This window comes from Cricetulus griseus (assembly GCF_003668045.3).
Source record: "Cricetulus griseus strain 17A/GY chromosome 1 unlocalized genomic scaffold, alternate assembly CriGri-PICRH-1.0 chr1_0, whole genome shotgun sequence".
NCBI classification, from domain to species: domain Eukaryota; kingdom Metazoa; phylum Chordata; class Mammalia; order Rodentia; family Cricetidae; genus Cricetulus; species Cricetulus griseus.
In genome coordinates, this window is record NW_023276806.1 from 89,510,664 (window position 1) to 89,616,769 (window position 106,106).

At 39.5% G+C, this 106,106-nt stretch overlaps 1 protein-coding gene across 2 annotated transcripts; it reads left to right on the top strand.

Moving 5' to 3' along the window:
• The first annotated feature begins 18,559 nt into the window (after positions 1–18,559).
• Positions 18,560–91,447, top strand: Gpr149 (G protein-coupled receptor 149). 2 transcript variants are annotated; one of them, XM_027391708.2, is made up of 5 exons: positions 18,560–19,537; positions 20,434–20,626; positions 29,094–29,547; positions 35,146–35,151; positions 90,886–91,447. In XM_027391708.2, exons 1-5 carry the CDS (start codon positions 18,560–18,562, stop codon positions 91,445–91,447), a joined length of 2,193 nt encoding a protein of 730 aa, XP_027247509.1. The 2 variants fall into 2 exon arrangements, with proteins under 2 accessions (XP_027247509.1, XP_035306675.1); XM_035450784.1 differs by lacking the exon at positions 35,146–35,151 and having other exon boundaries at positions 29,094–29,542; positions 90,878–91,447.
• The last annotated feature ends 14,659 nt before the right edge of the window (positions 91,448–106,106 follow it).

The following is a 106,106-nucleotide window of genomic DNA, read 5'->3' on the forward strand; positions in this document are numbered from 1 at the left end:
CCAGACACGCCCAGAGAGGGAGGAGCCCCCTGCCCCACCAATCTGCTAGCACCCCATTCTTACATTCCGCCGCCGCAGACTGACCTGGAACTAGGTGAGTGAGCTCCTGCCCGCTCCCGACTCCAGGCCAGAACACCCCACCACCCCCATCCCACCACCCCCTCCTGAGCCTGCCGGCTTGGGCCAGACAAGCCCAGGCAGGGAGGAGCTCCCTGTGCCCCAAATCTGGTAGCACCCCACTCTTCCATTCCGCCGAACGACCAAGAAACTAGGAACTAGCGAGGAGACCACCAGGAGCGTCGAGATCATCTAGAGTTGTGGACATCGAATTCCTAGCCCCCACACACCACTGGGCCACAAGAGGAGATAGAGAGAACCCACCCGCACCCACTAAAAGGATATGGGGAGAAGACAGAATAAGATTTCACTCAACAACACAAAGACCAACATGACACCACCAGAACCTAGGGACTCCACTCCGGCAAGAGCTGAAAAGCCCAACACAGAGCATGAAGATGAGATGGACCTCAAAAATTATCTCAGCAAGTTGATAGAGACCTTTAAAGAGGAAACAAGAAAATCCCTTAAAGAAATAGAAGAGAAAACAAACAAAAAATTAAATGAATTGGAGGAAAAGACAAACCAAAAAATTCAAGAAATAAATAAATCTCTTAAAGAATCCAAAGAAAGCCAAGAAAAAACATCCAAGCAAGTGAAGGAAGCTCTTGAAATAGTTCAAAACATGAAAGCTGAAATACACACAATAAAGAAAACACAGAATGAGACCATGTTGGAAATGGAAAGGTTGGATAAACGATCAGGAACTAAAGATGTAAGTGTATCCAACAGGATTCAAGAGATGGAAGAGAGAATCTCAGCCACTGAAGACTCGCTAGAGGATATACATTCATCCACCAAAGAGAACCTCAAGTCCAACAAAACCCTAACACAAAATATCCAGGAAATATGGGACACCGTAAAAAGGCCAAACCTAAGAATAATAGGTGTAGAAGAAGGTGAAGAAATACTGCTCAAAGGTACAGAAAACATATTCAACAAAATCATAGAAGAAAACTTCCCCAACCTACAGAAGGATATGCCTATGAAAGTACAAGAAGCTTACAGGACACCAAACAGACTGGACCACAAAAAGAAGTCGCCCCGACACATAATAATCAAAACACCAAATCTACAGAATAAAGAGAAAATATTAAGAGCAGCAAAGGAAAAAGGCCAAGTAACATATAAAGGCAAACCAATCAGAATCACACCCGACTTCTCAATGGAAACTCTGAAAGCCAGAAGGTCTTGGATAGATACCCTACAAGCACTAAGGGAGCATGGATGTCAACCCAGACTACTGTACCCAGCAAAACTTTCAATCACTATAGATGGAGAAAACAAGATATTCCACGACAAAAACAGATTTAAACAATACATATCAACAAATCCAGCACTACAGAAGGCTCTGGAAGGAAAACTCCAACCCAACGAACATAACTACACTCACAAAAACACTGTCAGTAGTTAATCGAATTTCACCAAACACAAAAAGAAACAGAAGGGCAAAATCCACACGCAATGATACCACCAACAATAAATCCAAAACTAAGAAGAACCAATGAACAATGGACGTTAATATCCCTGAATGTCAATGGTCTTAACTTACCCATAAAAAGATACAGGCTAACAGAATGGATACGAAGACAGAATCCATCCTTCTGCTGTTTACAAGAAACACACCTCAAATTCAAAGACAGGCGATACCTCAGAGTAAAAGGATGGGAAAAGATTTTCCAATCAAATGGGCTCAAGAAACAAGCTGGGGTAGCAATACTAATATCTAACAAATTAGACTTTAAACTGAAAGCAATCAAAAGAGATAAAGAAGGGCATTTCATACTCATCACAGGAAAAGTCCATCAAGACGAAGTCTCAATCCTGAACATCTATGCCCCTAATACAAAAGCATCCACTTTTGTAAAAGAAACATTACTAAAGCTCAAACCACACATAAAACCACACACACTTATAGTAGGAGACTTCAACACCCCCCTTATACCACTGGACAGAACTACTAGACAGAAACTTAACAAAGAAACAAAGGATCTGAAAGAAGTTATGACACAACTGGGTTTAACAGATATCTATAGAACATTCCATCCAAACACAAAAGAATATACCTTCTTCTCAGCGCCACATGGAACCTTCTCAAAAATTGACCACATAGTTGGCAGCAAAGCAAACCTCCACAGGTACAAAAGTATTGAAATAACCCCCTGTATCTTATCAGACCACCATGCATTAAAGCTAGAATTCAACAGCAATACGAATTGCAGAAAACCTACATTTACGTGGAAAATGAATAACTCCCAATTGCACCATTCCTTGGTTGAGGAAGAAATAAAAAAAGAAATCAAAGACTTTCTAGAATTTAATGAGAATGTAGACACAACATACCCGAACTTATGGGACACCCTGAAAGCAGTGCTAAGAGGGAAGTTCATAGCACTAAGTGCTCACATGAAGAAACTGGAGGAAAGTCACATTAGAGAATTGACAGAACAACTGAAAGCTTTAGAGCAAGAGGAAGCAAACTCACCAAGGAGGAGTAGACGCCAGGAAATAATCAACCTGAGAGCCGAAATCAACAAAGTAGAAACTAGGAAAACAGTACAAAGAATCAATGAAACAAAGAGTTGGTTCTTTGAGAAGATCAACAAGATAGACAAGCCTCTAGCCAAACTAACCAAAAGGCAGAGAGAGAGCATGCTAATTAACAAAATCAGAAATGAAAAGGGAGACATAACAACGGACACTGAGGAAATCCAGAGAATCTTTAGGTCATACTTTGAAAACCTGTATTCCACAAAATTGGAAAACCTAAAGGAAATGGACAACTTTCTGGATAAATATCACTTACCAAAATTAAATCAAGATCAGATAGACAGTTTAAATCGAACTATAACCCCTAATGAGATAGAAGCAGTAATCAAAAGCCTCCCAACCAAAAAAAGCCCAGGGCCAGATGGCTTCACTGCAGAATTCTACCAGAAATTCAAACAAGAGCTAATTCCAGTACTCCTCAAACTGTTCCACACAATAGAAGCAGATGGGATATTGCCAAACTCTTTCTATGAGGCTACAATCACTTTGATACCCAAGCCTCACAAAGATATGACTAAGAAAGAGAACTACAGACCGATATCCCTCATGAACATCGATGCTAAAATACTCAACAAAATATTGGCCAACCGAATACAAGAACATATCAGAAAAATCATCCACCATGATCAAGTAGGCTTTATCCCAGGGATGCAAGGATGGTTCAACATACGAAAATCCATCAATGTAATCCACTATATAAACAAACTTAAAAAGAAAAACCACATGATCATCTCACTAGATGCTGAAAAAGCCTTTGACAAAATCCAACATCCCTTCATGATAAAGATCTTGGAGAGAACAGGAATAACAGGAACATATCTAAACATGATCAAGGCAATATATACCAAACCAATAGCCAACATCAAAGTAAATGGAGAGAAACTCAAAGCGTTTCCTCTAAAATCAGGAACAAGACAAGGCTGTCCACTCTCTCCATATCTCTTCAATATTGTACTTGAAGTTCTGGCTATAGCAATAAGACAAGAAAAGGGGATCAAAGGGATACAAATTGGAAAGGATGAAGTAAAACTTTCACTATTTGCAGACGACATGATAGTCTACATTAGTGACCCGAAAAACTCTACCAGGGAACTCCTACGGCTGATAAACACCTTCAGCAAGGTAGCAGGATACAAAATTAACTCAAAAAAATCAGTAGCCCTACTATACACAGATGATAAATCCAATGAGAAAGAAATCAGGGAAACATCACCTTTCACAATATCCACAAGCAACATAAAATACCTGGGGGTAACACTAACCAAAAAAGTGAAAGACCTGTACAATAAGAACTTTGAGACTTAAAGAAAGAAATTAAAGAAGATACCAGAAAATGGAAAGATCTCCCATGCTCATGGATAGGTAGAATTAACATAGTAAAAATGGCAATCCTGCCAAAAGCAATCTACAGATTCAATGCAATCCCCATCAAAATCCCAACACAGTTTTTCACAGACATTGAAAGAACAATACTCAACTTTATATGGAAAAATAAAAAGCCCAGGATAGCCAAAACAACTCTTTACAATAAAGGATCTTCTGGAGGCATCACCATCCCCGACTTCAAGCTCTACTATAGAGCCATAGTTCTGAAAACAGCTTGGTATTGGCACAAAAATAGACTGATAGACCAATGGAATCGAATTGAAAACCCTGATATCGACCCACGCACCTATGGATACCTTATTTTTGACAAAGGTGCTAAATCTATACAATGGAAAAAAGACAGCATCTTCAACAAATGGTGCTGGTACAATTGGATTCGGACATGCAGAAAATTACAGATAGATCCATACCTGTCACCATGCACAAAACTTAAGTGCAAATGGATCAAAGATCTCAGCATAAATCCAACCACACTGAATCTTCTAGAAGAGAAAGTGGGAACAACCCTTGAACAAATTGGCACAGGAGACCACTTCCTGAACATTACGCCAGAAGCACAGACATTGAGGTCTGCAATTAATAAATGGGACCTACTGAAACTGAGAAGCTTCTGCAAGGCAAAGGAAACAGTCAGTAGGATAAAACGACCACCCACAGAATGGGAAAAGATCTTCACCGATCCCACATCTGACAGAGGACTGATTTCCAAAATATATAAGGAGCTCAAGAAGCTAGCCACCAAAACACCAAACAACGAAATTAAAAAGTGGGGTGCAGAACTAAATAGGGAATTCTCAACAGAGGAATCTGAAATGGCTGAAAGACACTTAAAAAAGTGCTCAAAATCATTGGCCATCAGAGAAATGCAACTCAAAACAACTCTGAGATACCATCTCACGCCTGTCAGAATGGCTAAAATAAAAAACACCAATGACAATCTATGCTGGAGAGGATGTGGAGAAAAAGGAACACTCCTCCATTGCTGGTGGGAGTGCGATCTTGTAAGACCACTCTGGAAATCAGTATGGCGGTTGCTCAGAAAAATGGGAATCAGTGTACCTCAAGATCCAGCCATTCCTCTCTTGGGTATATACCCAAATAGGGCATGTACTTACAACAAGGACATATGTTCAACCATGTTCATAGCAGCATTGTTTGTAATAGCCAGAACCTGGAAACAACCTAGATGCCCCTCTATTGAAGAATGGATTGAGAAAATGTGGTACATTTATACAATGGAGTACTACTCAGCAGAAAAAAGCAATGGAATCTTGAAATTCGCAGGCAAATGGATGGAACTAGAGGAAACCATCCTGAGTGAGGTAACCCAGTCACAAAAAGACAAGCAAGGTATGTACTCACTGATATATGAATTTTAGACATAGAACAAAAGACTACCAGTATATAATGCTCTTCACCAAAGAAACTAGGAAACATGAAGGACTCTAAGGGTTAAATGGTCCCCAGGAATGGAAATGGCATGAACTCCCGAACTAATTGGGGGCATGAGGGTGGGGGGGGGAAGGAGCTGCTACAATAAGAGCAAGAGAAGAGGAGAAGAGGAGAGGAAATGGAGGGGCAGAAACATTGAGTTGGGGGAAGAATAGAGGAAAGAGAGCAAGATGAGAGAAACGATATCAGAGGGAGCCACTGTAGGCCCGAGAAGGGATCAGGAACCAGGGAGATCTCCAGAGACCTACAAGGATGACACGATCTGACAATCCAGGCAATGGTGGAGAGGATAACCTAAAAACCCTCCCCCTAAAATGAGATTGATGACTTCTCTTTATGCCATCCTAGAGCCCTCACCCAGTGGCTGATGGAAACAGAGACAGACATCCACAGATATACAATGAGCCGAAATCGGGAATTTAGTTGAAGAGAGGGAGGAATGAAGAACGAAGGGGTCTGTACTAGGATGGAGAAACCCACAGGAACTGTTGGCCTGAACAAGGGAGAGCACATCGACCCCAGATGCTGTCCAGGAGGCCTGTACAAGACTGATCCAGACCCCAGAACATAGATGTCAATAAGGAGGCCTCTGCACTCCAGGGAGCCTCTGGTAGTGGATTAGTATTTTTCCCTGGTGCAAAAAGGGACTTTGAGAGCCCATCCCATATGAAGGGTTACACTCTGGCCCTGGACACATGGGGAAGGGCCCAGGATCAGCATAGGAAGACTTGGTGGACTTTGCTGAGCTCCCGTTGAGGGCCCTACCCTGCCTGGGGAGTAGTGGGTGGATGGGGTTGGGGGGATGGGCTGGGGGTGGGGGAGAAAGTTTGGGGGTGAGGGGAGGGAGAGGGAGAAGGGACTTGAAATAAGCTTGTTCCCTAACTAGAACTAATAAAATAAAATAAAATTAAAAAAAAAAAAAAAAAGAACTGAAAAAAAAAAAAAAAACCCATACACAATAAATATGATAATAATAATAATCACTCTTCCAGGGCCTGAGAGACTGCTCAGTGGTTAAGATACATGTACTAAAGCCTAATGACCTAAGTCACATGTCTGAAGGAAAGAACCTGACTCCCACAAACTGTTCTCTAACCTCTACATAGGCATCTATGTGCACGCCTCTTCTCCACACAACACAAATAAACATGATTTTAATAGAAAACACTGAGAATGGAGCAATGACTCATCAACTAAATGATCATGCAGCCCTCTCATAGGAGCTGCATTTGGTTCCCAGCACACACACACATTCGCCAGCTTACAACCACAACAAAATCCAGTACCAGGGGATCTGATACTGCTGATCCTTGAGAACACCTAACCTCATATTCTTATACCCACACAGATACACATCTATTTATAATTAACAATAAAATAATTATTTTTGAAAAGCAGCAAAGAAAACTTGACGCTCCTCCAGGTAAATTTGCTATGTGGACAGGTGAGAATCACACAATTATCATAGTCATGATCTATGTCCAGAATTAACAGAGACTACTGGTAACTAAATCTTTTCTGTCTACCTTTTATATATATATGCATTCATTTATATATATGCACATATGTAGGAACAAATGTACAAATACATCACCCTTGTTCTTTGTCTTATCCATCTTGCAAGCAGAAAAAATTTAGAATTGTCCATATGAGAGGCCTTTAAAACAACCCTAGTGAATATTGAGAGCTGCCTGTGCTTTAACATTGTGTTTGTAAGGTCCCCAAAGTTTAGATTCATCAAATTAGTCTCTCTTACCTAGGGACAAATTAAATTGTATCATTGTCACCTGAAAGTGTTAAGAAATTATAGGATTCTAATTAGACATTGAAAGACAAGAAAATAAGCCACAGAATTTCAGCCTTCTTATAATGTAAACCAATAGTCACTTTTTGTAAACCTATCAGCTGAGGCATAGTATGCATGCATCTTATGTAACCTAAATATACAAAGAATTTTATACTGTACCACACACATAACATACAGTATATAGTATATTAATAACTATTAATGTAATATGTCATAGTAACAATACATTTTATATAATGTAACATATATATCATTAGAATTAATATGTGTTATGTATTACAAATATATATTTAATATAGCTACAGTTGTAAAATTCAGACTTTTTTATGTCAGATGTATAGGCCTATAAGCTGAATAATTTACCAGGATTTTCATTAGAACTGTGAAGATGAGTTAGTAAACATATTAGGTTGGGCCCCAAAACACTATATTCCTAGAAACAGAGAAATATTATAGTTTTGCAATTAATTTTATTTCTTTATGATATAGGACTGGAGAGATAGTTCAAAGGTTAAGAGTATGTACCAGTCTCCCATAAGACTCAAACTGGAGTCCCAACACCTATATCTGGCAGCTCACCACTGCTTGTAACTCCAGCTCAAAAGGTCCTGCACCCTTGTCTGCCTCCATGAGCACTTTCATTCATGTTCCAACACCTCTACACAAAGCATATATGTACTAACATAATTAAAAATAAATTTCTTAAAGTTTCATAGAAAACCTTTACAATATTTAATGGATTATAAAATACATTTCATACACAATGTTATATGAAACTTTTGAGTTTTTAACAGATATATAAGGTCTTATAATGCATATAAATTATTTTATAGTATAGATTCAATGCATTATAAAACCTTCAAACATTCTTTTTCAAATACAAAAAAGTATAAATAAAAATTTTGGAAAATTAGGTTTTTCAACATGCTTTCCAAGAAATAGAAAAGAAATAAGGCTTCATGACTCTTCACATGCATCATGAGTATACCCAAGGAAGGACTGCTCAAAAGGAATTGTTAGAAAATGCATGTCAGAACATAAAAACCAAAGGGTGGTGTGGTACACACCTCTAATCCCAGCACATGGGAGGCAGAAGGAAGCAGATCTTTGTGAATTTGAGGCCAGCCATGTCTACAGAGTGAGTTCCAGGTCAGGCTACAAAGCTATGCAGAGAAATCATGTCTTGAAAAACCAAAAGAACATGAAAACCAAATTATCATTTTAAGGTCTGTCTCCACTCCTTACTAAGCAAGTGGTCAGGGATAGATAAGTTAATTTATCTGTGATTGTCTTCTCACTTAGGAAATGTGGACAATAGTATATGTGAGCATGTTAGAATGAACGTGGGGACCATCAGTAATGATCAACTCCAAACTCAATAGTTCACATGAACATCCTCTCTCTTGCTAAGCTTTCCACAGACAGGTCCATCTGGTTCTCCAGGAGATCATAGACCTGCCATTATCTTAACAGTCTCCTCTGCTTAAACAAGCCATCACTTCAGACAGAAGGCACAGAGAACTCAAACATTAGCTCACTTGTGTTTATACCTTTTATTGACACTGTTCATTGTTGTGAAGCAGGAAGAAAAGAAAATAATAAAGTTAAACTGATCTTTTAAAAAATCATCCAATTTAGAAATGGAAGGTCTCTCTCTACCCCTTTACGATGTAGAAGCAGACACACAGAGAAAATTTAAATATTTCTTAAGTTATCCACCTGCAATATCAGGATCTGAGGTCAAAGTCAGGGGTGCTTCTAGATCACTCCTAGCTGCAGCTCCATGGGCAATTTTTGTAAGTATGTTGAACATCCTTGCAGGTAACATACAGAGACCAGGCAGCCTGGTAGTAGTGTGTGCCTTTTCCAAATTTGTACTTAACAGAAAATGCAGAACTAATGATGATAATAGGGAGACTGTTACAGGCCTAAAAGTATATTGTAGCAGCTGTTTATTAATTTCTATTCATTATTTCTTAACAACACGATGCTTATTGTCTAAACCAACTGAAATTCCCAAATTAAATGTCATATCAAAAATGATATTTATGCCTTGACAAGACAAGGTCTATGACAAGAAGCCAATTGACAGGCATATATATATATATATATATATATATATATATATATATGTATATATATATGTATATATATATATATATGTGTGTGTGTGTGTGTGTGTGTGTGTGTGTGTGTGTGTGTGTGTATGTGTGTGTATACATATTATTCTTTCTTATATTATATCCCACCTTCAGGTTCCAGTCCCTCCTGTCCTCCCAGTCCCTCCCCACCATCTCCCCTTTCTCCTAGATCTACTACTCCTCTGTTTCCCTTCAGAAAAGAGCAGGCCTCCCATGGATATCAACCAAATATGGCAAGAAGTTATAAGATTAGGCACACACCCTCAAACGAAGACTGGACTAAGCAACCCATTAGGAGGAAAAGGACCCCCAAAATAGGCAAAAGAGTCAGAGGAAGACCCTGAACCCCTGTTTTTTAAGGTGTATTATATTTTCCAAATCATGTAAAATAATAGGTGCATTGCTATCAATAGGGGGAGCTAGAAGGCACAGTTATACGCTTCAGGTGGCTCTTGATTCCATTTGCTGACTGAAGGGCAAAATTAAACAATCAGCATGCCAAAATAATTGAGCTGCCTACTGTGTAAGTTGAAGGGGGTGCCTGGCAAAGACTAATGCAATTACTTCCCACTTAAACAGTTCAGTGTTGCTTCAGTTATTCCACAAATGACAGGACTGATGGCAGAGGGCAGTCCTATGGCCATGTCATTTACCTAAACCAGTGTCCTTTCCTGTGTCCCTCCTCTACTTCCATCTGACCCTCGGATGCAGAGAAGGGAATGCACTGAGCGTGAATCCTGCCCTAAAAAGTCCTGAGAAATAAATAAGGACTAGAACTATTGCACTCAGCTCCTTGGCTGAGCTGTCTTCCCATTTTGCCTAACAGTCAATTCAGAAATACAGCTATTGTCCCCAACATCCCAAACAATTTGATTAAACATGCTGTTGTTTTTCCTCTTTTTTTCATGGATTGATTTTCCTTTTAGGATCTACATAATATCATCTAAACTTATGAATGACTGGAAATGCAGTTCATTCAGATGGCAGTCTGATCACATGGTGACTTGACAGAAAACAGAAACTAAAACTACCAATTACTTGGCATGATTTTGTTTATCTTAAGGAGGACTATAATGACGTTCCTAAATTCATTTTTTAAATTTAAGTGTCATAATATCTGTACTGTGAATGGGTATGGCAAGATAATACAGTATTCCTTACAACAAAGTCAGAGAAATTGTCATTTCTATCTCTTTGAACATATAATTTCCACATGTGGAAATTTCAGGATCTTCTTAACTACTCTATATTACACAGTCTAAAGTTACTATACTAGAAAACACTAGAACATCCCCTTCTGTCTGTATTTCAATACATATTACCTAACCTTTCTACACTTCCTCTTTCCCTTCTGCCCTTGCCTCTGGAAACTATTCTACACCATGCTTTACAGGTCCACACTGCTTTGTTTCCACAAGTGACTGAGCTTGCAGAAGCTTTCTGAAGGGACTCTAGCCAGCTCAAGCATGCGTGGCAAGTGCGGCTCTGGCAGGCCTTGCCCTTCTCTCCCATACTCTGTCTTGCTAAAAAAAACATTAGATTATATTTGTAAATCTATCCACCAAGATCTATTCCTTATTTGGCCACTTCCTCCTCCTGGGGCTGACTACCAAGATCCAGCTATTAAAGTGTTGAAGTCCAGCAATCAGAGGTTCCCTTTGGCTCACCTAATTAACATGCCCAATTGAAATTAAACACCTCCTCCTAAGGAGGGAGGGTTCTCATTTAACCTTTATAAACGGCCATTTTCCTATGTGCCAGGTCTGTCTCTTTATTCAGAGGCAGTCCTTTGTCCCTCAGGACAAATACCCCTGCCCCTCTCCCTTGTTCCCTTCCCCCTCTCCTTACTCCTCTATGACCTATCTTTGTCTCTTATCCACTGCCCTCTGTCTCTCTGGGCAAATAAATCACCTTTGTGCTGAGAACTTGGCCTTGAGGGTCCTGAACTGATACTTTTTCTTTCATTTTCCTTCTGAACAATTTCTTTTTATAAAAAAGAAATCTGGCATATTTTATTCATTTCAAAGAATTTGTTGATATTCTTCCTTTAATGGAAAATTGGCATATAGTAGATTCTTCTGAATTGAAACATTCCCTCCAGGAGGGAGCTAGAAAAAAGCTCATGAGATTCTGGAGGTAAGCAAGCTTCTCTATGTCTGGGAGAACTGAAACTTGCCAGATTCCTGGGTACTGACTGTTCCACTAGCCCTAACCACCAGGCTACAGAAGCATCAGACACTTTACTGGAGAGCGAGACTAACCAGGGGGGCTGCAGACAGGAGGCTCTTAGACCTGTCAAGCTGCCTGTAAGCAATACAGAGAGCCCTTCGGATGCTGCTTCTGTGGGTCCTCACCTGTAGGAGGTAGGCTTCTCAGTGACCTTCCTCATTTTGTATCATCCCTGCTCCTGTATTATCCCCTCCCCCATTCCCATTATTAACCCCAATAAAAGCTCTTTAGTTCATCAACTTGGAATTTGACTCAGTTTTTCCTTTAATTGTTGTTTCCCTTCCTGGCATGAATATATGCATGTGTTATGTCTCCATAGAAAAAAGTCTCTCATACAACATCAGATGTTCAGACAGGGACCTAATGGATGAAAGGTGCGTTAGGGTGGAGTGATTTCCTGATTCTTGCTAAAGTTGCAAGATATCCTATTGATGTTGATCCATATAAGGGGGTAGCATCCAATGGGAAATCCTGATATGGCTACCTTTCTCCAAATGGTATACGACAGTATGCTTCCTCATTATGGTCTTGTTGTGCGGCTCCTACAATGGTGCTGAAACATGCAACCCAGGCTTAGTTCTATCCAGATGGAAATTCTGGGTGGGAAGTCCTTGGAGATTTTCCATCCTGGTAGGGCTTTTTTCCTGTATATGCTGTGAAATTGTGTGCTGAGTGAGTACAGAGACATCCTGAGAAAGATTGAAGGTTTAGAGCAAATTTTGTTGGCTTTGATTGTGGCCAGTAAGAGACAAGAGTATCTGCAAGCTACAACAGCAGTTGCCTGGTCCCTGAAATGGATAGTCAGAAACGATTTTGAAGAATTTGTGTAAAGGAAATGTAGCTATTATCCTCTGTGAGTAACTGGGTTGGTAACTTGGGGGGAAAAAAAGAGAAAGCATGGGATAGAAATATTGGTCTGATGTTTCTTAGAGCTGTGAGGATACAAGAAAGCAGTGCAAGTTAGATCTCTGCCAAAAAGTCAAAAACTAGGAATCTCTGGAAAGGGATAAACATTGAAGAGATGAGGCAGAAGTGATGTCCAGTTCACCAGGCAGGACAGAACTGTATTCACCAGACAGTTAAGGAAATTTATTCAACAGAGACTCTGAAGTGAGATGGAGCTTTAGTGGTTTTGGTAGGATCTGATCTTTGTGAAGTAGGAGAGTTTGCTAGGCCTGGAAGGAAAAGAAAACAGACTATGGGTCCTGTCCAAGTTACTAGAAAACCATTGTAGTAATATTTGTATTTTGCTGGAGTTCAGAGGAAGAAACTGACAGAAAGGTAACTGTTATGCTTGTGACTTTCTGTAAGGGTTAAGCCTGACCAGTTCTTCACTAAAAGAATTTTTTTGAAGGAGTGGAAGACAGAGGTACAGGTGGTCTTCAGTGTGCCTTCTGCTATGGAAGAAAAAGCTCCTGGGATAGCAACTACCCCAGATGTTCTCTGTCAGAGTGCCCAAGGTAGCCTATAAGTGAGGATGATCAGAGGCCTCACGTCCAATTACAGACTGATTGCCCCTCTATTAGTCAAATTACTTGGGCTCATTGGTGGAGCCAAATGTACCTTAATTCATGGCAACCCCTAAAAGCACCAGGAACAATGGCTGTAGTGGATGGATATGGGGATAAAATAGTACAGTTAAAAATGACCAAGCTTGTCCTAGGTATAGACAATAATCCCCTCAGAGTAAACTATGTACACTGTTTCCTAGAAAAAAAGAAAAAGAGAGGAGACAGAAAGAAGAAACATCAGGGTTGGAGAGATGACTCAGCAGCTAAAAGCACTGTTTTTCTTCCGGAGAACCCAAGTTCAATTCCTAGTACCTAAATGGTGGTTCACAACCAGTTCTGGGGATCAGACACCTCCTTCTTCTGATATTTGTAGGCACTAGGCATGTGCATGGTACATAAAAACCATACATGCAGGCAAAAACAATAGTACATATAAAATAAATAAATCTAAAAAAGTGTGCCTGTGAGTGTGGGCTCTGTGTGTGTGTGTGTGTGTGTGTGTGTGTGTGTGTGTGTGTGTGTGTGTCTGTGTGTGTGTCTGTGTGTCTGTGTGTGCGCGCACACAGAGGATAGAGGTCCATCATTTGGCCTGGGGCTATCACAGAAGCCAGGCCTGGGGGAAAAGAGACAGAGAGAGAGGTGGGGGTTGGGGCAATGAGAATGGCTACAGTTGTTAAGGCCAATAGTCTGCCAGACTCTGGATAGAATGTAGATACTGGATAGAATGTAGATACTGGATAGAATGTAGACACTGGATAGTATGTAGCCGGGTGGGAGGAAAGAGAGCAGAGTGAGGAAATACTGGACCAAAGCAAGACCAAAAACCAAAAACCAGCTAGGCAAACTCTGAACTCTGCATCACCATATCAGATGTCAAAGCGCTCTTCAGATCTCCAACTACTTTGAGGTTGTTGAACACACTTCTTTCTTTTTAGCTCCACACACTGTTAGCAACTTTCAGGTGCTCCATGATTCTGGGGTCTCTAACATCTTGGAGTCCCCAACACAATCCAAGCTTCAACTTCACATCTTCACACAATGACTTGTGTTGACCTCCATTCAGGGACATCCCTGACATACCCTGGCCTCAGCAGTGAAGGGACCAGCTCCCCATTGCGGCAGCCATAACAGCCAGACACGTGCTTTTCTGACCTTGCCTTGGTCTCTAGAGGTTAGGTGCCTGCCTCGTGGCAAGGAACTAATCAGAAGTTAGCTGGTGGTGGTATGCTTTACGGCTCTGGGTGGGCTTTATGGACAAGCGCTCAGCAATGACTCGCAGAGCATAGCAACCACCCTGGGAGGGCCTATGGGCCATAACAACCAATTGGCCTATCAACAAAGGGCAAACCCTCCAAGCCTGGAGGCACACCAATCCTGAGCCTGTGCGTACCCCAAGACACTCCCCTTACGTTGTCCTATAAGATCTCTATGCAGCCCATTCGAGCTGTCTTTGCTAGCCATCTGCCATGGTGGGTGGGTGAAAGACCCAAGCTAACGTGGGGTTAGCTTGTTAAACAACAATAAAGCCTCATGCAGTTTGCGTCAAGCTTCCAACTCAGCCTGGTGATTGGGGTGGCCGCCGTCCTGGGCTAAGATCCTGAAAGCCTGAGCTTTCCGGGGGTCTTACAGCAGCTTTCCTTAGTTGCAGAGGAAAATTCCATAATCTCTTTCTTGTATCCTTGACTCTAAGGCTAGAATAACGTGTCTGAAGCTGCCAAGTTTTTCTGCTGGCTGGGGCTGGACCATGGCCCCCTTTTTCAAATATACTTTTACCAGCTTTCTGTTTTCAATGATTTCCTTCACTATCTAAGCTTGACTGATCTAGAACTTGCTCTGCAAACCAAGCTGGCCTTGAACTCAAGGATCTACCAGGCTCTGCCCTCCAAGTGCTGGGATTAAAGATTTGCTCCTCCATTCCTGGCCCTAAGGTTTTTAGACTAGAGCAAAAGGCAGCCACATTCTTCATCACAATATCATAAGAACAATCTATAGGCAATATATTAATATTCTTCTCTGAAATACCTTAAGCAGGCAGACATGGTGCTGGAGAGGTAGATAAGAGTTTCAGTAGTCAGCAGGAAAAGACAGCAACTTGGGCCACTCCCTATAAGCCTATGGGAGGCATTTTCATTCAACCCACTGTGGGAAGCTGTGTTTTCCGGGCTGCAGTCGATGCAGCCCAAGGTTTGTACCTGAGAGGGGGAGTATGGCTAAAGAAAAGCTAGCCACAGATGGTAAAGGAAAGAAGGGAGACACATAATAGAATCAGGAGGGCAGATTCAGTTAGTACTGAATTGCCATGAGTTTATTTTTCACCACTCTTATGTACCTTAATCAAAAAGGGGAACATGGTAACATGTATATGGAGCAAACAGACATTTCTTCCTCTTTATTCTAAGGGTTTAGTAACCACACCTCAGACCAGGTCTGTTGTTATTTAGAATAAGACAGCGAAGACCAAGATGGAACATTGTACTATAGCCACACCTTTGACCTTTAGGTCTTATGACTTGCTGAGGACAGTTTTGAACTCTGTGCCCTTGAGCCAAGATGGAATGGAGCCATCTTATGGCCACCGACAACCCACCACACAGGGGTAAGTCATGTCAGAATTGCAGAACTCCAGAAAAGACAACCAGATACCATTGTATTTCTACCTAACATACAACCCCTGGAGCCTGGTTAATTGAAAGAAAGAATGGACTCTTGAAACAACAATTGATAAAATGGACACAGTATCAAGCTGCCCTCTAAATCTGTTTCTATTTCATCATGGGTAATGCAGTTCTTAGTCCTTGTTAGACAAGTTTCTCAGTGCAGTGGATGGCAGTTAACACAGAAACACACACTGGGGTAAGTTTAGGGAATCAATGTGCTCAACCACAAATAGGACAACAGTATCATACCTATCACTGAAGGAGGAGCAGAAAGAGTATAAAGACCAGGACTTTGCATAACCCAACTACTGTAATCATGAACTCACATCATCTGTGGTTACATGCACAAGACCCCAACAATAACATGCCAGTCAGTATTCAGCATGGAGGGAAAGTGACTCATAAGCCCCCAACTCAAGCTGAAGCACTATAGCTGAGGAACTGTTGACAGTTGATTTCTGGGGAAATGATAGCTTTAATGAAGGGTGTGGCCCCTGGTAGGTGGACTGCACCCCACTGAATGGTCCCATATACATGAACACATGGGCAGCACAAATTGGACTCAGTGAGTTAGAACAAAATAAAAGAACACAAAAAGGGAGGTAGTCAAGAGGTGGAAAGTTGATCTAGGAGGAGTGGGGGATAGATATCATAAAATATACTGAATGCAAGCACAAAATTCTCAAATAATTAATTTAAAACATTGCATATATTTTGAAAAATAAGCAGCTCAGGCACTTAAGTGTAGGAGATACCCTGAACCAGTGGAAAAAGGCACCCCTAGAGGCCATAAGCTTGTTAAATAAAAATCCTAGTGCCTGAGGAGGGTTACAGTGGGTTACTTTGTTACAGGGCCTTGAGGGCCCACAAACCATCAGTGCTATCGCTGTTGCTGCCAACTTCATGCCACTAGATAGTGAGACCCTATTGCTGAAGACACAACATATTTTGGTTGCAGGACATGGAGAAATAAATCGGGGACTGAGCTACAAGCTCCCTACTTACAGGCTTATAATGCCAGAAGGTACCATTCGGGCTGCTGGGAAAGCATCATCACCAATACTACTGCTTGGCAATGTATTCTATGTGCTAAAAACAAAAGACAGGATGTGTCTACTTGTGCCACAATGGTACAACTATCTTGGGAACAATGAACAATTTGGAACTCCACATCAGTCACATCTGGGGAGGTCATATGCCCTAGTGGGGGAAGCAACTGCTATTATTTTATTAAAAGTATGTGATGTGCCCAGCAAACTGTCATCTAAACGTTTGTGCTTATGCCAGTAGGTCGCTGTTGCTTTCAGTGGAAATCTACCATGGAGGGAAACTTCCTTTTGCAATACATGGTGTACCTCAGAGACTCATAACCACTAGTGAAAGTCCTAAGTGACTGTTACTATGGCATAGTGGCCCATGCTTAGTCATAGACGAAAGAGATGGAGTGTTGTATAGCTGTCTATTGGATTCCTCAGAATTGAAACATTCCCTTCAGGGGGGAGGCTCTTGACACCCTGGAGGTAAACAAACTTCTACACATCTGAGAAAGCTGAAACTGGCAAGATTTACATGTCCCCCCCCTCCTTACCGTGACAGAAAAAGGAAACAATTGGAAGAGGAGTCTCTGGCCAGGTGGGCTGCCTACAGAAGATTCACAGAATGCCTGAAAGCTGTACTGGTCACCTGTGTTGGGATGGGCTTTTCAGTGATGCAGTTGTTTTGGAGCCAACCCTGTTCCTGTAAGTAACCCCAATAAACACTCACTAGTTAGCCAAGTTGGACTTTGGTGCAATCATTACTTTGGCCTGCTGGGGTTCCCTTAGTGGGGTGAGTAGACCTGCATGTGTAGTATCTCTCCGGGGAGAGCCTCTCACACAACCGGAGCCCAGATAAGGATAAGGATTTCAGCTATTGGCTATTGGCGTAGCTTAGACCTCTTGGTGGTGATTTCCATAGTTCACATCAAGCCACAGCAAGTGTTTGGACTGGTTTTATATGCCAAAATCAAAAAGCATATAGAGGCTTGTTTCATATCAAAAGGCTTGTTTCATATAAGCCATGCAGAGAAGAGAAGCTCCAAATCATTTTGTTGCAGCTCTGAACTCTCTCCCTGCTTCTCTCCTGCTTGCAGCTGACTCCTCCTTCCTGCAGCTCCCAGGATCGCAGACTGATTAAAGAACACAAAGGTTTAGTGGGAGCCTGTGCTCAGGCTCCCTATGACTGGCTTTGGTTCTCTCTCTCTCTCTCTCTCTCTCTCTCTCTCTCTGAGCTGAAACCTACCTGACAACCTTTGCCTTTGAATCCAGCTCTGGAAACAGATGCATCATTTTATTGTCCTCCCAAGTGATCTCATCAAGCTAGAGATGCTCCTTGGGAAGGACCCTCAGCATCCATGCGTGGGGACTTTGCAATCTGCCTGAGGAGTTTCTGCTTTCTTGTCTGCAATTTGGTGGTGGGAGGAAGTTTTCCGTTGATTTATTTACTTAAAATATTGAAAAGTTTCTTTTTGACGCCTGAAATGGATCCCAGTTTTAAAATATGGGTTGAGTCAGATCTTTCTAACTGAGACACGTCTGACCATTGCCTGCTGAACGAGCACATGGAACATCTAGAGAAACTTGGCAGGAGAAATAACATCTGATTAGCAACTCTCACGCTTTGAGAAAATCATCAGACTCGTTGAAGAGGGGAATTAAAATATTAAGGACAATGGCTTTCCTTCTCAGCAACTTAACAAATGACTCTAACCTGTGGAAAGTAAGTCACAATTCTACGGACCTTGGGAATTCGTCAGCAACTCTGAATCTTTCTCTTTTTTGCCTCATCTGTTTAATGACTCTCGCAGCTCTGGTGGGCAGCATTTTCTCACTGTTTTCCCTGCTGACCATGCAAAACAGAACTGTTGTGTCCATGCTTGTGGCTTCCTGGTCCGTGGATGATCTCTTAAGCGTCTTGTCAGTGGCCATCTTCATGTATTTGCAGTGGCCAAAAGAGGCTCCAGGCTACTTCCAGTCTCTGTGCACCACCTCTGCCTTACTCTATTTATGCCAGGGCCTCTCCAGCAACTTGAAGGCGACTCTTATAGTCTTCTACAACTTTTACACGATGCACAGGACAGTGCCGAGTCAGTCAGCTTCCTTGCGATCAGGACAGGTGCTTGGTGTGGCATTGACTGTGTGGGCAGTCAGCCTGCTGCTGGCCGCGCTCCCACTGTGTGGCTGGGGCGTCTTCGTGCGCACGCCCTGGGGCTGCTTAACCGACTGCTCCAGTCGCTATGTGCTGCTCCTCTTCGCGGTGTACGCTTCCGCCTTTGGGCTCCTGGCCGCTCTCTCTTTCCCTCTCACTCACCAGCTGCTGTGTTCCGAGGAGCCGCCGAGACTCCACGCCAACTACCAGGAAATTTCCCGTGGCGCCTCCACTCCTGGGACCCCTGCTGCTGGGGGAAGAGTGCTCTGTCTGTCGCCAGAGGATGTTGCGATCCCGGCTCTGCGATGTGCTGGGGGATGCTCCCCGAGCTCCGACACGGTGTTTGGCCCAGGTCAGTCTGCTGCCTCCGGCTCTGGAGCCAGCAGGCTAGAGAATCCCGGGACTCCCCATGGCACCAGCAGCTTCCCAGTGAGCCTGGCACAGAAGCGCTTTGCTTTGATCCTAGCGCTGACGAAAGTCATCCTTTGGCTGCCCATGATGGTGAGTACATTACCATGCGCGGGTGTGTGTGCTGAGCCCAGACGCGGGTTTGGGGAGCCACCCAAAGCTGCGCGGGTAAGTCCGCTCCCAAAGGCATCTGTTGGAGCTGAAGACACGCCTGGAGGAAAGCAGTTCACCTGGGGACGAGTTAGCCACCAAGCCTTGGCTACTAAGTATTTCTCAATCTAAGAAGGGTGGGGAGCCTTTTCGATCAGAGGAGACTTGGTTTTCCTTGATCATAGTCAAAGATGTTCTCCCTTCAGGCAAAATCTGGGTGTATTCAGAAAGAGAGGGGGGAACTAAAATGATTTTTCTTTCAACCTTCTGTAGCCCAGTTTTATCCCTTGTTTCCTCTTGCCTGGTAGGGACACCGCCCACATCCATCACCTAGAGACAGAAAGGTGTGACCCAACGTAGGGGAGGGAGCGAGGAAGGAGAGAGGAGGAAAATTAGCTTTGCTTCCCGGCTTCCTGGAGTGAGGTGGGAGGAGCGGTGGCGCTTGCTGTGACCAGAGCACCAGGGTGGAGACCTGGAAACAAGTGACAAATCCTCTGAGTGTCTAGTACAGGTCCCACGGGTTCCTGCCCCCTTCCCTGCATAGCATCTCTAGGTTATAGATGTACTGCCTCCCGGGGTAGAGATTTCAAAGGGCAGCCGGTGCAGACCGAGCTTTGAGAAAGGAACCACTACCCCCAGTCTGCTCCGGTGCACCGAAGTGTGTCCCATGCATTCCCATGATCCTGCCGCCAAAGTCCCAGGGTGTAGCCCAGAAACAGAGCTGCTATTGATCAAGAAAGGGGGCATGGATAGAAGACTTCAGCGGAGTAAGGGCTGTGAGAAAGGCTTCGAAAGTGGGAAAGAGGAATGGCTTAAGTCTGAAGTTCTTTGCCTTTCAGATCCACATGGTGGTAAAACACGTGGTGGGGTTTCAGAGCCTTCCTGTCGATACGCTCAGCTTTCTGCTAACCCTGCTGGCCAGCGTTGTAACCCCAGTGTTTGTGTTGTCCAAACGCTGGACCCACTTGCCTTGTGGCTGCGTCATCAACTGCCAGCCAGACGCCTACTCCGTTGCATTGGATGGGAAAAAGTGTAAGTCCTCCACAGTGACGGAGGGAGGGGGAACTACGCCTCCACTCAAATACAGCCAAGTGGACTATGAGAAAGTTAGCGCGATGGGGTGTGAGGATCCTAGGACAAGTGCACATGGTAAATAACGGGAAGAAAAGATAGAATTTTAGCTTAGTGTTGGAGTTGGTTTTAAACAACCCTGAGAAGTATTTATTCATTCGTGACATTTTTAGGTAAGAAAGGGGTGTGGAGGAGGCCCATTCAACTCAGCCCTTTGATGTCAACACAGATCCTTATATGTTAGCTTCTTCCTCACTTGTAGCTCACAGTAGAAAACTCAATCCCTCTTCCCAAGTCTACATGAGAGGAGCAGAATTGCTGAGCAGCCTGAGTTTGAAAAACGATAAACTCCCCAAAGAGCTTAAAACTCCCTCCCTGAGCTATAACCCATTCTTATTCAGTAAAACAGTAAAAAAAAGGTGTTTTCATTATTTTGATGCCTATTTTCCCCTAAGATACTGGAAAAGTTTTGTAGTGTCTGAAAATAGTCCCCCAGTAAATGTTCATTGTTCCCAGGCTGTTGGAAACACATTGCATCCCTAACACCTATCAATAAGCAAAAAATCCCCAAACTTAAAAAGTGGGGTTTTCTGGCTGTCCTTGTTTTTGCACCCAAGATTCTACCCATGCTGTTCACTTTAAGAAGTTGTTTCTGTTGCTAGAAGGGGGGAAAGGAAGGCAATTGTTTCTGTATTCATTCAGAGGCTGCAGGATTAGAGAGAGTAGGCCTGACCATATCATTTGATTAAAAGAAACAGTGTGATTCTTACTGCTCTCAATGAAAAGATAACATGGACAGAAAACAGGACAAGACCTCGAATGGGCTGTGTATTTTGATCCACTAAAAATAAAAGGGCATTTTTGTCATTCTAGACCAAAGGTATGCACTAGACTGAAAAAACTGCATGATTCTTTAGTGTATAATCAGTTAACTTCTGCTAAATGTCCCTCGCACTGAATAAGCAAGTCTATTTTCTTTAACAGAGAAGAAAGATTAAATAAAATCAGTTCATTTCAACTATTTTAGGGTTGTAAAAATTAAAGAATATCAAAGTATTTTTCTGCAACCAATTGAATAACAAGGTTTTTCTTATTAATTACTGGCCATTTTCATGTATTGATTATATTAAATTGCTGAATATCTAGATATTTCTAATTGATGAATATATTTCCATTGTTAAAAATGTCATTGTTTTATTGGTAAAATATGGCAAATTTATTTGCCTTTAAAGTAACTGTATAACTTAATAATGATGTGTTTCTAGAGATTAATAGCTAGAGTAATAACCACAGAAACAACTGATAGTAAATTATATGCACAATTTACAAAGGCATTTATCAGTAAGAAATTATTTACAAGCTGGTTCTAACAGTTGACAAATGTTACTGCTATGTTATTACATTAGTGCAGTGATTCTTTCTTATAAAATTTAAGATTGTGAGGGAGGCAAGCTCATGCCAATGGAAATGAAGTCTTGGTGAAGTGGGTTAGGCAAATATATTTAAGAACTGGGAAGTAGCCATATCAGAACTAATTAATGCCAAAGCAATGTTACCAGCCTCTCATTCAAATTACCAAGCAACCATTGCATCATCCACACTATACATGCTGGGAGAATCCATAGCCCGATTAGCAGAATCAGTGGTCACATCAGCACCACACTGGATATGAAAACAAGCTTTTCAAGACCAAAAGAATCACTTTCCCCTAAAATCACTATTACTTTTGTTAATGTTTATTTTAAAATTCCTAAAGAAAAATAGTTAGCTTTGAAAACATGTGGCATGTTTTCTTTTTCTTCTTTTCACATATGTAGTGTGCATGTGTGTATGCATACATGTTCACATGTATTTGCAGGTACATGTGTGTGATTGTGAAAGCCCAATGTTGATATTTGAAGCAGTCTTTGATTTCTCTCTATTATTATTATTATTAAGGCAAAGTCTTTTCAGTCAATCCAGAATTCGCCAATACAACTAGTGCTAGTGGGACTGATGCCTGTCTCTATTCCCAGATAAGCCTACTCATAGACCCAGCATTTGTGCTTGTTGTGGTTTCTGAGGTTCTGAACTCTGGTCCTCTTGCTCTGTGCCAAATGCTTTTAACTGTTGAACCATCCCCTTAATCCCTGAAGAAGGCCTACTTTAAAAAAGAAAAGAGTGGCTTTAAAAACAAAATGTTTCAATATCCCCCCTATCCTGCTCCCAGCCCCATCCCTCATGTTCTCATTCCCACCTGCCCTCAGTTTACTCAGGAGGTCTCTTCTATTTCCCCTTCGCAGGAAAACACATGTGTCACTTTTTTGGGCCTTCTTTGTTACATAGCTTCTCTGGAGCTGTGTATTATAGCTTGGTTCTCCATTATAGTTTATACCCATTTATGAGTGTGTACATACCATGTTTGTTTTTCTGGGTCTGGGTTACCTCACTCAGGATAATTTTTTCTACTTCTGTCCATTTGCCTGCAAATTTCATGATGCCAATTGTTTTCAACAGCTAATACTTTATTGTGTAATATGTTACATTTTCTTTGTCCATTCTTCTATAGAGAGATATCTAGATTGTTTCCAGTTTCTGGCTATTATGAATAGAATAGGCATGAATTTGGTTGAGCAAGAGTCCTTGTGATAGGATGAAGCATCCTTTGGGTGTATGCCCAAGAATTGTGTAGCTGGGTATTGAGGTAGATTGGTTCCCAGTTTTCTGAGAAATTGCCATATTGATTTCCAAAGTGGCTGGACAAGTTGGCACTCCCACCAGCAGTGGAGGAATGTTTCCCTTTCTTCACATCCCCTCCAGCATAAGTTACCATTAGTGTTTTTGTTCTTAGCCATTCTGACAGGTGTAAGATGGAATCTCAGAGTCATTTTGATTTTTATCTCTCTGATGCCTAAGTATGTTGAATATTTCTTCAAGTGTCTTTTGGCCATTTGAGATTTGTCTGTTGAGAATTATCTGTTTAGATCTGTACCCCATTTTTAAAAATTGGATTATTTGGTTTTTTAATGTCAAGTTTCTTGAGTTCTTTATATATTTTGGAGATCAACCCTCTGCCAGATGTGGGGTTGGTGAAGATCTTTTCCTATTCTGTAAGCTGCCATCTTGTCTTATTGTCAGAAGCTTTTGCCTTATAGAAGCTTTTCAGTTTCATGAGATCCAGTAGCACAGACAATGAGATGAGCGATTAATAAATGGGATCTCATGAAGTTGAATCTCTTGTGCCAATGTGTTTGAATCTGCTTCCCACTTTCTCTTCTATAAGGTTCAACTTCTATGAATCTACAGGGAAAACCCCAGATAGTCCTAGCCATATTGAATAGGTAACTTGAACTGGTTATTTCTTGGTTAATCAGATTTGTGACTACCCTTATTGTCATCAGAGAGCCTTCATCCAGTGACTGATGTAAACAATGCAGAGACCCACAGCCAAGCACTGGTTCTCTGAAGAGAAGGAGGAAGGATTGTACAACTGGTGGGGGAGGGGTCAAGGTCATCACAAGGGAGCCCACATAGGAACTCACAGATAATGGACCAACATCTAAGGAGCCATCTTGAGACTGACCAAGGCCCTCTACATAAGTGTGATAGTAATATAGCTTGGTCTACCTGTGAGATTCCTAACAGTAGGAGTGGGTCCTGTCCCTGATGCTTTGGCAGGCTTTTAGGAACCTATTCCTCATACTAGGTTGCCTTACCAAGTCTTAATGTGAGGGGAGGAACTTAGTCCTACCTCAACTTAATATGTTAGGCTTTGTTGACACCCATGAGAAGCCTGCCCCTTTCTGAACAGAAACAGAGAAGGAGTGAATTGGGATGCGGGGCAGAGGAGAGGTGGGGGAAGAAATGGGAGGAGAGGAGAGAGGGGAAACTGAGATCAGGATTTAAAATAAATAAATAGATATAATTTAAAATATGTAAAAACAAACAAACCCTAAAATGTTGCTAGAGAAATACTAATTTAGACACTTACTGGTCAAATAATTCCATTCCCTTTTACAATCCACACAATGCCAAAGGGAATATAGTAAGAATGTGTGCTTGTGGTAGGAAGCACCAGAACTTTCTTTTTATTTTTTATTTATTTATTTATTTATTTATTTATTTATTTATTTATTATGTATACAGCCTTTTGCCTGCATGTATTTTTGCATACCAGAAGACGGCATCAGGTCTCATTATAGACGGTTGTAAACCACCATGTGGTTGCTGGGAATTGAACTCAGGACCTCTGGAAAAACAGCCAGTGCTCTTAACCTCTGAGCCATCTCTCCAGTCCCCATAACAGAGTTTTCATTGCTAGGAGTTCTGTGCCCCTTATCCTCTGGCAGAACAGGTGTAGGCCAGATATATGAACTCATTAGAAGTTTCATATTTAATTGTTTGCTCTTGACAAAGAAAATGCTCTTCCACTTACATTCTTTATCACTGAACTCCAGAGGCAATGAATGAAAATATTTCTTTTACTAATCCAAGCACACTAAAGATACTCATATCTTTCAATATGAGAAGATGTAAGTTTATGTCTGTTTCACTAAATGGTAACAGAAAGACAAGCAGCCAGAGAATAATTAGCAGAAACAAAGATTCCCTTCTGTTTTGGAAAGTTTTTATACTATCTCAAAACAAAAGCTTTTATGAAAAATTTTTGTTGTTTTTGTTTCTTTTAAGATTTTATTTATTTATTATGTATACAACATTCTGCTTCCATGTATATCTGCACACCAGAAGAGGGCACCAGATCTCATTACAGATAGTTGTGAGCCACCATGTGGTTGCTGGGAATTGCACTCAGGACCTCTGGAAGAGCAGTCAGTGCTCTTAACTTCTGAGCCATCTCTCCAGTCTCCTTTATGTAAATTTTAACCTAGCAATTTCATATAGTGTAGATGCAATTTTCAAACTCATATTTTCAGCTTATTTTGTCACAGAATCAGAGTGCCTGGTATATATGTGAGAATTATTTTATAAGCTAATGTAATTATTATAAAATTTAGGTTGGCAAGAGATAACTGATGCATGCTTGGTCCAGAGTTTGAAAACAGCAAAGTTGAGTGTAGGGCTATCCTCTTGGTCATAGGACCATATCCTTAAAGAAAATTAACTCTCCCTCTCCTTGAGAAGCCATCATTTGAAGCATAACTTCTGATCTGTCTTTAACAGTTAAAAAAACAATTTCAGTTAAGTGCCAAAATCTTAAGATTATGATGTTATTTATCAAATATGTATATCTGGGTTGATCTTGAAAATTATAAATAGCTGACTGTGCTGCTCCCCAACAAGTGGCCAGAACTGAGGAACTCTAATGAGATTCAGAGTGTTCCCATTAACTATACTACACTAGACTATCAATTATTACTTTTACTTAACTGGCTCCTATAGACATCCAACTTTTTCTATCCATTATTCACAATTTTATATTTTTGGTTGTAAGCCTAGCCTTTTTAACAGCTGAACCATCTCCCCAGCCTCCATTATTCATAATTTTGAAGACATAATTTTTGTGCTTAAAGAAACTGAAAGTAATAGATTTGCTAACATTTCAGTCAACATAATTTTGAACATTAACTGTTTTTTTCGTGTGTGTGTGTGTGTGTGTGTGTGTGTGTGTGTGTGTGTGTGTGTGTGTTACCCCTGTGTTCATGTGAAGATGAGTGTGATAGTCTGTGTATGGGCATGCAGAGACCAGAGGTTGACTTCTAATGTCTTCTTTTTGCTTTCTACTTTACATGTTGAGACTAGGTCTTTCACTGGACCCAGAAATCACTGTTTTGACTAGCCAGGGTAGCCAGGAAGCTCCACAGATAAAAATTCCAGTGCTGGGATTATAGATGAGCATCACTGGTGCCCAGCTAGCACATGGATCTTAGCTCAGCTCCTAATACTTAAGCAACAAACAGTTTACCCAGAAACTATCTCTGTAGCCCCTTGATTATTGTTTTTAACTAAAACACTGTCAACTATTCAGTATTTCATCAGTTACCTCAGCCAGGGTTTACCATTAGTGTTAAGGTAAAGCATTAAAAGCAAAAATTCAATAATTGCAAAACATTTTTCTTGGTTTTAATTCATGTACAGACTGACCTAGAAATGTCATATCATGCCTTTCTGCTTCCATTACTATGTTTCTTTCACAAGTTTGAGCAAGAAGAAAGTGACTTCATATGGAGTAAATCACTTGAATTCTGTAGCCAGTTAATTTTAAATTTGAATCATTTTGTAAGATAAGTAATCAAAGGTAGTTTTTCCTATTGATCTCAGTTTTCTCTACAAAAGAGGATGAATAACATTTCTATTATATAGATGTACCATGAAATAGCATGGCTGATCTATTACCTCATAATGACTTTGGCAATCTTCATTTCTTATGTGTATGTGATATCCAATGTATATGTGATTGCATGTGTAAAAGTATGGAGGTAAGAAAATGACTTTTGGGAGATAGTTCTATTGTGTGAGTGAGAGCTAAAACACAGGTCATCTGACTTGAATGGCAAACATCACTATTTATTGAGTAAGCCATTTTTTGTCACCTCAGACTTCCTTGTATGCTCCTGACCTGGAAACAGATGTTCCAAAAGCACATTCTGATCATGCCTTTAAAAGTGTTACACATTTTTTTACTCTCAGTATGCCAGTTACAATACACAGCTAACATTATGAAGCCAAGCATTAATCATAAAATTGGTGTTTTATGAGCACCCTTATTTTCTGAGAAGTTCTAGATTACAAATTTGCCACTTTACATCTTTGCTGGATAAGGGGAACCGATCAATAATTATGTCATCCTTGCAGTTCCTCAGCTTCAGCCTTAAAGTAGCTTAAAGGTTATAATTTAACTTCACTGGAATATATTACTGGGAAAGTAAAGTATAAATATAAGTGTCACAGTGTACAGAATATAATCATCTGCTTCTACCTTTCAATTTTTGATACAAATTTTTCTAATTTGTGTTCTGAATCCCACAAAAATGAATGATATTGATAAATTCTATTTTTCAGGAAGTAGAACTGGGCTGTAAATCTTTGGCTCTGGGAACATTTCAGTAATAGAATGAGCATGTGAACGCCACTAGAGTGTGTTGCAAAGTGAATCAAAATTTATGTATTATTCCCATAAAAACTTTATAGTTTTTCATATTTTTCCACCAAAGATAGCTAAATGCCTAACTATAAAGCATTGAGCTATCAAAATAGAAAGTTTTCTTGAAACAAGTCATGTTTTAAAAGGTGAAAAACAAAACATCCAACTGAATTTAGTACCACTTTGATACAGCTTGATTCTTAATATTTGAAAATTATCAATTATTAACTGACACTCATACACAAAAATTATATCACTTTCTGCCACACTCTCTTCCAAGACATTGAGCCATAGCCAACAATTAATAGTGTGATATTTGGAATACTTGCTCTTTTGACTGTTTAAATAATAAATGTATACATCTTTGCTAAACTTACCTTGTAATTATTCAGATTTATGAATATTTAAAAAGGCATCCATTCACATAATTATACATGCATTCATTTTTAAAACAAACGTATTCTGAGTTTATTTGTATGAGAAAAATACACGTTGCCAAATATGGAGACTCACACCTATAGCCCCCAAATTGAGACATAAAGGTGAAGATTTCAAGGCCAGCCTGTGATAGCTGTAAAATTCAACACCAGGCTTAGTGACAATTGAAGATTTATTTATTTATTTATTTATTTATTTATTTATTTATTTATTGTTTAAAAGCTACATAGTAAACCATGGTCTAATTTTCAATGTGTGCATTTGTAGACATAAGTGTTAGAAGTAGTATAGATAAAAATTATTGAAGTGATTATATCTTCCTAATAGATCATAATATGAAGGCTATTTTGTAATTAATTTGTAGGACAGTATAGTTCTTTCCAAAGTAAAGAAATTTATACAATGAGTAAACTGAGGGCTGAAGAGATGGCCCAGTGATTAAGAGCACTTGCTGTCCTTAGAGGACCTGGGTTCAATTCCCAGCACCCATATGACAGCTCACAACTGTAACTCTAGTTCCAGGGGATCTGGCACCTTCATACCAATGCACATAAAATAAATTTAAATAACTTATTTTTTAAAATGGTGAACTGAAAAAACTAAAACTCAATATATTTGAGAGTTTTCTTAGTCACAGTTAAGTTTCAGTTGTATGAAATTACCTTAAAGGCTGATTCTTTTAGATGGCTGCTTTTCAAGACACTCATAATGTAAGAGAAATTGGGCTGAGAGTGATAAGACAATTGAATTTTGTAGAACATAGGGCTTTGCGTACGCTACAATAAATAACTGAAGATAGTTTAACTCTGAGTAATGAGGTAAATGCAGTGACTATTCATGCTCACTATTTACATCCAGTGCTGTTTATGTCTTCCTGACTAACTGTGGAATTTTGTTATTTTCATTCAGCAAAGAGGAAAGGCTTTGAATTCAATCTGTCATTCCAACGAAGTTATGGAATCTATAAAATATCACATGCAGAGTACTATGAGGATGATGAAAATGCCATATCCTATCACAACCTGAAGAACTATGAGTCAGAAGCTACAAAGGAGCCTAGGGGAGACAACCACAATGTCTTCAATGCCATTACAGTAGAAATCAGCACCACGCCACCGTTGGACAGCAACATGCTGTCTGGTGTCAACAAGTGCACCAATACTGACATCCCAGAGGCACAGCAAGGCTTGATCGAGGAAAAGAGTTCTTTTCCTGTTAAAACAGAAAGTGAAATAAACTATGAAGAAACCACCTCTTTTGAAGGTCCAGAAAGACGGCTGTCTCATGAGGAGAATCAGAAGCCAGATCTTTCAGACTGGGAGTGGTGCCGAAGTAAGTCAGAACGAACACCTCGCCAGGTAAGGTAAAGTCTGTTCTACCTTGCAAAGTAAACCGAAACAAGAGCCATATGAAAAGATGATGAGTTTATTCCTTCATTAAATCAAACCCAAGGGTAATTTCTCTTGTCTCAATTGCTTTCCATGGTATCTCATTTTTACTCCAAGGCCTTTGAAATACTTCATCCATTTACTTTTCTTAGTTTTGCATTGCCAATCAAAATCTATATATTTTGGAATCAGTAGACATACATGGAGTCTTTGAGAAGTATAAAGCATTTTATTTTGACCTCAAGTAATATGGTTAAATCCAGACTGTACTCCAGAGCTCAAGTTCCTTGCTCTGTTTGTTAAATTAGTTAACATGTGGATTTTAATTTTTCACACACACAAACATATGACTTATTTCAGGATTCATTCTTGTCAGCCATCCCAACCCTTGACAAATGTCCCATTTCTTTAAGTATGAAAAGTATGGTTTGATGATTATTTAAAAACTGAAACAAATTGCATGAGAGTATTCTTCCACTTTCTGTTGATTCCTGCCTTCTGTGAGTGATAAGGAGTCTTCATTAATGTTTCAGCATTATGATGATATGAGCTGATTGGTGCTATATCCTCATATTTGATAGTTACCCTTATTTGGAGGTGGGCATAAAGTTCCTGGGGAGAAGGAGGCTTCTTCCACATTGTGTGATGGAAATCTTAACACTTGTCTTAATCTCTGGAATCAAAACCTGAACTCTGGGAGTGTTCTGCTAGGATTGATACATTCATTATTAAATGTATCCCTACATAGCACAAATATGAATGTGTATTTTCATGTGTGAATAATATATTTTACTATTATCATTCTCATATCACTATTTAAAAAGTAGTACACTACCAAAATGAGAATACAAAACATTGGGGAAAATATGCACATTTAGATGTTAGGAATCTCAGAAAAAGTTCAATATTTGCCACAAATTTAATAATGCAAAAAGAGAGGGTCAAAATACAAAATACTCCACATGCTAAGAACACTAAGACTCACTGGCTAATGGGAGACCTCTCACTCATCATCATTTTGTTTTTGGATCATATGAACCTTTAGTTTTCTTGAACTTAAAAATCAGTAATTCTTATTATGAAGTGTGTGTGTGTGTGTGTGTGTGTGTGTGTGTGTGTGTGTGTGTGTAGAACATACTCCTACCTCATTCGCTCTTCTGTTCCCTATCTGCCAGCTTGACCCTTAAAGATTGTGTCTCTGTGCTATTTTGTTTTATTGCCAAATTGACACAACACAGAGTCACCTGAAAAGAAGGAACCCGAACTGAAGAATTTCCTGGCTTGCACTGTCTCGTGGTTGTGTCTGTATGATCACTTTTCTTGATTGATAATTGATGTAGGACAGTCCAGCCCACTGTGGGCAGCACCATCCATAGGCAGATGATCCCAACTTTGGTAAGAAAGTTAGCTAAACATGAGGCAAAGAACAAAGATGTAAGCAACATTCCTCCATTGTTTTTACTTTAACTCCTGCTTAAGTGCCTATTCTTGTGATGAACGTTACCTGGAAGTGTAAGCCAAATAAACCCTTTCTTTTTTATATGTTCTTTGTTTTTTATTTAAATTCTTTAATTACTACTCACATTTACATATCCATCCCCCCATTCCCTTGCCTTCTCATCCTCCCATGTTCCCCACCAACCCCCCCCCCAACTCATCCCCAGGGATAGTGAGGCCCTCCACCAGGGATCTTCAAAGTCTGTCATATCATTTGGGGAGGGCCTAGGCCCTCCTTGTTGTATCTGGGCTGCAATAGTATCCCTCCATAGGAAATGGGCTCCCAAAGTCCATTTGTGCTGTAGGGTTAAAGACTGGCTCCACTGTTAGAGGTCCCATAGACTGTCTTGGCCTCCTAGCCGGAACCCACATTCAGAGGGCTTGGTTCAGTCCAATGCTGTTTCCCCTCTAGTCATAAAACTGAGGAAACAGCATTGGACTGAACCAAGCCCTCTGAATGTGGGTTCTGGCTAAGAGGCCAAGAGAGTCTATGGTACTTCTAACAATGGAGCCAGTCTAGGATGGAGGGATAGCTTAGCTGTTAATGGCTAGGCTCACAACCAAATAAACCCTTTCTTTCCCAGGTTTTTGTCATGGTGTTTATCATAAGAGAAAAGCATGCTAGCACAATCTGTCATAAATGTGTCTTTCCAAAACAATATGGTATTTATTTTTCTAAGTTTCTCAAGACAATATGACAATGTATACAATTTTCTCAGAGTTTATTTTCAGCAAACATTAAATTATCTACTTTTTATAAATTACATGTTGTCAAAATATTAAAATTTATCTCAAATATCGCAATGTACAGCCATCATTTACAGGATTTTGTTGTAGGAACTTCAAGTGTCTAACTACATCTGGAAAAAATGAAAGACCTAACCTGTTTGTACATATGTTCCTGCTAATAGCACTCTTTAAATAAAAAGTTAAATTACAAGTGAAAATTTCATCTATGTAGGTAGCTTTCAGTTGTAAAGATTTGCTGATTGCATATTAACATTTTGACATCTATAATAAGCAAGTACCTTAGGAAATTTATATAAAATGATGGCAGTGAGAAAGATGATTGATGGTAAAATATGTTGGTGATGCCAGGCTTAAAACAGGTAAAAACTTACAAGAAACCTGTTGACATCAAGGATAATATTGTCAAACTTTAAAATAAAAAGAAATACTCATGTTGTAGATGGATGTGTTGATATGACCTTATACTCACAAAATTATTTATGATTTTCAGGATTAGCATTAGGTAAAATTATAAAATATTCATTTTTTAATTTTGTAAAGCATTTTAAATTTTTTATTCTTATTATCAACAAAATACAACTGGAGCTGGAGGACTTATCAGAACTTTTCCTAAGACCAGAACACAAGTTTTATATTTTACTTCTTACTAATGATATCATGGATGTAGATGCTGACATTTTCCATTTTTAACCTTTTCTTCCAAGTAGCTTCCTTGCTTTGAATATGGTAACTTAATAGTTTACAGAGTAATGTACTAAGATGTAGAAGATGCTGAAATTGCTATATAAGAACCTTACCTATTGAAACACTTAGACTCGGTTTATCTATCTGCACTATATTGAATAGTGTCTGTTTGTTTGTTAAGATTTTAAGCAGTAGATTTGATTTAAAATGTATTTCATGATCTCCAGGTTTCTCTTATGACTTGTTTAATTTTAATGTTAGTGTTTATGCTAGTAAGTGAATTTTAGGTATATTTTGTTACAACGTCAAAGCATACTAGTTGGGGCAGATTTAGTAGATTTAAATACAATTGAATGTAAACCATAAATTGTGGATATTTGTAAGACTGAAATTAGTGTTAAACCTGAGTAAAAAATTGCTTCTTGTCGGATATCCATGTAAATCCTATATATTTCACCGTTCATGTGTTTGGAAGAAAATGTCAGAGATATCTGAATCATTCAGTTAGAAACTTTAATGTGATGACCATGGCACAATTTTGTTTCTGAAAAAATGACAGCTTGTCCAGGCCTGAAATTCCATCATTTATGAATTATGAAAGTTGAATGTGAAATCACTTAGCAGCTTGTGTATCATCTCCCAAAATACTGAGCTCTTAAAATTACCCATGATTCCACTTTTTTGTTCTGGTATTTTTTTTTAGGGTTCTATGCTCATTCATTTGTTCTTATAATCCAGAAACAATGATATCCTTTCCTATGCCATGTATAATGTTTTCACCACAGTATCTGAAAGTGTTTTCTTAGGCCAGGAAAATACAGAAAATGCTTTCTGAAAATCCTCAAAGGATGTACAAAAAAAGAAAGAATACTATTGTTTGATTTTACCTCACAACCACATAGCCTTAGGGCAAGTGAAGTTGATAACTATTTTTATTTTATTTTTATTTATTTACTTATTTATTTTATGGGACATGAGTGGGTTATGCAATATATGGGAAAAGCCGTGTAATTTGCTGTGCTCTAGTTCAGAACATTCCACCCCCATGTCCCTGCCAGTCTCCATGAATCCATCGTATCTCTGCACCAGCTTGTTCTAGATATTACCTGTCATGGAGTGGACTTCCCGGCCAGGTCCATCCACATTCCGGTAGGTTGGTGGTGACCTTCAGGGGGAGGAGCACAAGGACAGTGGGTATGAGAGCTAAGAATTCCAGGGAAAAGAAGACTCCGACAGGTACATTTCAGGCTTAAAATCAGCTTGGTGGGTGGCTCACATATCTAATGACAGCACTGGGGAGGTGGAGGCTAACCTGGGCTACTTCTACCTTTAGGCATTGTATCATGTACCCGTGGAATCCCTTCTGGATGCTAGCACCATGCTGGGTCCTCCCAGGCTCCTGATCCTTGAGCCACATCAACCTCTTTTCCTCATAAAGGCCTTGTTTGAGGCTCGTGGACACTACAACACAGACAACCCACCACATACTCACTCAACAGACAAGATGCTCAAGCGGCTAGAGAGGTGGCAAAGTGCTCAAGAGCATCAGCTTCAGATAGGAACTTATTTTACCTCCAAAGCCACAGAGAAACCCTGTCGCGCAAAAAACAAAAAGAAAGGAAGGAAGGAAGGAAGGAAGGAAGGAAGGAAGGAAGGAAGGAAGGAAGGAAGGAAGGAAGGAAGGAAGGAAGGAAGGAAGGACTTATTTTAAAGTCACTCGAGAATCAGTCAAAATCTATTATTATTTTGTATAGCTTTAAAGGAAAAACGCGTTTTGTCATTTAGACGCAGAATTCAGTATCAGCATGTGTTCCCAGAATATTTCAGTACTACTGTTTTACTGTTTTGTTAAGTAATTTTCATAGGTTTGTAGGCCAGACTGTCCATGCACAAATGGGGTACTTCTAAGAGAAAAATTGGGATTGAGTAGATTTAAAGTGGGGGGCCAACATATTGAGATGCTAGTGGACTTCCATGTGGTTCTGTGCAAATTATGGTAGCAATACTGTCGTACAAAATCAAACTCCCAATTTTCTCAAATGCACAATGAATAAAAGAGGAGGGAAACTTTAGCCAGGCACGGCAGAATCCACATTTGTAATCCCAGCACTTAAAATACAGACCAGAGGATTGTCAAAAGTTTGTTGCCAGCCTGTTCTTCCTAGTTTCCACACCTGCCAGGGTCATATAGAAACCTCCTATAAAAAGTAAAAAGGTAAATGAATGCAAATAATATTTGGAAAACAATATGTAAATGCAAGTGCTTGGGATCTAATTACTGAAAAATGGATTTAAGTTTATGGGTAGGACAAAATTAATCCTTCCATTTAATGAATGACCTATTAAATAATACTATAGGAAAATATACTGATATATTTTTACTACTCCTAAAAAAGTACAACTGTTCACATTTTAAAATAAACTATTAAAGCTAGATACAGTGTTTGCTGTGACACTGACAGTTTAATAGCTCCAGAGGTTAAAATTCATCAAATAAAACTATTGACATTTCTAACTAAATAACCAGCGTCAAAGAAAAATTCATTTCTACTGCTATCTGGAGCCTTTACTGAGTCACTCCAGCACAGATGACTTCTGGGAGTTTATATATTTTATTTTTAACCACTTCTATTCATTTGAAGTGGTTAGTTCATCATTCAGAGGTCAGAGACCTGCAACCCTATTACACTAATAAAGACAGCCTTTACTGCATTACTGTCATAAAAAATAATGTGGAATTATTACATAGCACTTAGAAAATAAGACAAGCAAAGAAAACATACACCAACCACCCAAACTTAAGAAGTTTTTATTTTGTCCTATAAACATTGAACTCTTTGCCTAGAATGCATTTTTGCTTTTGACAAACATACTATCATGGAATCTACATTCATTCACCAGAATAACTTTCACTTCCAATTTATGGCTATTATGAATAAAGCAGCAATGAACATTGTTGATCCAGTTTCCTGGTGGTAGAATGGAGCTTCTTTTGGGTATTTAAACAGGAATGGGATAGATGAATTATGAGGCAGATTGAGTCCCAATTTTCTGAGGAAACACCATATTGATTTCCATAGTTATTGTACAAGTTCTCACTCCCACCAGCAATGGAAGAGTGTACCTATTGCTCCACATCCTCACCAGCATGAGCTGATACTTATGTTTTTTGATCTTAGCCCCTAACAGGTGTAAGGTGGAATCTCAAGGAAGTTTTGATTTGCATTTCCTTGATGAGTAAGGATGTTGAACATTTCTTTAAGAATTTCTTGGCCATTTGAGATTCGTCTGTTGAGAAGTCCTTGTTTAGATCTTACCCCATTTAAAAAAATAGGATTGTTTGGTTTATTTTAATGTCTGGTTTCTTGGGTTCTTTATATATTTTGGATATTAGCCTTCTTTCACATGTGGAGTGAGTGGGAATATTTTTCCATTCTGTAGATTGCTGTTTTGTCCTCTTGACAGTGTCCCTTATCTTACAGAAACTTTTCAGTTTCATGAGGTCACATTTATTGATCATTGTTATTAGTGTCTATGCTATCAGCATTCTGTTTAGGAAGTTGTCTCCTGTGGCAGTTCAAGGTTATTCCCCATTTTCACTGTATCTGGTTTTATGTTGAGGTCTTTGATCCACTTGAACTTGAATTTTATACAGGTGATGAATATGGATGATTCAATTTGCATTTTTTCAACATGCTGACATCCAGTTAAACCAGCACCATTTGATGAACATTTTTCCATTGTGTATTTCTGGCTTCTTTGACTTCATTGATGCACCTGTCTGTTTTTATGCCAAGATCATGAAGTTTTTATTACAATAGCTCTGTTTAGAGCTTGAAATCAGGGATGGTGTTACCTCCAGAAGTTCTTTTATTATACAGAATTATTTTAGCTATCTTGGGCTTTTTGGTTTTTGTTTTTTCATATGAATTTGAATATTGTCCTTTCAAGATTTGTAAAGAATTATGCTGGAATTTTGATGGGGATTACATTGAATCTGTAGATTGCGTTGGGTAGGAATTTACAATCCTTGAGTAGAGGCTATCTTTACATCTTCTGATAACTTCTTCAATTTCTTTCTTCAAAGACTTGAAGTTTGAATTATACAAGTCTTTTACTTGCTTGGTTAGAGTTACACTAAGATATTTTATATTATATGTGACTATTGTGAAGTGTGTTGTTTCCCTGATTTCTTCCTCAGCCCACTTGTCATTTGTGTATAGAAGGGCTACTGTTTTGTTTTGTTTTGTTTTGTTTTTTGTTGATCTTGTATCCTGCCAGTTCATTGAAGGTGTTTATCAGCTATAGAAGTTCCTTGGAAGAATTTTTGAGGTTCCTTGGGTATACTATCATATGATCTGCCAATAGTGATACTTCAACTTCTTTTATTCCAGTTTGTATCCCCTTGATCTTCACCTGTCTTTTTGTTCCAACTAGAACTGCAACTACTCTGTTGAATAGATGTGGAGAGAGTGGGCAGCCTTGTCTTATTCCTGATTTTGGTGGAATTGCTTTGAGCTTCTCTCCATTTAATTTAGCATTAACTATTGGGCTTGCTGTAAATTGCCTTTATTGTGTTTAGATATGTCCCTTGTATCCTTAATCTCTCCAAGACCTTTATAATGAAGGGGTGTTGGATTTTGCTAGGCTTTTCTAGCATCTCTTTCCATTTATTTATATGGGAAATTAATTGACTGATTTTCTTTCTTTTCTTTTAAAAAATCTATTTATTTGTGTATGCAAGCTCTCTACTTGAATGTATACCTGACAGAAGAGGGCATCAGATCCCACTATCGATGGTTGTGAGCTACCATGTGAACTCAGGACATCTGGAAGAGCTATCAGTGATCTTAATCTCTATAGCCCTGACAGATTTTCTTATGTTGAACCATCCCTGCATCTCTGGGATGAAACCTACTTGATAATGTCTGATGATCTTCTTGATGTGTTTGTGGATTCAGTTTGCTAGTATTTTTATATCTATGTTCATTAGGGAAATTGGTCTGTAATTCTCTTTCTTTATATAATCTTTGTGTAGTTTGGATATCAGGGTGAATATGGCCTCATAACATGAATTTGTTAATGTTCTTTCTGTTTCCATTTTGTGGAATAATTTGAGGAGTATTGGTATCAGCTCCTCTTTGAAAGTCTAATAGAATGCTGTACTAAAACTTTCTGACCATGGGCTTTTTTTTTGAGAGAGGGGCTGTTAATAACTCCTTCTGGGATTGTGGGCCTATTTAAATTCCTTATCTAATACGGAATTGACTTTTGTAAGTGGTATCTATTGAGAAATTTGTCCATTTCTTTTAGATTTCCCAATATTGGCAGTACCTGTGTTTTTAAAGTAAGACCTAGTAATTCTTTGCATTTCTTTAGTGTCTTGTTATATAACCCTTTTCATTTCTGATTTTGTTATTTTTTATATTCTCTCTCAATCCTTTAGTCTTTTTTGAAAAGAGTTTGTCCATCATGTTAATTTCTCCATGAACCAAACCTTTCTTTCAGTGATTCTTTATATTTTTTTGTTTCTATTTTATTGATTTCAGTCCTTGGATTGATTATTTCCTGCCATCTACTCCTCTTGGATGAGCTTGTTTCTTTTGTTCTGGGGCTTTCAGGTAAACTGTTAAATTGCCAGTATGAGATCTCTCCAATTTTTTAATGTAGGTATTTACTGCTAAAACATTCTTATCCCTGTTTTCATTGTGTCCCATAAGTTTGGGTATGCTGTGCATTCATTTTCATTGAATTCTAAGAAGTCCTTAGCTTCTCTCTCTCTCTCTCTCTCTCTCTCTCTCTCTCTCTCTCTCTCTGTCTCTCTCTGTCTCTGTCTCTCTCTCTGTGTGTCTCTCTGTTTCTCTCTCTGTTTATCTCTCTTTTCTCTCTCTCTCTCTCTCTCTCTCTCTCTCTCTCTCTCTCTCTCTCTCTCTCCCTCTCTCTTCCTTTCTACCTTGACCTAGTAGTCATTCAGTAGAGAGTCATTTGATTTCCATAAATTTGAAGGCTTTCTGTCGTTTTTGTTGTTGTAATCTGTTTTTAATCATGATGATATGATAGGATGCAGGAGTTTATTTTAATTTTCTTGCATCTGTTGAGACTTGCTTTGTGACCAAGTACATGGTCAATTTTGGAGAAAGTTCCATGAGGTGATGAGAAAAGGCTATATTCTTTTTTGTTTGGGCGAAATGTTCTACACATATTGCTAGGTCCATTTAGTTCATAATGTCTGCTAGCTCCAGTATTTCTCTGTTTAGGTTTTGTTTAGATGACTGATCCATTGTTGAGAATGGGGCATTGAAATTTCCCACTATCAGTGTGTGAGGATCAATGTGTGATTTAAGCTTTAGTAGTGTTTCTTATTCAAATGTGAACATCCTTGTGTTTGGAGCATAAATGTTAAGAATTGAACAATCATCTTGGTGGGTCTTTCTTTGATGAGTGTTAAGTGTCCTTTCCTGTCCTTTTTGATTATTTTTGTTTTTGTAATTGGTTTTGTTAGATATTAGAATGACTATATACTAGCTTGTTTCTTAGGTCTATGTGTTTGGAAAGTCTTTTTCCAACCCTTTACTCTGAAATAGTTTTATCTATGCTGTTGAGATGATTTCGTTAAAAATATTTTCTGAACCTTTGGGTTGGGATTCTTCTCCTTCTTCTATTTCTGTTATTCTTATTTTTGGCTTTGCCTAGTGTCCCAGATTTCCTGGATGTTTTGGATCAGAAATATTTTAGACTTAACATTTTCTTTGACTGGTGTATCTATTTCTTCTGTCATATCTTCAACACCTGAGATTCTGTCTTCCATCTTTTGTATTCTGTTGGTCATACACATGTCTGTAGTTCCTGTGCACTTACCTAAATTGTATATCTGCAGGATTCCCTCCCTCAGTTTGTTTTTTTCTTTATAGCTTCTACTTCCATTGTCAGGTCTTGAACAGTTTTACTCATTTCCTTCAACTGTCTGTTTTTTTCTTGGCTTCCTTTAAGGGATTTATTCATTTCCTCTTTAAGGACCATTTTCTTCTTCATCAAGTTGGTTTTTCAGGTCATTTTCTTGTGCTTCAGCTCTGGTGAAATATTCACGGCTTGCTGTAGTAGGATAGCTGGGCTTTCATGGTGACATATTGTCCTAGCTGTTGTTGATTATGCTGGGGTATAGGTATTTGGTTTGGGGGTAATTATAGGTATAGGTACAGATTTCTGAGTTTGCCTTTGTTGGATGGGTGTTTTGTTCATTGGTTTATGTTTCCTTTCTTGTCTTCTGGCCAGAGTGACCTATGGTTAAGTAAAGAGGCTCTCGACTCAAGTTGGAGCTAGAGTTCTGATGGTATGTTGTAACCCCTGATCCATCTGGAGGTCCTCTGCAGGGACAATGCTGGGGAGGGTGGGCTACCTGCTGTTCTGGTGACTGGAAGCATATCCTCTGGTTCTGCAGGGTGCCTCTACTGGAGTCATGGGGGTGGTGGTCACTGGGATATGTTGAGGAGGAGGGGAAAGCCAGTTGTTGGCATTGGCCAGATAAGACTTGTGCTTGCTTTCTGTTGTAATTATTTAAATTACATTTTATTACACTAAAATATTATTGTCTTGCTTAATTTTGTGCAATTTGACTCAAGCTTACCCTAGAATGTGTGTATGTTTCTGGTAGCTTTGGTTTAATAGCACTAGCACTTGAAACACACATAAGAATGCACAAACTGGACTTTTAAGTACAAGATTTTTCATGAATCCAGGACAGCTTGGACTTTGGGACTTATATTTGTCTTGATGTCTTCAGGGATATACAGGATCCTCAACATATAGTCACATGGCATATGGTTTTATAAAATTAATTGAAGGGATATCTGTATTCTTTTTCCTAAAGAATACAACTAATGTAAGCTTCAGGTTCTTCAAACTCTGCTTTTCATGCTGACTTAAAAAGCAATGAAAGGTAAAGTAAAGCTACACAAATAAAATGAGTTTTGCAAATATAAGTTTCAAAAAAACACATAAGGAACATTGACTCTAATATTTGGTGGCTCTTGAAAGCAGACACAATAAATAGTTCGAGGATGTGTAGAAAAATAATAAAAGTGTGAGGGAGAGCTGGAGGTGATTATCAAAAAACTGAAGTGTTTGCTTATAGGAATGGTCTGTGACCTAGAAAGCATACCTGAGATCCCCAGAGATGTTGACAATATCCCCTCTCTCATCTTAAGGAAAGACTATACTTTCACAGATTGTATGTTTATGCTTAATTCTCCCCTGCTTATGTATTAAAGTTCATTATCTTTTAAAGATTTTAGTATATATGTGCTCCTCCCTCTCTCTGTCTTTCTCCCTCTCTCTCTCTCTCGTGTGTGTGTGTGTGTGTGTGTGTGTGTGTGTGTGTGTGTGTGTGTGTGCATCTGTGAAGAGGGGCCAGAGAACGGGCTAAATGCCAATTGTGATCTGACTAACTTGGGTTCTGGGAACTGAAGTTGGGTCCTCTAGAAGAGTAGCAAGAGATCTTAACATTTAAGTCACCTCTGAAGCCCCTAATTTCAAAATTTAAAAAATAAATTATAAATAAATAAAATTTGTCAAAGGACATCTGCAGCCTTGGACCTCTCACCATTTTATCTTCTGCCTTTGGCCTATCAGAACAATTCAGCCCTCAAACTTGCTGTTAAGACAATAGTAATAATTACCCAGCCACTCATGGCAGCATTTCACATGTATGCTAAATGTTGCTCCTCTTTTCAGCTCTTTTTATCATAGATGTACTTGCTTATAGTTGCTCATGGCCTTTCTAACTGTCTGAAATCTAGAAACAAGGCATTTCTGATTGCCTTTGGTCCTTGAAGAAACTCAATTATAATGCTTCTTTGGATGCATATCAAATCTAAATTCATTTCTTTGGAAGACACAACACACTAATTTCTGCTGTGTTTATTATCAGCCCAAATTCTCAAGTCTTTTTTGTTCCTGTCACTTAACCACAACACTATGCATTTGGTATGTATGCTGTATGTTGTTTAAGCCCATTGGTGTCTTCTCCCAGTTAAGTGTCAGCTTGGTCCTGTTAGCTAACTTGCACTGCTTCGACAGCCTTTTCCACCGAGGATAACGTTCTTAGATACAGACCTTACGGTCAGGTTCCTCTACTAGCCTTCCTAAATATGTGTCACCCAGGAATCTAAGATCTTAGCTTTTATGTTACCTAATCTTGTCCACTAAAAATTGAAGCAGAAAAATAAAGTTGATTTTGTAGAAGTAAAAAATAGAATATCTACAAATCAGTATGAAAATGAAGACAAGTCAATGAAACAAAAGTTTTAAGGATAGGAAGCGAGGTGGAAGAGGGAAGAGGAGATCAAATAACAGGAAGTTTAGTCAGGTGGGAAGAATGAGTTCTAGTGTTCTGACACATTAGACTTGCTGTAGTTCAAAACAGTTCATCAAACAATACATAAAAAGTAAATGGAAAGTGTTTGAAAGTTCCCAGCACAAAGCAACAACCAATGTTTAAGTTGACAAAAAAAAATCCAAACACTGTTTAGTACCACCATTAAAATTGTATATGTATATTGAATTATCACCCTATATTTCATCATATGAACGACTAGAAAGTAATATGGAGGAGACACACCAATGAGAGAAGTCTAATACACATTTATAAACAAGACATTATTTTTACCTTCTTTAAAAACACTGTTAGTGGGCCAGCAAGATGGGTCAGTGGTTAAGGACACTTGCTGCCAAGCCTGATATCCAGAGTCCTTTCTCCAGAACCCACTCAGTGAAAGGAGAGAACTGATGCCCACAAATTTTCCTATGAACCTCAAATCTGTGTGACATGAGTTCTCTCTCTCTCTCTCTCTCTCTCTCTCTCTCTCTCTCTCTCTCTCTCTCTCTCTCTCTCAATAAAAATAAATGTAAAAAGCAAACTATAATGTTATTGTAATCCCCTTAGTTTCCCTTGTAATTAACATAGCTTTCCTCCCTCTTTTTTGACAATGATTCTACTAGTAGCATATGAATATAAATGTAATAGTTAATTTATTTGGTATCATTAATTTGCTTGTTTATTCAGTGAGCATTCTTCACAGTACAGCTATCCATATGAAGTTGCAAGCCCCCTGCCTTCCAGTCGCCCACACTTCATGATGAGTGTGGACAGTTGACTTGCATGCAAATAGCTGCATCTCAGTGAGAAAAAGAGTGTGGAGAATGAAGATAAGGCATTGTAGGCTCAGGAGATGGGAAAATGGAGCCAACAGCCTCAAGGAAGTTTCCTCCAAGACACAGCTGTCTTGAACTCACACTGTGCCCTAGTCCTAAAGCTCTATGCTCTTGTCTTTCAAATTCCTATATCAGTGGAGCTTGAATACGCAGTCTCTCTCCTACTTCCCTTAAGGCTATGGACAGCTCTGTTTATCAACAGCTTATCCCTTCTGAATGTGATGTCTAAGAGATATTGAGATCTCTCACACTAGCTAGGCTCTTCTTTATGACTTCTTATGTTAATTTGGACACCTTTATTTTCATGAATATTTTCTCAACATTGAAAAATATCCCCCCAAGAATAAAGAAGCAACCAATAGCTGAAAATACTGCTTTGTTTTGTTGTTGTTGTTGTTTCTCGATGCTATCCCTTGACTCAATGAGACTAATGTCAATAGTGGACCTGTTCCCTTTTGATGTTTACATATGCTCCAAAGACCCTTTTTTAAATTGCTTTGGTAGCTTTGCAAGCTGTGCTTTCTCTCACTTAGTTTCCCCAAGAACAATCCTACTGTCTCCAGTGGTGATTAACTTAGGTCCCCCTTTAGCCTGAAATGACTACCTAAATTTTTAAGACATATCTTCCTTCACTGTGTAACTGAATCACTATGACTATACCAGAAACACAATCTAAACACCAAGGAAGGGATCTGTTCTTTCTCTCCCCAAATTTGCCTTTTGAAAGCTTAGAGGTACCCTATCTCCAGTGGCCAACATCATAATCCAGATATTGGGCAGCCTAGGAATAAAAACTCATTTTCCCCCTTAGGTGTCCAGCAGTTTCAAATTTGCCAGCCTCCTCTGTCTCACTGGTCAGTTACTAAACTGTTCTCTTTGTCTCCTCAACTCTGATAAACCAAACTTCAAGGAAGGTGAAAATCAGCCTGGTGATCTGCTTATAGCTGAATATGCCTTCAAGCAGAATAACTTGGAAGTGCTGCCTCATCTCTAGGCAAACAGATTCTTCTGTGTTCACAACCAGATCTCTGTTCAAGAAACATCCTCCCACACTGTAAGCTTGACCTAGAGCTCTACACTCCATTGAGTAGCAATACATGCTAAGCCGGAAAATTACCTGCACACCCAGAAAAGCAATGTCACTGACCTACAATTACTATAGTTCTTGATAAAAACCCAAGAGTCTTGTGTATTTATATAAAATAAAAGATATAATTTTAGGAAATACTATTCTTGGACATTTTATCATTTGAAAAAAGATAATATTTGGAGCAGTTCTTTCCTGTCATAGATCACACAACTTTGTGGTAAAATCAGTGGAGACAAAGATATCATGGTCCTATGAAATAAAGTGCTTACATTATTTTAATGTATTCAATATATATCTTACCAGTGTCCATTTAATTGGGAAAAAACATTAAACATAGTAGATTGATTTAGCGTGGCAACTTAGCTGCTCATCACCGTGACAAAATTTCTAAGAGAAATTGACTTAAAGAAGGAAAGATGGTTTTATTTTGGGTTATAGCTTTGGAAGTTTTAATCCATGGTCAGATAGCTCCATTGCTGTGGGTTTGAGGTGCTGAGACAACCATGATGGCGATGGTGATTAAGTTTACTAACTTTATGGCAATCAGGAAGCAGAGTGGTAGAAGAAAGAACAGCAAGGACCTACCTCCTCTAACTCTTTCTTCTAATTTCTACCTAGTAGAATGCCATTAAATTGTGATGCTCTTTAATAATAAATAATTAATAATTAATAATAAAATATCATTGATTATGCCAGAGTCCTCAGGATCTAGTTACCATTTAATGGTTGAATTCATAAACAACAACAAGCCTGTAACACATGAGCCTTCTAGGGACTACTTTGTATCCAAACCATAACAAATGTATCTTTGAAATCAGTGATCATCCTGTATTTTCATTGTAGTAGTAACCAGTGCAATGGAACCTTTCAGGTAGATCATTGGCTTTAGAAACTAGCAAACCTGAGTTCTCTCTTGGCTCCTCTTCTCTGTATTACTGAATTTTCAATGATAATAAATATAAATAAAAATTATTTGATTCAGTTATGTAAGCCAACACAGGTCAAATAATGCAATATGTAGTGCATAACAAATATGTCATGTTTATTATCATTTCATTCACTCCTGTACTAATCAGGTATTCACTGAGTGTACACTGTGCTAATGATAGAGCAGTTGACACAATGGACATTTTCTCAGCCCCCATGGAGTTAATTCATAACATAAAAGAGAAATTTAAAGACATGAAATTTTTATAGGTATATGGCACAGTCTGAAAGGAAACTTAGAAAAGGCTTCCAAGAATATAAAGAATTGAATTTGAACCTCAGTGATAAGTAAGATTTAGTAAGAACAAATTCATGAAGAGATTTCAGGCTCCAAAGCTTAAGCATTTTGTACAACTCCTTCATCTCTAAACGTTAGAACAATGGAAAGAAGACAGGCATCCTACGCACATTTCCTCAAATTGCTAATGAGTTCAGGTTCTCTGAGTACTTCAAGACTGCTTGTAAAACTATTTACCATCTACATATGACTTAATACTATGACCTTAGGAAGGCAGCTTTGCAGCTACTGATTCATTAAAGTAAACAATGAAGCAGAAATCACTTAGAAATAATGTCTTTATTCAACAGAGTATAGTAATGTACCATCAAGAATGGTTACAGAATTTATACATAGAGATAGCAGATGGCAAGATGAATTGCCTTATAGTAGTTTGTATGGAAAGCTCACTGGTGTCCACTGGAGAGCAGGTTCATTGAAGTGTCTCAGAGCACCAGGGAAGTATATTGATGAAGATACTTAAAGCCTACTCCCAAGCTGTGTGTGGGCCAACCACAGTGTATACTAAAACATTGTCTAAGGAAGTAACAACTTTTCTAACATTTGTTAAACTCATGGGACTGATATAAGGATTTGTTACTGATTTAATTTATTTTAAATACATACAACTATCGATATATAAATTAGACCTATAGGACAATCAGAAGGAAAACCTATGTATGTATATAGATATCATACTGAAAGCTCTGTTGACTGAATTAATGTCAGTCAAAGCAATTGCATTATATGCTCAAATGTAGAGGTGACTTAGCTGTTAACAGTTGAGTGGCTTCCCAGGTGTTTGCTTAAAAAAAAAAAAACAAAACTCAGAGTGTCAAATATAGTATCAATGATTTCTCAATAACAGTACATCAATAATAACCCACAACATTCTTTCAAATGCCTCTAACCAGCTTAGCAAATAAGTGGATCATTAGTCTATGTGGCAGTGGAAAGCTGCCAATAGCCCAGGAAGTACTCTGAACTCTGAGTAGGTTTTGATTCACTATGGGGATAACAGTTCCAGTAAAACTTTAGTTTCAAGAAAAGATCTGGGATGATCAGAAATGAGGATTCTAATCTCATCTAAGGATGAAGCTGCTATTTATTTCACCAAGTGCTGATGGACAATTTTTAAATGTTTTTGAGAAAGGATAAGTTCTGCCTGGTAATTTTATTTTCAAAATTGCTGCACAAAAATTAAGAGACCCAGAGACAGATATTGGGATTCAAGTTTCAAGCTGAAGAACCGTGAAGCAAAGCAGCCAAGCCGCTAGCTCTTATCTCTACCTCAGGCTGAAAGGGTTAATCCTGTCTCTACTAGCTCTCACCAAGCCTCAGACTGCTGCCTCTCCTCAGCGTCATTGGAGAATCTATGCTTTGCTGTCCTCGATGTGGCTGGAAAATGAATGCCTTCCTATCCTCAATGTGACTGGAGAATGATGCCAGCTCTGAGACCCTGGTACTGTCTTAAATACCTCTCCCAAGTCCTAGGATTAAAGACATGAACTCTGTTACTCTTTTAGACTAATTTCATCTCTTGTAGCCCGTGGCCTTGAACTCATCCATCTGTCTTTGTCTCCCAAGTCCTGGTATTAAAGGCATGTGCCACCTCTGCCTAATACTATGGCTGCTCAGATTAAAGGTGTGTATCACCAGTGCCTGACCTCTATAGCTTGTGTCTGACTTTGCTTTCTGAATCCTGAGGCAAGCTTTAATAAATCATAAAAAATATATCACCACCCAAAATATTAATTTTACTGAAAAGCTTCTTGGCTTTTAATGTTTTTAAGCTCAACTGTTACATGAGAATTAGTATTATTTATTAATTCCTTTTTATAAAAGTGGCAAAGAAATCACTATACCCTGAGTCTTTGATGAGAAATTAACTTTTTCTGACTTGCATTTTTTATTCAAATTAAAACAATCTTATTTTTACATACCAGGCCCAGTTCCCTCTCCCTCCAGTCCTCCCATGTCCTTCACCAGCCCCCTCCCCCTCCCCCATCCACTCCCCAGGGAGTGTGAGGCTTCCCATAAGGGATCATTAAAGTCTGTCACATCATTTGGGGCAGGGCCTTGGCACTCCCCCAGGTATCTAGGCTGGGAGAGTATGCCAAGTCTGATCTCTGAAGTTCCTACTAAAAACTAAAAAGAAATCTTATTGTCCAGCTAGTGGCCCTTATCTACATCTGGGCATTAAAATTAAATGAGATAATATAAAAATTAGATAAACTCCAGGGCCACTTCAAACTAAACAATTGCTACTCTTGGCACATCAGCTCTAGCTGCTGATGCTTTTTATAAATAATTGCTCCCAATGAGCTGCCCAAGTTGAATATCACTAGTCCATATTTTATAAACCAACATTGTAAAGTAATGAAAAAGAAAACTAACTCTAGTTAGATCTCTTCCTTCTCTGCTTATTTTTATTTCAGTCACATTGAGCTCTGTGACTAGCTCAAGATGTTCCACATTTTAATCTGATTAAATGGTGAAAGCTAAGCAAGGTTGACATCATCTGATCTCCCTTATCTCCACTAAGCCAGCCCAGCATCGATAATTATGATCATCCATGAACAAATAACATTGCTTCCTCCCAGTTCCCACATTGATGAGATGAATCACAGTATTTTGATCCAGGGGTAAATATAGGAAGAGCTGGTCCTTGGAGTTGTCCTTTGAGTCAGATTCCAATTCTAATAATTACTCTGTCTATCTCACTTCCCTATGACATTAGAGAGTTGATGCTTCTTTGTTTTTAAGCAGTATTGAAGTCTCTTCCTGGTCTCAGCCTTATATACTGGGAGATCGTATCTGTATAATTCAGATGCAGACCGAGTCAATGATTCTGTATAATCTGGCCACTTAACAAAAAGATCATTTAATGGAAGCAAGGAAATATTAGGTAGATGAATTCCCCATGATTTTATTGTCTCTATGAAGTGATGTTTTTCTCCAACAAGTCTTTTTAAGGATTCAGGTTCTTTCCTATTAAAGCAAGGAAGACAACCTGGATGAGAAGAAAATAGTTTCTTAATCAATTTGTGACTTGTTTAATACTTAATAGTACATAAGTATTTCATATGCATGACCCAATCTTATCCTTCAGCTTAAAGAGTTCAATAAACTGAACTATAATAATCAACCCAAAGTGTTGGCAATTGGGTCTGTGATAAAATGTATAGGTTCATATATGAAAGGTACATTACCGCCGGGCATTGGTGGCGCACGCCTTTAATCCCAGCACTCGGGAGGCAGAGGCAGGCGGATCTCTGTGAGTTCAAGGCCAGCCTGGTCTCCAGAGCGAGTGCCAAGATAGGCTCCAAAGCTACACAGAAAAACCCTGTCTCAAAAAAAAAAAAAAAAGAAAAGAAAAGAAAAGAAAAAAAAAGAAAGGTACATTACCTACAAATAGTATTAAAGTAGATATCATTCTTTATTGTAAACTCCATATCATCATTTGATTTCCATAAATACTTTGAGTAACTTTTACCAAAATCTCATATACACAGGCAGGCAATACAATTATAATTTACAATCTGAGTTCTGCTTAATATTTTCAGATACCAGTGAGTGTGAAAGACCCCAGACCCCTAAGGGCCTCAGGATCCCAAGGAGCCCTCGAGACTCAGAAACCAGACCAAGAGCTGCAAAAGCAAGAGAGTTTATTGAACGAATGCCCACTCGGGTGTCAGCAATACCGAGAAAGCTGCACACCCCTGAATGGGGTGCAAGCTCCTTTTATAGGAAAAAAAAACGCAGATCAGCATAGGCAAGGGGCACAAAGTGATTGATTACGAAGTATGATCTCATGTTAGAGAGGTCACCCAGGTGTGACCGCTTTTCTACAAAGGAAAAACCACAGAATGTACCCTGAAAAGTCCCCGATTGTCTGTTGGCCAGCCATGTGTGCCCCAAAGAAGGTTGCTTTGGCGATCGCCCCCATCTAAACCATAGAATGTGCACTGGGTTGGGGCCAACTTCCTTGTAATGGGCCAAGGCCTGTGGGAAACTTTTCTCTAAAGTCTTTCAAGAGAAGTGAAAATTAATAAACAAAGACACATATGAAACCCATTTTTTCAATTTTCTTATTGAATTAAATAGTAGCTTGCAAAACCTCAATTTTCCATGTTGTTCATGACATAATGGCTACCCACTCTTTTCACTTAACATATAATAGTAACATTTTTTGCATCACTTTCTAAAGCCTAGAGAATCAGTAAAGAAGTAAATCGACTCTGCCTTACACCATTTCGTGAATTTCTTGGCGTAAATACTGTAACTCTAGTTAGTTTCTTGGTCCCGGTGAGACATTACTGAGCAATGGGTTCAGAGGTTTGTATCAACACATATCCTAACATGGAGGTACAACAGGATAAATATCTCAAGATGACAGATAATCACAAAATATTATGGAATTGATCAGAAGGAATGAGTTGTGAGGCTTATTTTACTTCACTATCAAATGTAATATTGTATGTTATATATCATTATGATTTTAAAATATAGGGCTGGCAACATGAAGGGCTTCCTGTCAAGTCAGATGATGGGAGTTTGCCTCTTGCAATAAAGCCTCAGTCCTTCATTACATATAAGAACAGAAGCAAGCTTACTTCCTGATTTTATTTCTATTTCTTGTCTAATTATCCTAGCCAGGAATTCCTACTTCTGTCTTCAACAGAAGTGGTAGGAGTAGACACCCTTGACTCATTGCTGATCGTAGAGGAAGGTCTTTGAAAAAAATTGTCTATTAAGTGAAATTTAAGCAATGAACTTTTTCAAGTAGACCTCAAACTCATGACCATTCTCATTATTGTTCCCAAGTGCTGGGATTAAAAGCATGCATCACCATGCCCAATATCCTAATTTCATTTTTTGTTTCTATAATAAAATACCCTAAGGAAAAGCAACTTAACAGGAATAGGGGTGAGGAGATAGCTCACAATTGTGAATGTTACAGCTCTGGATGGAAAGGTGTTCTGATTTGTTGACAAGTCAGGCTATACCTAGAGCTGCTAAGGGACCACTCTGGAGGCTGGACAGCTGCAATAGGATGACTCTGGAGGGAAAGGTATCCTGGCTTGTCGGGAAATCAGGTTATACCTGAGCTGGGGTATAGTGGGGGATGGTCTCCCCACAGGATGCAACAATCCTGTTCCTCTCCTAGCGAAAGCTGGAAAGGGAATTTCCCAGCAGATGTAACTGTTTCTTCTGCTATATCTGCTCAGCCCCCCTAAGGGAATGTCTTAGCAAAGGTTCTTTGATTTTTCTGCTCAGCCCCCCTAATGGAACGCCTCAGCAAAGGTTCTTCTGCTCCATGCCAGCAAAAGGTCTTCACCCAAAACTCTTTTAAGAAAGAAATTTACGTAGGAAGGAGTCCAGGAGAGTGACTGCCTCTTCCAGGGTGGCTGCAACTGAACAGGCAGAGGCTTCTATTGGGCTTCTTAATGGTGGAATTTTCCCAGGGAGAAGATTTTCTGCTCAGGGATTTGTTAGTTTGCCTGCTCAGGGATTGGTTGGGTCAGTTGGTCAGGGACAGAGTTGGCTCTGATTTCAGGGCCAAACTGTATTTCATTCACTGGCCCTTTTTTAGCCTTATGGCTCTATTTTCAAGGCTAGGTCGTATTTCTTTCACTGACTCTGGTTTTAGAGCCAAAGTGTGTTTCTTTGGCTCTGGTTTCAGAGTCAGGGTACATTTCTTTGGTTCTGGGTTCAGGACTAAAGTGTTTCTTTCACTGGCCCTGGTTTCAGGGTCTTGTGCTAGATTTCTTGCTCAGGGATTGGTTGGTTTTGTGTTCAATTGGTCAGGGGCAGAGTTTGCTCTGGTTTCAGGGCCAAACTGTTTCTTTCACTGGCCTTTTATTTTATTTATTTATTTATTTATTTATTTACTGATTTATTTTTTAGCTCTTTTGCTCTAGTTTTGGGACCAGGGTGCATTTCTTTCACCAGTTCTGTTTCCAGGACCAAAAGTGTTTCTTTGACTTTGATTTCAGAGTCAGGGTGTTTTTTAGGTTCTGGGTTCAGGGATAAGGTGTTTCTTTCCCTGGCTCTTGCTTCAGGACCAGGGTGGGTTTCTTTCACTAGCTCTGGTTTCAGGGCTAGTGTGGGTTTCTTAGCTTGGTCCTTTTCCCATACAACAATTCTAGGTTAAATCTGGCAAGTACTTGTAGCAGCTATTCACATCACAGTTACAGGCAATGAGAAATGATTGCAGGCATGTTGGTACTCAATTCACTCTCTCTTCTCTTATACAGCCCAGAGCCCACACACCTTCAGATGGGGTCTTCTCATATCAGTTAAGGCAATCAAGAAATTCTCCCACAGACACACCCACTGGACAATCTAATTTAGACAATCCTATATTGAGACTTCTTTCCAGGTAGTTCCATATTGTCTTAAGTTAATTAAAATGAACCAGCACACTCAGTTGCATTTTTGACCTATTTTTATTAGAAAATTGGCTTATAGTTTTCTTTTCTTGTGGTGTTTTGGTCTGGCTTTATTGGTATACTAATGCTGGCTTCATAAAAATTAATTTCAAAACATTCCATCCTCTTCAGTGTTTTAGGAAAGATTGAGACGAGCTGCTTCAGTTTTTTGCATGCTTACCATAATTCACCATTGTGAAGCCATCTGGGCTTTCTTTGGTGGAGATTACTGAGTCAATCTTTCCATTAATTATAACTTTGTTCGGATTGCATATTTTTCACAATTCAGTCATGATAGGATGCTTGTTTCTGAGATTTTACTCATCTCTTCTGTGTCTTCTAATTTATTGGTGTATAGCTGTTTATTGTAGTTCCTTATTATAAGTTTTTATTCTCCCTTCTTTACTCTTAGTCTACCTAACGGTTTCTCTATGTCTCTGTCTCTTTATACATTCAAACATTAAACTCTCAGGCAGCTAGGGAGTGTAACTGGGTAGTAGTTCATGCCATGCTCATTCCCCAGAACAAAATAATAAACAAACAAACTGTTTTGTTAATTTTTTTCCTAGTTTTCTATTCTCTATTTTGTCTAATCTTTATTATTTTTCCCTCTTTCATCCTTTGGTCTTGTTTCATTCTTTTTTGAGTTACTTGAAGCATACAGTAGTGTTATTTCAGAGCATAAACATCTATTTTAACATTGCTTTGCTGTATCTAAGTTTGGGTATGAAGCTTTGCATTTTCATGTGTTTCAAGGTATTTTGTGGTTTCATTTTTGATTCATTAGTTGCTTAAAAGTATGTTTAATTGCCACATTGTGTCAGTTTTCCAGCCTTGTTTCTGTTATTCATTTCTAGTTTTATTCCACTATAATTTAAAATGACATTTGGTTTGATTTCAGTCTCCTTTAATTTGTTAAAATTTGTTTTGTCATTTAAAATGTGATTTATACTAAAGAACCCCCTGTGTGTGCTTAAGAGGAATGTATATTCTCTTGTTGAGGGAGTATTGTGAATGGTTCTATCAGGTTTGTTTGATCTGTAGCATTGCTTAAAGCATCTATTTTTTATTAATATTTTTGTTCAGATGCTGAGACTTAGATATTGAAGTTTCCTGTCATTATCATATTGACATCAGTTTTCTGCTAGTGTTTACATTACATGTTTAGGGATTATGATATCATAAGTGGGGGCAACACTTTCCACTAATGTAAGCCTCACATCACTGTTCTTTCTCAAGGCAAATACTGCTCCAACTTTCTGTGATAATCACTTCTCAGCTCCTTCTGATGCTTTTTATCATTTTTTGTATATATCCCAAAGGGGATTTAATTTAGTCACATCTGTTCTCAAAGCACATTAAATATAATAATAGCTCATACATTTGTATCACAGGTAGAGAAAAAGAATTCCCAGTTTTGCTTCAGCTTTTTCTTCTCTGGGTAGATTTATCAATACTCTGAAAAGTGCCAGAAGTGAGCTTGCTATACTGATGGCATGTTCTAAAAATCTCTGGTTCTTTAGATGTGTCTCATTCTTCCCTACATTGGTATGAGAGAGGAAAGGCCTGTTTTTTTGAAGTTTAATAAGATACAGTTCTCAGGGGAAATAACTTATACTAACTCATTCAAATTCTTCAGGAGCTTCCTAGTACTTGTAATCTTCCACATCTTTCATAGATGCAATTTATTTATATGCAATGAACAGGGAAACTTGAGAACAGGCATGGCCTAATGGTACCAGAAGGAAGTGGTCTTTCCTGAGGTCAGATGCATGTTGCCTAAGGAAACTGGTTTACACAACAGTGGGTAGCCTGTGCAAAAGGGAGATGAGTGGAGGCTTGGCTTAGAACTCTGATCTCTTTTAAAATAAACATTTAGAAAGGTTTTTGTGAGGATAATGGAATTACGCTCTGAAATACCAACACTCATTTCCTGATAGAGTGTGTTCTTAAGAACTGACCTGAGTCTTTGTGTATCTGTGGTAGGTTGTCAGGGTGATCCTAGCTCAGATATTCACAAGTGATATCCCTGTTCCTGATTGTGAGTGTTGTGTTTGGGGGTCTTTGAATTCAGACATGGGCACTTTAAAGCTGAACTTTTCCACTTCTAATCCACAGCTGTGTGTTTGACCCATTCTTGTCCCTCAGTTCCCTAAACTGGAAAACACTGAAAGGACACTATGTCTTACAGCAATAAGAGAAACAAGCTAGAATGACGATGTTTCCAAACACTAGATCTTTGATATTAAAAACATAAGCATTTGTACACAGACAGTTAACATTTATGTGAGCCATTATTTACCCCTTTCCCTCTACTAGAAAGGTTTCAATTACAGAAATTAGTTAGTGTTATTGTGTTAGACAATGTAGACCTTGCAATTTATGCCAGCCCCTTAATGAGCTTCTAGGGACAGAGTCCATGTTAGACTTGATATGAAGAGCTCATTTCAAAGCACACAGTAAGTAAGTAGATAACATGGTCAAATTCTACCCAGTGTCTGACAGTAACTTTCTACTGTTCACTTGCACCCTGAGAATAGCTTTGCCCAGATTCAACGGTAATTAATGATGATTGGTGTAATGACATCCTACAAAGACATTGTACCCAATGGTACTATGCCACTAGTTAAGTTCTGTAGCTGTCTTGCAGTGAACTTGTAATGGTGGCCACACCTGCCTTGGGCATGGCTGAAGGCAGATAGAAGCTGAAAGAGGGAAACTTGAGTCATGGCTTTCCTTTTTGTGGTCTTTCTGGTGGGTCAGCCAATCTTGTAGAAAGGGCAGAGAAACACTCTCGAGGCTATTTGTATTATTTTTGTGTTTGTAAGTGTTCCCCAATAAACACCCATTTATCTTGGGTCTAGTGAAGTCATTACATCTCCACCTTCAAAGTTCTTCTTTCAAGTTTTAAGCTTTTTAGTGCTCACAAGTGTAAGAAGTATGAAAACTCCCTTTAGAGTTTTTGTCTCAGAAAGGCTCCAGAGATTTGGAATGATAATCAGACAGAATTAACACCAAAACTCATCAACTTTGTTCTTGGAATACAGCAGGGATACTTCACTGTATTTCTCTTTAGCAAGTAACAGCTCTAGCTAAGATATCTAAGAACTAACTGACGAAAATGCAACTCATGGACCAAAATATACACTAAGATACTTTTACCATTAACAATATCACAGAGATGCACTCAACCACATTCACAAGTTAGAGAATACCTCTTAGGGGTCACAGTCTATTTATATGACCTTTTAGAATATGTCAACTGAAGTTTCCAGAATGGAACTAGAAAAAGAGAACCCAATGATTCCCATGTAGTCCTCTGCTATTTAGAACATACATGGCTAATTCTAATTCTTCTATAGCTGTTCAATTCAATAGGCAAAGCGAGTGGCTGTCTTTTTTTTTTTTTTTTTTTTTTTTTTTTTGCTGGGGGATGGGTTCAAGGCAGGGCTTCCCTGTGTATCCCTGGCTGTCCTGGAATTAACTGTGTAGACCATGCTGGTCTGGAACTCACAGAGATTCACCTGCCTCTGTCTCCTAAATTCTGGGACTAAATGCATGTGCCACCACCACCCAGCACAAGTGGCTATCTTGAACACATAAATACAACAGAGAACAAATTAACTGTCTTCTAGCACAGTTGACTACATCAAGGCACAGAAGCCCTGGAATCTCAGATGGCTTCTCTGTTGCCTTGCAGAATTGGGCTGTAATCAGGCTCTGGGTTTGTTGAAATATGTGATAACATGGCAAGTTCTTTGGCTTTGCTTCCTCATTTGAAAATTGAGACATTTGAGAAGAGGAAGGAAGGTTGGAATGGATAAGCTCAGGTCTTTCCCAGCCTAACATAGTCTGATCTTTGCTTCATGCATCACACACTCTCCAGATCCTACTTCAAGATTCTTTCCAATGAATAAAGATTTTCCCACTCAGGTTAAATAAGCCTATTTTTGTTTATTTGTTTGTTTTGTTTTGTTTTGTTTTTGTTTTTGTTTTTCGAGACAGGGTTTCTCTGTGTAGCTTTGGAGCCTATCCTGGCACTCACTCTGGAGACCAGGCTGGCCTCAAACTCACAGCGATCGGCCTGCCTCTGCCTCCCGAATGCTGGGATTAAAAGTGTTCGCCACCAACACGGGGCATAAGCCTATGTTTTGACCTGTAGTGCAGCTATTGTAATTCCTATACTTGGATGTATTATTTAAATTGCTCCTTTCTATTACAGAGTTGTATACTTCAGGTAGTTATTGATGAGGCAAATAGATTTAGTTTTAAATAATTATTCTTATATTTGTAGCATTTCTAAATGGTTTATAGGTTAAAGAGTCTGATGGAATGAAGAAATGATTGTATCATTGCTTAACTAGTAACAGCTATTTACAACCTTCTCTTTGAAGTTTAATATCATGGGAGGCCTTTGGGGCATGCCTGTAATCTTTTCCTGCTTGCAGTGCTCAGTACTCTCCACCTTCTAGAATTATAACACTTAAAGTGCTCCTGAGGACTTGGATACACTTAGAAGGTTGCCTTCATCTAACATCACTTATGCAGCTTCCTTTCTTCCTGTCTCAGGCTGCCTGGGTTGCTGTAACAAAATTCCACAAGTAAAGTAAATTTTTCAGCTGTAGAATTTGAGATGTACAAGTTAGATGCCTTCAGATTCAGCATCTGAAGAAGGCCTGCTTTTGTTTTACGGACAACTGTCTTCTTGCCATGTCTATATGTGGTTGAAGAGCCAACCCAGTTTCTTTGGGCCTTCTTAACAAGGGTATTAATCCCCTTCATGAGGCAGGCCTCTCCTCAAAAGTTTGCATCTTCTAACACAATAGTCCAAGTGGTTAGGATTTCAGTATATGAATAGGAAGGGGCAAGCATTTAGATCACACTCAGCATCTCCTCAGAGATCAAGTCATAGCTGTAGAACTGCTAGTGAGATACAAGACCTGAAAACTGATGAGCTACCCCATACAAAGCCAAAATCAATCAGGACTTTGTCATGAGAGAGTGAACATCTGACTTAAAAGAAGTTTTTAACAGTTCGCTTAACCATGTAAAGTCAAAACATGTTTAAAGCTGTTTCACTGCCAAGTACTGTGGCCCATATTCACCGTGAGGGATTCAGCACGAATCAGAATAAGAAACATTGTTGCTTCTTCTCTTCCAAAGAAATCTATATACAAATAGGCACCTGACCTCAGGAGCTATGAGCAAAGACTACTTACTATGTGGTCTATGCTGGGTTAGTGTGAACTTCTCCATGCAACTTCTCAGCTCCATCGTTGTTTTCAGTCTCTGCCCTCCACAGTTCTCCCAAGCTGGGTCTCATTTCATCTTCTGCATATCTAGTCTAGCTGCTTTTAGAGCCATTTGGGCTTTAGCAGTCGGATATAAATACATAGTCACATACTCAGGCTTCCATCACCAAGAATTATTATAGGATCCCTTTTCTACAGGTTGGCCCCAAATGTGGAGCATAGGCATTATTTCCTGAGTTGATGTCTAGGTGTTTTATTGTTATGAAGAGGCACAAAGACCCTGCAACTCTTATAAAGGAAAACATTTAACTGGGACTAGCTTAGAGTTCAGTGGTTAGTCCATTAGCGTCATGGTGGGAAACATAGCACCATGCAGTCAGACAGGGTACTGGAGAATTAGCAGAGAGTTCTACATCTGGATCCACAGGCAACAGGAAAAGAGAGTGGCACTGGGCCTGGCTTGGGCTTCTGAAACCTCAAAACCCTCCTCCAGTGACACACTTCCTCCAACAATGCCACCCTTACTCCAACAAGGCCACACCACCAAGTAGTTCCACTCCCTATTGGCCTAAGGGAGCCATTTTTATTCACACCACCACAGTTGCCCTAATTTAAGCCAAATTAGATCCATTCTGTATAGAATTTGCCATTCCAATCCCCCATTCTACCCACATAGAAGACAGACTAGTTCACCCAAAATGAATTCCCTGAAGGGAAAATTTGTAATAGATTAATTGCTGAGCTTACCGAATACACCAGCAATTTATTTTAAGGAATGTTTCTTCAAAATGTTTTTAACTATCTTGGATATGTTAGAAATTAAGAGTATATGCAATGGTATATTTTACTTAGGTGTGATCAAGAATATATTCTTCTGAATATATTGAATTAGCATAAATATTCTTATGAACCTACAACCTAAGAGCATACTCAAAGGAAAATAAACTGATCTTAGTTTGGTATTTGATAAATAGAAAATTATAACTAACACAGACAGCAAAATATGATCACTTAATGAAATGCATTTGAGACCATCCATCAAGACTTTTTTTCTTATCCTGGATCATGTGCCAAACCGATTAATTTTTTTCCTCTCCCCCAATTCCTCCTAGCTCCTCCCCACTCTCTGCTTACCCAACTTTATGTTCTTTTTCTCTCTATTTCTCTTTCAAAAGAAGAAAACAAGAAACAAAAATTAAAAAGGAAACAAGAAAATAACTTATGAAAATGAAAATCAAAACAAGGAGCAATAAGGCAAAAAGAAAAATGCCTGTTTTAGTTTGGTTTTTTGTTGTGAAGAGACACAATGACTATGGCAACTCTTATTAAAAAAAAAAAAAAAAACCTTTTGTTTCTTGGTCTTTTTCTTTCTTTCTTTTTTTATTTAAATTCTTTAATTACCACTCATATTTCTATATCCATCCCCCCATTCCCTCACCCTCCCATCCTCCCATGTTCCCCCACCCCCCCAACCCATGCCCCAACTCCTCCCCAGGGACAGTGAGGCCCTCCACCAGGGACCTTCAAAGTCTGTCATATCATTTGGGGGAGGGCCCAGGACCTCCTTGCTGTATCTGGGCTAAAATAGTATCCCTCCATAGGGAATGGGCTCCCAAAGTCCATTTGTGCTCTAGGGTTGAAGACTGGCTCCACTGTTAGAGGTTCCATAGACTGCCCTGGCCTCCCAGCTGGAACCCACATTCGGAGGGCTTGGTTCAGTCCAGTGCTGTTTCCACAGCTTTATGTCTAGGGTCTGACAGGGTTTCTCTGTGTTGCTTTGGAGCTTGTCCTGGAACTTGTTCTGTATACCAGGTTGACTTTGAACTTACAGAGATCTACCAGTCTCTGCCTCTCCAGTGCTGGGATTAAAGGTTTGCACCACCGCCACCGCCACCGCCACCGCCACCGCCACCGCCACCGCCACCACCCAGCTAAACATTCCATTGGAGTGGCTTGCTTACAGTTCCAGAGGTTTAGTCAGTTATTATCATGGCAGAAATATGGAGGCATGCTGGCAGAGTTAGTTTTGGAGCTGAGACTGCTCTGTTTTGCAGGCAGCAGGAAATCAACTGCCTGACTGTCACACTGAGTGAAGCTTGAGAAAAAGATCTCAAAGCCAGTCCCCACAGTGACACACTTTCAACAGAGGGCATGGCCCTGATTAGAGGTATGTCCTCCAACCTCAAACTCTGGATTAAAGGCGTGTGTCATCCAGCCTCTTCCAATAAATCCACTTTTCCTCCAACAAGGCCACACCTCCTAATAGTGCCACTCCCTATGAATTTATGGAGGCAAAATACATTCACACTACCACAGTGCCCAAACAAACAAAATGAAACAGACAAACAAAAACAACAAAAATACCATTGAGTTTATTTTGTGTTGGCCAACTAACTATTCATGGGCATGATGCCTGCCCTCAAGTGTAGTTGATATATGACTGCCCCATCCAGTGTGTGAATGTGACCAATAAAGAAAGGGGAGGTTCCGGTTAAAATCAAGCACTGAAGAGTGGAAAAGAATGGAGCCATACCTGTAGATGGGCGGATATAGGGAATGGTCTCAAGACAGGGAACAAAGAAGGCAAGATAAGCACTATCAGTATAAAGGTTAAAGGGTACATCAGGGAGAGTTTGAAAGACTTTAATTATAGCCAAGAGTTCTATTATCTGGGCAGAGGGGGATAAGAATTGAAAATAAAAGATTTTGCCATCTATGGAGTAGGCAGCCATCCTGGTAGACGACCCATCAGTGTAAACCAGTGTGGCGTCATTAAGGGGAGTCTTTTTTGTTACTTTTGGAAAGATTACGGGGGTTTTTAGAAAGAATTGGACAAGTCTATTGTCGGGGAAATGATTATCAATAAGGCTTTGGAAGGATATAAGATTAATTGCCCAAGTGTCTTCATTTTGGGAGAGCCATTGTACCTGAGAAGAGGTGTAAGGGAGTACAAGGATGTCAGGATCTTTGCCAAATAATTTGAGACTATGCTCTCTGCCCATTCTAATGAGTTGAGAAACTAGACAGGGGTAGGTAAGGAGGACTTGGCCAGGTGAAGCAGATAGATGGACCCAATAGAGGGGATGGTTCTTCCAAAAAAGGCCTGTGGGCATAAATGGTGTAGGGAAAATAAGGAAGCTCAGGGGTTTATCGGGGGAAAAATAAGAAACATGTTGTTGATTATTGGCTGTCTCCACCAGGGCCTAGACCTGGGTGGCTTCGGGGATGAATGTGCAGGGAGACAGAGGGTTAGAATCCCCCTTTAGAATGTCAAAAAGAGGTTTGAGTTCTCCTGTGGTGATTTTTAGATGGGGGCAAAGCCAATTGATGTCACCAAGTAACCGCTGAAAATCATTAAGAGTAGTAAAGGAACCTTTTCTGATCTGAACCTTTTGGGACATAATTTTATTTGGGAAGAGTTCATAACCTAAAAAGAGTTGAGGGGGTTGAGTTTGAATCTTTTCGAGGATATCTGTAGGCCTTGGGTTTGTAAGGCTTTAATAAGTTGTTGGGTGACAGAGGCCAAATTGTGTTCATCAGGTCCGGCCAGAAGGATGTCATCCATATAATGAATGACGTACAGATGAGGATGTTGAACCTGAAAGGAATCTATAACCTGGGTGACATATTTTTGACAGAGGGTGGGACTATTTGCCATACCTTGAGGGAGGACTCTCCATTGGAAGCAGGGCATAGGGCCTACATGATTAATGATAGGAATACTGAAGGCAAAGCATTTGCAATCATCAGGGTGAAGGAGAATGGAAAAGAAACAATCTTTGAGATCAATGACAATTTTAGAATATTGTTTAGGGATGGCTACTGGAGAGGGAAGGCCAGGTTGTAAGGCTCCCATGGGCATCATAGTCTTACTAGTGGCACGGAGGTCTTGTAATAAGCGCCATTTGCCCGATTTTTTTATTTTGATGACAAAGATGGGCGTATTCCATGGGGAAGTAGAGGGTTCAATGTGTCCCACAGTTAGTTGTTCCTGCACTAACTCTAAGGCTGAGGATAATTTTTGCGTGCTAAGGGGCCGTTGGTCGATCCAACAGGCTATCATTTTTCCAGGTAATTTTATCAGCCTAGAGAGCAGATGGAGCAATGGCCCTCAGGAAAAATTTTGAAATCCAATTCCATGGTGATCATTTTTTGGATGTGAAGCGAGGGGGGTGGTTATACCCTGACCATGTTTAACAAGACCCTGATCTGGTAGGAAACCCTGAGAGAGCATTTGTTGGGTAATTATTTCATTGGGGCTGTACATAACAACCTGTGTCTGGGAAAGGATATCTCTTCCCCAAAGGTTGACTGGCAGGTTGGGGACAATGAAAGGTTGAACCGTACCTGAGTTGCCTTCAGAGTCTCGCCATGTTAGAAGTTTAGAGCTCTGAAGGGGGTTGTTTGAATGTCCTATACCCTGTAAATGTGTTACGGAGGGCTGAGTTGGCCATGTTGAAGGCCAGGATTTTGATGAAATGACTGTGGCATCAGCCCCTGAATAAGATGCCCTGAAACCATTTATTTTCAATCTGGAGGCTAAGCATTCGACAATCCTTGGATATGGTCCGGATCCAATAGACATCAGAAGAACCAGGGGACGAAGCACCATGCTCTTGGTCATTAATAGAGGGTGCTCGGGTGTCTAAGGGGAGGGGGATAGCTTGGGAGATTCTTTGTCCTGATGTTATAGAAATGGGGCCAGAACAGGAGCTGGCCAGTAATTTTATTTCTCCCGAGTAATCATTATCTATTATAGAGGGGTAAATAGTAAGGCCCTGGAGGGTAGAGGAGGCCCGACCAAGAATGAGGAAACAAGTATCTGGGGGTGGTGGGCCAGAAATCCCTGTGGAGAGAATCTGTACACCGTCCTCAGGGTTTAGTATTGAGTCGGTGGAGGCACACAGGTCCAGTCCTGCACTTCTGGGGGTGTCTCTGTAGAGCTTGGAGACGCAGGTTGAAAGGATTGTGCCTGCAGGCTTGGCCCGGATGCTGGCAAGAAGGGGATTGGCTGTGGGGCCCAGGGCTGGCCCCTCAAGCCAATTCCCTGAGGAGGAGGCAGGGGATTCCCTTGAACATCAGTTTTGGATCTGCAGTCCCTGAGCCAATGTTTACCCTTTTTGCATCTGGGACAGACAGTTTTCGGCAGGGGTGAAGGGGCAAGGGTCGAGGTGCCATTTTGGGATTGAGATGTCGGGATGCCCTCTGAAGGTTGGGGTGTCATAGTTTGGGGACATTGTTTAGCAGAATGTCCGGGTTGTGGCATTTAAAGCAAGCTCTGTTGTTACCTGTTGTTTGTAGAGCTGCACCAATAGCCATAGTGACCCCCCTGGGAAGTGCTCTGTGAGAGTTTTTGAGAAAAGGGGTCAACATCATTGCAGGCCCAAATCATTTCCTCAAGGGACTTGTTTTTAAAGGTGCCTCTGAGGACATTGCAGCAAACGTTGTTGGCGTTCTCCAAGACTAGTTGTTTAAGGAGTTTGTTATCAGTTTCTTCTGTGCCCAAAATCCCCTACAAATTCTGTATAAGGTTCATTGGCTCCCTGAGTGATCTTAGTAAGGGGTGTAAGCATGGACCCTTGGCCTGGGAGAGCTCGCCAAGCACCAGTAGCTGCCTGAGAGGTTTGTCCTAAGAGACCTATGGGAAGTTTAATCTGGAGATTTTCATAGACAAATTTTCCTTGACCAGTGAGTTTATCAAGGGTCCATTTTTGAGTGGAGGGCCTTTGTTGATTCTTGGTAGCAAGGTTTTGGCAACGGTCATAGAATTCAGATTTCCAAGTTAAGTATTGCCCCCAGCTAAGGACTGCCTGTGCAATATGGTGCCATTCGGCTGAGGTGAGGTATCCCTCTCCTGAGAGGGCCTCCAGCAAGGCAAGGGTGAAAGATGCAGTGGGACCGTAATTTTTGACCGCTGAGTTAAGTTCCTTAAGGGCTTTAAATTTTAATTTTTTAAAGGTGTTTTGGGTTGTTTCTGTTTGTTTATCTTGGTCCTCATTATCTGACTCAGAGTCATTTTTATCCCTCTCATTAATTTCATCCTCTGAGTTTTCCTCCTCATCCTCCTCCCTACTTGTATGAGTAGAGGAGGGGTCTTGGTCAGAGGAGGATGGTGTATGTTTGGAGCCCTGGCGGGTTAAGACAGGAAAGGCCAGCTTAGTGGATTTGGAGATTTTTGGCCTGGCGCCTGGTGGAAGGGAGGGTTTAGGGGCTGTAATGGGCTGAGTGGGGAGTCCGAAGATCGATTGACCAACTGTGGTCTGGAGGGATGTGAGGTCTAGAGAGAGCTGTGAAAACTCCTGCTGTAATTGTAAGACCTCTTTAAGTTCTGATATTTGTTGGGTGAGATGTTTTTTAGCTTGAATTAAGGCATCTGTGGAAGATGGGAGAAGGGGGGCCCAGGGATAAGGCAGAGGCCCTGTAGGGGCCATAAAGCCGGTGAAGGGAGGCCAGTTGGGGTTGTGATAAGTGGCCGCCACTTCTTCTAGGTCCTCCTCATCTGAGGGACTTAGGTGATCGGTTTCTGGTTTGGGGTTTGAATGAAAGACAGGGTAACTTTTAAGGTTTTTAGGGGAATGAGGCTCCAGGCCCTGTAAAGAGGGATAGAGATTACGGGGAGGTTTTAAGGGAGGTTTGTCTGTAAGATGTGACGGGGGGGGCGGGGTCTTGTCAGGGGGAATAGGGATGGAAATTGAAGAACAGGGAGAGGATGGAGGTTTGTCTATGGGGAAGTCAGAGGCAGGAGAATGAGTACGGGAGAGGGGCTCAAGAATATTTTTAATTGCAGAAGTAAGGTGAGCAGAGCCAGGGGAATTGGTAAGGATATCACTGATAAGATTCCAATAACTAAAAGTCTGTAAGAGAACTGCCTCAGGTCCCTTTTCTTTGAGTAATTTATTAAGATCTTCTCCGCCTTTTTTCCAAGTTAGGGGATGAATGTCTGGGCCTTCTAAAATGACCCATGGACATGTTCTTGACAAAAAACAAAAAAACTGTATTAAGTCCTTACATTTTACTCGAACTCCTCTTTCCCGAAAGGAAGTCTTAAAATCCTTAATGAATTTGACCTCCTTAGACAACTTTTGGCCCATTATTATGGAACAGAATGAGGGGGACTTACCAGGGAATCGGTTGCTCATGAGCAGTGAGAACGTTACCAGACCAACGTCTTGTCGGCCTGCACTGCTGAGGGTTTCCTTGGGGGGGTCTCCGTTTGGCGAAGAGTCCGTACCTCGGGCCCCATATTGGGCACCACCTGCCCCATCCAGCAGGGTTCTGGTCTCGAGAGGGACTAAGCCTGAAAATAAATGGGCGAGAAAGAAAGAGCGATATCAAGCAATGGGTTGTCAAGGTCTGTTTATTGAACCTAAGCAAAGAGTTTTTAAAGAGATAGAGGAAGTAAAGAAAGAGGAAGTAAGGGAGGAGGAGGAATGGGTGTTTAATGCCCTCAGGCCTGTGCAGGTGTCCCAGAACATTCTTGTGGTTTATCTCAGAACACTAACCTTCGGGGAAGGGGTGGGATGTTTGACTAAATTGGTGGTTAGCCAAGCATGGAGGTCGCCAAGCCTCTTGTAAAGGAGACTCTAACCAGGGCTGGCTCCTGACATATGACTGGAGACTCCACTGCAGAAAGCTGATTTTCTATTTGCCAGTGGGTACTAAGTACAGATAACATCTTGGCAAAGGATAGGACCAAATGTTCACTTTCACTTCTCATTGATAGGACCCTGTCTTGAACCTGTGGAGGCTGCATCTCTCTGAGTTCATATGTACACCATAGTCTCTAAATTCAGATGCACATCAACCCTTTTTTGTGTTTGTAAAACACTGTTTCCTTGGAGTTATCCATCACCTCTGGCTTTTACAATATTTCTGTCTTCTCTTGCACATAGACCCCTGATCCTTGAAGGTAGGGATTTTATGAAGACATTTCATTTAGGGCTGAGTGCTCCAACATCTGTCACTCTCTGTACATTGTCCAGTGTGAACCTCTGAGTTAATTTCTATATATTCCAAGAAAAAGCTTCTCTGTCATGAGTTGAGTGAAGCACTGATCTATGGGTATAGCAGTATCAGAAGTCATTTTATTGTTGTGTTCCTTCAGCAGAATAATATGTTAGGTTTTCCCTACGCCTATACACAATGTAGTTTCAAGTTCTTGACTCTTAGCAATTTCAGGTATAGGTTCCATCTCATACACTAGGCCTTAAATACAGGCAAAGTAGCTGGCTACCCCTATACCATTGTGCTAATATTGCACCAGTTTATTTTGCAGGCAGGTCACTGTTGTAGGTCACAGGCAAAATGACTTTATAATGAATTAGCATTCTTCAAAGTAACTTTTGGCTAAGTAATCTGGAGTTCTTTGGATTCTGTGTTCTGATCTTGGAGCTCAGCCTTCTGTATTTCTGTCTGCTCAGCTTTCTGTTCTTCTGTCTGTCCTAATCCACAGGGTCCACATCTGTAGATTCTACAATTTGAAGATTGAAAATCTTTGGAAAATAATTACATCTGTATTAAAGAATTCCTCAATATTCAATAAAAGTACAGTACAATTCTTTGCATAAAATTTAAATTGTATTATATATTATATGGAAAATAAAGATAATCTGATGCATATAAGAGCATGGATTTAATCTATATGCTAATCCTATCTTATAGAAAAGACTTGAGCATCTGTGGATTTTGGGCAACCACAGAGATTTCTGGAAGCAATTCCATACAGATACTGAGATGCTATATTTCTCCACCAATTCTGTTGTCTGAGTTCTGTTACATGTGGCTGCTGCTTATTGACTGAGACTCTCTCTGAAGCAGCTCAGACTTACTTAAGTGTCTGAAACCCCCTGCTGACGACCTTTCCTATACAAATGGGACCAAAGGAAGCTCAGAGTCCCCATGCTTGCTCCCAACACTCTTCCCACAGCCTCACTGGAGAAACTCAAATTGCAAAAGAGCCAAAAGCCTGTACTCCTCTACTTACAAGACCCATTTTTAGTTGTTTCTTTGTCTCGTATAATAGTGCTAAAGTTATAAAAAAAAATCTTGAAGACTCACTCCTACGAAGATATATTGTGATTCATTTTCTTTGTTGAGAAGAATTTTTCTGGCTTTCAGCAGTGTATTAGTCACTTTTATATTGTAGTGATAAAACACTGGGATCAAGACAACTTGTAGAAGGAAGAGTTGATTTGGACTTCCAATTTCATTTACATAAAAGGAGTTGGAGAAGAAAGTAGACAATTATAGTATACATTTGATCCATTTGTGTTGGCAATATTTTCCTTCACTTATATAGACAAATACTTATTCTTAAAGTGTTTTTTTCTACAAAGTGATACATCTTTATAAAACATAGTATATTGTACCAAACTCAAGTTTGATTGTTAGTAACAAACTTTCACTAATGGAACTCATCATCATCATTTCTCCAATTAAACATGAAGATGATATTTTTCTACCTGTATCTTATGGTTTGCTCTTTATGTGGGACCCTTAAATAAATGAAATAAATGACTTCACATGAAATGACTTTAATGTCTTTTATATGAAACAAAGCAATTAGACATTCCTGTGATGACCTAGGACAATTTAAAATTATCATTCATCATATGATAATGTAAACTCCATGTACCTGAAGACCAACAAAGCTGAACTAATTTATAAATATAGTAGAACAATCAGTACAAGCTTATTTTGTGAAAGTGCTGTCTAAAAAGGCAAAATCTGTCAGATTAAAGTGATATAGCAATTATTGATCGGCAACATTTATAATGCTCAGTCATCTAAAAATGAATATTCAGAGAGTAACAGGAGAAAAATGTCCACTTTTCTGCCTGTTTCCAGTTATATTGTGGGAGTGGAACAAGCTCCTGGGAACTGCAATTGAGCTAAAGTCCAGTGCTCACTCACCAGGGTGCCCTGTGTTGGGGGGGTGCAGAAAAGGAAAGGGGAGAGGAGGAGAGTGGAAGGAAAGAGGAGGGGAGAGGAAGGGAGGGAAAGGAAGGGAAGGGAAAGAAGCTATCTGAATTTTCCTTTGCTCTGTCCCTAGAGTCTATTCATTGGCTTTGCCGTTCTTGGGGCTCTTATTCTGTTTTGTTTTCATTTGATTTGGTTTTGGTTTTTGAAGACAGTGTTTCTCTCTATGTAACCCTGGCTATCCCGGAACTTGCTCTGTAGACCCTGCCTCTGCCTCCCAAGTGCTGTTCCTGTTTTTAAATCTCATCTCTGACATTCACTTAGCTCAAAAGATCCTAAGCTTAGTTTTGCTGGAAGTTTATTTTGATGGCTGCCTAATAACAAATGCTCAATCTAATAGCCTTCTTTTAAAAAAGAAAACACATGTAACAAAAGATCCCACCCATCAAAAACCCTTTAACAGCCCTCTACATGAATAAACTAAGCATCAAATACCATTTGAATATAGCTTATTTAGATGATGACTTTTATTAATTTGAAAGTGCTTGTACGAAGTCTAAAGTGTCACCAAGGCAGAACAGAATTTGTTTTAGTTGATTCTCCACGCACTTCATATCTGTGCTCCCCCCTTTCCTTGACCTACCTGCCATATTTCCTCCCCACCCCAGTCTCTGCCGTTCTTTAGATGTGCACATAGCAATTTTGACCTTACAGTAGTTAATTTGTGTTAATTACAAACTCAGAGTTTTAAGTTTACAATGCACCTTTCTAAAACTCACACTGGTAAAAGAGGTTGATCTAAGGAGGTTGGAAAGGACTCGGCTGAAAGAGAGATACCAAACACAGAAACAGAGATGAGGGAACATTTTCCCATATATATTCTGTGAGGACACTGTATTCACGTGTGATCCCTGATACCATCCTAGCATGCTGTTCAGGCATGGCACTTTGGAGTGGGAGATGGAAAGAAGACAATCATGAAGCCAATGAAGATGTTACTGTTATTTCTGTGATTTGAAAGCTAAACAATGCCTTATCATCAGTGGTTCTCAACCTTTCTAATGCTGTGACCCTCTAAATATAGTTCATCATGCTCTGGTGAACCCAACCATAAAATGATTTCATTGCTACTTCATAACTGTAATTTTGCTACTGTTATGAATCCCAATGTAAATGTCTGATATGCAGGCTATCTGATATTTGACACCCAAGGGGGTCTTGACCCACAGGTTGAGAAACACTGCCTTTGTTGAAATCATATGATTTATTTTGACAATACACAGGTGTAATACAATGTGAAGGCATAAATGTAAGAATAAGCCATGTAGATAGATACACTTCTGTTGCAAACCATGGTTTGTCTTTCTCCTAGTATTTGGTTTTCTTCCCTGTGTATGCTAAGTGACTGTGACAACAGTGAAGGTCTGGCACTACAGGGCATTAGGTCTATGGTAGAGAAAACCTGGCCACAACCGAGTAACTTCACAATGCATCATTTGGGGGCTTTTTGTGCATGTAATCATCTCTGCAGAAGAATGGTAACAGAATTAAAGTTTGGTTCCAGAAAGAACAGTGTCCCACTGATGCCCGTAAGTTGAACTAGAAACCTCACCCTCCACACATACTTTATGAGCTGCATTAATGAGCAATTAACAAATACAAAACCATACTGAAACAAAAAGCACTTGTGTTCACTAACTTTTTGGTTAGTGAACTAATTCTTGGTTTTCTAGACATTAAAAGTAGGATGGAGTAGTTTTCTTGGTTGTTTCTTTATATTTATTTCTACAAAAAAAAAAAAAAAAACAATAAAGTACCCATGCATGTACATACGCATGCTGTGGTTTAGTTCTTGTTGAAACTTTGTATTTTTTATGGAAAGAACATTACGAGTCACAGCACAAATAAAACAGAGTTGCATGGCTTAAACTAGTCAATTTGAAAGTTCACAGAAAAGTCACAGTAACTTTCAGACAAGTATAAAAACAGACAAACAGATTCATTGTAGGAATTGCTTCACCCTCTATGACAAACCAGGAAGTCCCAGAAGATATCACTTGTGTGGAGGAGAGCCTAGTCAGCCTGCAGTGTCGTTAGTCACCTGAAAAACAGAAAAGCCAGCTGCTATCAGCCGCAGCTTAAGCTCCAGATCCTCAGCATTGACCCAGCAGGGTCAGTCCCTGTTCAAGCTCAAAGAACAGAGAAATGGGAATGTGGTATCTGAGGGAAAGGGATGTGTGTGTTCTGCTGAAAACAGGAAACTAACCTGTGCTTTCTTAGTCTCTCTCCTCAGCCCCTCAGGCTCTGGTATTAGTGTAACCTTTCCTTACTTAGTCTACTGCTTCAAATGCTAGCCTCTCCCAGAAACACCACTAGCAGCTAGCTAGGCATCCTTTACTGTAGACAGGTTTATGCCTAAAATTAACTATATGCACTTTTTATAATCAGGAATATAAACATTTATCCATTTTCAGCATAATTCATCTAATATGAAATTTAAGCCTGGTTACTATAGGTATATGAATTATGATAAATTATAATTTAACTCGTGATAACATAAAGGATTATGATCCATTCAGCAACTTAAAAGCTAATATTCTGGTACGGCTAGCCTTAGGGTGAAAATAATGTTCTAGTTTATGGTTGACAAAACAGCTCAAAACACCTTGGACTGGAATTTATACTGATTTAATATGAACAGAAAAGCCCTTTGGTAAACTGTGTTTATAGCCTTGGAGCAGTTTAATGGAAGGAGACAAACTCTTGTAGAAAAAAATATGATAACACTTGAAAATTATAATATTTACAAAATTTAGTGTTTATGGAATTATTGAGAAGATATTCTCAAATATTATTAAATATTTAAAGTCATATCTCCTACTTATTTCAAATAATATTGCATATTAAAACAGCAGTGTTCATTACTAAGAAAATAAGAGGGAAAAAAGCAGTATTAAAAAGTAGCTCCTATCATCGACCCCAGACTGCTGTCTGGGAGACCAGAACAGGACTGATCCAGACCCCTGAACATGGATGTCAATGAGGAGGCCTCTGTACTCTAGGGGCCCCTGGTATTGGATTAGTATTTTTCTCTGGTGTCAGAAGGGACTCTGAGAGCCCATCCCATGTCTTGGCCTGGACACATGGGGGAGGGCCTAGACCCAGCCCAGGATGATGTGGTGGTCTTTGGGGAGCCCCCATCGAGGGCCCTACCCAGCCTGGGGAGCAGAGGGTGGGTGGGGTGGGGGGCAGATGGGAAGTTGGGGGGCAGAGCTGGAGGAGAGCTGGGGGGGAAGGAAGAGGGAAAAGGGATTAACATGTGAATAAATATTTAAAAAATAAAAAGTGGCTCCTAGGTAAACATTTCATATTAGATACTTCCTAAGAAACATACGAGACCTGAATCTTAAGAAACAAATTGCTATCAAAAGTTGTAATTTAGCTAAAACCAGATATTTATCATTCCTTAAGCTCAGTGGCAGCATATAGCTTGAAAATCTAGACAGAGAAACCAGCTCCTAATGCCACCATATAGCAGACTGCTAGAGCAAATGAGGTAGTTGTCAGAGAAGTCAAGTGTCCTCTGGGGACAAAAGTTACCTCTCTAATGATGACTTGACAACATTGCACTGAGGGCTGGTGCTTACAACTTTTCCATCTTCCCTTGCTTCCAGTTTTCTAGGAATGATCTTACCAAAAAACTTGACCTTTGAGTTTACAATACCAACCCAAACCATCTGATATGCCTGCTTTCATTTTTATTTGAATCTCAGGCTTAATTTTTTTCTATAAATCCCTTCAAGGACTCACTTACCATTCAATAGTGTGTTTTTAATCACCCATGATCTGTACATGCCCTAGCATTTCTTTTGCTGTTGATGTGTATTCTTCCACTGTGATCAGATACAATAAATGGAATTATTCCATTTTTTGTATTGTCAAGACTTGCTTTATAATGTAATATATGACCTAATATGGAGAAAACTTCAGGCCTGCTGAGAAGAATATGGCTTTGTAATTTTGGATGGAATATTCCTTAGATGCCTGTTAAGTACATTTGAGCTATGATATCACTTAATTTGCATATTTCTCCATTTATTTTTGGTTAGGAAGAACTGTCAATTAGAGAAAGTGAAGTATTGAAGTCACCCACTACTATTATGTTAGGTTTAATCTGTGATTTTACATATAATAGTATTTATTTCATGAATCTGGATGCACCTGTGCTCAGCATTCCTGTTTCAAATGCAATATCCAATTGTTGAATTGCTCACAATCAGTGTCAACAGTCTCTTTGTCTTTTGTCACTCATTTTGGCTTGAAGTTTATTTTATCAGACGTTAAAAGAGCGACTCCTGTTTGTTTCCTCTGCCCACTTCCTTAAAATGCCTAGTTGCATTCGTTCACTGTAAGGAAATATCTCTGTCTTTTGCATGCATTTTTGCATCTTGATGAGTGATGGATTTCTTGGAGGCAAGAAATAGATGGTTCCTGGTTTTAAATCTAATCTATTCATCTATGTGATCTTACTAGAGAATTGAGACCATTAATATTCAGAGAAACTGAATGGTATTTATTGATTTCCTGTCATTTTGTTAATTTTATACTGTTTTTTTTTCTCCTCTCATACCAGTATTCTGGTACCTTTTATTCTTTCTTTGGCCTCAAGGATGAATAGTTTTCTCTTCAGTCCAAAGGATGCCTTCGTTTATCTTCTGTGGAACTAATTTAGTGGTCATGAATTCATTTTTCTGTTTATGTTCCAGAAAACTTTTATTTTTCCTTCAATTGGATAGATAGCTTTGCTGAATATAGAAGTCTGGGTTGGAAGTTGTTGTCTTTCAGAACTTGAAATACATCATTCCAAATTCTTCTGGCTTTTAATGTTTCGGTTGAATGATCTGCTAATATTCTGATGGCCTGCTTTATACGTGACTTGGTTGTTTCTCTCTTGCCACTTAGAATACATTTAGTGTTTTAATCATAGTATGATGATGAGACCTCATTTATGATCCTGTCTATTAAAGGCCTTTTGATATGGATTGCCATTTCTTTTCCTAATTCTGGGAAATTTTGTTGTGATTCTTTAAAAGAAATATTTTCATTGCCTTTAGAATGAGATTCTTCTCCCTTTTCTTTCTTTACTGTGGTAAAGAAATTTGACCTTTTCAAAGGTGTGCCACATATAACTGGGAATTCCCATTCATACCTTTATTTTATCTTAGTCTTTGTGTGGTTATTTGGGTTTGTCTACCTGGTCCACAAGCTCTGTCTCTCCTTGATTCATTCTATTGATGATTATTTAATCCCAGCAGCCATACTAGCTAGCCAGGCAGTGGTTGGCATACGCCATTAATCCCAGGACTCCGGAATAAGAGGTAGATGGATCTCTGTTAGTTCAGGCCACATTGACTATACAAAATGGATCTGTCCTAGAAGAAACAGCTCACACATAGGTGATCCTAGCACCAGGGATCACACACCTTTAATCCCAGCACTAGGGAGATGGAAAAAGGAGTGACATAGTTGGGTGGAAAAAGGAATACAAGGCAGGAGGAGACAGGAACTAAGATCTTTTGCCTCTGAGGATTTGTGAAGAAAGGATTGCCATTTCAGATGGGTAGAAGTAAGATCTACTGGTTTGGCTGCTTTGCTTTTCTGATCTTCAGCTTGCAGCTTGAACCCCAATATCTGTCTCTGGGTCTTTCATTTATCACATTACAATTATTATTGGGAAGGAAGTATATGAGAATAGAAATAAATACTAGATAAAAATAATAAGTTCAAGGTGAGTAAAGCAGCTAAGGGAGGAAATTTAGGATATTGTCAGGAAACACAAGTCTTAGAGATTGTAAAAGCTGTGAAGATCATAATTGATAGGTAAGAAGAAGAGGGATGAAAAGAAGAGGGAAAGACATAGAAATAAGAGCAGATTGTTTGAGACATGGGTGAAAGGTGTAGGAAGAGTTCTATTTAGTAGATTGAGTAGAGAAACACATACAGCAACCCTAAGACCTAACTGAGAAAGAGGCAGACAAAAATAAACCCACTATGAGATTCACAGAATGAACTGCTGGCACAATTGCACTGAGGTGAAAGGGGAAGGTTTTAGATTCCTCTGGTTCTACCAGGCTCCAACTGTTGTGGTGGTGAGAAGGGCCATTGATCTCTGCAGCCTTGATGCTCTCTGTTGTTCTGGTAATTAGAGAGAGAAGGTTTAAGTTTTTGGCTTGCAGTTCACCAAGAGCTTGGCACTCTATTGTAGCCTTTTCTAGCCCTTAATGTTATTACTGCTGTTCCCTAGGAAGCTTAATTCAGTCAAAGGGTGCCAATTTGAGAGGGTTTCTAACTGGACTCTCATTCTTAACCTCTCCCACTTGCTTTCCCAAAGAAATCACTCCTGGCTTGAGAAATTCATGCACATATCCTATCTCTTGGAGGATAAAAATGTATTATCTTAACTGTTTTCTTTCATTGAGTTTCAGTGGTGAGGCTTCTAATCTGCCTTGGTACCGAGAAAGGAGCAAGAACAATTTTCTATTCCTGACATTGTGATGAGTATGTGTACTATTCTCTTCTCCTAAATAAGCCAATATAGTAATCCTAGTGCAAGTTAGTATTGATTGTTAACAGGGCTTAGATCCACTAGGAGACAAGCTGTTAGCCATCCCTGCGAAATCAGGTCTAGATTAGATTAGCCTTTGAGTATGCCTGTGTATTGGGTACTTTTCATTTGCTCTGATAAAATTCTGTGATCAAAGCAATTTATAGAAGAAAGATGTTATTTGGGCTCATGGCTCCAGAGAGATAATAATCCATGATGGCAATTGGAGAAGGGAACTGAGGACTCACATCTTCAAATCACAAGCAGGAAGCACAAAGCAAACTGTAAATGGCATGAATCCTTTAATTCTCAAAACTACCTCCTCCACAGTCATAACCCCTAAGCCTCCCAAGCATCGTTAATTGGGGAGGCTTAAAAAACTCAAGTGACTGAGACTATAAGGTCATATCTCATTCAAACCATTAGAGCCATTGAGGGATTATCTACAGAACATTAAATGAAGTGGTAAAAACCACTTTAATTATGAGTGACACAGATAAGGATTCCCTGGGATGGAGTCCTGGGCTGAATAAAAATGAGAAAGGAAGATGAACACTGGCATCCATTACTCCAAGCTTTCTAACCGAGGATGTGTGAGTTGCCCCAATCTGTAGTTATCAGCTCCCCACCATGATGGACTGTAGCCTTTGAACTGTGAGCCAAGATAGCTGTCTTTCCTTAAGTTACTTTGTCAGGTATGTTGTCATAACCATGAGGCAAGCAACACTTTGCTTTCCCGAGTTGCAGTTACTAGTAGTCAAGCACAGTCTAAAAACATTAAATGGAAAAAGTTCAAAATAAAGAAAATTTATGAAGAAAAAAATCATTTTTGAGTAGTGATGAAATTTAGTCTGCCCCTCCCAGGCTGTCCTTTTATGTATAGTTAGTCACTTTGTAGCCCTCTCAGTTATCAGGTCTTCTGCTGTTATTTATCAGTCCTTGTGTTCAAATAGTCCTTTCCTTACTTGATGACCACCCAAATACAAAAGTAGTGATATTAATGAAAAGAAGAATGTTCTCAGTTGAATAAAGAAAAGTGTGTGTGTGTGTTGAGGGCAGATGTTGAGACTGATAAAGATCCATGGGAAGCTTACATTTCCTGTCTGTGATATTAGGAAAGAAAAAAGAAGACATTCATGATAGTCTTACTCTCACATCCCCCCGTTAAAACTATTATGGCCTTGGTGATCATTAAGTGCTTGACTAAGATGGAAAGAATTTCAGTTTGCATATCTATATGTATGGGGAAAGCATGGCATTTCACACTCAGCCCTATATGTGGAGTCAAGCATTCCGTGAAACTCTTAAATGTGTCCTCCATGGACACAGCAACTTCTGCAGTTGACATTTTCCCTGTTAAATTGCTCTGATTAGAGGAGATCAGTGCTTTCATTATAAAGACTGTGCATGTGGATGAGGTTTTATGGATAATCATTAATGTACACCTTTTTATGAGATCCAATAATGTCAGTACATTTGTTAATTTTTTAAAAAAGAATCTTTGTTATAATTTTTGATTGCTCCAGTATTTTCCCAGTTGGTAAGATTCTGCAGACTTTGTCTACTAAATCAGTTTCAGTTTTAGGAAACAATTTCTATGCATCACATTTTGTAGCTGTGCAAGTAGTGGGAGAAGAAAACAGTTCATGAACTAGAGAAAAGGGCTTTTCATGCTCTTTGACTCAAGAGCTGAGTTTTACCTTTCAGTTTTGTTCAAAAGCAAAATGATCTGCATTTAGTTTTGTCTTGAGAATAATGACTTTATTTTTACATAACAATGGTGCATCTTCATTATTTTTAAAAATTCAAGCACTATAGGAAAGTACTAAGAAGAGAAAAATGAGTGAACTAAACGACACACCCAGATCCAGATAGATCCTGCATGCAGCAATAGCAGGTGGACAAATGCAGTTGTTTTGTGGCTTCAGGCATGGAAATGGGTACTCAGTTAAAATATAAGATAATGAATCACAGTGTATGATTTTTCCATCTGTCAGATTTGAATCCTGATTCTCCCACTTGCTGTCCAAAACGGCATCCTAGCTTTCTCCTCTGAAAAATGTAGACAATAATGTTTTCCATTATCAAAGGCTTTTTTCTAGTGTGTGTGTGTGTGTGTGTGTGTGTGTGTGTGTGTGTGTGTGTGTCCTCAGAAGCCAGAAAAGGGTATCAGATCCCTACAGCTAGAGTTACAGGAGCCAAAAATGGTGCTAAGAATTGAAACTGAGTCTTCTGGAATAGCTATGCACTCTCCTAAATACAGTCCAACAGCAGTTTTAAGTGAGATTCATGGTTTATTTTTACTCTGCATGTGGAGTGATGAAACATATAGTGATTCCTCATTGAACTTTATGTCAGTGACTTCCTTCATGCTCACACCCCCACTTTAAGGGGTTATTGCTTTTGCCCTATCAGTGATCAGCTGTGTGGTGAACATGACAGAGAAAGCCTCAGCAGCTGGCACAGCCCCCAAGACTTGTTTGGCGTCTACAGACCTTATTTTGAGTACCAACATCCCCAAAACACCTCTTAAAATGGAGTCTGTAGCTGAAACCCTCTGACTTGTTTGGTCATCTTTCTTAGTTACTTCTGGCAGAGATGGGAAGCTTTGTTTGTTTTTGCTTCTTTTTGTAAACACTACTTTAGAGGTTTACACATGAGACTGAAGTTTTTTTCTAGTTCCATGGCTGTTCTTTCTAAACTGGATGATAGAGGTTCTATATGATTGGGCTGTGTTTTGCTCCCTTCATTCATGAGTACACTTGGATCACTTGGACTGGGAAGAAGGATCAGCAGATAAAAAGCACATACCAAAAGAGCCTGGCAAACCCAGAGAGGAGGAAAAGAATACTGTCTGGGAAGTTGTCCTCTGACCTCCACATGTGCTATGACACATGTGAACATACACCACACACACAAAAATAATGAAAATTAAAACATCAATTTTTCTTTACTATGTTTAGGTTTTCTCTTCTTTTTGAGTAGCAGAGTAGCAGCCTGTATCAATTAGGACACCAAAAACAAAACAAAACAAAAAAAACAAAATTAATATCATGGGGTAAGAGATTTATTTTAGAATTCGTTGGAAATCTAGAAAGTGAGTCTTCAAGATAATTTGGAGGATTAGAGATAGAGTTCTATTTTCTCATCCTGAGAATCCAAGTGTGCCTAGCCACAAAAGTCTTACCAAGAAGGGGAGTTGTGAAGTTGTCTATGAAAAGCTGATTTGAGGGGCTGGAGAGGTGGATCTGTCGTTAAAAGCAACAGTTGCTCTTGCAAAGTACCCAGATTTTATTCCCAGCACCCACATGGCAGCTTACAACCATCTGTAACTTTAGTCCCAGGGGATCCAACGCCCTCTTCTGACCTTTGAGGGTACCAGATGCACATACATATTGTCGTGACCCAGCACGTCTCAGCCCTAGACCATGAGGTTCCTGAATGGGGGTGTGTGGACCTAGAAGCTTCGAGGAACCCAACGGCGATAAAGACCAAACACGGGCATCTTGTCATCTTCAGAGAACTCTCAGTTCCATGTTGTGGAACTGGAGCCATTTCTTTATTAGCCATCTTTTCTGGTGTCTCTTAACCATCCTGCTAATACTATAAGGCAACCATTTCTCTCTTTGTTCTCCTCTCTCCTCTCGCCACTTGCCCGCTTAGCTCCTAACCTTCTGTCCTCATCTCCCTGCCCAGGTCCAGGCCTATACAGATGCTTAGGTGCATAGATATGCAAATAAGGGGGCATATTATCCTGAGGCCATGGTAAACAAAAGTATCCCTGCTGACATTAACAATACAATAGTGGGCCGGAGTTTCCTGGTGCCACCACTGTTTATAGTGGCCAGAACCTGGGACCCAAAATTCGGTCCCCCACAACTTATATGTAGGCAAAACATTCATATGCATAAAATAAATAAATCTAAAAAATATAAAGAAAAGAAAGATAATACATCTGAATAATAATAACCTCTTTAGCTAAACTTTATACATAGAGCTGAGGCCACACTTGAACATGAAGACCAGTGCTCTGGAAGTAAGCTGTTTGTGGAGAAGAATAACATTACAGACTCTACCATGCATATTCTTTGGTCTGTCCCTAACTACCCACAAAAAAAAGATATCCATGGCATTATGAACTCTATTTTGTGTTCACTTTTGACATGTCATGCAAATTCTTCTCTTGACCAACTGTATTCTGGAAGCAAACAAGGAAGGGAAATATGGAATTAAGGATGATTTCTGTTTCATTTAAGCAGAGTGCAAACCATCAGAACACTGTGCCTTTTATATGCCATCAATCAGTGTCAGCCTTATGAAATGGGTCTCGTAGATAATAAAGTGCCAAGAAGTTCTCTCTATGTTGCCAGGTTAATTTAGCAAAAAGAAAAGAGAAAAGGCTTCATTCATTTAGGTAACACATGTAGACTCTACAGATGAACCATATCGATTCATATAGACTCTAGAGATGAATCTTTTTTTAACCATAGAGATGAAGACTCTTAATGATACAGCCACATGGAAGTAGAAGTAATCCTTAATGTGCTTTAACCAAAGGAATGCTTGCTGCATATTCCTACTCCTCAAATTATTATTTAATGTTACTCTTCAAGATTCAAGAATGACAGATCAGGAGTCTCATGTGTTTTCAGAGTCTTCAAAATTATGGTATTTTAAGCATACTTCTAACAATCTGATGCATTGTCCATGAATCTCAAAGATGAGCCTTTCAGCAATTTAAAAACTTGGATTTTACTGTATGCTATAATTCTAAATTGCATCATCATTAATGAATAAACATATTTTGCTTTATAAATTAAAATTATCTAAATTTTAAAAATAATGAGTAATATAGTATTGTACTATCAGGAGAAGGAAATTACAAATTAGTTATATACACTATCACATAAGCACAAATATGTAGTAAACATATACACATATTTATGTAACCCCTATATGCAGGATTCCATGTGTTCTTTTACTGCTACTCAGTGTTCAATAAGTGTTTCTTTTCTTTAAAAATGATTTTTTTTATTTTATTTACACATGTAAATGTTTTATATGTATGTATACATGTATGTATGTATTATGTGCACACATGTGCTCTACGAGATCCAATGACATTTGGTTTCTTTGAGTATCTTGTCTACTGCCCATTTAGAAGTTTAGTATATATAAGATTTACATCTTAATATTTAACTTTATGAGCAATTGCATATGCTAGTGCATTTTCATTTTTTTTTCTGGGAGCATATCCGTTGTTAGTATAAAGAAAAACACCAATGATCTTAGACATTTATCATGTATCTTACAATTTTATTGAGATCTATGCTTATTCTTGAATTTTTTATGATCCCTGGGGATTTATGTCTTCCTTTCTGATTATATCATTTTTATTTCCCTTTCTTCACTTTAAGCTATGATAAAACTGTGCTAAACATAACAGAACAGCTTTTGGAAGAAAAGTGTCTTTCTCCATCAAATGCAGTGAGCTACACAGCTCTGATTCTATCAAAGTGAGGAGAGTTTCTTTCATCTCTCCTTTCATATTGTTTAATCATAAATGAACATCATTGTACAGATGTCCTTGTTGTATGAATGCAGCAGCCTGTTCTTATGGAGGCATTTTCTTAACAGAGGCTCCCTCTTCTCAGATGACTTTAGCTTGTGTCAAGTTGACATAAACCTAGTCAGCACAATCACGGAATTTTTCTGTCTTTACTGGAGTGGATCACATTAATCAGTTTTTGGTTTCTGAACCAGCCTAACATTTCTGTAGTAAACTTTACTACAGAATTCTACTTGTTAATATTTGTTCAATATTTGTGCATCTGTATTTATGAGTGATATAAATCTGTAAGGCTTCCTGACACTATCAATATAGTTTTTGTAGTAGAGCAAAATCAAATCTTTGAAATGAAGTATTCCTTACTCTTCTAGTTCCTGCAAGAAAGTGGGTTTTTATTAGTTCAACTCTAAGTTGGTAGATTTCTCTGGTGAAACTATCTAAGCCTTAGGGTATTTCTCCTTTGGCATTTCAAATTATGGTTTCAAATGCCTTGGTAATTTCAGTGGACTTCAATCCCTGTTTAATTTTAGATTCACTTTGGTAGTTTCAGGGAATCAGTATGCTTCATGAAAGTTGTTGAATTCAAGTGTATGATTTGTGTAGCATGCCTCACCATCCCCCTGGCACCTGTGGTTATCACCTGTTCCTTTCTGATGCAGGTCATCTGTATCTTCTCCCTTTCCTTTGGCTGTGCTCCTAGAGGTTTGTCAATGTTATGGATCTGTTAAAAATCAACCTTTTTGCACTGAATTCCTCTGTTGCTTTTATTTACATGATTTCTATTATCTTATTTTTCTCCTTCATTATTGCTTTGGCTTCTTTGGTTTTGCTTTTCTAAAAATAAATCTTGGTGAATGCTTAGACTTGAGACTGCTTCTGTCTCCTAAGACATAGATTTAGTGCTTTCAGTTCCTCTCTCAGTGCACAGATTTTGATATGATGCATTTATTTTAATTCAGCTTAATGTGCTTTTATTTCCCCCAACATTTCTTCTTTGAGTTATGGACAACTTAATAGTGTTTGCTTAGTTTCTAAGAGTTTGGAAATGTTTTTATTGTATTTTGGATAGCCTGATTCCACAGAGAGAAAAAATACTCTGTATAATTTTATTCCCTTTTAATGCATTTCAGTTTCTTATGAGTCACTTAACCAATTAAAGGTAACCTCAGAGAATACTAAAATGCATCCTTATTACATTAAGAAATGAAAACAAAGGCACTTCCTCTTGGATTGATTTGACGAAGAGTGAGCCCATGCATGAATTCTCTAATCTACCTATGCCCTCCATCAGTCTATAGTTCATGGTTACTGACCTGTGTGTGAATTCTTTGTTGTGTGAGTCTTCCCTGTCCTTGTCGTGGCTGTCTCTGAATGTCCATGCCCGAATCTGTGCTTATCCCTGTGTCTGTCCATGAAAAGGACTTTGCCCTGTATCTATTGAACAGCACGGAAAACATAGCACAGAATGGGATGAAGATTCTTTACTGAAAACCTTAGCCGAGTTTTCAATGGAAGAACCTTGGCTGATCCCATCTGACTCAGAATAAGTCCTTCTGTAAGTAGATGTTATTAAGCTAAATCTATGTTGTTTTCAACACTTATGGAGGATATTTGCTTTAAAGTTGCCATGTTAACCTTAGGGCTGTTACAGCTGATTACCACAGCACACACATACATTAATCTGGGCCAGGTTAAAGGAAGGGTTCAGAATTTAAGATAAAAGCTGTGAATTTATCTTAGGTTTAAAATCTTGGTTGTTTGGGAAATCCAAGGCAATTTGTATTGGTTACATTGTTCTCTTAAAGGCAGGTTAAATTTAAACAGACTGAGTACACAATAGGAGAGCCAGTTACATACATCATAGTCTTAAAAGAATTTAAGGGACATTATTAATCTGCCAAGAGTTGTCTTGGAATGGGGGTTCAAAAAGATTTTCATAAAAAATGTATCACTACATTGTTCTATGGCCTAGATATGGGTTATTTTTGTGCATATTTCACTAACATTTGAAGAAAATAGTATTCTGCTGTGGATGGGTGGAATTTTCTTAAAATCTTCTACAGATTGATTAGATCCCATTGATCGATGATGTGTTTTCTTATTCTTGATGATTTCCTGCTTAGTTCTCAGCTATTGATACAATGTGGACATCTCCGGCTGTGTGGAGAATTTTTCCTCTCAGTGGTATCAGTCTTGCTTCATGTATTGCACTGCTCTGTGGTTTGCTGTGTACATTCTAGAATTGCTGTTTTTTTCTTGGTGGATTGATCCTTTCATCACCATGTAATAATCGTTCCTGTTGCTGGAAGTTTTCTTCACTCCAAAGTCTATATTTTCTTTTCCAGTGAAGATTCCTGTGTGTTCCTACATGAGTGTATGTGTATCACATGAGTACAAGAGCTTTTTGAGGCCAGAAGAGGACATTATATATACTAAAACTAGAGTTACAGATAGTTATCAGCTACCACGTAGGTGCTAGGAACTGACTGTAGATCCTCTAGAAAAGCAGTAAGCATTCTTAACCATGGAACTACTCTCTAGACCCCAAAGCCTGTATTTTTCACTATTAATATAGCTATTCTTTTTTTTCTTTACTTTTTTTGCATGGTGTGTATATTTTCATCTATCCGTTTCAGCCTCATCCCATTATAGTTGAAGTTTCTTAAAAACATTGCATAATGTAATTACTTTTAATCCACTTGTCACTCTCTGGCTGTCTAACTGGCTTTTTTAGTTCTTCCACACAGAATACTGTGAAGGAATAGTCTCATATAGAGATAAAATGTAGAAGAACCATTGAACTATCTACATCTTCCTAATCTGTATTTCTCAAATCTTGATAAGGGGCACAGAGGACAGAAACCTCAAAAACATTATGGACTCTACTCTTTCCATGTCACCAAACAGCTAGCATATATGTGACACTTCCTATATGTGAAGCATTCTACCCATCATTCCCTGTGAACTAATTTGTGTAATGTTCATGTTTTCAAATGACAAGCCTAATGCCCAGAGAAATGAGGATTACAGATACAGTTTCCTTTCTAGACCTGAGTAGTAAAGTTAAGAGAATCTGTAGCATAAAAATAAAAACTCAGGGACATATATTAGGGTTCACGCTTCACCGCAAAGACCAGGGAAGCAAAGCAGCCAAACCAGTAGATCTTAACTCTACCAAGCTGAAATGCCAATACTGTCTCAACAAATCCTCAGAAGCAAAAACTCCAAGTTCCTGTCTCCTCCTCCTTATATTCCTTTTTTCTGCTCAGCCATATCACTCCTGTCTCCACCTCCCTGGTGCTAGGATTAAAGTGATCCCAAGTGGTGGGATCAAAGGTGTGAGCTCTGTTGCTCTTTACTCTTGTGTAGGCTGTGGTGGCCTTGAACTCAGAGAGATCCTTCGGCCTGTCTCCTGATTCCTGGATTTAAAGATGTGTGCCACCACTGCCTAGCTTCTACAGCTAACTAGTATTGCTGGCTTTGCTTTCTGGTACTTCAGGCAATCTTTATTAAATCACAAATAATATATCACCACAAGGATCTAGAATCTGAGCTGAGTTTAGAGTTCAACACCACCTTTCTATGTAACCTGGGTAAGTGGATTGTGCTCTGTAGACCTTGACATTTGTATGTAAAATGTTAATTTCACTATCTTCATGGTTATCCTAAATTAAATTTCACTTGTAAAGAGCCAGGAACTGTGTCTGCACAGTAGACATTCCACATATCTTCATTCTCTTCTCCTTCAGGGTTGTAGAAATAAAAATCAGAATGTCCTCTTTGCCTATGGGGCACAAAACTAAGAAGTCTATCTTAGTGTTAAGGGCTACTAGCCCTGAATGTAAACTCTGTCAGCTCTGTTTCCTCTCCTCGTGACCCCACTTGTTTGCTACATCCCTAGAACACATTGTCTCTATTTTATCCCGATTAAAATAATCCATGTAAGGCCCATTTAAAAACCTTTGTGTTAAAGCTGCTTCTCTAAATACTCTTTTAGTTCCTAACATGAAGAAATCCTTTCTTCCTCCATGTTTCCCTAGAATACTGTAGATTATGCCCAGATTAGGAGAGTGAAATGTTAACCATGTTTACCTCAGGATTACAGGGAAATGGACAGAGTGACATGTAGGCAGAGTAACATGTTCCACTCTGCCTTGGAGTAGCAGAACAAAGGGCATGAGATGGGTGATCTGGGACTTGGATTTGATTGTGATTTGCACTTACTTGTGCTACCTCCCTCAACTCAATTACATCATCTATAAACTTTGGATAATTAGGGCCTTCATTTTATCAGATTAGCATGAATATTAAGTGTGAAAGTGAAAATACCTACCAGGAAGTATGGCTCATATTGAACAGAATCAGTATTTGAAATAGTGAACATCAGTCTTCATGGTTAGACTTTCACCAGTAAAAAGGCCTGGGATGAGGAGACAGTGGCTAACATGCTTTCTGTGCAAGCCTGAAACCTTAGTATGGAGAGACAGAACCCACACAAAAAGCTGTACGCAATGGAACCTGTAATCCCCAGTGCTTTGGGGGCATGATTGCTGTGGCCAGCCAATGTAGCCAAAATAGTGAGGCTTCAATCCTGTCCAAAAAAAGAAGTTAAAGTGAGATCTACTGCTGGCCTCCACCTGTGCCTACATAGGCAAATGAACCTGCCTCTCTCTCTCTCTCTCTCTCTCTCTCTCTCTCTCTCTCTCTCTCTCTCTCTCACACACACACACACACACACACACCAAATTAAAAGAAAAAGAAAAGGCATGAGGCACAGGCTGGAGGTCTGGGAGGGTAGATTTGCCGCACATCTTTTCATGTGAAAGTCTTTTATTAAAGGTCTTTATTTTCTTTCCCAAATTTTTCTTGTTTTGATCATTTCTTGTGTGTCATTATACTTTGGTTCACTAATCACACAAAGAGGACATGGTGGGACAAATGATCTGAGGAGCTAAATATATGAAACTATGTAACCTTTATAATGAGTGAATTACCCAAAAGCAAATTTTTAGTTTTCTCAAACGTTTCTTTTTAATTTGGTTTTTGTTGTCTTCCTGGTATGTCTATTCCATCTTCCCCAAACTGCTCTAAGTCTTGCTCAACTTATGTATGCTCCTCAATGTATATACTTTTAAGAGCCAAAAGTCACTGAAAGGTAATCAAATGGGAATTTTTTAAATACTAAACTTGCCAATCACTTGGAATATTCAGGAATCAATGGTACATTCCAGCTTCCAAAGCAGAGAGCCCATGGCCAAATGTGGCCTTGGGTAAAGTGAGGATCCTTGCTGCTGTAATATGCCTTGCTTAAACTGAATAATTCACACAAGCAACAGAAAGCCTTGTTAGGATAATCATCACCAGAGACTCTTTTTATATTATAATTTCACCCCAAATTCACCTAGCAGCTTACTGTGAAAAAAATAAAAGGCATTCGGTATATCCAAGGTCATCAAGTTTGAATCAATTATCACAGATTATTTGTGCTAATGTGTTTACTGTGGCAGGCTCTCTTCTCCTGAAGTATTTGTGAGGTTCAGAAACGCTTTTCATTTAAAAAAAAAAAATCTCCCAGCCACCCACACTCCCGAGTATGCTGCAGTAATGGGCTATCATTATACCCAGGCAAATGCTAAGTCGTTGACTTTAAAATGGAAAGAAAGCACAGACTATGAAATGAGTAGTCTCAGGATATTTAAAGGGATTATTCTGATCATGCAATAAAGTTGATGTCTAATTAAGTCCATACATTTTAGTTTTAGCAAAGAAAATGCTGAGAGGATCTTCCCATGTACTTATAACTGACACAACACAGTCAAAATGCAAAAATATATACTGGGCAATAACACTATTTTTCTTTTAAGATGCAGTTACCCCACATTTTGTTATTGCTCTTGCTATTCTGTAGCTGTTTTGAGCCAGGGTCTTGCTTTGTTACCCACACTGGTTTCACAGTCACGATCTTCCTTCCTCTACCTTCTGAGTGCTGAGATGACAGGTCTCTGTCATCAGGTCCAGCTACCCCACTTATTTTGAAATGACATCTTCATCATACCTGGTTTCTTGACTGTCCATTAACACATAGGATGAATTACTGTAGCTTTAATGTTTAGATATTTACTACACTAGCATGTTTCCATATTTTCTTGCTTATTCACAAGCTTGTAAAATTTTCACATTACAAAGGAGAATTTTATTAAAAATATATTAAATCAATAAATATAAGAAAATGATCAGATTTGTAATACATCTTCCCTAAAGAAAATATGAACTCTCTTGTCTTCTGTTTGTCTTTGCTGTTTTTTATTACAGCAGCATTGCCTTGTCAGGTTTCACAATAGAGCTGTTGTTTGACATCATGCCTTCTTTATTTTAAAGGCTGCTTTTAAAGATCTGTGTGTCTGAATGTTTTGCTTGATATATGTCTCTGCTCTGCATGGATGCCTGTTGTCCATCCATGCATTCCAGAAGATGGCATCAGATCAGATTCACTGGGACCAGAGTTAGGAAGAGTTGTGAGCCACTATGCAGATGTTGGGAACTAAACCTGGGTCCTATGTAAGAGCAGCAAGTGCTATTTATTATTATTATTATTATTATTATTATTATTATTATTATTATTATTTTAGAAATGATCTTATTTTACATATTAATCCCCCCATTCCCTCGCCCTCTCATCCTCCCATGCCCCCCACTGACACCCTTAGCCCACCCCCACCCCCTAGCCAAGGATAGTGCAGCCCTCCACAGAGGACAATCAAAGTCCTTCACATTACTTGGGAGAGGGCCTAAGCCCTCTTTCGTGTAATGGGGCAGCAAGTGCTCTTAACCACTGAACCATTTCTTCAGACTGAAATGGGAGCTTTTAAAGACACATTTTGATTGGCAGCAGCTACCAGTTTCTTAGTTTTACTTAGAATTCATCCACCTTTCTGGAATCTGTCATTACTTCTCTCAGATTTTTTTCTCTAGAATGTCTAGGTAGGAAACACTGCATCCATCAGTTGTTTGTCATTGTTTCTTCCTACTTGGTGCTTATGCTTCTTATTTCTTTTTCTGGATGGCCAGCCAGCTAGGACCTTTAGAGCAGGGCTGGATATCATGGATGCCAGAGATTTCCACCATCTTTGAAGATGTAGCCCTGCTATGGGCAGGTTCTCAGGTCTCTCTTTGCCTTGCATCAGCCTAGACTAAGTGTCCTTTTCCCATGACAGCCCTGAGTCAAACATTGCATCATCACATAGACGGCTCTTGCTTAGAAAATCAAGCAGCTCTGTAGTTTGTGGGCTCTTAAAGCATGAGTGCATCTTTATTCCACTGTTGGAGACCAGCCAACCTGCCCTTCACTCACAGTAGTGACTCAGTGAGTCCATGTTCCCTGTTCTGTCCATAGCAGTAGAAAATTCTTGTAATTTTACTGAGTCTGTCAGTTCCTCTCTTGAATCTCTTTTAGTGTCATAGTTCTTTGTTCAAGAGTTGATTTCCTTTAGCCTAGAACAGTTTTCTTTAACATACACAACACATAAGTCTTGTTTAAAGGGGACAAATAATTCTATAAATGATGCTGCATTTTTATGGATTCTACTTAAAGATGTACAAATAAAGTATAGTAAACTAGAAGTTGGCTGATACCTGTAAACCTAGCCCAAGGGAGGCATGGGCAAGAATGTATGCTGCCAAAGTAAGCCTGACTATATCTATAAAATACATGTAAAATATACCACTTTAGTTATGTATAAATGATCACTGCTCAGCAATATGTATATACTTAGTATATACTTAGATATATACTTAGTATATATCACATACTCAGCAATATGTATATATTTAGATAACTCTAGCTTTTTTACTTTTGGAGAAACTATTCTGTTTTCCAGGGCACCTGCATTATTTTACGTTCCCACAAACAAGAGGTTTCCACTTTCAATGCATCCTCCTCAATAATGTGTTCTTCTGTATTTTCATAGTAGCACCCCAATGGAATCTCATTGGAGGTTTAGTTTGTGTTCCTGTATGAGTGATGCTGAGCATCTTGTCGTGTGTGTGTTTCTGTCCACATGTGCATCTTTTACTTAAAGAAATCCTGTTTTACATGTCAATCCCAGTTCCCAATCCCTCCCCTCCTCCTCTCCACCCTTGCCCCCCCCCCACAACTAACACCCTACCTATCCCATACCCTTTCTGCTTATGGTCCATACCCTGGACCTCCATGTAAAAATTCTTTGCCCATTACTCAGACTGAATTTTGTCCCTATCTCTGTTTTTGCTCCTGTAGCTCTGAAATGTAGACTATCCATTAAAATGGAAATGTTTAAAAATTATTTTAATAACCCAGTACTTTGTGTGATGTTTCAGAAAAATCAGTCTTCATATTCAGCTAGACTCTGGTAACATGTAATTCTCAAATGTCAGTTTGAATTAGCTATCCTCCACTAACTCAATAATGAACGTTCATATGGTGGTAAGGTTCCTGTGGAAAGCTATAGACATCTACAGTATTTCTTTCTGACAGTGCAATAAAGAAAGGCTCCTGGGTAACCCAGTCACAAAAAGACAAATATGGTATGTACTCACTTATATATGGATTTTAGACATAGAGCAAAGTATTACCAGACTACAATCCACAATGCCAGAAAAGCTAGGAAACAAGGAGGACTCTAAGAGAGACAGTCATGGTTCCCTGGAGAAGAGGAAAGGGAGAAGATCTCCTGAGCAAATTGAGAGCATGAGAGTAGGGGAGAGGGAGCTAGGAGATGAGAAGGGGAGAAGAGGAGGGATGAGGAGGACATGAGGGAGTAGGAAGGTTGAGTTGGGAAAAGAATAGAGGAGAGCAAGAAAAGAAATACCATAATAGAGGGAGCCATTATAGGTTTAAAGAGAAATCAGGAACTAGGAAAATGTCTGGAGACCTACAAGGATGACACCAACTAACAATCTAAGCAACAGTGGAAAAGCTACCTTAAATGTCCTCCCCTGATAATGAGATTGATGACTTACTTATATGCCATCCTAGAGTCTTCATCCAGCTGCTGATGGAAGTAGAAGCAGACACCCACAGCTAAACACTGAACTGAACTGGAATCCAGTTGCAGAGAAGGAGGAGTGATGTGCAAAGGGGTCCAGACCAGGCTGGTGAAATCCACAGAAACAGCTGACCTGAACAGGGGGAACTCTTGGTCCCCAGACTGATAGCTGGGAAACCAGCATGGGACTAATCCAGACCCCATGAATATGGGTGTCAGAAAGGAGACCTCAGAAATCTATGGGGCCTCTTGTAGTAGATCAGTACTTATACCTAGCATAGAAATGGACTTTAGGAGCCCATTCCACATAGAGGAATACACCCTGACCCTAGACACATGGGAGTGGAGTTAGGCCCTATCCCAAAGGATATGACAGACTCTGAAACACCCCCCCCTATGGAGGGCCTCACCCTATCTGGGGAGCAGAAAGGGTATGGGATAGGTAGGGTGTTAGTTGTGGGGGGGGCAAGGGTGGAGAGGAGGAGGGGAGGGATTGGGAAGTGGGATTGACATGTAAAACAATCTTGTTTCTAATTTAAATTTAAAAATGGAGGAAAATAAAAGAAAGAAAGGCTCCCGACCTCATTCAATTTAAACATTTTTGAAGATTTGTTTTTATTTTGTATGTATGAGTGTTTTCATGCATGTATGCATATATACCACTTGTATCCCTGGTGCCCATGGAGGCCAGAAGAGAGAATCTGAACCCCTGGAACTGTAGTTACAGTTATTTTTGGACCTCCATGTGCTGGGAGCTAAACCTGGATCCTCTTCAAGAGCAGCAAGCGTTCTTAACCTCTTAACATTTAAGTATTGTTTGTGGACATTGAGTGGCATGTGCTTACAGCATGGCTTCTGTATGAAGGTTAGAGGATGATTTACAGGAGGTGTATGTTTTCTCTATCCACTATGTAGATTCCAGGGATCAAACACAGGTCACTAGGCTTGCATGGCTAATGCCTTTATGTGCTCAGCCATTGTTCTCTCATCTGCTTCATATGACCTACTATCAGTGGTAACATTGTTGCATATGAAGATACAATTAAATGTCTCTTTATATAAGCATGCTTATATCAACTTGATCTGTTTAATAACTCAGTTTTCTCATGACTTTTTTGTTGTTTTACGCTAGTATCATCACAGCATTTTGATGGTAAAAATGTCAAATGTCAAATAAAATAACCTTAGTAATGATTTATTGAAGAATTTAGGGAGGTCATTTTTCTTATAATAATTATAATAAATCATAATTTAAGGGAATTCAGCTTTCAGATGAACTACTTCTTAGAATGCAGAAAGAAGACAGGAAGTTATGGTTACAACTCACATTGTGAGACAACATTTAGAATGTATGTGTGTGTGTGCTTGTACATGTGAGGGGTACACTCATGCATGCAGGTGGGTGTGGAGGCCGTGAGATGTCTTCCTCAGTTGCTCTCCATGCTAACTGCTTGAGACAGGGTCCTTCACTTGAGCTCACTATTTTGGTTAGATTCCAGTGAGCCAAAGAAATCCCCTTGTCTCTGTCCCCCCAATGCTGAGGTTATAGATGCATGTCACCACGAAGGCTTTTTACTTGAACACCGGGTGTCAGAAGTCAATTCCTCATGCTTACAAAACAAACTTGACCACTGAACTATCTCCCCATCCCTGACAGTCAGGATTTTCAGACTGAAAAATGCTTTAGCCAATTTTTTGTAAAAACACATAAATCTCTGTTTTTGATTTTAAAAAAAAAGTTTTTTCAGGATAGGAAGATTTTAGGATGAACTTTAAATTTTTTTTATTTACTTATTATTTTAAACATAATTGTTTATTGATCCTTTGGGAATATCATGTACCCCTATCCTGTTCACCTCCCAGTCCTTCCATATTCTTTTCTCACTGCTGCAGCATCTCTGAAAAGAAAACCTTCCCTCCCAAAAATCAATTGAAAACACATACAAAACCCCCACCTCACTTCTCCACCTCCAAACGAGTACTGGGATTAAAGGCATGGGCCACCACCTCCTGGCTCCTCCCCTTATTTTTATGGACTATAACATGTTTTAATTAGAGCAATGTATTTCAAACTTTACCATACAGTAGAGTCAATATGGGTCTTATTAAGTGACTTTCTCCTTGGTTAACTACAGGGTAGAGCTTAGAAATCTGCCATCTCCTACAAGCCCCCAGATAATGCTGATATGATCTGTTGTGGAGAGCTCTGAGTATTTATATATTACCATGTCCTTCCAACACAAACATGGAAGCAGAAAAGGGGTCAGCTGAAAGTATGAAAGTGCAGAGGCAGGTGGATCAATGTGAGTTCAAGGTCAGCTGGTCTACAGAGTGAGTGAGATTATAGACCTTCATGAGGATCAGTTTTCTTTTTTTATTTCTCAATGCCTCTTTATAGAAAGAGGTCTAAACTTTGGGGAAGGTATTTCCAGAGCCATGGGGTTCTCTATAATTGGGTTTATCTTAATGACTGTCTTCTCGGTGGAAAAGCAAACTCATTGGTGACAATTGGTTCCTCTTAGGAACTAACAGCTGAAATATCCCCTGTACTTAATTTGCATCATAGCTTTGCAATCACCATTTTCTCTGTTAGGTACACTAATGAGAAGAAACTCTGCATGCTGATAACACAATCTCCATTTCCTACCATCTATGTTTGCTTTGAAATGTAACTGAATATGCAGCAGAAACATAAAAGCAATTCCACATTGCAAATATGCATTTAATTTGTGTCCAAATCCTACCCTTGGAAAGGAACATGCATTGTATTGCTTCCTATGTACACTCATTTCTCTTTCAACTCTGGAAATAACTCTTGCCTTCTCTTAAGTGACTGCACTCCTTCAGGTATATTTGACCTCAGAGAAACTCAGCGACAGAAGCAAAATCTCATTATCTGTAAATAGTTTCCAGGGAAATGAATCAGAAGTAGAAAACTTACCATTCTGTTGCATAAAATGAACTTATATGTGTCGATTTCAATAATATAACCATTTTGTTTCTGTCCCCAGCGTTCCAGTGGGCTGGCTATTCCCTTATGTGCATTCCAGGGGACAGTGTCTCTCCAAGCACCTACCGGGAAAACCCTCTCTCTTTCTACTTATGAGGTCAGTGCAGAAGGGCAAAAGATAACCCCTGCCTCTAAGAAAATAGAAGTCTATCGATCGAAAAGTGTTGGCCATGAACCGAACTCAGAGGAGTCTCCTTCCACGTTTGCGGACACCAGTGTGAAAATACACTTGGAGGTTCTTGAAATTTGTGACAACGATGAGGCTTTGGATACTGTGTCAATCATCAGCAACATCAGCCAGTCCTCCACGAAAGTCAGGTCTCCTTCCTTGCGCTACTCGCGGAAGGAAAACAGATTCGTCTCCTGTGATTTAGGAGAAACTGCCTCATACTCCCTGTTCTTACCTACAAGTGATCCTGACGGTGATATCAATATCTCCATCCCAGACACTGTGGAGGCACACAGACAGAACAGTAAGCGGCAGCATCAAGATCGGGAAGGCTACCAGGAAGAGATCCAACTGTTAAACAAAGCCTACAGGAAAAGGGAGGCTCAAAGTGAAGGTAATTAGGGAGTTCCGGGTCAAACAGGGCTGGAAGAGTTCTGCAACCTCAGACTGCTAAAGTTGTCCTAGTGCTGAGACTCATTTCCCACTCCCTTCTAATCATAAGCTTGCATAAGGTTTCCTGCTATTATTTTTCGGGAGTGACTTACTACAGTACATACATAAAGTGCATTTCATATACTACTTAAAGATCATACACTGTGGAAATTGAACAACGTTGTGTCTGCCTTTCTACACCGATTCTTGACCTTGTTTGCTAATATTCTGCCTATTTATGAAAAGAATATGTTTTTCTCATGCATGGGTTTCTGCATCCATGCTGCTTTTACTGCAAGAGGGAAAAGAAATTTTGTGGAAATGAAAAACAATGCACCAAAACTCCGAGTTGTATTTGAATACATATTTGCCTACATGTGTCTGGAATATGCTTCCTTCACTTACTGCTTTACCCTTTTAGTGGTCTAGGAAGTTTGTTCCTGTGTAATAAGGCAAATTAGCTTCTAACATAGAAATTTAGAAACAAGTGTAGCCCTAGTCTATTGTTATTTCATATGTTGTTATAAAAATATGAGTAGTTTAGTGAGTGGTCCTGTTTGCCTCTCTTGAATATATCAGAGGTGTTTCTTTCCCTTTTCAGTGTGTCAAGGTCACTCTTGAATATTCTGTATATTAAAAGTGTCATTTGAAGTAATCTTTAACTCAACCATCTCTGGAAAAAGCTTGTTGTTAGGTGTCTCTCCCTCCAACAAATACCTGGAATATGCTTTATTTGATCTCATGTGTTATGTAACATTAGTTGAAGATGTGCAACATTTGTTTATGCTGTGAAACATTTGACTGATGATGCAAAGATGTGTTGTAGTCTTTCATGTTGTATTTGTTTAACTTTGTGAAACCATTACTTTGGCTGTCTAAAACACCTGATTGGTCTAATAAAGAGCTGAATGGTCAATAGCTAGGCAGGAGAAAGGATAGGTGCAGGGCTAGCAGGCAGAGAGAATAAATAGGAGAAATCTGGTGTCCCGCGCCCGGTCTGTATTCCTCGCCAGCAAGAAATACACGCAGGACACTCGGATCCTTCTGCAGACAAGCTTTAATGCATTAGACTGAACAGAGACTGAGCAGAGACTGAGCAGAGACTGAGCAGAGACTGAGCAGAGACTGAGCAGAGACATTGAACTAAGAAAACCATCCCTATATAAAAGGCTGACCAGCCGCCTGGGACGTATTACCCTATGAATGGCTTTAGCTCCTCAGGCTAAAATGAGCCACGGGATAGGCAGAGATCAAAGGAATGGAGATAACCCGGCGCCTGTGAAGTAATTTACACCTTGGTGTCTTCAGGCAGCATTATAATGCAGGAACCGGCTTCCTACATATCACCCTTTTTTTATTAATTAATGAAAAGGCTTTATATTATTACAAGCAAATAGGTCACCCATATGTTGAGGGATAGAGGCAGGGGTTGACCTTCCCAAAATCAAACATTAAGACTGTGTACGAGAGTCACCATCAGGCTGTCAGCTTGACCCGAAGTACTCCCGACCTGTCCTCTGCCGTTTTTCTGGGAAAGGGGGACTGGGGCAGGTAACCCTTATGCAGGTCAACGTACCTCCCAGAGAAGCCTGTATAATAGGCAACTCTGTGCGATGCCTATGCTCAGCATCCCTCTTTGGGGCTGCACAAACCAGACACTCTACCCTGTGCAGTGAGCCTAGGCTCCGGGTGTGTAAGAGCTGTCTGGCCGGCGGCCTATTGCTAGTAGCCAAAAATATAAGCGCTTGGGCGGATCTCTTGGTTTGAGCCCTGGAGCTTACATGCCAGTCAAAGAAGTAACAGCAATTTGTAGGCGGCTGCATTAAACAATTATATCCATCCCTTTTCTCACAGACCAGCCAAAAATAACAGCAATCTGCAAACGGCTGCATCGAACAAACACCTCCACCCCTTTTCCGCCAAGGGCAGGAGTTAATCTGGATAACAATAGCGGCTCTCAACTCCCGGGGGTAGAGGGTGGAGTTTTGACTTTTGAAGGTCTGTAGAGGCTCTTTAGGTTGAATCTTTTTGGGATCCACAGGGGATTCTCTTCATCCTGTGAGAAAACATAATATCGCTCCCCTGGATCTTATGAGAATAGGATCCGGGCCTTTCCAAAAATCAGTTAAGATATCTTTCCATTTTACTATTTTCTTTTGGCCTTTTAGTTTTTGAGGTGAGACGCTTGGCCTCGGTATGGCCCCCAGCGTTAATGTTAATGAGGCTTTAAAGCCCCAGGCATTCCAGGCCTTTAAGAAGTGTTGAATAGCAGGCATGGCCTTTTCCCCTATCAAAGACTGGGAAAGCCATCTGTAATTTTCTCCGCTCCTCTGATGGTAAGAAGGAGTCGGTTTCAAATAGTGGAGGTGCTGATGGAAGCACACCCGCTGGCATTTTTGGCCGTGTTGCTTTTTTCTCTAGCTCTGCTTCCTTGTTAGAGTCTAAAATCTCAGAGTCTGAGCTGCTCAGCTCCAAGGCTTCCAGTTTCGTTGTAGGGCAGAGGCTAGGTTCCTCATCTTTCCTAAATTTACCGGGGTGTGACCGGCCATTCCCCATTCTCTCTCCCTCCTTCTCTGTCTCTCCCTCATCCAGCTCAGCTGTTCCTTTTAAAACTTTATCTCTTGAGCTTTTAGAGTCATTAGAGCTATCAAGATTTAAAGCTTTATACATTCCCTTGTCAGTAGACATTCCAGGAGGTCTTTTTTTCTTATTTGTTGTTGTATACACTCCCTTGTCACTAGACACCCCGGGAGGTCCTTTTTTTTTATACGTTGTAGTTTCTCTTCTTACATACATTCCCATGTCATTAGACATCCCGGGAGGTCCTTTTTTTTATATTTTATTGTTAGGCGCGCCCCATCTCTTACTACATTTGGTTTCTGATATGTAATTCTGGACTTCTTTAAGATTGCTACAACAGTGAGAAAAGTCAAAATAGCTCCTAGTAAAAGCATAGAAGCCTCTATATTAACCTCCCACAATAGCAACATTCCCAAGCCAAAGTCCAGAAAAATCATACCTCTCCGAATTTCTCTCATTACATTTGGTTTTTGATATGTAATTCTGGACTTCTTTAAGATTGTCTCAAGTCAAAGTCCAGAAAAATCATACCTCTCCGAATTTACCATCCTGCAGTTCTGAATCCGCCTTGTAGCCAAGGGGTCTCTGTGGTGTTGGAGATGTTCATATGTTCCCGGGTTTCGGCACCATATGTCCCGCGCCCGGTCTGTATTCCTCGCCAGCAAGAAATACACGCAGGACACTCGGATCCTTCTGCAGACAAGCTTTAATGCATTAGACTGAACAGAGACTGAGCAGAGACTGAGCAGAGACTGAGCAGAGACTGAGCAGAGACTGAGCAGAGACATTGAACTAAGAAAACCATCCCTATATAAAAGGCTGACCAGCCGCCTGGGACGTATTACCCTATGAATGGCTTTAGCTCCTCAGGCTAAAATGAGCCACGGGATAGGCAGAGATCAAAGGAATGGAGATAACCCGGCACCTGTGAAGTAATTTACACCTTGGTGTCTTCAGGCAGCATTATAATGCAGGAACCGGCTTCCTACAATCTGGGAAAAGAAGATCGAGGAACAAGAAAAGAAGAAGGAGAGTAGTACATCAGGGGCCAGCCACCCAGCTAAACAGCAAGTCACTGAGTAAGAAGTGCAAACAGGTATATAGAAAGGTAAAGGCCCGGAGGCAAAAGATAGATGGGATAATTTAAGTTACGAAAAGTTGTCTAGAAACCAGCAAGCTAAGGCCAGACATTTTTAAGTAATAGTATGTCTCCCTGTGTGATTATTTAAGAGCTAGGTGGCAGGCCCCCCAAAGAGTAAGAACAACAACACTCATGATCTGTCCATTCTGTTGCTTCTATGGCTGTGGCAAGGTGTCATATGATGGAATGCTACAGGGCAGAACAAAATCTCTCATCTTATGAGAGCAAATGAAAGGGACCAAGGTGTTTCATAATCCCTTCTAGAATATGTTTCCCTGGCCTAAAGACATTCCTACTCAACCCCACTCGTGACTATGACTTATGAGATTAACCTATGGGGTCCAAATTATAGCCAGTCATAACCATATCACCATCCCACAGTTATTCTGTTTATTTGAATGGAGACTGAGAGAAAATCCTGTCACATTAAATCCTGAGAGGTAGGTACAGCACACTAGGGCAACAAGCTTTTGGCTAAAGAAGTAGAAAACCCCTGAGTCTAACAACAGAAGTCTGTTTCTGTGCTAAAGATTCCCAAGACTTGCTTTGCCATTGTTAAAGCATAAAAAAAATATTATTTCTAGATTAAGAACCTTAAGATTTCTTCCTTAAAGACAATGTAGTATCTCAAACAAACAAGAAAAGACAATTCAACATGTATTTCATGAAAGAAATACAGGACAAGATTAATTTTTCCAAATCACCTTATTAGCATGCCACTAATGTGTATTTCAAAAACTGAGCTTTTACAATTATTTTATTCTAATCTTTCTATATACATACTAAATATGTTACCTAAATATTTATTTACAAAGTCATTGTTGTTTTATGTGCTCTTAGATTGTGTAAACCCATATGGCAGGAATATATGTTATTTACAGATTAATTATATTGGTTTCCATTTGATTATACTGCATCAAAAGTCTTAAAATTTACTTCACCTGTGCTTTTATATTGTTTTGTTCTCCAGAGAGTATTTGTCATAAAGAAAAGACACTTTGAAAGTGAGTACCTCTAAATAAATAAATAAGTGGTTGTTGTGATGTCTCATGCCTTAATCTCCAGCACTTGGGAGAAACCAGAGGAGAGGTGCAAGTTTGATCAAGCCCAGACTCTGCAGTGAGTAGTCAGGCACCTAGACTACCGAGTAAGTCCCTTCCTAAAATAAATAAATAAATAAATACCAGAACAACCATAAAATTCTAATAAAACGATTTCAATGAACTTTTTCCACCTCTCATAGTTAAGAAAAGGTAATGTCATTATCAATATTTTTAGAGCAAAACCATAACAAGGCATAGCATATAAATTTAAACTTACAGGAATTTTTATTACAAATATATATTACTTTTAAAAACAGTTTTTACCAAAATCGAGAGCTATTGAGCACAATGACAGCTAGGCAAATCTGTCTTCTTAGCACGCAACTGGGTTGGTAGAGTCTTTTTCCCAGTATGTGCCAGGAGTTCACGGTCATTTCCTAGAGTTTGAGGCCAACCTTGTATATAAGAGATCCTGTGTACAAAGGAAGAAGTCTTCCTAAAAACGAAAAACTGAGCTGGGTGTAATGACACACTCCTTTAATCCTAAAATGCCAGAGGCAGAATTGGAGGCCAGCCTGGTCTACAAAGCAAGTTCCAGGCCATCTAGGGCTACATAACCCTGTTTTCAGAATAAAAGAATAAGAAACAAAGAAGGAGAGCAAGCAAGCAAGATCAAACTGAGCTTTCTAACCATGTTTCGTAAGAGATAATTTTTGGTAAATCTAGATGTCTAATTTTCTTAAGGAGAATGGTTTACAGTTGTTTTAACACAATTTCTGGATATAAAAATTTTTTAAAAAGAACACAATAAAGATTTGAATGTAAATGAGTCCTTTTGATAGGATGGAGCCTTTAATGAGATGATGGAAATCAAGACTTAGGAGATTAGAAGACAGTAATATCCAGTTTCTGATTATCTTCCATTTTCTTTTTTTCTGGATAGGCCTAGGCTGGGAGAACCAAAAAGTAAAAAATAAAATATGTTTCGACTTAGCTACCCTTGGTTCTTATGTTATACAAGGGATACACTCTAAACTCTCTCTGTATTAAAGAGCACTAGGGTTAATTATCTAATAGGAATTATGTTAAAAATTTGTGACACATGGGATAGAGAATGGCTCAGTTAAGAGCATTGGCTGCATTTGCAGAGACCTGGCTTGGATTCTCAGCACCCACACCAGGTTCCAGGGGATCTGATGCTGTCTGTTTTTTTTTGTTGTTTGTTTGTTTTGTTTTGCTTTGTTTTGTTTTTTGGCTTCTTCAGACATTGCTTGCACATGTGGTACAGAGGAATACATGCACTCAAAACACCCATACACATAAAATTTAAAAATACGTTAAAACACAGCATTCTGAGTCATCTGTATTGAATTGATAAAAAAAAAACAAATTGAGATATGAAGAAGCATAAATATCACCTGCAAATCTTTGTAACAAATGGGAAGATGTAATTGCATACACCTACTCAAGTTTATTTACTCTTTAGTGATTCTAATCTTGAACCCTGTATGAACCCTCTTTTGACACAGGAAGTATCTTGATATTTTGTACTATATCTAAATGTCTTAACTTATCCTTGTAAGATAAAGTTATAAACTTCCCCATATTAATGAACACTAAGTTAGGCGTAGCTTATCTCTTCTGTCTATAAACATACACTTAGATTGAAAACTGGTTCATTGTTGGTGTCACCATCTGGTGGTGACTCTTGCCAACTACAGATGTACAGTGCCTGTCAAAAATCAAATGATTTAAACACATACTATATAATCCCTAATACTTCTGACAGCTGATCTTGACAGAGGTAATTCATTTTAAAACAGAAAAGCATGTTGTATTTCTCAGAATACAAGAGGAACTTGGTTGTGCATTATTTCAAAACTCTTCTGATAAATTCGTCTGACATTAGATTTCATAAACAGATTTTCTCTGACTCTCACTTCTTTCAGCTTATTTTATTCATTTTTCATTATAATTGGTGACTATTATATAGCATAAATTATTCTAAGTACTTGGTATTAACATTGTAAATAAAACAAAACACATATAAGTATACATATGACAATTTAAGTCAAATATAAAGTTAGTGAATAGTGTCCACATAACTTTGCCTCACCCCAACACCAATTTTATGCTCATAAGATTCTCTGAATTGGTGTCAGGTCCCACAATTCATCAGACAGAGTCACATAATGTATAGGTATCTTCTATTACTTGTATCTTACTGTCTCCATCTTCACTGGTCCTGAACAAATCAGACAATAACAAACTGGTTTGTAATAAGAGCTTTGGGATCTTCTCATATCAGCATGACCACCTGGGGACTAGAAACTCGTATCTGTCACCTGAACAGCCTATCAGACCCAATTCTGTTCTTCCTATGATGGAGCCCCCACAAGGATTCAAATGAGCTTTCCCTGTGTGCATGTGGTCACACATAGTAAAGGAATGCTGTTCATATACACCAACAATTCCATACTTGGAACTTTTCCTATTTATTTATTCCCTTGGCTGATTCTATTTGTGTATTTTTTCTCCTGTTTTAATTTTCATCCTATTTTTAAAATATATATAATTAATTTTTTGAAAATTTCATACATGGGTATAGTACATCTTGTTCATAACCATTTCCAATCTCCCCATCCCATGTCCCCTGGATCCTCTTCAATACATCATCTCCCATTTTCATGTCCTCTTTAAAAATAAAATCCACTGAGTACAATTATTGGTGTGGGTACATCCATTGGTGCATGGAAAACAGCAGCAACTACATCCCCAAAGAAATGTGACTCCGCATACCCCAACAGCCATAAGTGTCCTTGGCTGATTTTAATCTGCATTTTTCCATGAAAAAATCACAGCCATGACTGCACAACTGTTCAAATGACAGACTGTCAACTTTTGTTGACCTATGTAGCTTTGACTTTGAGACCTGGGATTCTAGGACCTGAAAGAATGGGGCCAACTACAGTCTAATGCTGTAGAAAGCCTTACTTTAGTTTTAATGTACTTTCATACTCGAATGTAATGAAGAAAGTAATGACCCAAAGAAGGTTGTTTGAGTTCAGAAAAACAAGACCAGCAATACATGATCAGGAAAACCTGTACATAAACGTCAATAAGCACAGACTAAATGCTAAGAGCATTCCTTTCCCAGAACTTTCTCACGTCAGACCAATTGAAACACAATTGCATGACATGTATTATAGATTGTATCTGGGAAAGCACGAAAGCCAGGTGGAAAGGTCATATCCAGATTCAGAGCACACTAATCAGATTGGTTTCTATTGCTATCTTCTGACACCCAGAAGCAGAATAAACATGTCTTATAAATTGAATGTCAGTGTTTGTCGCAGGAGACATGATATCACATGCAAAAACATTCTCAGAAACAAAATGCACCTGAGGTAAAAAGCCCTCTGATTTTTTCCCTCTGAAGCCTCTCTCACAGTTCCACTAAGGTTGCACAATCTGGCAGGAGGAATGGGTCCCCAAATCATGCAACAAAGTCAGAGTCAGACACTCTGCTCTCACTGCTAAGGCTCCTATGTGAAGACCAAGTTACACAACTATAACTTTATGCAAAAGACCTAGGTCAGTCCCATGCAGGCTCCCTGGTTGTGGGTTCATTCACTTTGAGCCCTTATAACCCCAGGTTAGTTGGTTCTGTGGGTTTTCTTTTTGTGCCCTTGACACTACTGAGTCCTACAATTCCTCCTCCTGCTCTTCTGCAGGATTTCCAGAGTCCTGCCTAATGTTTGGCTGTGCGTTTCTGCATCTGTTTCCATCAGTTGCTGGGTGAAGCCTCTCTGATGACAGTTGGGCTAGGCACCAATCTGAGTATAGGAGACTATCACTAGGAGTTATTTCACTGAATTTTTTTGCCATTCATGTTAGATTCTATCCTGGGTCTCTGGGGTATCCCACTTCTGGGTCCTGACTCACAGTGGGTGGGGAGCTCCCTCTCAGGGTATGGGTCTCCAACTATGCCAGTCATCAGTTGGTCATTCCCACTGTTTCTGTGCCATCTTTACCACCAGCACATCTTGTAGGCAGGACAAATTGTAGGCTGAATGGTTGTGGCTAGGTTGGTGTCCCTGACCCCTTACTTGAAGTCTTGCCTGATTACAGGAGATGGCAGGCTCAGGCTCCATATCCCCTAATGCTAGGAGTCACCCTCATATATTCCTGGAACTTTCCATTGCTCTAGGTTTCTAGTTCATCCCAGAGATGCTCCCAGTACTCTCTCTTTCCATCCTCTCCCCACCTAATCCCTACTGTTCCCATTCCCATTCCTTTCTAGAACCCTACTCCCATCCACTGGCAATGCTCTTTCTATTTCCCTTTCACAGTGAGCTTCATGCATCCTTCTCTTGCCCTCCTTGTTACTTAGCTTCTCTGAGCCTGTGGGTTGTGGCATGGTAATCCTTTATAGTGAATATGTACTAATGAGTGAGTACACATCATATTTGTCTTTCTCAGTCTGGGTCATCTTATTCAGGATGATCTTTTCTAGTTCAATCTATTTGCCAGAAAGTTTCCTGATGTCATTTTTTTCAACTTTTTTTTTTTTTTTTTAGTTCACATTTGGGAACAAGCTTGTTTCACATGTAAGTCCCTTTACCCTCTCCCTCCCCTCACCCCCATCCCTCCTCCCCAAATCCCAACCTACCCCCAACACCATCCACCCACCACTCCCCAGGCAGGGTAGGGCCCTCAATGGGGGCTCTGCAAAGTCCACCAAATCTTCCTGTGCTGGACTTGGGCCCTTCCCCATGTGTCCAGGGCCAGAGTGTATCCCTTCACATGGGATGGGCCCTTTTTACACCAGGGAAAAATACTAATCCACCACCAGAGGCTCCCTGGAGTGCAGAGGCCTCCTTATTGACATCCATGGTCAGGGATCTGGATCAGTCTTGTACTGGCCTCCCCGACAGCTTCTGGCTGGGGTTGATGTGCTCTCCCTTGTTCAGGTCAACTGTTTCTGTGTGTTTCTCCAACCTGGTACAGATCCCTTCGATGTTTATTCCTCCCTCTCTTCAACTAAATTCCCGATTTCAACTCAGTGTATACCTGTGGATGCCTGTCTCTGCTTCCATCAGCCACTGGATGAGGGCTCTAGGATGGCATAAAGAGTAGTCATCAATCTCATTTTAGGGGAAGGGCTTTTAGGTTATCCTCTCTACCATTGCCTGGATTGTCAGATCGTGTCATCCTGTAGGTCTCTGGAGATCTCCCTAGTTCCAGATCTCTTCTCGGACCTATAGTGGCTCCCTCTAATATGGTATCTCTCATCCTGCTCTCTCTCCTCTAATCTTCCCCCAACTGAATATTTCTGCTCCTCCATTTCCTCTCCTCTACTCCTCTTCCCCTGCTCTTACTGTGGCAGCTCCCTCTCCCCTACCCTCATGTTCCCAATTAGTTCAGGAGTTCATGCCACTTCCCATTCCTGGGGTCCATTTATCCCTTAGAGTCCTTCATGTTTCCTAGTTTCTTTGGTGAAGAGGATTATAGGCTGGTAATCCTTTGCTCTATGTCTAAAATTCATATATGAGTGAGTACATACCATGTTTGTCTTTTTGTGACTGGGTTACCTCACTCAGGATGGTTTCTTCTAGTTCCATCCATTTGCCTGCAAATTTCAAGATTCCATTGCTTTTTTCTACTGAGTAGTACTCCATTGTATAAATGTACCACATTTTCTCTATCCATTCTTCAGTTGAGGGGCATCTAGGTTGCTTCCAGGTTCTGGCTATTACAAACAATGCTGCTATGAACATGGTTGAACATATGTCCTTGTTGTATGAACATGCACTATTTGGGTATATACCCAAGAGAGGAATGGCTGCATCTTGAGGTAGACTGATTCCCATTTTTCTGAGCAACTGCCATACTGATTTCCAGAGTGGTCTTACAAGTTCGCACTCCCACCAGCAATGGAGGAGTGTTTCTTTTTCTCCACATCCTCTCCAGCATAGATTGTCATTGGTATTTTTGATTTTAGCCATTCTGACTGGTGTGAGGTGGTATTGAGTTGCATTTCTCTGATGGCCAAGGATTTTGAGCACTTTCTAAGTGTCTTTCGGCCATGATGTCATTGTTTTTAACAGTTGAGTAATATTGCATTGTGTAAATGTATCACATTTTCTTTACCTGTTCTTCAGATGAGGGACAGCTAGGTCGTTTCCAGTTTCTGGCTGTTAGGAATAAACCAGCCTGCTTTCTTATAGCAACAAAGATCACCAGCCCATGAGTGGCACCTTCCACAATGGGCTGAATCCTCCCACATCAAGAAAATGCCTCACAGTCTTGCTTAACTAATCAGTCTGAAGAGGGCATTTTCTCAGTTGAGGTTCCCACTTCCCAAATGACTCTAGTTTTTATCAAGTTGACACATCGCTCCCCATACAAATTGCAAAAACACCGCAATACTTTCCTTAACTCCTAAACAGTTCAGAAAGGTTGCAGATACTCCTGTATAACACACAGGAGATAAAGAAGCAGTAGATGTTTCTCAGTGGCACAGGGATTACTGGGATGGAGCCAAGTACCCATACAGCTGAAGCCAAGTGAAATTTCTGCCAGGCCAACAAGGAATGACAGCCATAAGAACACCAGTTGATGAAACAAGGATGAATTAGCTGGACACATTCACCAGACTCTGATAGTCAAGGATTCACTATCATAGATTTTATTAGTGAGCCCAAATATATCAAGCAACTTTTGTAGATAAAACACACATGCAGGGACTATTTTCTACAGTAACAAATCTCCTATATCTCTTGCTTAAAGTCTTATCTTAGAAAGAAGAAAGATGTAACAGAGTAAAACTTCATAATGACCTGAAAGAATTAAGGGTTCTGATTGTCAAGGAGAATGCTAACAATAAGCCCTACTCCTAGGCTTTCATATCAATGTGCAAATGGGTCGGTGTGTTGATATAAAGATTACAGAGCATACCAGATTTCCTGACACTAACTTAACTAAGCAGTGTCATTTTTTTACTGTATCCAATGATTCTGTGTGGCACACTCTTGCTACATTCTGATTAATGAGTAGAGTAAAGGATGCAGACGTTGGATGTTTGTGGAAGTGGACACCAAATATTATCATTTTGAACGCAGTGTTTATGTATCCATGCTCTACCCTGTGAACAGTAAAGATAGCATTTGAGAAGGAAAGTATTATAGACTGTTGAAAGCATAGCATTATAACATTTTCTTCCACACACATTAGTCTGGATACCAAACTTTACTTATTGCCAATTATGTTTTTTTTCTGTAACATCTCATAGTTATTCAAAAGGAAACAGTTTCTTAATCTTCATTGTTCAGTATTGGAGGACATGCAGACTAAAGTGAGAAGATGGATAAACAACATAAAAGATGCACATAATTGTGTCACCTAAAAATTTAGAGGGGGAAAAGTGACTTGATGAGGTGGGTAGAATTTGAGACTTTGACCATTATGCCCCCATTGGGCACAATATATTCCAAAATACCCATGGATGCCTAATCTCCCAGATATTACTGAACATTTATAAGCTGTTATTTCCCACTCAAATGTTCCTATAATAAAGTAGGCACAGTAAGATATTAATATCAACAACCAATAAAACCTTCTAAAAGTATGTGAATGTGGGGACCTGTGATATGGCTCAGTGGATCAAAGTTCTTGCTGCCAAGACTGAAACATGAATTCTGTCTCTTGACTCCACATAATCGAAGAAGAGAACTGACTCTTCCAAGTTGTCCTCTAACTTCCACTCATGTGCACACACACACACACACACACACACACACACACACACTGCATAAATAAAAGTGTAATTATTTTTTATGTGAATGTGTTTCTCCCTCCCTTCTTTCCTTCTTCCTTCTTTTTCAGAATAGCTTCCTGAAAGGATGCCTCAAATTGTTTGGCATATTTCATTCTGGTCAATCAGAACATGTTTTCTGTTTCTGTCTTTCCTATATGAATGTGATGCCTTTTACATCTTAATTGAGAGCTTATCTTGTACTGTGGCCATAACTTATGCAACTTGAAATACAATAGCAAAATTATCATGAACAATTTCCGTTCTTCACAATTTCATAGATAGATTCATTTTTATCATTTATCTTAGCAATCTCTGCATATAATTTTCTTTTCTTATCAAACTAAGGACTTTCACTTTTTCTTTTAAATTAAACTTCAAGCCTTCCTTTTGGTATGTATTATCACAGTTACTATGGTAATTGTGGGAAGAAATCATTATTATGTTAAATAATGTCTCCTTGAACACAAGCACTCCAAAGGCATCACACCTGTCCTGATGAACTAAGAGCAATGGGAAGCAAAGGACAGGAAGCTTGTTGCACAGCCTCTTAAACCTTTCACATTCACAATCCTTTTCTGTCCAGGAAATGTTTTCATGATTTTGGCCATATAGGTGTACAAAATAGGTAAACAAATTGAACACCACTAAGAAAGAATCAAGAAATTTATCTTAAAACAATTCTTTGTTTTGGACATGGTGGAGCATGATGGCAATTTGTAGCACTTGGGAGGTGAGGGCTGGAGGATCAAGAGCTCAAAGTCATTCTCCAGCTATGTGGCAAGTTCCAGACAGGTCTAGTCTATATGAGACATTGTCTCGAGGAAACAAGACAAAATGGCCAATTCTTTGCAATACATATACTTTTACCATTTGTTAAAGACAAAAGCAAATATGTGTACTAATGAGATAGGTGTGCTAGTTTACTTTTACATAAATAAATCTTCCCTGCAAGATGTGCAGCATTTTCAGTGTTTTCTAGAGTTATCAATATTCTGACTTTATTAATACTGCTTCACATAAATACACAGCAAAAATGAAAGAAGTATTTAGAATTATTTCCAAAATTGTTGGAAATTCTTTGTCATTTCAAGCCAAATTTCATTTAATTTCTTTATGAAACTCAGATTGGCAATTGAAACAGAAATTTTAAAGATCAAACACTCTATCTAGCATTACAGTTCAAAGATATACTAATTTGGTAATCGGTGATAAAGGGGCCAGCTCCCCATTTCGGCAGCCATAACAGCTGAACACATACTTGCCATAACCTTGCCTTGGTCACTTAGAGGTCAGATGCCTGCCTCATGGCAAGGAATCAATCAGAAGTTAGCTGGTGGTGCTATGCTTTATGGCTCTGGGTGTGCTTTATGGACAAGCACACAGCAATGACTCACAGAGCATAGCAACCACCCTGGGAGGGCCTATGGGCCATAACAACCAGTTGACCAATCAACACAGGGCAAACCCTCCAAGCCTGGAGGCACACCAATCTTGAGCCTGTGCATATCCCTAGACACTCCCCTTACGCTGCCCTATAAAGATCTGTATGCAGCGGCTTTGAACTGTCTTTGCTAGCCATCCGACAAGGCGGGTGCATCAAAGACCCGAGCTAACATGGGGTTAGCTAGTCAAACTACAATAAAGCCTCATGCAATTTGCATCAAGCTTTTGCCTCCATTCTGTGATTGGGGTGGCCACGGTCCTGGGCTAAGATCCTGGAAGCCTGAGCTTTCCGGGGGTCTTACAGTGATAAGGAATGAAAATAGCAGATATTGGTTTTCCATAGTTATCAATTATCTTTCTATAACAACAGTTTAATTTTATGTATTTTAAGAACACTATAGTTCATACCGTACAATAGTCTTGAATCCACACCCAGGTATTTCAGGTAAAGTTTGCCACACTGCATAATGACTACATGCACATCACAGTGTGTTGCCTGTTGATGTTCCAAATCAAGGTTGCAGTGAAGCTGAATAATGTGACATGGGCTGGTTGGTGTAACAAAAAACACCTTGCTTGACTTCAAATGGATGTTTTAGGTGT

Bases quoted from the DNA above. Each gene is read 5' to 3' on its own strand.
- Gpr149 (XM_027391708.2), top strand. From the start codon at position 18,560: ATGGCTTTCCTTCTCAGCAACTTAACAAATGACTCTAACCTGTGGAAA. The intron at 19,538-20,433 runs GTGAGTACATTA...TTTGCCTTTCAG, and splicing joins TCCTTTGGCTGCCCATGATG to ATCCACATGGTGGTAAAACA. The intron at 20,627-29,093 runs GTAAGTCCTCCA...ATTTTCATTCAG, and splicing joins TGCATTGGATGGGAAAAAGT to CAAAGAGGAAAGGCTTTGAA.